At 38.9% G+C, this 144179-nt stretch overlaps 1 protein-coding gene across 1 annotated transcript; it reads right to left on the bottom strand.

Moving 5' to 3' along the window:
• Positions 1 to 24050: 24050 nt before the first annotated feature.
• Positions 24051 to 137669, bottom strand: LOC146326720 (protocadherin-9-like). Its single transcript, XM_084719838.1, has 4 exons — positions 137445 to 137669; positions 94252 to 94287; positions 86588 to 86786; positions 24051 to 28444 (listed from the first exon to the last, which is right to left on the bottom strand). Exons 1-4 carry the CDS (start codon positions 137667 to 137669, stop codon positions 27984 to 27986), a joined length of 921 nt encoding a protein of 306 aa, XP_084575964.1. The 3' UTR covers positions 24051 to 27983.
• Positions 137670 to 144179: the final 6510 nt, after the last annotated feature.

The raw sequence follows: 144179 nt of genomic DNA, 5'->3' as shown, positions 1-144179 counted from the left end.
TTGAATAAAGTTGATCACTGTTTACCAAACCAAAATAGATTGCAATGAATGTAATAGCTGACAACTAATCAAATAATTAACTGATTTACGTGGTTCTCACTGGCCCCTTTGCAAGGCTTATTCATTACAAAAATGCACATAAAAGGTTTGGATATTAATTCAAGTTGTACTCAGTATGCAAATATGATTTTAAAAAGTTACTAAATACAAGTAGATTACATGGTGTTATACTGAAGAATAAATAAAATTACAGATTTTGAACAAAAAGACTGTAACAAGACTGACTTGGCTGTCCTGGGGATGAAAATAGTATCTGTAGTCTTATAGTCCAGTGCCTAATAAATGTCTTTTTAAAGATAAAACTGTACAGTTTAGAGTGGCCTTTTATTGTGACTAATCCAAAGGACACCTGTGCAGTAATCATGCTGTTTCATCAGCATCTCTATATGTCACACCGCTATCAGGTAGATGTATGATCATGGCAAAGGAGCAGAACGCTCTATTACTCTCTATTTCTGTGTTTATATTTTTGCTCTGTACATATTACAATACACTAACCCATACATTTCAGACCTTAAAAGTTTAACCTGCTGTACAACTGAAATGGCCTTTTTGTATCCTCTGTGAATGTTTACATGACTTTCTTTTGCTCTATTTGTGTTTGCATGAATATTTTCTTCTCTTGTATACTGTTGTTATTTTCTTCTGTAAGTGTGTTCCCATGGCGATTATTAAATTTCCATCTTATCTTATCTTCCTATTGACAGAGCACAATATTTTCAACTCAAATGTCTGCAACCTATATGAAATCCAATTGTATGGCTAGAGATACTGCTCTAAGAGTTAATAGAATAGAGGAATTCAGTGTGCGGAACATACAGCATCCCTGATATCCATGGTTTTGATATCGAGTGCACTAGCTGTGCTTTCGGACTTTATCTGATGATGCACAGAGGAAAGGAGCACTATCTATATTGTTAAAGCCAAAGCCTGCGGGCATCAAACATCGAAATGTCAGGGTTGGGGTAAATTCAAAGAATAAATTATTCATATGGTCCCAGTAAAGGCTGTGCACGAGGTCACCAGCAGGCCTCACCAGCAAAGGAGAACTTGACAGGGAGCAGCACACGAGTAGTCTTCCAACCCCTGTTACGAGAGGGGGGTGTGGGTGGTGTGTGTGTGGGGGGGGGGTCATCACTGAAGCAGCTGTTCAAGCAAGCAGGGGAAGTGACCTGCTCAGTAAACCATAAACAAGTGTGAAGAATATGCAAAAAAGGCTTCTGCACTGTACACTGAGTTGGATTTGGCAAGAGAGCGTGCTCACCTTGGGGAGGTGATGAATTGAGATGAGAGAGGCACGCCAAGTCAAACACACTGATGTTGCTGCAGATTTAAGAAAGCGTTTGATCCCGCTGATGCACCTAACATCATGACAGGAGTCTTTGCCACCACCTATTAGATGACAAGAAAAACAATCTCGGGTCAAATGAAACACAATGTTGTTGATTAGATGGCACTGTGGGTATGAGCGCCTAAAAGAAAACATCAAATTTAGTTATTCTCTCTCAACTTGATTTAGATAGCAAGAAAGCTTAGAGGATAACAGATGCATCGGGACAAAAGACTAAGACAGGTAACAAACATTTGATCTCACAGTGTGTCTGCTGGGGAGGAACTCCAGATAGATATGATAACTGAAAGATTGTTTAAACATAGAGGCTCACCCTAAGGGGAAAGACTAAGTTTTAGCTGTTATCCTTATTTGCTGGGACAGTACTAAGTATTAGATTAGATTTATATTAGAACATTTAGATTCCTCACAGAGCCAGAGAGAGGTCATCTGCTTACCCCTAATCTGTGATGTTGCAGATCATGATTTGATGGGTTGAAACTGATATTATTGACCATGAAAAGCATGATACAAAAAAGACAGTCGATAAAACCGATCTCTCATTCACTGCTGAAGGCAGATGTCAAGGCTCTCATTTCTTTGACTTCACACATCAATTGAGATCCCTTAAGTTTTAAGAAACATTAAAATACTGCTTTAAATGTCAATAATTAAAAAATATTTATTTTACTGAGTTATGTTTTTCTCATATGCAACAAACTTGTCAGTGTATGTGTGTGCATATGTTGTCCATACAGGGGAGACTGGGGGCAATTGTAACATTTTTCACATTTTCATTCATAACTCACAGAATAAGAGACATGTGCACGGAGTAATTACACAATTCATATACTTTCACTAAAAAGGGACAAGCCTATAACATTAAATTTAATGCAAGAAGTGTTACAATGGCTGGGGGCAATTTTAACACTGAAAAAACAAGACATATTAACCCACTGTAGCTATCAAATGAAACCACACTTTAAAGTTTTGTTGTGTACCACTGCCTTCTCCCTTCCCACAGGCAGAGACAGAATGCTACTGAACATGTGCAGAGTAAGTGTCATCACTTTAGGTTGTTTCTGACTGGACAAACTGAGTGTTACATTTGCCCCCTGTCACAGTTCCCCCTCGTCTCCCGTACTCATACATTGTGTGCACACACCTGACACACACTGAAAACTGTGCTGCTCTAAAGACAAAACTTTTATTGAGCCAATTAATCCTCGAAAGACAAAAGCAACCTCTTGCAAGACCTTTTTCTTTCAAAAACACAGATTGCTATATTTCTATTGTGCATCTCTGTGGCAGTGACAAGGAAACCAATGCTGACCTTCATTTAGACTATGGCATGACAATACCAGAGGGGAATAAGAAAGTGGGGGGGGGGGGGGGGAGAGAAAAACGGAAAATCAATAGCTCATTTTCTGCTTTTTTGTATAGGGATTCTGATGTTTGCTGAGATAAAGGTCGACAAGCCTCAGAGATCTCTTGCACTGTCTCAACTTGAACAACCCTGAAATTGCTATTGTGTCCACGGCAATTTAAAACTGAGGAATCAGATTTTTTCCTGGACCCTTTAATGTGTCTTACGGAAATAGGCTCAAATGTGTGTGTGTGTGTCTCCAGCCTTAATTCCTGAGCCAACATATGTCACTACACAACTTTATTTTTTATTAATTTGTACTATTCATGCATGTATTCCTCCAGAGGCCAGTCAAGAAACTTAAGTCTAAATTATATTCTTTATGACATAAACGATCAAAAAGCAAAACAAAACAAAAACTTTAAACAGTAATTGGAAGATAATGTGTTCACATAATCCGTTTTTATTATGTAACACATATGAATCACAGCAGGAAAAAAAAATTATGGATCCCGAGAAAAACCTCCACACAGCTGGTAAGGTGTGTCTAAGCTGTAAACATTAGATACACGATACAAGATATTTGAAGCGAAGCATCAAAAACACTGAAAACAGCTTGGATGGGAGGACCAACCAGATGTTTAAATCTTATATACAAATTACGATTGATGAGGGGATCTCTGTGAAGCAAAGCTATGGACCAAACTGGAACAATTTGCTTCTTGACTGACAAGGCAGTTAGTGGATATTAACACATTCAAATCTGCCCTGTGATCACGATAACAGCAAATTAAAGTTGCGTCAGAATAAATGCACCAGATTCCGGCTTCAGCAACATGAATTGAAAAGAAAGAACGTTATACACCAAAACCACAGACACCTCAATAAAGGAGACCTGTTACGCTTTCTCTTAGGTTCTTTCTGTATATTATGTTACAATGTTGGACGTTCATATAAAACAAGGCCAAAGTTTCAAATAATTGATATAATGTAAAAATAACCCCTTTGAGCAAAAATGCTTTAAATGCAATGTATACAATATTTTTTTCAATAATGAATCAACATGAATTTATATGTTTTTGCTCCAAGCACAGAACACCCACCCAGTATTTGACCAGTCAGGATTATATTCAGGGCATTTCCAGACTAATTTACTGTGGTGGCCCAAGTGGGGCACTGACTTTTGCAGGGGTGGCAAGAAGTACATGCATATGCATGTGCACACACACACACACACACACACACACACACACACACACACACACACACACACACACACACACACACACACACACACACACACACCTTAAGGTATCATTTCTCTAATTTAATTACTAGCATGACAGTATCTGACAGTTTTCTACATTCCTGTGCTTAAAATTTTTATTCAAAAGATAAATAGTCCTGCCAATTACAACACAGCGGCTTCCATTCTTTATGCTTTAAGTCCTCAGAAATAAATTGTGCCTCCATTGTACCTTTTTTCTCAGGCTGTAAATTCATCTGCCACACTCGCACACATCATGAAGAATACCTTACATCGTTATGATTTATTATTCTAGTAAATTAACCCTGAAAAATCTTAAAAGTAGGTTATATACAAAAGAAAACAATGCGCATATAAAATGGCAAGCAACCAATCATACTTGAGGATAATGGGGTGGTACTTGGGCTGGCCAGTCAAATTTTCAGGTTTGTTTAATACATCTGTGATGTTGCCCCCTTGATAGACTTCAGGGAAGTTGGCTTTTAGGGATGGGGTGTTTAAAGAGACAGGAGCTAAAACACCTTTCAGATGGAGGGTGAATTAAGTGGCTGCATGAAGGGCCAATATACGATAAATAGGGATGTTTTTAAACTCTGAATCATGCAGAGTTATACTAGCGGAATCGCAAAATAAAAATATAAAGTTGGGAAATTATATTAGGCTAAAATCTTCAGTGATATGGATCATCCATCTGATGTGAAAATAGTTTCCTGCCTCCTATTTCAACAGAGCTGTCTGTCCCTTACCACACGCTCCCTGTTGTGTTCTCACAATAATTTGTAGGTTCAGAGGATGGTGTGATTATGTCCACAGGAGACTTCCACATCCATCCTCACTTCCATCATTTCCCCCATTCAAAAGCGACAAGTGTCAAGTTCACAGCCTCCAATAATTAAGATGTTTTTTCGCAGCAGGAGGTGCTTGTCGAAATGGGTCAGAAACCTTAACCTGTGTCAGGGCTACTTCAGAAAGGAAAAAGTAGAACGTGTCTCTCTCAGGATGACACAGGAGCCGATAAACATTCAACAGACGGAAGGAAAAAAGTTTTCGTTATGAATCCGTGACAAAACTCTCCACTCCTCTGTAGATACCGTCAGTGCGAGGACTCATAAACTTGAGTGTTTGTGATGGAGGATGAGGAGTGGTGTGTTGATGGGGAAAGAGCTTGTATGATCAACCAACCCATTCCGTGTAAACATTAAATAAATAAAATCAGAAACCACTCTGCTCTGTTAGCTATGGGTGGCTATTTCAACTTAGATCTGTGTTTGTTTCTTCAAGGTTGTACCATGCAGAATTAAACATTACACCATCAATCAGCACAACCAAGAGAGCGTGTATTGAATTATGCTGTGTATTTAATTTTATATCCCAGATTCTGTTTTTGTTGAAACCGCGCAAGAAAGATGTTGATCCAATTTCTGAGGCCATATTTCGTGCTGCTGATGCTCTAGATTTAAAGAAAAACCCATTGTGATATCGTTGAATGAACTGAATATATCATAAGTTTAATATTACATGCTTCATAAGGGTGCTATTCTTGTAGACTTACTGAATTGAATAGCATTAAATTATAGGGTTGCTTATGATAGCCTGCATTATGTGGTGTAACATGAATAAAAATCTCACTTGTGCATAAATACAGCACCACTGGCCTCGCACACATTAACTATCATGAAGATTGGGTCCATAAAGTATGAAGTAAGATAAATTCTATATTTTTTGTTTTTGTTCAACAAACCTCATGAAAAGACCAAAAGAAACAACGTGTTAATCTGTGACTCAGTGATTTCTTACTCCCTACTTTTCTCTGTTTGTGGTCCTCACCTCCAATATATATATATATATATATATATATATATATATATATATATATATATATATATATATATATATATATATATACATATATATATATATATATATATATATATATATATATATATATATATATATATATATACACATTTTTCTTGCTTGCTTAATTTCATTTTGCAGCACCTCACGTGTACATTCAGATTGTGATATTTACATAATGATTCAAACAGTTAAATTACCATTTTTTGTGTAGTTAACAACTGAAACAGAGCATTTTGTGCAATAAAAGGACAGGTGTTTTTCTTCTTTTTTTTTAATTTTTATTTAAGCATTGCTTTTCTACTGACCGATGGACATAGTTATACAAAAACCAAAGCTGACTTTCCCTGTGCATTCCCATGAATAATGGGATATTTCATTTTTTGGGTTTATGTTAGACCTCTGAACAAGAAGGCACTTTTTTTTTGCAATGAAGTCAACTGAGTAGTGTTTTTTGCTGATATGTGACTTGTTGTATTATAGCGGTGAATGTTGTAGTTTTAATATTTTTGATGAACATTGTACGTAGACTACTAAGTGAATTATTTAAAAAGCATTTGAATGATTTCGTTTTATAATATTGTATTGCATGATGTAGGCTATATTATCAAATTCACATATAGCTTTACTTAACCAAACTATTTTTCCCCAGGGTAGCTTTGCTGCAGTTCAGCTCCTGCCAGTGTGAAGTAATTGGTTGCTTGCAAAGCTAAGCTTTCAAAGTAGCTTCCCCAACACTGGGAATAAAATATACAGTATCAGGCTTTGGATACACAGACAGTACTTGTCAGTAGCATCAGTTCATTGCTGTTTTTGTCTTCATTTTGTTTGTTAACAAGAAAAATATAGAATATCACCAGCCTCACCCTTTTTATAAGAAAGTCCATAAAATATTCTGCGATGTGGTTATATTGTGTGTTAGTTTTGAGGCTTAAAGTGACTTGCATATGATGAATTGTGTTCTCCTATAATGATACATCAATCATTTGTTTGTACATATACCTGATGAAGAATGTCAATAACTGATGGGCAGTGGATTTTTAAATCTATTGGATAATCAATTTAGCACCAAACTATGATGCTAAACATGAATAAAAGAATACTCACACAGAAAATATATCTCATTTGCGATAATATTAAAAATGATGTATATGCTGTGTACAAATACTGCAGGATAATGGAAGGTAATGCAGCAGGCTCAATGGCAAAGCACCTGTAGCTGTAAACCCACCTGTTGTATGTGATTATTTGTGACATTGATGGCATAAGGACTGGAACCACATAACAGATGCTTCCATCTAACCAGTCTGTTGGGCTACTAATGAATCACAAAGCCCTTGAATGCTAAGTGGCATTTGAGAAGTCCCAGGGTATGAATGTTTTTTTTTTTTAAAGTCTGAACGTTTTTCCCAGTGCACCTGCACTATGACAGCTAGATTCCTCTCTTCCAGCGGCTCATATGGGCAGCTTGTCGAATGTGTGGTGAGGGATTTTATGCATATTACATGTTTGGTCATATTTGACCAAAAATCGCCAAACTGGAAACCTCCAGCCATGTTGATTTCCTGTCAATCACAGTACCTACCTAAAGTGACTGGTGGGGATGTTGGAGATCTTTTATCTGAATAAGCAGCATCCTTGTGCCCCCTACAATTGACTTGCACACATCAGCTGTTGTCTGCTGTGATCAATTACCTCAGATGAAAGTGACAAGGCTACTGCACCTTTACAGTGCAGCATTTCCTACGCGATCCTCAGCCCAAGGAGTGATGGGATGTCTCTGTCAGCAAATCTATCTCTTGAAATTCAGGCCTCTCAGCTGTGACACATGCTCAAACAGCAACAGAGATGTGACTACGGTATGGAAGAGAGGTGTCAGTTATTGAATGACCCCCTCATATATTGGTGGAAAAGAATGAGGTGTCAGAACAAAAGTGGTAATAGACTGGAATACATTAAATGATGTGGAGTGTCCACCGGACTGGAACCAATTCTGCCCGTTTCTTTAAGGCTCAGTTGGCCGAGAATCAGCGGCGGAGAGCGAACCAGTGTGTGAAGTTTAGGGGATTATGAGAGGAATGAAAAGTGAAACGTAAACAAAGCCGTGTGTGCTCAAAATCTTTGATTTCATCTGTATTTGGGTGTCAAGTGAGAAACAAAATGATTTGGTAACACTCTACAATAAACATCATTAATAAATGGTAAATTGATATTTATAGCTAGGATTTATAGTTAGGAGTTTCTAACAGTCTCAGTTTAACACTGACGCCTCTAGATGACCTACAGAAGCAAACAAGACCATCAACAAGAAGATCGACTTTTTATATGTAGTTATTTTTAATGTCTGCCACTGGGTTTGATTCTACATGAAATCAGATGAGACAAGGCAGTGTTTACATTTTATCATGTTAGCCAATTAAAGAGAAGCCAGAGAACATTTTTATTTTGATTTGGATTTAACATTTTGTGGTTGTTATGGTAGAAACACTGCCACTTTTGTCAACAAAAAATAAAATAATAAAATAATACAAGTAAAGATAATATTTCTATTTTATACTTGTAGCACAAAACCAGCATTGCGGTGCTTTACACATAAAACACAACAATAAAAATGAATAAACAGGCAGGCATTAGGAATAAAAGAGGAGTGAAACTTAAAAACAATGGATGATTGAAAACCATACATAAAATGCCAAGGATAGAAACAACAATTTGTGCAATAAAACTTAAATAAATACAAAAAAAAAACAGTGCAAGACCTGACACCGATGTTGAAAATTAAAATTAAAAGAACACTTCTACAGGTTTTTTTTTTTTTTTTTTTTTTTTTTTTATAAAAATAAGTCTTAAATGTTATTTAAAAGAAGATACTAATTTAGCAGACTAGATCTCCTCAGCAAATTGGTGGCCAGTGCAAGGTCATTAAACTAGAGTAATGTGTTCTTTTTTCTTGTTTCTTTGTTAGGAGTCAACAATGAGATGAGATGTTTTTTGTATTTATGTATTGTCATGTATATACTATTGTGTTTGGTGTGGAGCCCAGGAAGAATTAGACTGCAGCTAATGGAAATCCTCATAAATGAAATAAAATCAGTTGAAACTTTATAAGAGCCATCTAAATAATGTTAAACAAATGATTTACAAACTAATTATTAATCATGATTCAGTTGTGGTCGTCTTTTATTAACTATGATACAGTACATCATTTACAAGCTTATTATTTTGTATCACACAATCTAATGATTAAAAAACATAAATTTACTATATACAGGAAAATCTGAAAGAATTGCAGTCATAATGATTACATAATAGATGCATTATAGAGCAAATAAGCATAGCCATCAATTAATCAAATCTATAAAATATTTATATGGATATTTACCTTTTGCACATTATTTTAAAATATATATTTGCTTTGCATACAAATGTGTTAGTAATTTGCAACAATTGATAAGCTTGACACTTCAAAGTGCAGATGGAAAAGGGGGGGGGGGAGCTGCCATCCACTTGCTAAGCCTTTTAAAAGAAAAAAAATGTCACAGGTTTATTATCTCACACATTTGCATGTTGAAGCTAGTCCTAAGCTTCACTGCATCATCATTATGGAAACATAATGTGACTCTTATTTCCTGACATTTCAAAAGATTTCAAAGTACATCTATGCCCCTCCCCATCACACACACACACACGCGCATTCCACACGCATCCATGCTCTCCAGTCGAGTAAATCTCATAGCATCGGCTGTGAAAGCTGCTGGGATCTGCTATTTTGTTCTCTTTGGGATTGCTGCCTCTTCCCACTTGATCCAAACAGTCAGCTTAGGGAGCTTGTGGCACACAGGCGTACAAGTTGCCAAGGAGCTGTCACAGAGATGTCCGCACAAAGGATTTCTGCTGCAGACTAGCGGAGTTTGATATACAGAACAGCAGTTTCCCTCGGCATTTGAATGTACATAGCGGTAGGGGGTGATCCAATTGCAGCCCCAGGAAATGCTGAATTTTATACCAGAAACCCAGTTTAGTAACAAAATGACAGCCTGAGAAATAAACGGGTGTCGATGAAGTACAAGATGTAGCTTGACAACACTGACAACAGGATTTATTTAGCAGAAAACAGTTGATATCCGATGCCATGCAAATAAAAATCAGGCGGGAACCAGGAGGAGGCAGTTGGGGATCATACGGTTATCATGTATTTTTCAACCCGGCATAGACGCGGTGATAAACAAGTATATAAGAAGAAAAAAAGACAGGATTTGAAATATTTTGAACTCATGGGTGCACATCTCATTACAACTTGGACTGAAATTCAGTCCTGAACCTATCTGCTGCTGTGTCTATTTTAATTGCAGCTTGTGCTTATTAAGTGGACTTTTGCAACGAGTGCCCACTACGAAAAACAGGCTGGTTTTAGCTCCACTTCCTACGCTACTTCATGCTATTTACAAGGTTCATTATTAGAACATGGGTCAGCTCAATTTATATGAATTATTCACGTTAATACCCTCTGCTCGTAGCGGTCCTTCAAGGCGCAGACTGTTAAACCAAACTCCATTTTAAAAGCAAGTGTTTTATGCCAGGAAGATTTTTTCACTTAGACTCTTCTTGATCACTTTGATGTACAGGCAGACATGTAATTTATTTAAGAACCTGATTATCCCCCCTTTGTTGTGTTTGCCACAGACTTACAGTACAGATATCGACTGGCACAGAACTGCAGTGCTTGTTTTCACCTGACAAAAGTGACATATGAGCTTTACACCACTTAGCAGGATAGATACAGGAGACATAAAATGTGTTGTGCTTATGTGTGAATTATTTCCAAAGTTGAGCTGGCTTCTATTAAATACATATTTTCAAGTATATAATTCACTGATTGGCGCATAATTAATTGACCTGCCCAGCACTGCAGTATTTGTTCTCATTAGACAAAAGTGACATATGTGGTTCATACCACTTCACAGGATAAGTAGGGATTGGGGGGGGGTGGACATAAAAACTTATATGTGAGACTTATTTCAAAAGGCCTATGTTAACTCTTTCCACACCAGTGTTTTTTAATAAAGCTGAAACCCATCGCCAGCTTTTTTGACAAAATTCACTGATTTTTCAACACCCCCAGAATATTCAGTTCTATTAATATATTAACCTGGAAACAACAGACTTCACTGTTGGTAGTTTGCATTTAAAAAAAAAAAATCACTTTTTATGTGTGTAACATCACTGTCACCAGTGTTGCTAACATTAGCTGTGTGTGTGTCTTGCCCCCCCGTCCAAAACACTGTCTGAGAGGCCCAGGGACAGTGCTCTCTGCCCCAGCTGCAGGGCAGGTCCCAGGGGCTGTGGGGAAAGCAGCCTCACTGTGTCCTGGCTGTTGTGGAGGTCCAGGGACTGCAACAGCCCCGCTCTGTGTCTGGATCATGGCGCTCTCTGACCCGGCTGCAGTGTGACTCCCAGGATCTGCGGCGTGAGCAGCCCTGCTGTGTCCTGGCTGCTGTGGAGGTCCGAAGACTGCAGCAGGAACAGCCCCGCCCTGCGCCCGGGCTCTGAGGCCAGTCCACAATGCTCTCTGACCACTGGATCTGCAGCTGTTGTAAGATAGACAAGACCATCTTCTTCTTCTGCTGCTGCTCAGTTCCAGTGGTTCCCTTCTTCGAGAGACAATTTTTTGTCAAGTGATGCATCACGGCCTCATAGTGAAAGCAGCAGGGGAAGCATTGTGGCTTAAATGACGAAATATCTCGTCAATGGTGGGGAAAGACTTCACTTACATAATTTATTTCATCTATAATTTATTGGTGAGGGTGTTCATATTGGACATGTACCCTTCGGATCAGTGCCCAAGCCTGTACTACAACTGAATCTGTAGTCCTTTTTTAATCACGGTTCAAAAATTATCTTTCTTTCTGTCTGATTATTAATAGTAACACAGCCCTGATGATTGTGTTTATTTTGTTCCCGTCAGTATGCCCTCGTGATTACTGGCACACCAGTCATTCAGTTTGGACAGGTTTGGTTCAAGTGTTGAAAAACTCCAGAGTGAATCTTCAGCCGCTGTCCATCTAATGGCATCAGAGGCTTGAGCGAACCCCCCGACCACAGACAGCACTCAATCAGTCTGAGCCTTCAAACTGACCTTGCTCTGCAATCATCTAGCTACAGGGGATTAGGCAATCACTCAAACCACCTGGAAAGGACTGTTTGTTCACATCCTCCAGCCTCCATCATATCACAGAGATACGTCAAAGTTCCTTTTTTTCCCTTTTAAGCTCCAGGATTCATCAATATCTCTCTGATGAAGGAGCAACCCCAGTGTTTCATACAAACAAATTTACAGTGTCAATTGTTCGCTTATCCCTCTCATTTTTTTAGATAGAGGCCTGCCAATGCACTCCTAATTGGACATTGTTGCTTGATTATATCTATTATACAATCAGGATAATGAGGAACTTCACAAGAGACATTCAGCCTCGCCTGCTTTTGGCAATGGCACATACAGAATATCAAGTTTGCTCATTACTGTACATCTTTTTTTCTCTCTTAGTTTCTCATAATTGTTTGCCTTTGTAATTGCAGCAGTCTTCAAAAGCAGTCCTGCTTTTTGACACTTATTCCCACCACAGGGAGGATGTCATGGAAGTGTCCCTCCCTCCTCCCCCCAACAGCATCATCAGGTCGCTTTGTGACAATTATTCCCCCTTCTGCTCCCAGTGGCTTTCATACTTTACAGTTTGCTCTTTTATTGCAAATGAGACGATCAAACACATACAGTATCATGACTGAAGATTGCAGATATTATTCTGTCTTTTTTTCTCGCCTTTATGGTTTTGCGTGGTGTCATTTTTGGTTTTATTTTCATGAACCTACCCAGAATGTAGTAAATGCAAACTGTGCAAAGGACGACAAATAATATCAAAAGTCTGACTAATTGATTCCCCTTGAAATGGTTAAAAACATCAATGTTGGCTTGTTTTTTTTCACTGTAAACATCATGTGGAGAGTAGAACAACATTCAGGATTGCAATGTGTGTCAGAAAGGACATGTGTCTTTCAGTGGAAGCACTCGCAGCGATCGGCATCAAATGAAAAGTGTGGCTGTGCTTTTAATTCATTCCTTTCATTAAAGTACTTGCTCACTTGATATAGCGTTCAGCGAGGCATTGCTGAATGGCTGAATGGAACCACATCAGGGCTAAGCACATAGCATAGATGTAGAGTAGCTCGAAAAAGTGAAGGAACGTGTACAACAACTGACATGTTTTTAGCACTGCGGTATGGGAAAGTAGAAGGTTGAAAATATATTCAGCACTTCCATAGAAACTAGATATTTTGTTCTTATTTGCAAGAGCAGATTTAGTCATTTTTGAGCCTAAGGCAAATACAGGTATGGGGTCTCTCCAGTTCCCTTGTTCTCCGCCCTTTTTTCAATCCTTGAATAAATACAAGTCATAAAAATACACTTTTATTTAAGGTTAAGAGCTGAGAATGAATTAAATGGTCTCAAGGCCTTGGGAAAAAAAGCAGTTTTAAAGTTAGGTGGTGGGGCATTGGATAGTTCTGCATCTCTTGCCAGCAGGGCGAACAGGCTGTGGCTTGGGTGGGTTTTGTCTTTTAGTATCCTCCTGTATCCCCCTTTTTTAAGCACTACTGGGGCAGCTTTGATTAATTTCCCAACAGACTGCACACCACATCAATATATTTGTTCAGAGAAGTTGGCCAATGTCTAACTAAAACATTTCCACAGAAGCAGAAGCAGTAAGATCACTGAATAGTCTATGTAATTGGAGAGACCCTGAGACAGTCTACAGACGCTATTTTAGAGCATGGACTTTTAAAAAGACATGATTATTTAATGAAAAGCATTTTAAAATCAACAAAACTTTCTTAACCATAAGTTTATGAGTTTTTTTTCTTGGTAGCTTGAGGTCCAAGGCAATCTCACCTTTGCCTGCTTATTTTTCAGACTTTATTTTGTCTAAACTTTTGGTTGTCTAGCAAAGCCACTGTATTAGAACTCAGTGCCCTTGAGGCGGACAAGTGAACCTGCAGTTCTAGTCAAAACACTCAACGACAAATGTCAGTGCATGATATCCGTTATGCATATTCATTAAAATCTGATGCCAGCTGTTTGAACGGAGCACCTAGAGCACCTACTCAATGTCAAACCTGTGCAAAAATGCTAATACATTTGGTCCTTGTGTCTTTATATGGTACAAGTAGAGTTAATTTCCAAAAAAAAAAACACTGACACAACCATCATGTCAGGTATGAACTTGCTGCCCTACCATCTGAACAAACAGCGAAAGGAAAACGATTATTGCATGAAGCAAGGGAGCCAGCTCAGAAGTGACTTTTCAACTCAAGACACCAGCATTGACTCCGCTCATCCCTCGACTCACTGCTAAATGTCAATGTGTTACGACAAATGAGAAGGATTTGCTGGCGGTCATTTTCAATCACGCCACAGCATCTCTCTCATCATCTCTGTATGTGTTCGCTATAATAAAGCCTCGTTTCAGAAGCAAAAAGCCCCATCGCGTTCTTGCTTTACGTGATACTTCCTGCATCCAATTACGGGCCACATTAGGGTAATTTTCTCCCAGCGCTGCATTTGCATTCTGTACGAGACAGGCGACAGGGATGTCAGTCATTAATCATGGCCCAATGAGGGCTGTCAGAGCATTGTCATGCTTGTCAAATGTCTGCTCTCTAAACTCCCTCCAGTTATCAAATCCAGATCTCTGACCCACCTGCAAAGCTTGACAGAGCTGGAGGTGACCTCTTCTGAGCAGGTAAAAGCAAGGGGGGGTATGTGTGTATGTGTGTGTGTGTGTGAGTGTGTGTGTGCGTAGGTTTATCTGTCTCCGTATCCTTCTTCCTCCCACACTTGCCCCGTGTCACTCTGTGTGTGCGAGTGCCTGTGTGGATTTTGTTCTCTAAGATCTCAATTAGGTAATCGCTGTATTTGTTGCTTGTGTTTTCAAGGTTTTTCACAGGCGATAAATACATAATAGCTAACCGAGTTTTGAAAGCGAGTGGTGATTGTGTGCAAATATATATATATATAAAAAAAAAACATGATTAGATAGTGCTAAATAATTCTAATTCAGCTGTGGCAATGCAGGAAAACAACAAAAACTCTGTTGTTTTTCTAGAGCCCGGTGACACTAAATCCATGTCAGAAGCGCCAGATGTGAGACAATGAAATGTTTGCACTATTTGAATTGGCTTTATGTCACCTCTTCTTTTCGGTCACTCCAAATAACACCTTGATGTCCATTATCTGCACACATAATTGCTATATTGATTTTCCCTGTTGCTTCTTTCTTTTCAGCCCACCATGCTTTCACTTGCCATTGTTCAATAGATGTTCTTGAAAGTAAAGGTTGATTGGCTAGAATAATACTGCTTTGGAAAGGGACTAAAGGACAATACTTTCTTTTTATGCATTCTGCTTTTAAATATTTTGGCCCAAAATCACACATATTTTTCTGTTATTGATGTTCATTTTTCAAAGCACATTTGATATTTTGGATTGTTTTTATTCTGCCCAGGTAACCACTGGTTTCTGTGCATTTCATTACTGTATGAAAATCAAGTTGCTGAACCTGGTCATTGCCAAAAGGTGATTTTTACATGTTTGTGGAAAAGAAATGGACAGCAGTGAAAATCTGGAAGGAATGGAACAGTAGATAGATAGATAGATAGATAGATAGATAGATAGATAGATCATATCAGTTAATGGGTGACACGGCATGATGAAAATAATGCATGCGACAAGAAATTTGATGCTAGATGCAAGACCAACCAGAACTTGGTGATGTTTAGGGGAATGACAGCTTGTTTTATTGCTGAGGACGTACAGTGTAGTTGAGAGCATTGGCTTTCATGACATGGTAATCAAATTTTAAAAACAGTTTACGATCACACTGCATTGAATTGAATTTCACATTAAATCTTATCATCCTTGAATTATATTATAGACCATGTATTTAGATACATTTTGGATAGATAGATAGATAGATAGATAGATAGATAGATAGATAGATAGATAGATAGATAGATAGATGGGACAATAGACAAAGCCACCATACAGTTTAGTAGCATATATCACCACATTCATTATCCATTTAGTAATCTAGCAACAATAGAACAACAAATAAAAACCTCTAACCATGGAAATTGATTATATATTCAAACCACAAACACAACACACCCTGCGTCAACACTGTTGTTTTGTTTGATCTTCCGGATTTCAAAGAGGAGGGAGAGGCGTCCTACCATCGGAGAGACTCTGACAATAAACTCCATGGAGGAAGAGCTTCAGGGACTTGCTGCCTTAACTGCAGGAAAGCTGCGTGTGTGCTGAACGTGAACAGACTTGTCAGGCACAGTGGCTGCCCTGTGATACTGTCTTTAGATTCACACAAAGAACTCGCAGCAAAAGCACTTTCTCTGATGTACTTCCTTACTGCGAAAGGGGCATGATATGAACTTAGTTTCTCTTTATTACCTATCAGGCAAGCCAGCACTATACATGTTTTATCTTTTTTTTTTTTTACATAAGCAGGAAAACCCTGAGAGAATTCAAGACAGTGGTAATTGTTATTAATGAATTTAAAAATTGTATACTGATGCATTATTATTTGGTCTGTCGAGCCACCACCGACCCTTTCTCTTAGAAATTATGTTTTTATGTAATACTTAATTGTTTGCATAATTACAGTGTTGTGACAGTATAATTCCTGTATGGATTATGTTCAGAGACAGCATTTTTTGAGCTAACTAAAGTACACGTTTATAACACCCTGGAGCTGCAAGGAGACGGCTCGGGTGGATGGCAGGTATACAAAGTGTAGGACTGTGATACTAGAGTGCAGCGTTTTGCATCCAGACTCCTGAAAAGCGCTTTAGTTAAAAGTAGAGTCTGCAGTGTTTCTAAATGCACAATTCAAAGTATTGTCCCTTCGTAGGAGAATGAGTGAAAACAAAGCAGCGAGTAAGACAAATAAAATGCTATTTTCTGATTGTTTCGCAGCAATTGCATTTTAAAGCACTAATTAAGATGCCCACTCCTCTGCACAGTGCTGGATTTTGTGTGAACAAAGTCTACCTATTTGTCTATGTGTGTAAAACTCTTTGTACAGCTCTCAGCAGAGGAAAGAGACAGAGCCAGTGATGTAATCGCTGGTTGCAACGTCTTTATAGTCTCTCAACCTCAAAACCTGTGAGCTGTATTGGTTCGGGGCTACACAACACTGCCAAACACAAACTGAAGCCCAGAAACATTCCAAGTAGAGCAAAAAAACATGAGTTTTGAAATAAAAAAAAATGCAGAGAGAAATCAGGATCTCTGAAGATACAGACACCACCACAGTTTTGGGTTGGATCATTGTGTTAAATATGAAATGACAATTTTTAAAAATATTTCTCATTTGGCTGGGTGATTAATGACACACATTTCTGTGCTGTAAGAAAGTCAGTACGCGCATTTATTGTCACTTTATATTGTTTTAATTAACGTTTCCACATGATGTGAATAGAACCATGTTTCGGTCAGCAACACAATTCCTACAAAATATATTTGCTGTTGCAAATTAGTTATTCACGAACATAACTTCACTGTGACAGGGCTCCCACCGTTTCACTCCAGAATGAAATACTGTCATGAAATTTCACACTAGATAAATCCTACTGACTGTGTTGATCCTGTGACTTTTCATCTAGCACCACCATGACACTTTTGGTTTTGAGTAAAATGTCTTAAAAAAGTTTCTTGTTCTCGCTCACAAGAATATTCTTTCACTTGGGTAATGCAGCTAACAGGTCAATATGTTTCAATAATATGTAGATAACTAGCTCATCGTTATAGGTAGCTATGTAGCTCACATGATTCCAAAGGGTTTCATGGGTAGTCTTTTGTCACTGATGTGTAAATTAAATGTTTGGGATTTTTATAATATATTTTTTATATTTCAAGTTTTGAAAAAAGAAAAAAAAAACCTCAGTAACTCTGAGGACCCTCTCTGTGTCCTGGATCCCCTGCTAAAGACCCATGATCGGTAGAATAGTGTTGTCTTCTATAGAGAATATTCTATTTCCTCACTTGCAGAACAAAAAGTCCTGCAACACTGCTTCAATACATTCTGGCAGGACTACAACTATGCTGGTATTTTATTCCTCATGACCTGGTTGTAGTTTTTCTGTACAGGAATTTGTGTGAAGTAAACTGAGGACCGAGCACAATGGCTACCAAACCAATAAAGAAAACTCAGACAGCAAAACAAGCCAAGAACAGGACAAAGAAGTAGACAGCACTGTACTGTGGGTACTATGATCACTGGGAACAGCAGTGCAGAAACACCAGAAGTGCCCACTTAGCATCAACAGCATCACTAAAATGAAAAAAAAAAGAAAATCTTGCAGTTTAATGTCTTTGAAGTACATAATGCATAAATGAGATCGGTGGCCTTTAGTACATTGCAAATCTTCTCACATCAGGTTTTCAGAAGTGTGCAGTAAGCATTCTGAACTAAAGACACACACAGCTGTACAGACTTTATTTTGCTGTACGGTTACTGTCTCCTATCAGTAATTGCTCTCTAATGGCAGGGGGAGATTTCTGGCATGGCTTCCTTTCCTCTAATGTCCAAGAGGACAAGGTCAATGTTAATTACTACCAATTACCCCAAATTTTGACTAATCATTTGGGTCCTCTATGATGGCAGTGAAGAGCGCTGTCTCTGACCTTTTTTCAAAACCTCCCATAAATACTCAACTGAGATCATACTGAATGTGGCTATTCAGAGGACCTGGCCATATGGTTAATATCATTGTCATGGAGCTCAGTCCACTGGGTGACACAGTCAGCCTGGAAGATGCTTTAGTCTTTAAAACAAACAAAAAACCAAAAAAAAACAAATGCTTTTCTTTTTTTACCCCTCAGTATGAAGCACTGATTTAGTCACATATCACCCAGATTTCTCATTCACTCACGTTCGTCCGTTGTCGCTCGAGTTTCACGTGTTGGTGCAGCTTTGAGGTCTAGTTCTCCTGCTGTTTATGTATTTATGTCGCACAGAGATGTGGAGAACAGTTTTGTGCAAGGTCCCAGGAGTAATTTCTGCAAAGTGTCCCAAAAGGTTGAGCAGAGATGGGGAAAGAAACTCTTCAGGACGTCTGCCCTCTCTGTGCAGAATACCCCACAGAAACATTTAAAGCATGAGGGAGTAGATGCTGTTAGTGGCTTTGAAAGTCACCGCAGGAGGATGAATTTCTTGAAACATGTTGCCACCGCTTCATCTCTTCTTCTATTTGTACTTCCTTTTGTCTTTAATCTTATCACCTTTCTTTTATGTGGCATTATGCATTTCTTCAGCAGTCATTCTTCTTATGTTCTCTTAAAGTCAATTTTCTACCTCAACAGGCTTTAAAATATACTCTAGATAAACAAAGGTTCAGTAGAACCTTTGTTTATCTAGTGAGTGTTTTTAACATCCTCTTTCATGCTATGAGATAAAACTTGAATATGGTTTAATTCCTGTTAAATCATAACCACCAATTCCGGGTTTTTTATTGTCACACTTTATTTTACATTAATAAGGCATAAAAATCTAAACTGTGTATCAAATGAAAATTTTGAAATATTTATTAGACAGTATTAAGCCTTTTTTTTTTTTTTTTTTTTTTTTTAAAAAAAAAGACATTTATTTGACTTTATTGGACTTTAAAGTGAAGTCACACAACTGTTTCTTTCCTATTTAAAAACAATATATGAACCAGATCTACAGAGTAAAGGTCGAAGCGGTAAAGAGGAATATTTGACTAATTGTAATACTGTGGGTAGATTTGATCAAATAAGTAGGTATGGGTCTAGAAGCAACAGATATATGATTTCACTTTAGTTTACAGTGCAGTTCTGTTGTATTGTGTCCCAAATTACTGCCAATGGTCTACTGAGGGTCTAACAGTGGGAAACAATACACTTTGGTGTCCAGTACAGTTCTGTTATAATGTGTCAACCTTTAATTTAGTCAAATAGGATCTACGCTTGAGTTTTCCATACAGTTTGGTTGCAATGTGTCCCTAATTGCCCTCTAATAATGTCTATAATGGTTTAATAAAATATATAACTGTCTAATAAAAACACATTACATTTACTTTTTGTATTTTTTGATAGAAAGTTTGTCTTGTTAGTGTATCATTAGTTGTGTGGTATCTAATTAGGGCTCGTTACAACATGTTAGTGTACTGTAAAATAAGTTTGACTCAGCAGAATTCATTCCACAATAAAGAAGTGTCAACGTGGAGCAGGATAATACTGGCTCTTAAGTTACCTTGAGATGGGCTATTCTCTCTGTCCAAAACCCTTTACATTAACTTTGTGTGATTCAGTCTATTTTCTGGTGGGTAACATTTCTCTTTGTGTTGGATTTTTTTTTCTTTCATTTTGTCTTTCAGGGCTTATTGCAACCATCTCATTTTCTCTCACAAAAAAAAGCCACAGTTTCATCCATCTGCTGACCTCATTTTCATGGCCAGCCTGAAATCTTTGAGTGGAATTTTCTGTGTGTGTACACTCTGCCGTCCCTTGGATGTCGTTGGCATGTCTCCGAAGCAATTTTCTCAACTATGAATAATTCACCAGATATTATTCCAAAGGTCATCTTATAGTAATTAGTATCCTGCTGTTGACTAAACAGCCTCAAGGTACCTGATGGCCAGTTTAATTACAATTTGAAATGAGTGTACTGTTTGACAATCTCTATATGTTCTCCTGACACTTCAACAGATGACACCTTGAGAACTAAGTAGGCTTACAATAAGTTGGCTTGTTAGCACATGGAGATGGAGGGTGTGTGTGTGTGTTGGGGGGACAACAAGCACCGTTAAGTTCACAAAGTCCTCTCTGTTCAAATATGCCGTAATTACTGGAAATGCAGATTGGTGTAGTTGGATATGCATGTGTTTTGACAGTGTGGATGTCCTTTGCACTGTCACTGTCTCATTATTAGCCAATTACCATGGAAAACTAATGGGGCAGGTCACAGCCAGCTCTCTTAAGGAGATCGGGGGACTGAACATATGCTGAAGATGAGGCAAGATGACACAGTCCAGCAAGCCTTTGGCACGTTACGGAGTACATGACATGGCTCTTTGTGTCGCACAATTTGGGAGCCGACGCCGAGAGATCCTGTCATGTCCTGTTGTTGTGAACATCAACCCCTGCTCTATACTGTAAGCTTGAGCATTCCTCTCCGAGGGCTTGTATGTATTCATAAGAGAACAGTGGATAAAGCATTGAGGCAAAAGGGCCTCAGGTAGGACACATAGCCCAGGGGGATTGTCGGAGCTGTTGCAGAGTTTGCCTTGGAGGCATCAAAGCTCATGGATGGATGGATTGATGGATGGATGGATGTGTTACATGGATGGATGGATGAATTAATGGATAAACAGACACAATAAAGATGTATTAGAAGCAATAACTAGAAATGGAAAAAGAAATACAAATAAAATGCTTTAAGCCTTCCTGTATCTTTGGTTTATATGAGGTCGAATGGCCACAGGTAGTGCAGAGCGCCTCTGGGTATCACTGAAACTGCTGAGAGATGATGATGCACAGTGAGCCTAAAGTAAATCAAAGTTGTCATTCTGAACAGGCACGCCACATGAATGAGGAGATACTTTTCTCCACTCCTGGCATAAACTTACATTTACTTCTTGGCCCTAGATCCAAAAGGCTAAAATTAAGGTTTATTGTGTTCTATTGATTTTCCTCTGAAATTTATAGGCTACTTCCTCGAGTCTATGGCCTATGCTGATATGATAATGGCTGGACAGTCTAATGAGTAGAGGAGCGACCTTGTGACGGGAAGCTCATTGATTTGTATTGTTGGACCAAATCAAAAATGTAGGAACTGATCAATGAGTGCTCTGCCCTTCCTAAACAGAAAACATCAAAGTGCCCTTTAGAAGTACCACACGCTATTTTAAAGGCCCAATCTTTTTCTTTTTTTGAGACCATAAATTTGAGGTATTGACATACATAATTGAAGAGCTTGAGAGTTTAATCCAGAGCATGGATTTAGGTGATTTAGTTATATCATGGATTGTGTAAAATACCTTTTCTGCAATATTCAGCAAAGTTATAGCTAGATGCCATGTTCAAATTATGCAGGATAGAGTGTAGTGATTGGAAGATTCAAACTGGTTTCAACTTGCAAATGTGTAATTAAATTAAATTTAAAGTTGGGGTAGGCAGGTTATTTTTGGTATCATTGGGTAAGTTCCATAATATCCGTTCTGCATAATATAATTCAGGTGGTCTGAGAGAAAACTAGACTTTGAATCTTCCTCTTGGGTCTGTTTTCAGGCTTTAGAAAATTGAGAAAATCTAGCTGATGATGGGTATTTGACAACCTGGAATGAGACTCAACAATCACCGATCTTTCCCTGGAACTGCTTCCTGCACATTACAATCTGCTATAACCAATATTTTTAATGGATCACAAGTCTAATTTACTGTCAATGAACCCACTTTACATTATCACCTGCTTTTCCCACCAACTTTACAGAGCTTTATAGCGTCTTTCAGCATTTTGTTTTAGTTTTAGCTGTGAAAAACCAGTTATAAACTCTAAACCAAAAACTAAATGACAGACAGTTTTTGACTAGCTGGTTAAAATTTACCAGGTAAAGATCTGGATCCCTCAGGAGTTGGTGGTGACCGAAAACAGAGTGAAAAGGACAGTATTTGACTAAAATTCACAAGGTGGTCAAAGACATGATTATAAATGAATGCCAGTGTATCTATTAGATGTGAATTCAAATGTTTGCCACCATGTTTGTCACATTCATAAGGTGATACTCAGTGCTTTTTTTCTGTTGGTCCCAAGTGGCCAAAAAATTAGTTACTACAGTTTTAATTGAAAATGGAAAGAAGCAACTTTAGATGACAGTGGATTGCTTTCCATTTCCACAGAGCCTAGCTTCATGAAGAAATGATCAACACCACTTTGGAAATATGAGACAGGAAAGAAGCATGTTAACTGAAAAGGTAAAGATGTGCATTGCACAGCCTGTCCTACCTAGACAAGTGTCTAGCTCATCTGTGCAAACTGCTTATTACAAATTCTATTTACATTTATTGTTTGGTGGTGACCTGGGTTGGTGTAGTAATTATGACAGAGGAGGTGTAAAGACAAAAACCCGCATATGGTGGAGATGGAGTAAACAATACATGAATTTCACCCAGGAGACTGAGGTTTGAGTCATGTGTTAAATGAAATGTCAATGTGAATTTACTAAGTTTTAAGTTACTCAAGTTTCATGATGTACATTATGGACTTCTGACATGTGAGTTATGTCACTTATGTCATGTGACAGGTAACATAACACTTATTTTAACACCAACTGCAATGTTTTCCTAAACCTAATCACATAGTTCTGTAGTCATTACACTGTGCAATCAACATTTACTTCATGTTGATACATTAAAGCATTTTATTTCCTCTCTTTCTTCTTTAAATTCACAGCCCCAAATGATGGACTTGAAGCGTCCATGTTTGTTTTCATCTCACACTCATATATACAGCATGAACTTCGAAGTAAGTGCAAAGTCGGAAACATGTTACGTTTCAGGAAAATTCAAGATTCCAAGTCATACGCTATTTGAAGCGTGGCAACATCAACAACAACACAAATATTAATAGCTGTTGTTCTGGATGTCAATTTATATAACTGATATGCCTGCACACCGACAACTGATCATTAAATACAAAAAGTATTTCCTTCACAAGCTCTAACAATAACGATGTACCGCATGTGGTTCAAAAGAGACATACAGCGATATAAAGTAAAACCCCTTTGTGAGTCTGACGTCCATTATTTCTGTGTTTAATAATAGGTATCTTTTTTTCCCCCTTTCTCATAAATATACACATACACATTATGTCAAAGGTTGAATTGTTTCCCCAGGGATATTCATTTTCAGAAATGATGAAGGTGAAAATGCCATGTCCAATTTTATGGGTCTTCTATCATTAGCTTGTAATTGCCATAATTGGAGTACAGTGGCAGTATGCTCTCACGTCACATCTGTCACTGACAATGCTCTCAGAACGAGCGAACCAAACAACGATCTAAAGTGAAGGACAAGCGTGATGCGTGCGTACTTTGAGGACTCAATATTTAATGGCTCAAGTAAAATTCAATGACAAGAAAAATCATTTCACCATATGGAAGGTCATTTTTTTCATAGATTTAAATGGGATATCTTACAAAGGCATGACAACACAGACTGTATAGCTTTAACTGACCAATACAGATTTGCTGGCAAGCATTGAAGCCTCCTCTCAAAGCAAACTTTACCTGACTCACCGATGACTAATTTACAAGCATATACTTAAGTCTTATATTTTGATATAGTTTTTGTACAAGATACATTTGTGTACATAAAATATTCTGGCAAAGTGCATGCCAGTGTACACATATGTGCACACGCGCACGCACACACGCACACTCTCATACATGCAAGGAGACACACTCTCCTTTGCACAAGATCACCTATAAACACATTCAAACAAACTCTCATCAATATTATGCATATGTATCCATTTACATTACAACAGAGATTGTCATCTCATCACTTCTTATGTTTTCCCTTTCTCCTTTTTTATCAACAGTGCGAATTCCAGTATTTAGCCTGTAGCCATCAATCTTTACTGTATGTGTCTTTCCAGTTTGTAACCATAGTAGTTCTTAGGGGTACTGCTATGTACAGTTTAAAATCCAGTTTACCTGACAGTATAGATATCGGTGTGTACGCAGAGGCATAAGTGGTACGCACACTTTTACAAAGTTTGAATGTGTACACTGTGTTAACATTTGTTTTGTTCCATAAGACAGACAAACAGGTAGAGCAGTAAACATCAATACTGACACTGAATCTAATGATGGATGCATGAACTACATAGTCAAGTGTCAAAATGCCTTGTGGGAGTCCAAACAGTTCATGCAAATTAAGACACAGGTTGACATGGTAATCATGACACACATTTTTGAATAGAAAAATTCAGAAAATAAAGAAGAAAAAAAAAGCAATCTTCATTTTTAGCTCAGTTATTATCTTTTACTTTTAGGGCAGAGGGCATTATAAAAAATCTGAAAATAACAAGTGAGAGCAGAGTCATGCAAAGTGAAAACCTGTGATCAGCCTTGACATTTTGTCTTATTTCCCTGCATGTTCTGCGAAAGATGAAAACCCTCGACACAGAGCGATGCTACGCACTCAGATGCACATTCATATGGTATGCTCTTTGTTTGAAAAATAAAGAAAGAAAGAAAGAAAACACCACTATTTTTACCTCTAGAAGGGCATATGGTAAAACAAAACAGGACTGCAGCAGACAAAAAAGTCATGTGTTGAAAGCAACATCCTACAGATGTACATTCATGCAGTTTATTATACTATTCCCTCTAGAAGAAATTGTTTTTCAATTAATGTAGCTGCTGCAACATTACAGTACATAGGCGTTATGTAGGCAGAGCAAGTTAAAACACAGTGAGGATTACAGATAAGGTAATATTGTGCTTACTGTACACATGTGATTGGATAAATCATTTCAAACAATCACATTTCTCATTACAGTGTGACAGTGTATTATCCCATATTTCACATACTTAATGGATATTCTCTCCCTCCATGATATGAGAAGGGGCACAATTTCCTGTGTCATATTTATAAACACCCCAACAGCAGATAATGTCTGCACTTCTTATTGTTAATGAGTGGCAAACTTTCCTGAAAAAAAAAAAAAAAAAAATTATTTTTCAGCTTTATTTTTGTTGAAAAGATCCAACCAGGAATTTATTTGCCCTACTTATTCACGTAGTTGTAAACAGAGACTGAAAAGAAAAAGGAGGACTTTGAGGCAACTTCTGGATCACTTCACAAGCATTGGATTTGCATTTGTCAGAGACAAAAAAAAAAAAATCAAATTTTCAGTGACATCATGATGTATGTTCCCTTTGATATGTGCTCCTTTTGATTAAATATGTATTCTTTATACCATTCTGTCTGAGTATAACAATAAGATGAGATGAAAAGTGATAAGTGATGTTAGTAAATGAGTGGAAATTTGATTCCCAAACAGGAGCATTTTCATCAGTTGATGTTTATAGAAGGACTGAAGATGCTTGTTTTGAATTAATTTCATTTTCATAATTGACTGAGGTGAAATTGAATCACCCCCTTTGTGTGTCCTTGACACGCAGTTCCTTTAAGTGATCATTTCACCGAGTTGGAGATAAATCCTCTTTATAATGATAAGAGTCCTGACCCTAGGTATCACAGAGAATAGGTGTGGTAGCTAAGAGGATGCAAACACAATTTGCATCACACCTTCCCTCGAGAATGCCACGTTGCATTATAGATTTAGGCCTGTTCCCAATTTGCAAGATGGTACGAGAAAATGAATCACATGAATCATATACCTTATGATGTAGACACCTGGCTTGGATGTTACAGAAAAGAAAAATGGATATCAGCAAAGTCACTTATTGCTGTAGCAATAGATTATACTGCACCCAATCTGTTACAGCAGCAAGTTAGTCTGAAGTAGTTATCATCATCAGGACAATTTACACACACAGGCCGTGGTGCAGTGTGTGTGTGTGTGTGTGATGAAACTGTGGAGAGGGGCAGGCTGCAGGGAGGTCCTTTCAAACAGTGCCAATGCTTATTCTTATGATAACTGCAAAAATAACATTAAGATCAATAATTTAGTTGGACCCAGGGGCCCTGAAGGAATTCTTGCACCCTGGGTCTATATTGTAGCGTCAATGCATAATAAAAACTGATAATAGAAACTTTGCACCCAAAGTGAGCTGTGTAAAAACACACAATAGTAATTAATAGCAGGGAATAATAGGTGTTATTAATGATATGATGGGAAGAGAGGGAGCGTATGAAGCTGCTGTTTCTGACTCATCTTTTTTCATTTGCCTCTGCACATGCAGAGCATGTGTTTGGCCAGCCAAGAGAACCATTCCAGACCTCCTAACCACAATGAAGATAGCTGCTGAGATCACACATGAAAGTAATTAGACTGAGAATTTCATAATTGGCTCCATGGCTGTTATCATGCGAGTGTTTCTGAGCAGCAAAATGTGAGAAATAGAAACAAAGGGAAGGAAACAAAGGGTACGTTTCCAAAGCGCATCTGTCTGTCTATTGAGATAGTTAGTGAACATGTTCTTAATGGAGTTGGCAGAGATGGAGCAACCACCATATGGAAAACATCTTGGGCGTGTGTGTGCGTGGATATGCAGGAGGTTGTTTGTTATTTTTCTGTTATAATTTGTGGTCTGGTCCATGGTGAAAATGTAGGATGCAAGAGATTACCAGTGTTGTCTACCATTGGCCTAGTTATGCTTTGTAGACTTTTTTTTTATCCTTCTGCAGTCCCCTGACCAAAATAGACTTCTGAAACATGTTCAGGCAAGACAAAAGAAATATCTTCCACCACCAAAGGAGTTTGTGCCGTGTGTTATACAGAGCAATACTTCACTAGAACTTGAACAGAAACACCATCCACCCAGAGCTCATAATTAACATTTAGCCCAATTTAGCTCACTCAACACAAAGTACTGTATTTGCATGTTTTTCTGCATGAGGAAATGGTCTTTTAGGACACAGTTCCACAAAGCTGGGCCCGAGGAGCTTAAAGCGTACACTGCCCTTTCACAAAGCAAACATCACCAAACTGAAAGCAAAAGTTCTTTTTTTTTTCTGTGATGGAACTACTTTGGTATAGAACTACCTTTATTTATTATACATGGGCCTGCTATGTTAAGACTTACACGTCCTTTCCAATGCTTTAGCTGTCAGACTGATCTCATCTGATTTCATCTGAACATCATCATGATCGAATCCACTCTCAGATGTCTTCATTAGTAAAACGGAGCTGGAGCTGGTCAAAGTTATTCAAATTATGCATACCTCCACACGTACGCATACATACTGATCATAAATTCACTGACAAAAAGCCATAGATGGATAGAGTCACATGGATGTCAGGGCGATGAAGATCTGTCTTTTACTCTTACAGCTGGTGCTCGTGTAGGAAAGAGCCACTCCCCCCGCCAGTGGTCTGCTGCCCGGGGGAGGAGAAGCTCGCCAGGGGGATGACCTTGACGGGGTCCTCCTTCTTACTACCGCAGTGTCTATCCAGGGTGTTGTAGAACTGCGGCCGGTTGATCCCTTTGTCCAGTTCATCTTTTTTGGGCACAGACCTGCCCAGGGTATGGCGACCATCCATGACCCCCATGCTGCCCATGTTAGCTTTGGCTCCCCGGGCAAAGCTCTGCTGGAAGCCAAATGAGGGCATTGTACCAGTGATGGCGGTGGTGGTAGGGGTGGAGGTGGGGCTGTTGCTACCAGGACCCTGGAACTGGGCCAGGGCTGGGGGCATCCAGCAGCTGTCGGAGTGGCCCAGTATCAGACACTCCTGGGTACAGGTCTCAGAGGCCTCGGCCAAGGCTTTCTGCAGGTTCACCTCGATGGCTGTAAAACAGGAAAAAGAAGAAAACAACAGAGTTAATCCACTAGGTCAGAACATAGAGAGAGTGCAGCTGGAAAGCAACGATTTTACAGAGGACTCATGAATCTTAATGTAAAGAGAAGAAAGTTGTCGCCTTATCAGTGGTTGACCCACAAAATGTCAGCCTTTTAGCGAAATGAAAGTCAGTGATAAATGTTTCATTTCATCTTGTAATGAGAAAAACACCAACAGAGCATTTAATTTCCATTGGTATTCCCATGACTCTGTCTGTTTACCTACAATATGCAAGGAATTCCCTGTAGCTTAATTAGAGTTAGAAAAAAAAAATGTCTCGCTGTTTGTGTCTTGGATTGGCTTTACTGTATTAAATATTTAATGAACATCTTAACAAAGCATTGTTTATTCTAATCACTGTCAATGTGGCGCACCTTAAAGCCTTTTGATCTTTCCAAATCCAAAATAAATCTGGTCAAATAAGGAAACTCAAACAGGGAGAAAAACACCGTTATCATTAGGATCTTGTGAGCATCTCTATCATATTCAGGTACAATTAACAAACATGGTTAATTGCGGCATCTTTTAAGTTACATGCACTGAAGGGAAGGAAAAAGCTGAAATCTCAATGAGGAGGCGACTGGGCAAGGCTAAGCACTCAAACTATCTTATCTCATTATCCCGGCACTGACATCACATGTGGAATGAGTCTGGGATGAGGCCTCAGCATTGAGCCCCAGCAATAAAGCCTGTCAAGCCAGATAATTAGAATGTAAAACAGTGTGCACCAAGGCAACCAGGAGCCCGCAGTGTTATGTTTCCTAGGCCATGCAAAGGAAAGAGGGGTCCTCATTCAAACATCACATCACTCCTCCAGGCTTCAGCTTCAAGCTGTCATGTAGAAATTATTTAGTATATTTGCATAAGTAAGAATGCTATAAATAATTAAGCGGTCTTAGACCCTAGTACACAGGGACGACTATTTCACACACAAGTTCTTCATGCTCTGTAATTCTACTCCACAGATATCTGCAAATCTTTCTTGTCACCTTGTTTATAGTTTTATGACATTCTACAAAATGAAAATGAATATTCTGGATAATCAATGTCAGTGATGGCCCTCTGGCCTCCCCCAAAACTATCTAGGTAGTCGTATAATGTTCCAAAGCGCTCGCTTTTTTGTATCTCTGTGCCACCGCAGATTGAATAGCACAGCGTCAACTTTAATTATGAGAGCAGTGTCTGAAAATGAATCGCCTGGTATAAATTGTGAGGATATATTTGGAGTGCTCACGTGGAGTCAAATCTGTCCTCTCCATATTGAACTGGAGCCTTGGAGCAGGAGTGTATAAATCCCCTGGGCGGTAAATGTGTCACCTTTCAGAGGGTCACTAACTTCATTAAGGCAAAAATGGATGCTGCTTTCTCATTCTCTGAGCTAGCACAATAGGGCCGAGCCAAGTCTCAGCCGTGCCCTGACTCAATCTCTCTCCGAGGGGTTTCTGCTGTTGGTAATGCCTTTTCGTGGCACTGCCGTTTTTTGATGAGGTAATGTTGTTTGCATGAACTTCTTATTCCACAAGCTTGCGCCCAGACATACAAACAAAAATTCCTGGTCCTAACAGAAACGCATACAAATCATTAAGAAAACTCATATTGGGATAAAATTATAATTATCATTAGAATTATGTGAGAATTTTTTAGCATATTCAGGTACCAAGAGCAGATATTTCACTTCACTGTTCATCTTTCCGACTAACTATATAGAGGAAGCGCTTATTAGTACTATATACTGGATCACTGATAAGGGTTGTACCAGCATGTTCAAATGTTTTAAATAATTAAATTAATGGTAATTACAAGATAGCGAAGTCTCGTATCAGTCGAATAGCCTGATACGGGAGTTAGGTGTTGATGTAATTTTAATGAGTATGGTGTGATCTCATCTAACAGAGTCAGAGGTCCAGTGTGTAAGATTGACACAAATTTATTTATTATATGGCAATAATGGACTTTGTTTTTGTTCATGTATAATCACCTGAAAATAAGAATTGATCGGTTACCGTAGAATTAACTATTTTATCTATAGAGGTTGCGGGTCTTCTTCCACACGTTCCAGCATGTTTCTACAGAAGCCCGGGGTGGACAAACCAAACAAGCTCTAGAAACGGCCTTTTGCATTTTTCACAGGTTTCAGCAGCCACTGTAGATTTTTCTACAGACTTGGAGGGGGAGGAGGAGATGAGTTGGCTCCTGCAAGCTCACCGCTGGATACCACTAAATCCAGCACACTAGTCTTTTAATATCTTAACATAGTATTTGTTGTAATTATGTCTCTTTTATGAATTAAGTCTTTCATTTATGTCCAAAATTGTAAACAAAATTACATCATGACAGCCATTCTACTTCCAGTAAGAAACACAGAATTTACTTAGAACCTAATTACATTGGTAAGTTAATCTTAAATAAAGCATTTTAGTACAAAAAACAGCATTTTTTTAAGTATCTTGTATCATAACACGTCTGGCATTTGTAACATAGCAAACTGCATGAAAATTCAGTAAGGAGATATTATGAGCATTAGGAGATGTGGCAGCCCTGTGCCGATATGTTGAGTCTGTGAATGTGTTTTATTCTTTCGAGTGGCACAAGTCAGGAAAAACGTCTGACACATCCTTTGTTTTAAAGCAATCTTTAATACCTGCTGACTTGAGTTCAGCCAGCAGACGGTAATATGTTCTTTTTCATCTATAATTAGCACAATATTCCAGAACAAATTATTATATTATGTACAATTATATACTTATGTTTACTATGATATGTTTAGGGGGACAACTGTCTGTCTGTCTCTGCCCCCCTATGTAATTTCTACCCTTGTCAGGTATAATTAATGAATGTGGTCCTAACAGAAACACATGCATATCCCAAAGTGCATCCTTTCCAGCTTTCCTCCCTCCTCTTCATCTTTAAGTGATCGGTGCAGCCAAAGGTGAAGCTGTCTTTAACGCAGCATACTTTGCAAATGAAAGGTAGTCTGTGGCTCCGTGACTTCACACAGCTTGAACTCACAGCAGTTCTGTGTCAACAGCCTTCAGTGCCTCTAGATTTTGTATGCAATATTTCACATCCAGCCTCTCCAAAAGACATGGGCCTGTACTATTTTCTATTCCAGTGGGATAGTTTGGAGAGGCGGTGGCGGGCTTGGGAGGGTGGGAGCGCGGCGTGAGTGATGTCGCTGACAGCTCTGGCTGCTTTCGTCAGCTAGAGGTATGCCGCAGCCTGCTTGTGATGCCGCTGTCTTTTGTATTCAGGGGAAACAACTGTACCCCGCGGAGCTTTCGGGAGGAATCACACATCACTGACGCCACGGATCCCCTGATGCTGAGAACATTCTTTTCTACTTTCCTTCAAGGAAATTTGAATGGCAGACAAGTGGGGATAATGGCAAACAATTGGGTTTAATAGACAGCACGACTGGGATCAGACCTACTGTTCTGATTTGAGATTATTCATCTTCACTAAGCAGTGGTGAAGTGGTTGAAACCAAACTGTGATACCTGTTTAGTTACTGTGTAGAGCTGAGTGAACATCTGATATCTCAAATAGCTGACTACTGTTTACTTCAGGAATTAAGTGGTATTCACTTCGTGTTCCAATTCAAAACAGCCTGGAGGCTAATTTGACTGCTCTGTCATAAGGTAATCTATTATCCATGGTCTTGATGTGTATTTCTAGACACCCAGCAGTGCCACAGTTCTAGGCTTCTAGTTGATCTTATGGTCATGCGCAAGGTCAATACCAGTGGTAGCCTACAGCAATCTTGTTCTGCAACATCAACACATCCTTTGGCCAGCCGCAGATCGAACACTGCTGCATCCACCTTCACCTGACCTTCTGTTCTCACGGTCAAACATTACAGGTTGTATAAACATTGGACATGTGTAGGAGAGAGTTATGAGGAACCTGCATGGCATGCCACAGGATTTGGAATGTGAGTAATGTTTTTTACGCTAAATGGAAATACTGGGCAAATGAAAATGCACGAGGTGTGGCATTTAAGTTTAGTTTCACATTAAGCAGCCACAAAAATCTTCCCAAGACTGTGTTGCTGTGGCGGTTTACGTTTTGACTGACACCTCCTTCAGCAGTACTGCCATGGAAGCCAAGCAAAGCACTGCAGTGTGTGGAGAACTGTAGACGATTTCAACAACAAAACAAATTTTAGCCATCCAAAAAATGACCACCTTAGAAAATCAAACTTGGTTTAAGTGTACACTACATTTAGAACATTTTTAATGCTTTATTTTGCCTTTCCCTATGGTGAACTGAAGCCGCAGTCTGTGCTGTCTTCAAGGCCACTGAGACTCTTTTCACAAAAACAGTAATTTTACTTTGCTGGACTACTGCTGCTTTGATTGGTTAGTTTATATTTTTGTGTGACTTTTGTGTTTTAACACAATAGGTAACATTATTTGCCGCAGATGAAGGCAGCGGTAGCAACTGTTCTGCAAGGTAAAAGTTTTTTTTCAAAGGAGTCCTGGTTGCTGTGACAAGAGTGTAAATGGTGGCTTCGGTTCATCTGTTGGAAATGGTGGTCTGATGGCAAAGTAAAGTGGTGAAAATGTTTTGCATATAGCGTACACTTAAACTGAAACAAATACTGTTTTTGTCAAAGGAGCCTGGCGTTACATAATGACTTCAGCTCTGCATCGCTGAGTTGGCTCAAAGTCAGAGAGGCAGATCAAACCAGTGAGAGCACAGAAGTTTTGTTGCACTGTTTGAACAACTCAGCAACTGTCATGACATTATTATGATTCCTACATGCAATTAATTGTGTATTTTTTTTAAATAAATGAACACAAGCATGTCCAGTTCAAACCCAAATTCAGGAAAGTGAACAAAAACCTGAATGATGATATATCAAATTAAGATTAAAATACATTTGCAATACTTCTTAGATGCTTAATATTATGTTCTTGAGAATCTAAATTACATGGTTTGAGGGCTATTTTGGATTTGTTTTTTTCCACATGCTTTAACATTGTGCAAATGCTTCTCTATAAAGTGAGTACCTGCAATCTTTTAATTTGGAAATACAGTACTGTGCAAATGGTTTAGGAAGGTGTGAAGAAATGCTGTAAGATAAGAATGCTTTCAAAAATATAAAATGTAATTGTTTTTTTTTTATCAATTAAAAAAATGCAAAGTGAGCCAGCAGAAGAAAAATCTAAATCAAATCATTATTTGGTGTGACCACCCTCAAAAAAGCATAATTTCTTCCATGTACACAGATTTTGAAGGAACTCAGCAGGTAGAAATCCTTCTGTCTCTTCATGTAATCCCCACTGACTCAATGATGTTGAGATCAGGACTCCTTGTTCTCTTGTTCTATGCTGAAGATAGTTCCTAATAACATTGGCTGTATGTTTGGGGTTGTTGTCCTGCTGCAGAATAAATTTGAGGCCAATCAGACGCCTTGATGGTATTGCATGATAGGTAAGGATCTGCCAGTATTTCTCAGCACTGAGGACACCGTTAATCCCGACCAAATCCCCAACTCCATTTACAGAAACGCAGCCCCAAACTTGCAAGGAAACTCCGCCATGCTTCGCTGTTCTCTGCAGACACTCATTATTGTACTGCTCTCCAGCCCTTTGGTGAACAAACTTCTGCTACAGTAAAATATTTTGAATTTTGACTCATCAGTCCAGTCCAGAGCACCTGCTGCCTTTTTTATGCACCCCAGTTCCTATGTTTTCATGTGTGGTTGAGCCGCTTGGCCTTGTTTCCATGTCAGAGGTGTGGCTTTTTGGCAGCAATTGTTCCATGAAGACCCCTTCTGGCCAGACGTCTCTGGACAGTAGATGGGTGTACCTGGGTCCCACTGGTTTCTGCTTGTTCTGAGCTGATGGTACTGCTGGACATCTTCTGATTTCAAAGGGAAGTAAGCATAATGTGTCTTTCATCTGCTGCACTAAGTTTCCTTGGCTGACCTCTGTGTCTGTGTTCCTCAACATTGCCTGTTTCTTTGTGCTTTTTCAAAAGAGCTTGAACAGGACATCTTGAAACCCCAGTCTGCTTTGAAATCTTTGCCTGGGAGAGACCTTGCTGATGCAGTATAACCACCTTGTGTCTTGGTGCTGTGCTCAGTCTTGTCATGGTGTCTGACCTGTGACATGAAACTGTCTTCCACAACCTCACCTTGGTAGCAGTTTGTCTGCTCCTCACCCAGTTTTAAGCCTCCTACACAGCTGTTTCTGTTTCAGTTAATGACTGTGTTTCAGCCTACATATGAAATTGATGATCATTAGCACCTGTTTGGTATAACTGGTTAATCACACACCTGACTATGATCCTACAAAACCCCTGACTTTCTGCAAGTGTACCTAGAAGAACTGATGTGGTTTTGAAGGCAACGGCTGGTGACATCAAATATTGATTTGATTTAGATTTTTCTCCTGTTCACTCACTTTGCATCTTGTAAACTGCTAAAAATACATTTGATATTTTTGAAAGCATTCTTACTTCACTGCATTTCTTCATACCTGCTTAAAACCTTTGCACAGCACTGTATAAGGAGGTAAGATCTAATATCTTGAATGCCTGCAGTATTTTGCAATCAAATCCAATTCAGTGGCCCTACAAAACATTTTGATAATTCTATTACTTTTTCCCCCAGACTTTTAAGTATTTCAGTTTTTGATGTTGTAAACAAGGAAATAAAATTACATGCTGTACACTAGTATCACATAAACATTTGTCAGTCTAATGCAGTCCAGGACACCACCACAGACACGAGCCTATCTGAGTAAAAGCCATTCTGAAACCCATCTATTGTATTGGATTGCATTATAGTGCACATGTGCCAAATTGTGTCCACCCCCTGTTCAAACACACTTTGTTATATTCCAATCAGCTGGTGTGCAGATGATTCATCAACGATAATGTCCTTTTGATAGTGAATCATCCCAGAAAAAAATAATGTTCTAATTTGAAACAATTAACCAGCATGCACGGCTCTCCACTGTTTGCACTAAAATTTTCCACAACTGTGGCGAATGCACTGTCGCATTATTCTGGTTACATTTGGTGTGTGTGGCCATTCTTGTTTTGGATTAATACGGGTTGTAATGCAGAAATAATAAGCAAGTAAGTAATTCAAATTTTCAGGCCTATGCCTCTGCATGCTAATGGCGAGGTTAATGTACACAGTTGGTAATATAAGATAATTGGCTACATTTTAGCATCAACATAATGTCGTGATGATTTGATTTGGACATGATAAACAGTGCAAGACTCAGTCCCATGAGGCTGTTGATGTGCTACTGCACCAACCAGATGTCTGGAATGTTTACTGTCTGAGTATTATACTTTACCTTTTGATTAAACTAGTATGCATTCAGTCTCACTTATTTTTTCCCCTGATGGCCATGAAATTCACTAATGCAAATGTGCGTTCTGACAGGCAGAGACACAGCTAGGATGCATATTAACCGCCTGATCAGGGCTTTTCAGTACAATAGTATGAGATATTTAACATGACAGTTGATGATATTTACTGACAGAGCTAGTTACATCTTGATGAGCTTCACATTAAGGTCTGCACAGATCGCGATTCAGCCTATTATTTCAGAATGCACAAACTCATTATTGCTAATTAAAAGGATAATTGCATGCATCTAGGACATTAAATTCCTCAAACAGCCATCAGGAAGGTGGACTAGGCCCCCGATTCATCCTGCTAATTGGTACAGTCTTTTTAATTTTTTAGCCTGAAATGTATATGCATCAAACTCATGCATTGTCAAATGCGAGCTTTATTGCCTCCTGCAGACTCTAAGCAAAATCATGGGCATATCTGAATTATATGTTTGTTTTATGTGTCACATGTGTGCTGTAATATGGTTTTAAAGGATCCATGTCCAGCACATGACTGCATTACGGTCCCTGCTGTTATCTAGCTTCTGAATATATATATTTTTTGGCAGATTAATTTTGCACCTGGGTGTATAAAGCCTAGCATCACAGAAACAAGCACCCAGGTGTTTGTACCCAATAATGCTTAAGTAGTTAATGTGGGAGCCAATGAGACAAACCATGATCTGTCTCACAACCTAACCAAGTAGTTTTGTTGCCTAAACCTAATCAAACTGCAACTGAAAACAGAAAATAATAAAAAAGGACACAAACCTCACTTTCTCAAGGTAATCCTTGCACTTAAACTATTCATCCAGCATGTTTTTTATTGCTAAAATAAAGGGGTCAGGTGTGAATTGTTGGATAGCTGCCGCATGCCTATTAGTACCCAGGTAGATTTTTTTTTATCTATTGGACTGAAGGATTTTCTGTTTTTTTCATTTTTATTTTATTCTCTGGTTGTGATACATTGGCTGTCACTATGCAGCATAGTTGTTTTCTTTTCTAACATTTTCTGCAAAGACTCAAAAGTTATTTTTTTTTCACTCACACAACATTCACAAAAGTGCAAAAGTTCACACACATATTCCAGATTGTAACTGTGCCAAGAAAATAAACCTTTCGCCATCCGAACCATTATCACATAGAGCATTTCCCCTTTCAGTGCCGATTAATTTGGATTCAATGGGTTAATGGTGCCTAAAAATAAAAGAAAACTGCAAACAGGCCTATATTTGGCTGTATAAGATGTTTAAAATGTAAAAGTTGCCTTTCATTAGAGGTTAAAGAACCATCCCAAAGTACTACTACAGCTATCACGAGGGTAAAAGTATTATCATTATCATACTATGTATTCTTGTGTGAATAGGAGATGGGATGAGATTGAGAGTGAGAGAAAAAGGAGACACAGAGGGTACATGAGCATCCGTCCTGTTTCTGAAGGGAGACCAAAAAGACAGAAATGCAAGAATATGGAAGATTCTTTCAAACAAATAGAATCTCAGTAGAAATAATTGGGTTTGTCATTACCAAGACTTTATCACTTCACTCAGCCTTATACTCACTCCAAACATACAATCTGGATAAGCAAATGGATGGTCATTAATAATAATAGCGCTATTAAAACCCCTTGGTGTTGCACTGAAAGGAGAGATGCCATTACTTCCATCGCAGCTCTGGCAATCATTTGAAGGAGAGACTAATGTCTCACTTTTGCAGAATTACAAGGCAGCATGCTTACATGCTTGATGCATTTCACCATCCTCTCTGCTTTCTTGGGATTTGTGATGCACTCTTATCACTGATATACACTTTTGATGATGTGAACTCATATGAGTTTATGTTCTTTTCAAGATATTGCAAAGCTTGTGAGAGTGTGGTTTCTGAAGTATTGGAAACTATATGAAATACTTACTGCTGCATATGCATCATTTTAACAATGAAATAAGAAGATGCAGACACGGAGACGAGGTCTGTGACTTCTCCGGAAAAAAGCCTGTCTCTATGGCAATGAGCCATTGAAAATTAACTTTTCTCTGCACGTCAGACTCAAAACGCTATTTGGTTTTCTTTACTTTTATCAGGAGGAGGTACAGTATAATCCCTCGGAGAAGGCAATAAGAGCTGTCATTGTCACTGCTGACAAGGGCGTGGAGGAGGAAGTAAATATTCCTTTGTAGCGCTAAAAACGTGCCGTGCTCTTTGGAAGGCAGCGATCAGCTGCGCCGCAGAGGTCAGGGGTGCCATGTAGGAGGCTGACATGTATAAAGCTCTATAAGGAGCCGTGCTGAGGTAGACAGCTACTGTAGAATTTTATCAACAATGTTTTATTCTTGAATGTAGAATGATAAAATAGAAATGTCTGGACAAACTTTATTTTACATTACACTAATAAGACATAACAAGCTGTATGGTGTATCAAATTAGAAAAAAAGGAAATAATATGTTCTTTATTCAACAGTATTAGACTCTTATTAGACTCTAATGCAGGGTAACGTGGGACACATTACAACAGAACTGTACTGTAAACTAAAGTGTATTGTTTCCCACTGTTAGGCCTCTATTTAACTTCATTAGAGGGTATCTACAGAGTGAAGGACAAAATTGTAGAGGTGGAGGGATATTTTGTTCATGTGTGACTGCACACACATATTGTGATACAGTAAGCAGAAAATGTGATTTACGTCACTAATTACCTTCTGAGAAATTTAAATAACTGCCTTATAAAGGGTCTAATATTGTCTAATAAAGAACATGATACTTCTAGCTTATTTACTTATTTGATACAAAGCACAGGCTGTTACATCTTATTAAGCGCACTGTAAAATGAAAAGTGTGACTAAATATCTCTGTACAGACTGTCTTCATCCATTCTCATTAATGATGGTCTAAAAACTGCCTGCCAGTGAATGGTAATGAGTCAGCTCCAATAATGGCATAGTGGATTTTTCCACCGAAACATACATTTCCAAGCAATTCTATGCCGAAGCGATACAGTGTAAGATATAGGAAACGGCAAGGCCATCACTCCTCTTTTTCAACTTTTTTTAAAATAAATAGTGCCAGATGCAATGAATGGCCTTTTTTTAAAAGGAGACAATGTGATGCAGATAAGAGGGGAGCAGGGTTGTCCATATATACACTAGACTAATTACTTTTGATGCATTTACTGAGACGCCGCTGAACACGGTGAGTCTCCGAGCCACATACGTATTTATCAGCACTTGTGGGACCCATACAGTTCCTCGCCTGTAATCCATCTAGCCTTGTCTACTCTCGACCCCTTTTGCTTTCCTAGTGTTTGACCCATTGTAACTGAAAGTAATTGCAGGCAGAAAACAACATCTAATGATTACTTTATCTGGGAGTCTGAGAGAGAGTGAAAAGTCACAGACAGGTACTTTCAACAAAAGGAGGAGGCCTTTTTGTTCCCGACACACAATTTCAGACAACAAAGAATATTATTGACTTGGCTGAGATTAGAACACCAAAACAAATGACAAAGCACAGAGAGAGGACAAAGTGCACAAAGAGAGAAAGGATCTCTTGAACAACCCGGTGCCAAGCACTCGCTTCTTTCTTTTTGTTACTATTGATTAAAAGTATGTTGTAGGTTGAAGCACCCATTTCTCCAGCGAGAATATACAACAGCAACACAATGTACAGACTTAATTTAATGTAAATTCCTTCATCTGGAAGTCACCTTTGTTGTCAAAAGGAGGGGGGGGGGGGAAACAACGCCTCAAATTTTCAGAGCGGCTCAGCATAAAATGTTTACAAAGAAAGCAAGCGCGCCCCGACAACAACAACAAGCGCAATTGTGTGATTTCCATCAACAGAGAACACAGTTGGGAAGGTAGGAACACAGAAACAGCTTTCTTCTTGACACTTGACTTTTTGTGTGTGACATTGGTTGATTACATCTTCTTCATTATGTCTGGACTGCTATTGGGCCTCCCCTCCTGAGGACAAGATGCCGGTGTCACCATCAACACAATCAGGCCCGGCCAAATACCCAGCATGGGCCAGATAGATGAGAGGTGCAAACACCATAACAATCTGCAATCAGCGCTCATCACCACAGTGACACACAGAAGAGGAGGCACAGGCTTTCTATGGGGGGTAGAAACACAAGACATGATCATGTAGATGCACACACACACACACACAAACCCACACACACACATGCTCTCTGTTTAAAATCTCATACATGGGCAGGCAGCCATTCATTCTCCTCTTTGTGAGTCGGCACTTGTGAGAAACGCCGGACGATGCTGTGGATATACTGTAGGTGTGCTGTCGCTGACAAGGAGGCAATACATAAATGCATATTTATAAGATTAAAAAAAAAAAAAATAGTGAATCCACCTTAAAATTCATTGCACATGGATGAATGTCTGAACATTTCCATATTGTGCAGATAATGCCAGGTCTGGGAAATGAAAATAAAAAAGCGTGGAATGAAAAGGAAGTGAAAATATTTTAGAAGGATTAAGAGAGAAAGGAAAATAGACTGATTAAGCGGGACCTGACAAAGCTGTCTGATATTTGCAAAAAGATTGGATTGTTCCAGCAGGAATACTATCTAAATAACCATGATTTTTAGGAAATGACTTTGATCTAAAAATGTAAATGTCACTTATGACACTCTTAGCTCTCCTTTTAAAATCAAATTAGAAGCTGATTTGAAGCATAAGCAGGTCCTCAAAGACTTAAACCTGTTGCGTTAGGAGATGGTTAAAACTGGATGTTTGCAGAGAATAGCTAATACAGTTTTTCTCATTAGCTTTGGCTCAATTCTTGACAAAAAAATAATTTTTAAAACTACCTTGTAAAAAATAATGCAGGAATATAGTGAAATCAACTAATCTTGTCTTGTTATCTGAATGTAAATGTACAAGTGTTTTTTAGTTAAGTAAACTTAGGATTTCTAGTATTTATTTTCAGAACACTTCTAGACTAGAACTGATGAGTTGAATGAATTGACTGTACTGAGTTCAATCAACTCATTAAATTAAGTTTCCACAGAAGTTTGATCAACGAGAAGTTTCATGTTGATCAGTATATTAGCAGAGCAGATGTAAAACTAAATCGATATAAGGTTCATTAGACTAAAAAAAAAATTATTTGTTTTGAAACATTTAAAAAAAAATCCCCAACTTGTCTTTTCAAATTGAGTCAACTTTAACTTTTAATGGAGCCTAGACGCCAACTTTTAAGTTAGTTTAAATCTCTGAATAGTTGGTTTGTTGTCATTTCTTTATTTAAGCAAATTGCACATGCTTTGACATACACCTGCAAAAGAGTATAAGTACGATTGTCTACTTGTAATTAATTTGAAATTGTAATTAGGTGCAGTACATGTAACACATTTCTACAAATACATTTACTGTATAGACATAATTGTGCATGTCTCATAGTATTTGGCTGGACAAAAGTGACATTCTTGTGTGGGACGATAAGCAGTCAGTGTCAACAAAAAAAGTAAAACAAAACACAAAAAATTGTATTTAAGAAACAATTCTAGGGTTGACATGTGAAACAACATCTAAACATTTTACCAGTATGAGTCACATGAAGATAAAACTTTTCATTTTTGTGGTACTTGCCAATTTACTGACAAAGTAAGTCGGTTTTGAAGCATGAGTGAAATGTACCTTTTGCAGACATGAAATAAAGTGCCATGAAACAGCTGTGACAATCGAAAAATGAGCCAAAATGATTGAGAAAAGCTGTATTTAAAAAAATGAGGCCTCTGCCTCACGTGATGGAGGAGAGACCGGAGAGACAAACTGTACAGCAGCCGCCACTGCGCTACATCCTGTGTCATGTAACAAGCAAATTCATCACACTGACCCATTGCCCCCAATTATTATGGAAAACAAGAATGAATCAAATTAACATTGAAGAAGCTCTCGGATCTGGCAGCCTGTCTGTGTAGCCGATGGATTCAGCAGAAGGAGAGGAGAGGGTAATAAACAAGGTGCCACTGCATATGCTATATATCTTGCAGTCATTGATGATTAGCTCTGTTTTCCCTTAGCCATACATTACTGTTATTGCCTCCATGGCCAGGCAGATAGGAAGTGGATACAAAGGCATCGCGAAGCCCATCTTTCAACAGATAACTGGCAGCCTGAAAACCACTCAGCACCAGCGGCGGCGTGATTTCAGTGCATGAGTGATCTGGGCATGCTGAAAATTTGTAATCTCCTCTATGGCAGAGATGAGAGGAGAACCTGCCGTACAGTTTTTGTTGTGTGTGTTTTTATTGTACAGTGAGGTATTTCTAAGTGAAATCATTCAGCGTACTCACAAAAAAAAAAAAAAGGAGTCTCTCCTCAGATGTCAACAGCTCAGGCCTCCGTGTTTTGTCCTGTGAGGCAATCCTGAAAATGTGTAATCTATATGAGGTGTCAGTGTCAGGAGCAGACACTCACGGTATCCCTCTTTCTGTCTCCTTTTCTTTCCCTCTTTTCAAAATATTTTGAGGACAGCTTAGGCGTGAATGCAGTCTGTATGTGGTATTAGTCACAGTCATTAGTGCTGAGCAAACTTATATTTGCAGTATCAGTGTGTAGTGCAGCATGGTAAAGGTTTTAGTATGAGGGGCAGACTCTCTCCAGATCCCCCTGTGCATGTACACTTTAAAGGTTTTCCTTTTCCGGAGCGCCACAGACCCTCCTCCGGGGACAACTATTAATTTTTCACTGAAACCTCCCCTGAATAATGAATTCTGTCCTATTTATACGCTGTGATAAGTCCACTGAATGTCTAAAAAGGGGTTATCATGAAAAGGGTAAGGCTTTCAGAGAAAGACCTGTTCCTGCTTAACATGTTTAATTCATCCGCGTCGCCATGTTCTTGAAAGCAGAGAGGGAAAGTCATATAATGTATCACTGGCAAACATGAAAGCCGACACAAACGGCACATTCAATAAATCACAGCTTTACTTTTACTGTTTTGATGTTGACTGTCACAATCCTCCACCCAAACACCAGCCGTTGAAAGTTCAGATATGTGCCTTTTACTCTTCCGGGGCCCGCTGACAGATACGCTCTAGCTAAAATCACAGAGGTACTCAGTGGCTTGTGTTAATGTTTCTGTCACTGCACACTTTATTTGGGGTGTGCTGAGTGCAGGCATTGTCAACTAACATTCACAATAGTGAGAGCGACAGATACAGATAGACACGCAGAGGGAGTAAGAGGCAGAGTGTGTAAAATGGCAGCGAAACATAAGCAAAAAAAGGTATAAAGCGTGGCCCATAAATAATGCAATAAAACTGGAACATTGCATGAAGAAAAAAAACGATAAATATTCCTAATTTCTTAAAATAATTTGATCCTTTAAATAACTGTTGCTGTAGTGACTTCACTTCACTCCGGGATAAAAAAAAAAAGCTTAATTTTGCCGCTGTTTGTATCGGCACTCTAAGTGAACTAAACCATTCATTACAGTTTGACTTCCAGACCAAATAACTATACAGCTGTCTCTTCATAAAAACAAGCCTTACATAAACACAATTAATTGACACTGCAGCCAGCATTACCATTACACACAGTGCTATTAACTGCTGCACATAATAAAGCTGCGTTGCTTATTCAATACTGTAACTCAAGCATTTTCTAAAAGATGTATAAATGTAAGCATAAATGTAATTCTAACTGAATATAATTAGAATTTACTTAGTTATGATTCAGTTCTGTTCTATATCCCGAGACTGTATACATATTTGATATTGAATTAATAATTTAATAAAGAATTGTTTTATTCTAGTTTATTATACTGTATTTGTATTAGTTCACTGATACTGATACTCTTGAGTATCAGACCATATTATGTTTGCTGATAATGTACTGATTCTCATTGTCATACATGCAAAGATTCATGGCGGTGGTTTATTTTGTGTTGTGTTTAAACTTCCTGCTAGATAGCAGTGTTGTTATCCTTCTTCACTGTTCTGATCGCATTAAAAATTAAACTCAAATTTCATGCATATGTTAGCATCTTCTTTATACTTTGACAGGTTTCCTAAAATTAGATTTAAAAATTTCAATGCATCACCTTGCTTATACTATTGCAGTATAATGAATACACAGCCCTGACCTGTAGTGCTGCTTATCCATTTAGATAGTTTTGCTGTGAGTTGAAGAATTTTGGAGATTGGTTTACCATTGGTTACCTTCACTTGAATATTATGAACTAAATGGCACCTGGCTTCTGGTGTACAAAGTGCCAAAAACAAACAAACAAAGAAAAAAAAACATCTGAATAATTCAACAGCAACAGAGGAGGTTCACGACTCATTTATTCAAGATAATCCACAAACTCTGTTGTTTCATGTGGGAAATACTTTATTTCTATGGTAGAATCTACCAGAGCTATTTTTGTTCCAAATCTACCAGAAATACTTTTGTTCCACACCAGAATTTACCAGAAATATTCCTCTCTACAAGGAAGAAAGTAGCTCCAACATGAAACTGCTCACAAATTCCGTTTAGTCCCATTAAATTTAAAAGAAGGAAGACATCTTTATGGCTGTCATCTCCAAAACTGTACAACTGACTGAACACTCTAGATTGATAAATTCCACTACACATTTTGGGGTGAACTGTCCCTTTAAAACCTGATCCAAATATATTGTCTTGCAGCTCCCTTTGGCTTCTAAACAGTCTCCATAGAAAAAAAAAAACAGAACTATAATAAAATAAAAGGGCAAAAGCAGAAAGTAGGTTCGCTGATTGTGTTCTGTGTGTGATGATGAAGACAATACTCCAGTGGTTACAACAGTCCACAGAGGAGGAGACGGTGAAAATAGCCACACAACTACTTTGCTCTAGAGACAGCCTGAAACCCATTGACCTCAATGTCTTTTATGCTGTTTAGCCCGGAGCGCTAACTATCAGATATTAACACCCCACGTCTTTGATTTTGTGGGCCTGTCAGACCCTGAGGGCACTTGTACATATTGTCCCAAGGTGCCATCCTCTTTGTGTCAGTTGTTTCGTCCTCCTCTAACACGACAAACACCCGCAAAGAGGCAAGGGTACGTCACATTTCCTCTGCCTGGCATCTGGTATCGACTCTAATGTTGACATGTCTTAGCAGAGCCTGGGGATGGCATGGAGAGAGAGAGGAAGCCCTAAACGTCACTAACATGTCCGGGGTGTTTGTAGAATTGCGGGAGAAAATTGCCGGGGCTTCCTGGCTCACCGCCGCTGTCGCCACCACAACTGCTGCGATGACATCACTACAGCCAATTTCATCCTGCAGTTTATTTCAAGCTGCTGTGCCTGTGTGCGTGCGTGTGCATGCCTGAGCGAGTGTGTGAATATGTGACAGAGAGAGAAACAGGCTCGCTCTCTATGTAATTCAGTGTGTGAAGGCGGCAATACCCATCTCTATGATAATTTCCTATTCACTATGAGCAAAGACAGCAACACTGATACAATTCATTTCCCCTTTATTAACTGGTGCGGAAATGTTGGGCCCCGCAGAAGTGACTTCTGAAGTCTTTCAGGGCTGAAGGGTGGCAGAGTTTGTTTTACGGGTGGGAGGAGAAAGATACTAGTACAGGGTAGATGATTTCAGGAGCCATGCATCCATAATAGAGTATTTGCCAGAGACAAGATGCTCAGTTTCCATGAGCATTTAGTGGCCATTGCATGAGATTCTGGGTCAAAGCCTGTCACTTCTAACGACGCACACGTCTTATCTACGAGAATAAAAATGGCTGGTCACCTCTCTAAAACCCCTGGCAAAGTTTTGGCATCATAAGTCTTGTTTGCATTACTTGTTTGAGTTTCGCGTGTGACATCCAGAGTCAAGTCCAGTCAATCACGCTGACATTCAATTCAGCAGAATTGATGACTTGCCACCAGTCTGCCATTTTTATCTCAGGCTGATGCCCTCGTTATTTTTCGTCGTCCCCGACTCTTCCTCTCTCTCTCCACTCTGATATTGCTAATTATTTCAAACTATCAGGTAGACGGTTTCAATTTCAATTAAATCTTGTCTTCTCCGCCGACCTTGGGGTGGGGAACGGGGTTGCGCTCTCAGCCCTGAACTGTTATGGGTGCCATTTAAGAAGAAATTTAAACTCAATTTTAGCCCGACTTCAGAGAATACACGCTGAGTTCACCCCTGTCAAGACAGAAGTGTGCTCAGTATATGTATTCCAGTAACACACTTAATGTGATAATTGAAAGGGGCCCAATTAAAGCTTCAAGGCATAACTGGCTACTCTGATACACCCTGGGGTAGCTGTGAAGGACAGATTTACAGCCATATGCAGCTAATCTAGCTGTCTAGTATGGGTTGTGAATCTTAATGCACTGATGTTATGATGACATATTTGCTGATGGGTAGTTTACACACACTATTCTTTGCTCACAGTATCAACAAAAGGGTAAATGTAGCTCCTAAAATGGTAATGCACTGTACTGTAGGTACAGTGAATTTAGGGGAGAGTGGGGTAAGATAAGTCAGTGGGTAAGCTGACACATCCTGTTGCACATTTGTTGTCATGTGAAATGAATCGCAGAAAAAAAAAACCTTCAAATAATGTTGCTTTAAACTTAAACTTTGGTTTTATGATGTTTAAAGTTAGCTTTACAAAAAGAAATAAGACTATTTGGAAAGGGAAAATTAATTATTAAAATACTTTTTTTAATGGGACAAATTCATTTAGAGCTAGAGACATAACTTTTACTGTCACTGTACAAGCGCAATGAAATGTTGTTAGGCACAATGAGTACATTTTATTAATTTATCAGATTATGATGAGGTTTAAATTTTTTAAAACTCAGATGATAAATTTACCTCCAGATTTCTCAACTTACCCGCAAAAGCCATGAATACATTCGGCTCGTCTTACCCCACTCTCCCCTACTTCATAATAACGTGTCCAAATTAAAGGACCGTTATGTACACTTTAATGGCATCTCGCGGTGAGCTTGCAGATTGCAGATACCTTGTCTCTCACTCCGATGGTGGCCGCAAAAATATGTACTGCAGATATAGTTCTTATTTTCAGGTGATTATACACAAATTTAAAAAATAAAATTAAATAAATCTTATACAATGGACCTTTAAGAAATGGCATGCAGATAAATGGAATATGTACTCCCTGCTGCAAAAAAAAAAAAAATAGAGGGCATCATGTATGTAAGAAAAACAATTACGTGGTATTGACAGCCAGTGCAATCAAAGGCTCCCCTGCCAGACTCAATGAGGTGCCAATCAACTCTCTGCCTCACGTTGCTGCCGCTGCTGCCTTTCATTTTAGAGTCAGAAGAGATTCTGCCGTGGTGAATCATCAGTCAATAGCTCAGAGCTGATGGTTAATGCTGATTGATGACATTCACCCCCCACCCCGCCCGAAACTCCCCAGCATTATCTTCAATAAACAGTCAGGGTGTAAGCCAAAATCAGGAGGGGGAATCAGGCAAATAAGCACGATAAAAGGTAAAATTATTTTTCTTATTATTATATTAATATGATTACCAGTAGTAGTAATAGTAGTTGTAGTTGTAGTTGTAGAAGCTGTAGTCTTGTTTTGATGAACATTGTTCCAAACTAGCTTTAAAGCCTCTGTCACCGTGTTTTGATGGTTTTATTGTTCCTCTTTGCAAGAAACTGGTTGCTCACTGAAAGTTACTAAAGGTCGTCCATGATTGATTCAAGCCATAATTAAAATTATTATTAAAATAAACGATAAAGCACCAGATGCTTTCTCCTCATTGTCCCATGAAATAATAACGTGAATTAGAATGTCATTCACAGCATGGCATTAGCCAACACAATGTACAGGCATTGAAGAACAATTTGGCGCACGCATTTAATTAAATTGATTCTATCAAATGTGACATTTCTATCGCCAGTCTATTCCACCTTGCTCTGCCTTCCTTTTTCACCTGTGGTGGCCCGCTCCATGACCGGAATAAGAGGACAAGATCACTCCTTGACAGCAAAAATGATCATTTCTGTGAAGATATCTTAATGTGAATTTATGTGAAACATGGCAATGGTGAGCTGTAATAGGCACTTTCTAACCCAGAAATGTCAAGCGGGAGGAGGAACACTGCAACAGAACATGGGTATGGTATTGAATTGGATAAAAGTGTCACCCCTAGAAAGAAAATAACATTATTTTCTCTCCCTCCTCCTGTCTTTGCCTCCCTTCTCTCTGTCTGTCTCCATCTCTTGTTATTCTTCCTCTTTGTCTGTTTATTTTTTAGATTTCATTCTCATCTTGTGAAGATGGGTTGAGGTATTCTGCTTTATTATTAAAGTGCACAGTAGATTGCGCTACTTCCTCTGCAAGTTGTCCATACAACAAGGAAAAGGCATTAGGGGATGCAGTCTGAAGAACAGGCTTTATGTTGGACATCTTCTGGTGATGGTTTCCTTGCAGGGTTTGTAGTGTTTCTGTCATTATCTCCTTTCCACTCCTCACCAGAGACATCCACTTTCATTTAATGAAGAACTTTAATACCTTATGATGAGACCTGTGTGCCATTTCCTCAGGCTTTCATTTCTTATTCTCAGACTTTCGTGTCATAATCTCAGATTTTCATTTTTTATTCTCAGAACTTCATGCCCTTTTGTCAAACTTTCATAGCATTTTCTCAGATTTCCAGTTCTTATTATCAGACCTTTGTGCCATTTTCTCAGCCTTTCATTCTATATTCTCAGACTTTAATTCCTTATCATTAGTGTTTTATTCCACATTCTTTATTGTCATCCATATAACTAATAACCTCGCAACTGATGTAAGAGAATAAACCTTCATACAGCTCCTGCAGGAAACTGATGCCAAACAAAACAGCAAAAGTTACATTATTATGAGCCTAAAATTTGTTATTTTCTTGTTTTCACCAACAAAGAGTGGTTGTACTTTGTCAATGACCTTTAAATTAGATTCCAGGTGTTAATATATGAAAAACTGGGTTATTTGTTCTTGTATGTTGTCTGGTGCAGGAGTTAAGAAAATCTGCTTTTTTGCCACTCAATTCAATATTGCCACCAAATGAATTCTATGGGTCAACAGTTGGCAACAGCAACATTTTTTAACTAGACACCATTAGGTTTCTAACCAAACAGGTAACAAAAAAATGCAGTTTGAGTGCACGGGAACCTTTTCTTCCTTCTAAACAATTTCATTATCTCTCTTGCACTCTCACACAAACATTTGCTCCCATTTACAGTGGTTCTTTATTTATTGGGAGTCAGCATGTCGAAGTCAGACTTAAGGAAGGCTGGGTGTTAACCATCCATCTCTTTGACAAGGAGAATAAACTAATTTTCTAATTTGCAAGCATATGACCTTCGTCATTTCTATTCATAATTCATTATGGAAATCTAATCAGACATCATACCTCACCTAAGACACACCGAGATGTTGAAAAAGAAACCTCGCCGTGTGCTACAGTACTGTATGAGAGACCTTTAAACAAACTATCTACGCCGCTGAAACAATCTCAACAACGTGTTCGGCGCTTAGAGACCGCAAAGAATATGTCGGCTCCCATCCCCTTCAATTTCAATTGCTCTTTGATTCATATAGGTCTTTAAAGAGCAAGGTGGGACAATTACCATTTTAAGTGGTTAACATGCCCCAGCTGGTATTTCTTTCCATTTCCATCTGAAATATTATTCATTTTCACTATTAAACATGTTGAGAGCACTTCTCTGGGTTTGCTGGGCTATATTGTACATCTTAGCCACAAGTAGTGATAAACAGACTGAAAAGCTCCCAAACCCAAGTGGCAAGAGGGGAATAATCATTAAGAAACAGCTTCCCAGAAACACTTCCCTGTCAAAAACAATTATCAAGAACTGAAATGCTATAAGGAACAAATCACAATGATATTCCATATACGACACTTAACTCCCCGTCTATTCCACGTTCGGTCCGCACTTCACAGAGAACACAACAAAGAATTGTAAACTCTACTGGCAGAAGAAGAAAGGGTATTAATTTTCCAACCTGGAAACTGTAAACTGAAAATACCTGTGAAGTGGATAATTCTGTCTGGGGGAGACATGTATTTTCCCCTTCCTTGTGTCAACACAACTTCTTTTGAGGTGTGCAGCGATGTCTGTATGGGCCTGATAAGTCTCTTATTCTCAGCAAAGAGTAATTTGCAAAATGCAGACGGCTGTACACAGACTCTCCACATTGTTAATTAAATCATTCTGCCTTTGATGTTTTCCCAGGTTTTAATGGGAAAATAACAAAATTAAATAGGATGCTGTCTTCCCTCCTTGTGAAAAGAATGATCCATGGATGCTGCATCAATTATTGGAGCTGAAATACTGTAAATAAATTAAATTAACCATAAATAAAACTGCATGACTTCCCACTGAAAGCGAAGTATTGTTTTTTCTTTAAAGCTGTCAAGGCGCTGGCATGTGAAAGCAGGCATGTATTATTCACAGTTATTTGCACTTTATACCTGTTGCCAAATGAACATTGACCATATGGTCAGGCAACAACCAAAAGCTGTGTCTCATATGAATAAAATGCTGTCTTTCCATGCCACCTATAAAATAAATGCAAGAGATTAATTTACAAGGGCTGGGACATTTTTCACAGTCTTTGTTCAGCTGCACCAATTAGTCTGTTGATCGATTGTTAATCAACTATTGAGTCAGTCACATTTTCAGGTTTCAGCTTCTTAAATATTTTCTGGTGTCTTTAGTCCTTTATGATGGTAAACTGAATATCTTTGAGTCGTGGACAAAATAAGACATTTGAGGACGGTGATAAACATTTTTCAACATTGTCTGACCTTTTATGGAACAAACAACTAATTGAGTAATTGAGGAAATAATACACGGATTAATAGATATTAATATTATAGATAAAAATGAAAATTATTGTTAGTTTCAACTCCATTTGAATAGTCTCCTTTGAATTCAGCATCAATGTGAACTCATCTATGTACAGACTAAAGCTAATTTCGAACGAAAAATGAAAAAATGAGAGGTCGCTGAGTTGAGAAGGTGGTTTGGAGCCCCGTGATTGTGGTTATATCCACCAGAATACACCTGTCAGCCTTTTCTCCCCTCCTGCAACCTGCCTCTTAATTTGATCAATAAAGATGAGTTTCTCTCCATAATGAAATTCACACTCAATCACAAGTTTGTCAATGGCCACCATGAAAGGTCAGGCAATAAAAGGAGATTTTGTTTTCAGAAAAAAAAAAGAGGCTGCCTAATGAGTTTACTCCGCTCAACATGGGGCTGCTACACAACAGCCCTGCTGAAAAAACTATGACGCCATCCATTTCGTTTAGTCAATAACTTCCTGGGCCACGAATATGCTGGGAGTATTACATGATGACCTTTGCACTAATCAATCCACAAACACTTTGTGTCTAAAGAGTAAAGTGTGCAAATCGGCCGGGGAGTGTGTTTTTCCAAGTAGGGTCAAGCTGATAAAAGAGTACAACCCCTAAGGTGTTAATGGCAGGCTGATTATCTGAATGGTTAGTGTTTTTACTCCAACCTCTAATTACTTCCAAGGCCAGTCTTTGAAAAAGCAATTATGAGCTGGGCCAAACTGTACTCACTCTCACTTTAACGGTCCAATACTTTTATAATTCATTTGTTCTCATTTGCAAAATATCAGCAATAAGTAGATGAAAAAAATAAATAAAAAAATCTGACTTTCTTTATACCCTGTGCAATGTGCCTCAATCTCCATGTTCCATTCAAAGCTAAATGCCTATTTATAATTCACCTCAGCAGTAATTAAATCTTCTTAACCCGTTTGCACCTATAATCATTCCTGCAAATACAGTTTATGTATTAACTTTCCAGTGTATTTCAAAATTAAACAAAGAGGTCTGATGGTTGCACACACAAAATGCATTACTTAGTGCTTGTACTTTTTATGTGTAATACCTGTGGCATGTAAAAACTAGTAAATAAGCATATGTCAAGTGAGCAGATAAAAAACAGGCTCAACCAAACTGTCCTGAATTATTTGCTTTCATCCACCAGCAGAGGGCATATAGTCCCCCTAAGTGTCCCCTTTTTCACTGTCTTGCTGTATTGAAAAGTTACTTAAGACCTCACTAATGCTGCAGCTAAGCCCCTTGATGTGCTTTTCGGTCTGAGGTACCTCTGCAGGGCTCTCTGTTGCAGTGTGTTACCAGCAATACATCCACCCAGACATGCATAAACCCCAGCATCAAAAAATGTGCAATGGCTTTCTTTAGTGCTCACTTGTCAGAATGTGGATTTTTTTTCCCCCCTTATAGTCCTCCTTGAACAGAAGGTGCCCACAAAGAAGAAAAAAAGAGAGCAAAAAGAAAAAAAAAAAAAAAGATCAGGTTATGCTGGTATATTATTGGCAGGAATGAGGACTGCCTTTCACATGGAAAATATTTATATATAGTATGTAGGATATGGTATATAACATATAGCATATAGTATATAGTATGTAATATATGATATATAGTGTATAGGATATGGTATGTTAGTATGTGTTATATAGCATATAGTACACAGAATATGGTATATAATACATATTATATATAGTATATGATATATGGTATTCCGTATATAGTACACAGCAGAGGTCAGCAACCTGTGGCTCCAGAGCTGCATGCCAGACATTTGCCCCTCTCCTGTGGCTTTGATAGAAAATTAAATGGAAATGAATAAGAGCTCCAATTTTACCATTTTGCCATTTACCATTTTAATTTTCACTTATCACTTATTTCACTTGTAGGCCTAAAGTAATACTGAAATTCTCAAATTGTAAAAACTTGTAGCCTACACACCAAACTAAAAAAAAAAAGTTTTAATATTTCGTCAACTATAATTTGCATCATAGCCTGAGACTACGCTTTTTTTTCTCTCTCTCTCTCTCTCTCTAAATTTTGCTGGTGGCTGGTTTTATGTCTCCCTTGGCAAAAGATGCCAAATCCAATAAAAGAAAAGTCTCAGGACAATAGAGCAGAATTTTAATAGTAAAGGTTGCAGACCCCTGGTATATAGTATTTGGTATTATATAGTACATATTATGTGTTACAATGCATATGTATGTATCTATCTATCTATCTATACGTGTGTGTGTGTGTGTGTGTGTGTGTGTGTGTGTGTGTGTGTGTGTATAGCACTGAGCAGACTTTACATTTATCAGCCTCACACTGCCATCAGCCTCAATGTCATTTAATTAACATACTCCAGTTTGACACAGTAAGAGCTGCAGGTGAGGTCAGATTATTTTAAGCCATCTTGTAAGATTGCAAAGGTGTGAGGTGCCTGCTTAAATGATGTGTCCTGCTTCTGTCTAGCCACAGATGTCCAAAAACAACTTGACAGCGTGGCCCCACAGACAGGCCCAAGATTAATGATTTGTGACAGCTTCAACAAGCCAGGATATGAACAGTCATCCTGCAGCCATTACATAAGTAGAAACAGCTGTTGTTTCAGCGGAGGCTTTGATTTCTTACTGTACCCGCTCCTCATAGAAGCGTGGCGGGAGAGGACCTCCCGTCACATACAAATAGGCTGAACAATATTGTGGAGGCAGCAGGTTTTGTCGGGAGCGAGCGGGTGACTGCGGCGCCGGTTGCAATTTCACTGGAGCAGGATAAAGTAACGTTCTAATGTCCACTCTTCTTTGTAGCCCGCAAATACTGAGACATCAAGGAAAACAACTAATTGTATCTACAGTATGTAGTTCGTAGTGATGGCTTTGGACGCTCCTGCCAATGCCTGTTGTGTAATTATAAGAGCCTGAATTATGTTTGGAGGTAATTCTGCAGCACAGTCTATGTTGTGATTAGCATGGGCATGAATGGGGCTAGATTAAACCCAGTTGGAGAATATAGTGAAGGAACTGCAATTAGACACAACATTATTCCTTTTCTATTTGATTCGGGGAACACTGCCTTGTTCTGCCACAATAGGATTTAGATAGTCCTATTGTAATGAAAGCCTATTTTGAAACCTGGTGAATGTACAGAACATGACGAACCATTTTGTTTCAACAGGACAAAAGATAGGCTTGGCGTGTGTTTTCTAACAATTGGTGTTGCTTGCTATTTCTAAGGCTTTTCTTTTTGGATCACCCCAAAGAGCCATACAGAGCGGCTTTGAATGGGTGTCCTGAAAACAGTCCGGAGATTGCTTTGTACTGACGGTACAAATGCCAGGTTGAATCCTTTTGAATGCCCATCTAATTTAGTTTGTTACATCATCAAACCTTTATTGTGACTTTTTAGACAGTTACTGTGATTCGGAAAAGGTACTGCTATTCAGAACTTCTTTTAAAAATGTTTAATTTAGTGATTAACAATTAATAACTTATCAAAAAAATTTGCAGCAAAAGGATGACTACCAATTTCTGCCCACTTTTAAATGTTATTTTGCCACATCATGACATACTGCACTACCAAAATACATATTTTAGAGGGAGGCTACATAACACACCCTTAAAACTATTAATAATTCTTCCCCAGTCACCTTTTGTATAATTCTACATCAGGCTTACAAGATGTCAGTGTCTGGGTTTGCATGTCTGCATGCACTGTCCTTGCTTAGGATTCAGCAGATGGAACCATGGGATGGAGGTTATCAGCCATCCCATTCCCCTCTGGACTGTAATTCGTTGTCGACAATGTGCTATGGACCCTAAAGGCCTGCCATCTGCTTACTTTCGCTCCTTCCAAAGGTGAGAAATTTCAAACCACCACCTGGTTGATGTTTTAGGCACGCATGACACCTAGTCACTCGTGCCCATGTACATATTGTGTAAAAATATAATGTTTACATGCGATAAAAGAATTCTGAAACATCAATAGCCAGAATATAATTAACTGTGTAATTAGCCAGGCATTATATTTTCTAAGTGAAGACATGATAATCTCAAACATTACTGCTTTAATGTTTGCGCTAAGCAATTCAATCTTTTACTTGATATTTTATGAAAATTCAAAAAGTAAAGAGAAAAAATAAAAATTTCATATACTGACTCAATTATGGAATAAGATTATACATTTAGAAAAACTATTCAGGGTTGAATTATAAGTTAATGAATTGCCCACATTAATATTGAGATTTCTGATAAGAGATTTGTTAGTGATGAAGCCATGTGCAAATCAGGCAGGAATTCAAACATACAGGAATTTAGTGTGATCAAATTTTCTCATTAAATTAACATAAATACACTATTTGTATTTATTTAAGATAATTAAACTGAAAATGTTTAGTATTTATTTTTCGACTGTGCGAGATAAGTGATGGTTGCTTGTTAGCAATAGTGAAATAATGAAAACACTACGACAGTGTGTGCGAAATGAAGATCTGACTTTTCAAACTCCAGTTTGTTTGTAATGTGCATCAGTGTGCCTGAAGTTGCTGGTTCAGTTTAAGTACCGTAAGCTAATTGAACATATTTTCCCAAGTACAACTGAATTAAGTTTATTTTGACTTTTGAAAGGTTTATTTATTTTGAATAATTACAAAATTCCTCAACTTGAAATTTTAAAATTAAAACTTTTTTTTTTTTTTTTACAGTGTATATGTTCATAAACTACCTACAATTAATACTGAGTAAAATTTATAACTTTTACTACCCAAAGCTAGGAACAATGGTGTAATTTCTATCCTGTCTTTATCCTGTATTCTGACTTTAAACTTTAAGTGCTTGCATAACCACTGCCAGGACCTGTAAGACTTCAGCAAGTCTGAAGTAACCAGCAAGGTTAAAGGCTCTGGGTAAGAAAAAATATGCACAGAAAAAAATATCTCTTGTAGTTGCACTTTTTCTCATACATGTATTTACCAGCCTTAATAATTTGTTAATGCATCACACTTTGTATACTTTCATTCCTGTATATCAGCTTTATATTTATTTAGTCTTGACACTTTTAAGATGTCCACTGTTAGTTATACAGGGGAGGTATCTTCATAAGTCTTTTTGGTATCCAACCTCTCCTGCACAATGTTTTAATCTTTTGTTATTTTATTGTCTTTGTATATATATAATGTGCAAATAAACTAAACTAAACTAATACCAGTCTAATATTTAACCTTTGATGGGGCAGAACAAAATGACTATTTAAAAGTTTGCAAGAGCAAAGCAGGATTGAAATGAAGCAAGCAGCCACTTAAAACTTGCTCACTCACACTCCGCTCATTCATGATGTGTCCAGTCATTCAAGCTCAGCTCTTCCTCTGTGGTCACAGACATGCTCGCCGAGGGAGAGAGGAATTTTCAGACTGTGAACGGATGTCTTGTTGCTCATGGATCATCACTGTGTTCAGAGATTGCGTTTTGACAAGCAAGCCATTCCTAATCCTCAGTCACATCCAGTTGCCAAGTCGATGTGACCAAATTTCTTTTGCTTGTGTGTGTGTCTGTGTGAGCACATTTTGGGGTGGGCAGCAGAGTTTACAAACAATATAATAATCTGATCTGTCTGGAAAATTCTGGATCTTGCACAGCATGTTTCCTTGATTTATATGCGGTCAATTTAGTGACGATAACTATTACCCCAAAATATCTTCAAAATCAACTAGTGGGGAACAAAAATCACATTTCAAATCAGTTTGGGAGTATGTGCGTATTACAGCTGTTTATTCAGCTGGTGGACTAAATGACCGCATAAAAAGAAAGAGCATTTCTGGAATACTACCAGTATATTTCTGCAATCTCAGCACTGTGCAGCAGACACAGACAATCTCAATAATTCTGAATTTGCTGCCCAGATTCTAAGCAATAATCACTCCTGTAGAACAACTCCCCTCACATCTTTCTGGGTTTCTTTTACATTTAAGCAGCTGACTCACACTGCAAATTCTGAATACACTTCAGAAAAGGAACAGTTTGGATTGTTTGATGTGGGGTTGTACAAGTTATTTACACATTGGCAGTGTATTATTTACAGTAGCAACATGGAAGCTACAAAAGGTATTTTAGCCCCTTAAAAAAGGTCGACCTAAAAAAATCACAATATATGTTGATGTATACTTTATTTAGAATACTTTCACCACCAGCATTTTCCTTTTAATAAAGTGCTGACAATATTCTATATATAGCATACACTTAAAATGATATTGATTTTTTTATGTGGCTAAAATACATTTTGTTGCTGACCCCGTCCACAGCAATACAGTGTTTAGCTTCTGTGATGGTACTCCTCTCTGCTTCTCCTGTCTGCTGACCTGTACTTTACACAGCCCCACATTAGACGATCACTTTAATCAAATATGTATGAGGATGTGCCGTTTACAACTACTGTATATGTACCGCAAAGTTGGGGCATTTCCCAGTGCAACGCCACGCCGTTTTTCTTTCTGCTGAGTTAAGCAGATATAAAATGTGTAGAAAACAGGGAGGTGACTTAACAGATCCACAACGTCCCATGTGTGTCTTTATACTTAGATATTGAGCATCTATCCCAAGCTTCCTGCCTAACCCTCTATACATCATCAAATTGATCTAGTGAGGAAGATTTAAGCCGGAGCTCAGAGACAGAAATCTCGTTCCAAGGTCAGATAGTGGGAGGCAAAGGCCATGGGTCACCTGTCTCCTCACACCTGCCCTTGATGTATCCCCGGCCCAGCTCCCCGAGGACCCGAGAGATTCCCATTCTGCTGATGAGTTAAAGCTGCTTGAGCCGTAGAAATCCACGGGATTTCTATCAGCCGTGTCCGCCGCTGTGTAGGACAGCGATCGTACCGCTTAGCTACATCAATCAATATCCACGCAACATGGACACAGCGTGTAGCAGCTGATGTAGCCAATGCGTGACGTCCAAAGTTGGTCCAGCAAACCAAAGTTCATCCTGCAAAAACTGGAGGTAATTCATCATGAGATGGATTATTCCAAGAAACTTTGACTCTGCATGGGCACACGGATTCCTCAGGAGGCATAATCTCATTACACTAAATCACTCATTCCCTTGATGCACGCGTGGATAGGAGGAGCAGTAAACTGTGTTGCCATACAGTAAGATTCAGGGTTGCTAAGTATAGTGCACGCAGCCCATAGAAGCCGTGGACAGACGGTGTCCTGTGGGCACTCAGAGAAATACTACGAATTAAATGGAGCGGCAAACTTTCTCTTTTTTGAAACGGGGCATTATGTATGCATGTGGGGATGTTTGTTAAAAACCCTTGTCTGCTGTCAGGCTTCACCTCCTTTCCCCTAAGCTCGCAGAAGGAAACGTAAGCTGTTTACAAATACAGTATGACAGGTTGGATACTGCTAACTTAAGTTTTCATGTCAAAACCTGTCAGTGACATTTAACAAGAAGAAAAAGCATGTCAGATCTAAAATGCTTCCAGAAAAAAAAAGACCAAACCAACTGACAGTGGATGAAAATAGCACTTAACCTGGGATGCACTAAAGCATATTTGTTCACAACACAAAATGTTTAATTTCACACATATAATGATATGTTTTAGCCTGATCTGACATAATCTAATCTACAGTAATCTTATTAATTACTCACTTGAAAAGCAAATCACTTAATTGCATTATAATGATTTAGTTTCTGAGTGGCTGTATTGAGTATATTATACCACAGGTGTCCTGGTGTAATTTGGTACAAATACTCGTTTCTTGTCCACCTATAGTAGAATGTATACAGGAAAAATATTGAGTTGGTGAGAAAGGCTTGGGGCTGTTTTGAGTTCAACTGGGAATAGATTTTTTTTTTCAAGGGCAGTGTGCAATCATGGAGCTGTGTTATTCCCTATGATTGCCAGTCCACTGGCAAGATACACACACACACACACACACACACACAAACCCCACACGGGCACGTGGCGAGGCAGTGTGAAAATGCGACTTCACAACATCAACAAAATATTCAGAGGGAAGATCAGAGTGAGGAGACATCAGACACTCGAGTCCAGGTGATATTACCATTTTTTGTGCATCGGTCTGCCCTTTTCTATGGCCCAGCAGTTGTGCTCTTTGCACTATGGATTAGCCAAGTCTGTTGTCAAGGCAACGTGATGGACATATAAAAATAAAAAATTAAGAGGCTTTCAGAGTTACAAGAACTTCCCGATGTGATGCTGTGGCAAAACAGGTCACTGTAAAAGCAAACAAAGAGGAGCGAGGGGACAAAAATCAGGATTCAGTGCGCAGTTTCAAACTGGAGTGCAGCTGCTCATGTTTTTGACCATTTGAATGGATGGATGGATGAACCAAAACATGACATACCACAAATATGATTGCCAGATTAAGCCTCATTTGCATTATGATTTTTTTTTTTTTTTTCAAAAACATTTCGAAAAAAACAAACAAGCATGTCCCATACTTGTTTCGCTAATATATACAAAACAACCAGGGGTATTTCTAGAGAGGGGTTGGGGGTGGTTGGGGTGTACAGTAAGATGTTAGTTGTAGTTCCTTTTAAGCTATTCACAAAAAAACAAAAAAATACACAAAAATATACATAATGGATAATGAATAAAAGATATAAATCATGAAAGTGTATTTATTTGTGTCATATTTTTATGTTGCCACTCTGTTGTGTTGTGATTTGAAATTATCTTTCAAATAAAAAATAAAATACAGATGTGTAAGAAACTGCAAGATACTGCAATGTTAGTAAATAACATAGATATGAAACATGGTAAATTATTTCTATTCTGGCATATTTGCATGCACACACATGAATTTAATGCCACCCCAGTCATAAAAGTCTGGACACACCCCTGAAAACAAATTATTGCAGCTGGTCATGTTTTGTGTTTCTGAGTGCAGAATATCTACCTTTGTTAAAATGAAAGAACACTGCTCTAAAATATCAACAATAATTTTAATATTTTGCACGGAACATGACTAACAGCAGTCCATTTTTAATTTGTGTTATCTCATGAACTTACCACGTTCATATTGCTCATCCGATTAATTTCTTTTATTAAGTTACAATTTTTCACATTTTTAATTTTCCTCACTTTGTGTGTGTGTGTATATTTTGCTTGTCTGAAGTGCTTTAGGGGCTTTGGTAATGAAAGGGAAACAACTTCAAAGAGATTAACTCATCAGCTTTGGATAATAATGAAACAATGCGATAGCACGTCATTTTCTCCTCCTGTTGCAGCCACTACTGTATTAGACATCAGGAAAAAATATGTTGTGTAATATAATTTTCTCCCTCTCTCTCTTTATTTATTTATTTTTAGTTGCCTTATATTAGAAAGAAGAATTCGGGGCATGGACGGTGTTATGGCTAACAGCCAATGAACTAAACCGTGGTTTTAGGAAAACCCACTATAATTGAGCTCGAGATCAGAGGCTATTGTTCTTCCATCAGTGTGAGCAGCAGCGAAAAGTCAGGAAGCAAGTCGAGGCAGATCGTGAACTCAATTGCAGGGAGAAATATTTGTTTTCCACTCCAACTTAGAGAAGCAGCCAAGTTTGTTATTCAGTAACTCGGCGAGCATCTTATCAGGGCAAAGTATATTACAGAAGGATACAAACGTTCAGCCTGGACTGTGGGTGTAGAATGGCTTCGAGCTTGTTAAAAGGGCCTGGTCAAGTTATGTTGGATTTTAACAGCCATTCGCACAGATTGACCTCTCCGGCATTCTGAAGGCCCATAAAGCCTGAATTATCACCCCTTTCGCTCGCAGGGGGCACGCAGGAGGCAGGGAAAGAGCAGCGCTCAGGTATGCTAAAGTCATCCATGATGGAATCTGTCAACTCTGCAAATGGCTCCCTTTTGCCCTGCTGCCTTGTGTGTTTTATCAGCAGAAGGAGTCGATGACAGAAAGTCTATTGAACTCTGACTATCTCTCCATACAAATGATTTCTTTCCGTCGAGCAACGTTTGTGTTAGTGCAGCGCTTGATTATCAGTCAAATTTGGGCCCGGCTTGACATTAAGAGGAAGAACTGAGGAGGCGCTGCTCGTCAAAAGGCTCGGCCCCCTTTGTTTGCTGGGAACGTCCCTTATTTACCTCGCCTCAGCTCTTCTTTTTCACCTACTCTCTAGTAATCGTAATTATATTGGGAAATTCTATTTGTTGCAAGGCTGCTGACAACCCTCGAGAATGAAAAATACAATTTAATAATTTGCTGCTGCCAACACATCTTCGAGCACAGCAGGATTTGGGGGCAGAAAACAACGGGTGGGCTTTAGCGGCATTATGAATGCTACTGGATCAGTTTTTGAGTGACAGATAACAAGCTTGGAGGCCCAATGAAGTTTTTCCCCAGATGAGTATGGAATGCTTTATGCTAGTTAACAGACCTGTTTACTCCTGTCATTAACTAACATGATCTCCCGACCGTAAATGTGGAAATAGAATTGATTGACACAGTGAATTCATTATCTATAGCTTTTTTAAAATTCATTTGTTTTGGTTAATCAATAAATGAGCTTGGCACATGTTTTTAAATATGAATGAAATATTCATTCTGTCTCTTAAAAGCCACTCTGTTTTCTTTCCAGATTTACCCCGCAGATGCTCTGATACGTCTTGCGAGTATTTATGCTGTTGATAACCCTCAAAAGGCAGAGTAGCCTAAGGATTTCTTTCTTTTTTTTTTTTTTTTTTTTTTTAGACCTGTGTTGCTGTGGTGGAAAATGGAGAGTTGGATTTGGGCATAGCGAGGGTTAGGCTGCCTCCTTACATTTTGTTTCCCTCCACTAGTCCAATTTCATATTGATGAGCTCTGCAGCAATTCAAATTGCATGTCTTCTTTAAACATTTAACTAGCAAAGAGAGCAATCACACTCTTTGCTCAAATCCTGCCTGTGTTGAAAAATGCAAATGCTATTGCTGTGAGGGGAAAATCAGAAAGAGGCACCTGAAGAAGTTCAGATTTTCTGTCTAATTCCAGCTATCGGCTTTGTCTTACAGGCATGACCAGCTCGAAAATGCACCACATGATCCATATGATCAATCCTTCGTAGTTCATCAGCGGATCAATAGCAATACTGAACTGCAATCTCAAATAAAATTGCAACTTGCTCTCAAGGATTTGCCATGCTGCATATGCATTGTTCAACGGATGACAACTGCATAAAACAATAAAGTAGGATTCCTCTCTGATATTTGCAGTGAAGTCCATGGAGAGATCACTGACACTTCTCCAAAAAAAAAAGAGCCTTTCCTTTACCCCCATGAGTTCAGTTCTGGGTCTCCTTTTTACAAACTGAAGTTTATATGAATTCTTAAAGAAAATGAAAACATACTTCTTTGCATCAGCACTGGGTATGATATTGCTGTGTTATTCCCTCATCATTAATAAAAACAAATCAAGAGCAAAGGATTCTCTCCGTATTGTTCTGTTGACAGCTCTTGCTCAGTCCTTATGAAACACATCGATGTGACAACAATGTGCCGAGGCTGAACGTGTCAGATGGGGAGAAAAAAAAAAGAATATGTCAAAGCTACAGTATTAGTTGGAACAACACAGTGACGCTCGACTGCTACTTTTACTTTTGGGACAAATGGGCCAGAAGTTGCTTGAATTACTATTTTTTTTCTTTTAAATCTCGTGAAAGGAAGTAAATTGGTGAAATAACTAAATTGGTAAGGTCTTTTTTTTTTTTTCAAGCCTGTCTTTTATAATGCTCATTCTGGAAGCTCCCAAGGAAGCTGCTTAAAAATGATAATCCGGGAGAGGGAAGGAGAATCTCCACAGACCTGCCTCAAGCCCGCTTTCAACCCTATTAAGAAATATTATGCAGCCTTCCAAAGAAACCCAAACTCCAGCCTTAAACTGTGCTGCCTGCATGCCTTCCCCCGGCCTCATCCTCTCTGGTTTAATATGAAAATCACAGAACACCTGTTAAACAACCTATTTATAATAAATGATCTGTCTTTGACAGACTTTCATACAATATCAGGTACATTATCAAACATCACAGTTTAACATTTTTCTATTCTGAATTTGATGTAAGAGGTAATTATGCCCCCCATCCCCTGTTTTGGGACTTGATTTGCCTTAGCTCAACAGGCAAAAATTGACTCATCTCTCATCTCATCAGTTTTTTTTTTACAATGATTTCCAAGATCAATAAAATGCCTAAAAGTTGCTCTGGCCCTCGATGTACCTCCAACAAGGTGAAAAATACAGATCTTAGGTTTCTCACACTACCGCACTAAATCCCAAAACAGTACCGCATAGAAGAGCGCTCTGCCAGGCTTCAAGCTATATAAGTGTGGCTGCCTCGGGCAAACTGTGGGACTTCGCTTCATTACATGTAGCAAACACTTCATGCGTCAGAAAGCATTGCAGATGTGTGCTGGACTTTTTGGGTGTTTTTGTGCTTAAAAAGCCATGCTGTCCTGCCCTCATTGTATCAGTAGGCTTAGTTAACCTTCCTCTTAGCTGTTTTAAACAAGAGTGATTAAAGTACATTGGCAAAGTTATCTGTCCTCTGTTATCACCATCTATAACTGATCTGTCAACACTGAACTGTAGCTAAAGGCTGTCTCTACTGCTGCAATGTTACACACTATAAAAAATCATACAGGAATTTGGTGGAATCAACTAATCTTTTCTCAGTTACTTATATATATATAATGAAATACACAAATCAAGTCAATTAAAGCTACCATAAGGAGTTTTTAATTGGTTATAAAACTGTCTCAGTTTAGAACAGATGCCTCTGTATGACCTAGATAAGCAAACAAGGACATTTCTATACAATTATACCGTGAGTAGCACATTAGCCAGTTAAAAAGAAGCATGAGAGATTTTTAGGTAGATAATTAGAATTTTGAAGTTATATTTTGTGGTTATAGCCATGGAAACACTACCGCTTTTGACCACAGAGGCATCCGAAAGCAACACAGTATGAAAGTTCTTTGCAGGAGCCTTAAACTTTATTTTTAGAACACCGCAGAATTTAAAAACACGAGTTCTGCTTGAAATGATGAGCTGAATGAATGAACTCTACAGAGTTCAATCAACTCATACAATTAAGTTTCTGAAGAAACATAATCAGCACATTAGCAGACTTCCCAGCATGCATTTCCTGAGAGTTAAAGCTCTTTTGAGACCCTTCTTTTTTATAGTTTGAAGAAAACATACACAATGAAAACTTGCTGTGCGTCTCAATGATAAGTCATGGTTGCTTTTTTCACAATAGTGAAATGCTCTGAACTGTGATGAACATTAATATTGAATTCAGTCCCTTCACACTTAAAAAATTTTAAGCTTTGTCTAAAATGAAGAACTTCCTTTTCAAACTGAGAAAATGCAAAAGGAAATCAAATTTGTTTGTAATATGACTGAACGCTTCAGTTCAGTTGAACTTAATATCTTTAATTTATTGTATTGTTTCTCAGGTGCAGCTGAACTAGTATCGCTGTGTGTCTATTTGACTATAAAAGCTGATTTGTTCTGAATTATTTCAAAACACCACAACTTGTCTTTTTCAAATTCAGTCAACTTAAAAATTTAAGGCAGCCCAGACTGTAACATTTTAAAATATTAAAATAAATTTACTGCATTTTGCAGTGTTCAGCTGCAGCTTATATGATGGATTTTCTTTTTTAGCAGCAGTATCTTCCAATGATAAATTATGTAAAGATACAATGAGGCAGGAATGGATGTTATGATATAACATCCCTGCCCATTGGGGGGCCTTGTTTACCCAGCATGCATCCTTCTGACAGGGTGAAGGCAGACAGAGAGGACCCCTCAGAGTTCAAACCTCAAGTATATACAAGCTCCTCTGCTACCTGAAGGCATGCTATTCTAAAATTTGAATGAATGCATTAAAACTGCAGTATATTTGATTTGTTTTAAGTTTCACTCTGAGGCGCTTGAACAGTGAGTACCCCCCCCCAAACATTGAGTGCTGTTCAGGCGCCATCCAGCTCCATATGGTCACTGATATTTCGTGGAATTACTTGATCAGTACAGTCCCCTGGTCTAAACTCAGTGTTTTGTCAATATCCATCATGGCTGGAATTCTTACAGCACTTGCAGTGTTCAACGACTCCTTTAAAGATGGTCTCTCTTGTGGCATATATGTCAATTTGTCGGGTGATTTATTTGTTGGCTAACTGAGCTGGTATCACCTAACTCATTCAGGTAGACAGAGTGTGTGTGAGTGTGTGTATGTGTGTGTGTGAGTCATAGACGGAGACAATGAGCGAGAGACAGACTATGCAATGCAATCATACTTGGCCTGCATCCACTCCCACTGTAATAGGAAAAGCAGCGTGCAAGCATAACTCTCTTGAGAAAACAGGGAAAGATGAGAAAATAAGTGGGTCAAGCGCAAGGCGTGAGGGGCAGGACTGGCGAAGAGGACCCCACTGAAATCAATGCACTCCTCAAGGCTTGCTTTGGTGGGATATCGAACACCAGAAAAGTGTACTGTGGTGGTAAATGACGGGCTGAAAGCTGGAGGTGCCCTATCTGAGTTTGATTATATCATTCCCAAGGCATTCTCCGTCATCAGATCTTGCGAGATAAGTATCATAATAGTTGTGTATTTTTGCTCTTACAGTAAATGCTGCCCAAATTGTCGGCCATTATTACACTTGTCTCCCGAGATAGAAGGAATGATACATCACTGGTTTTCTGGTGTTAAAGAAGCTAATTGTCCTGCCAGTCCCTGAGCAAATGCACACTGGCCTTCACAGCAATTACCAGGGATATTAAAATAATGATGGAAAACAAACAACACTCACAAAACCAATATGATTTTTACATATTTCGTCTGACCTCCATTTGTCAGTTTCACACACTGATGTAGTATTGTTTTCAGAGTAAAGACCATTTGGTAGAAAGCCCTGACCCTTCACAGCAAACCTGCCAAGGTTCTTAATTGGCTAAAATTTCATTACTTTGCAATTATTTTTATTAGAGTTTGCTCATGGACATCAATCAACCAGGAGAGACTAATTAGTTGCAGCGTAGCAGAATATTCACTTATTATTGTAAGTAGCGTCATCATTTAATCAATCAATCCAGTACAAATTTCACAAACACCACCACACATTCATCTATGTGTAAATGAATAAAAGAGAGGATCTTAACTAGACCTTCAAAAAACCTTTTAAATCTGGTGTTGATTTATCTGAATAATATGGCAATATTCTGGCAAATCACACTCACCTAATTTATTTTTTCCTGGTACAGTAGGAAGAAAAAGGCAAGATTGTTATGAAAGTTTGAATCTGATCAGGTATATCTTGATCTCAAAGCTCGATCTTGATTTAAAAGTAGGGTTGTTTCAATACTGATATAAGAATCAGAAATACCTCTGACAAAGCCTAAAATGCTGGACCTGGTATCGGCAAATGTGCAAGCCTACACACCGATCCAGTATCACATATTTTATTAGCTCCTGAACCTGAGCCAGGCCATGCAACAATGATACAATCATCTGTACAGGGTTACAGCTTCAGTGATGCTCATGGTCCTTTTATCAAACAACAAAATATTCTACTTCCATCCATATTTGTTGGCATTTAGCTTTTCAAAAAACATACACAAGCGAGTCATGCACCCGTATTAACAGAAAGGTGTAGCAGCAATCTAACGGCACAGTAAATTACATTCATTAAAGAAAGTTGATTTAATTATAATGTTGCAGCTGGAGAAAATAGCCTAACAGGAGGTCATAGTCTATACAAGCCCAGTGTGGTTCACGAGTTTCCTTTCATGAATCAAAACATTTAAAAAATATTCCACCTTCAGGGCCGAGTAATATTTTTAACGATGAGCACTGTTTGCCGTGATCACCTTCTAAATGTGTAGATGACCAATCAGATTGCTCGGTCAGAACTACTTGTGACACTGTTAAATATATTTTTTCATCACACTCTTAAAATGTACTTTTTGTGGCTTTTCAGTTGAGCAGATCATAAATATAAAGGCAATGATGTGCCGAAGGTAACAACAACACAGTAATCCCATCCTACCATTCACTATCCTATCAAAGAAGGGATGGTGCTCAGTGTTTTGTTCTCACACAGTTTCACTTAAAAACAAGTCTGAATCACACTGGATTCTCAGATGTATGTATGTATGACTGTTATATAGAGCAGGACCACCGCCTTAAGATGTCACACTATTGGCAGACTATCCTAAGTCTACAGTTCTGTACATAATCTAAGTTAATTAAGAAAACAATGTCTGTATGTTTGGTTTGAGACAGCATTCAACAGACAAAGTAAGAGCACAGGTCTTTGTTTAATGTTAAACTGCAAATTTAAAAATGGACAAATTAATTTATTACACATTTAAATTAGTTACTACGCAAGATTTTACACGGCAAATATCCAAAAAGTTCTTTGTTTTCCAAATTACTGTGTAATTCTGATAATTGCTTTTAAATTGGCCAGCACTGCACTCATCTATAAATGTTTAGGTAACCTGGCTGCTCAGGTTCTTAGTGACATGTTGAAACCTTTTTGGGCTTTTGGCTCAATTACCAGGGGCGCTGCTGTGGGAAATTGCAAAGTGCTCTGTCACAAAACCTCCTTCAGACAGACAGCTCTTTTCTATAAAGGGGATCAACATATGGAATCCCTTACGCACGCAACACAAAATTGACCATAATTGGGACCACTTTAAATACAAAATGGAACACTTTCTGAAGAGCGACCAGGCATGATGGAATCATGGGTGACCTCGGGCTCCGTCTCTGTCTGCTGCCTCCCCCTTTCTGTCTCTCTTTCGCTCTTTCTCCAACTGCAGTGCACTTTGTAAAGTTATGTTTTTAAATGTCAGTCAACATTTACAACTTAGCTTTTGATAGAAATCTTATATTGAATATATTCATGTAAATTTATTATACATTAAACATTCATTTTATTCAAAATATCTGCGTATTAATGTGGAATCATACTACACCTTACAAATCAAGTAAAGTAATTTGGAAGACCGATTTCACCACTTAAGTAAATGCATGTTTGCAAGATAAATATGTTATTCATTGATCTAGATAAAACTTTTAAGTTGCAAACGTTATTTTGATAACTTGTGTTGACATCAAAATTTTGGTAATTATATATAGTTTAGACAAGAAAATCTATTGGAGTAACGTATTTTTTTTAAGTTGTCAACATTAATACTTGTGTTTACAATTATGGTAATTAAATAGATAGCACTTTAAAATCCTGCTAAATAATGTGGAAAAACTAGTCGGAACAACATTATTTTAGGAGTAATTGATTTTGAAATGAAATCCTATCAATTATTTATTAAGTGATGATTTAAAAATACTTTTGAGAGAGGAAAAACTAATTCCCCTAAATCAGTGTAGTTTGTTGGTTGAACTTAATTTCACAGAAGCTGTTATAATTCAAAAACGTTGAAGAAAACTGTTTTTAAAACTATAAACTTTTTTTGTTGTTGTTGTTGTTCTTGAGCCGAAACATTTGTTTTTACAGTGTGTAGTTCCAGTTACTGTCAACCACTCATATAAACTTTAATAATTTCAAATCATGTCTTATTCAATATTTCCTCCCACCAGGCACAAAATTTAGCCATCAACACTCTGTGGCATTTTTACACTTGAGCTTCTACAAAATTGAGGCAAATGATAAGATAACAGAAATATAATATAACTTTTCCAGAGTCCTCAGGGGAGAATCCAACATTTCAGTGTCATATCTGCTTTATATAGTGTATCAATATGATTCAGGCAAGAGCTTTAATGTAATATAAAACACCGTGGGTCCAGACCAAGGGGAGAAAAAAAAAAAATCCCATTTACAAATTGTGTCCTCGTTTGTTAGTGGCACGGCACCTCAATTACCCAGTGAGCAGGTTTTTATTTATTCATGCAGACAAAGTCACGTATTCATGAGGATTAACCCAAAACTCGCTCATAGACTGGCAGGCACAGATTGCATATTTTACCATATGAGGAATAGCTGACGCGTTTACCCTCAGAAGATTGAGAGAAAGCAAGATGAGAGAAGGAGGAATGGCTGAGTGAGCTTTTGGGTCAGTGCACGGTCAGTTTCACTAACTTTATTCTGATTTGTGTTTTCAAGAATATATAAGAGGGTATTATGAATAATATGTGTGCAGTGGAGAGTGCTCTTGCATGGGAGAAGTGAAAGAACATATGGCGCTATAATATGAGATAGGAAATAGTCTAACACTTTGTATTTGTAACCCGACTTTATGTTTTTTTTCCCCTGGAATATGGGCGTTGTATCTGAGGCTGCAAAAACTATTTGAAAGGAAATACTGCCTGAACAAATCCTAATACAACATCCACATCCACAAACAAGCTTAGAAAGAAAACAGACAATATATGCATCAATTCCCGTAACAGAAAAAAAAGTCATACAGTGTTACACTGAATGGCAACAAAATGCATTCCCTACAGATCAAATGTACTCTCTACGGAAAATATCAAATCATCCTAATAGCCAAACTTCTCTTCAGAAATTGTTAGGGAAATCCTCTGTCCCCTGTCATATTACCCACATTTATCAGGATGCAGCATAGCCATTACGTCTGGGGGTTTATCAAATTATCTGCTTGCAGAATGGCCGAAAAGGGACACATTACAACCAGCCGACTTTGTCTGAGCTGCTGCAAAGCAATATTCCGGGATGCTGCAGCAACCAAAAGCAAATTATGGTGAACATAACGCAGAGTTCAGTGGAGCGTTAACAGAATGGATGGCCCTATCCTGATTTTCTATCTGTTGGGACAGATGTCCCTAAGTCCCTGTGACTCGTGAGGTGGACGGCCCTGTAAGCGATGGCAGATGCTCCAAAGGTAAGACAGATGGATTTTGCCAGGCTCCTGTGAAAGTATGCACATTTTTTACTTTGGATATATTAATATTAATCATTTGCAACACAACAATGATAATAGCAACGCCTCGCTGGAAATGATAAAAGAACAAAAACTTGCAGGAACAATATGTAGCAATTGTGTGTCAAAAAATGAGTACAGCAGTCCAAATAAGTTGGAGCCATAGACTGTATATTAATTTGTGTCCTTACTTACTATATGACCCCCCTCCAATTGTCAATTGTTTGTCAATGTAAAGTTAAGCCCATTATCCTCGAAATAATTTTAGTTATATTTAATTATTTCAACTCCAATAAATGTGAAGTGGGCAAACACTGACACAATTTATGAAACAGAGGGCACAAAATTCAAATGAGGACACTACAGATGATGCGCTGCTGTCAGAGTGCTGCAACTTCGCATGTTTCTGTGTGATTTTAAGGGCCTTCTACGGGAGCACAAATCTGAGGAATAACCAGAGGTGAGGACGATCTGCTTTCTCGACTTTATAGGCAAAACATGTTATTCAACGCTGAGAACGGTCCAGGAAATGGCAGCACAGAGAGACGACAGCTTGTAGCCAATGTGCGGCTTCTTTTGTCACAAACCATGAAGATAAAGCTCAGAAGAAATAGGTCTCCAGCTCGGAGCAATCAATGGAACAATATAACATAAAAAAGCCATCCATTCACTGCTTATGATGTGTGTGACTGTCCTCTGTCTGCAGTTGTCTGCAGCGGTGGACGTGTGGGCGTATAAGTATATTAAAGTAAATGAGCGCCTGCTTGAGAGAGCACGCAGGCATGTGTCTGCTGCACATGTGATTATGTATGCATGTATGGTTGTTATATCCAAATCCAGGCAATTGCTGACAGATAGCTCAAACCCAATGTTTCACAAACACCATGCCTTCTAATACACTGCAATATTGAGCTCTCATTGTTGGGTAATTGCCACTGATGGAGAAAAAAGAACAATATTTCATTCAACACAATCTGTGGTAAACTGAAATCAATGAGGCTGAATAGTGTATTAAAATTTGATCGGATCACTGACGACCAACAATGACAACAGACGTAGAACACAGCTCCTTTTTTTAGAACAGACAAAGCCTCTCAGTGGTTTAAATGTTGTTTGGCGTGGCCGGGATAATGGCAGCTTATTGATCCTTTTGGGATTTATTCTGAAACCCCAACTTCTTCGGAACTTCACATTAATTTTGAAAAGCGGCAGTGACACTATAAGCGAGTCGAGTTTTGGAATGTTCTCTTGTTGGGCTGCTGTGTTTATGTTTGATCTCTTGCAGCAGGAGAACCACACTGAAGAGGGATCAGCGAGTGGAGGCTTTCAAAGACCCTTAGGTTGTCAATGGTAGTGTTTTGTGCTTGGGATTTCTGATCTGTGGTTGTACAACGTGGGAGGTTTGTTCAACTAGATGCAGATCAAGGTGTATGTGTATGTATGTGCGTGTGTATGTGTGTTTCCTTTGTATGCGTGGTGTGTGAAGTTTCTGCACGCACGACATCTGCATCTGGGAAAAATAATGGTGATTAATCAAGTAACCAAATACCAAATAGGGCTTTTTCAATTTTTTATAGAACAAGAGCAGAAATACAGAGGATGGGAGAAAAGTAGGTCAGGTTTTAAGCTTAAGTATGATGAAGTTGGACTTTAAAAAGGAACATTCATGCAGCCATGTCTCCACAGATTCATTAAAATGAACAATTAGGAAACAATTGGTGTTTCTTTTTATGGAACACAAATACTGTGCATGTATGGTCGGTGCATTCTGTTTTATTCTATAAAGAGAGACCGATTGAAGTTGACCAATTAGGAAAGTGCTGCAGTGATATCAGCAATATGACAAAAAAATATTTTCAGGTACGAACGTCTCAATAAACCGAAAGCTATATACCGGCTACTTAGAGTGGGGACATTTATAGCAGTTAATGCTACTGCAAGGAGTTTTCAATTGGTGATGAAACATTCTCAATATTTTACTGATGCTGCTGTACGTCCTACATAAGCAAACAAAACCATCCATGAGAAGACTGGCAATTTCTGTATAGTTATTTTTAATGGAGGCCAGGCAAAAATGCTAAACATGCTAAAGGGAAGAGGGAGGATATTTTTAATTTTTGACACTATTTTGTGGTTATGGCAGTGGAAACACTACACAGGGGCCTCTAAAGTCAACACAGTATGAAAGTTTGTTGTGTAAAAGCTTTAAATTGTTCACTTTATTCAAAAATGTCTAGTCTTTATTCTTAGTTCTTTTATAAATTGGATGGAGTGGACATTAATTCAGCAAAGAACCTCACAATGTTACATCTATCCCCTGCTAGTGTTCCTGCTCTCCCAAGGTTGTAATAACATAACTTTCTGTTTTTGACACAAAATCACATTATCTGTGACTGTGTAGTAGATGTCAAAGTGAGTTTTATTTGTAGTAGACAAATATGGGTACCGTGTATCAAAGTCTGAGAGATCTCGCACAAACAAGCACTGAATTACCGATGCTAAGACAAAAGGTGTTACTACCATCCCCAGTCTCCCCTACTGTGCAGACAGAAAAGCACTTGTTTTAGATTAAAATGGTACTAAATTGATATTTTCCCTCATTTTTAGCTGCTGCCTCTGTCTTTTTCTCTTTATCTCTGTTTTCCTTCATCTTGAACATTTAGTGTTTGAGCTTTTCCTCTCCATTGTAAGTGTAGACACAATAAAAGGCCAAACAATGTTTCAAGGAAACAAAAATTGTAAAAAAGAGCTTTCAGTTATCAAATTTATTCAGTTCCTTCAAGGATGATTTCAGCCGTATACTTATCATGTATAAAAAGTTAAGGTGTGAGAGACGGTTTTCTATGGTGTGTTATACGGACCTTTATTCCCTCAATCATCCTTTATACCACATGAAATAGAAGTCAGCGTGAGACCCCATGGCACCTCTGTCCACACCACCATGTGTTGCATTAAGGGTGTATTATGGCATGGACCAGTGACTCCCAGATGCGACAGCAGGGCTGATCATCAATTATTATACCTCAGTGGATCAAAATGAGCATATCTGCTCATTTCGACATCCCCAGCGCTAGGCCTGTGGCGACCGAGCGACGGCTTAGTGCACCTCCAATCCCCCCGTCCACCATCCCCTTTGCACCTGTGAGCTCAGAGACACCAGCCGGAGCCGAGGCGGTGGGACATGCCTCGAGACAACATCTGCCTCCCCTTGGTGACCCGCCGCGTTAAGCCAACTGCAGAATCAAGGGCATGCTCGTCGAGGTCTCTGATTTTATCATAACAAAGACTTTGCTGCCTCTGCTGCCTGCAACTGGCTTCGGGAGACGTTCCAGTCTATTTTTCTGCTAACACTGTGAACTCACTCTCTCTAACATTGTCTTTTTTTCCACTCTCTCACCATTCTGTCTAAAATGAACACCAAGGGATACATCCAAAGAATCCAGATCTGTGTCTGTGAAGACATCAGCCACTACTGGTACAAATACATTTTAGAGACTTTGAAAAGAGTTAGCAAAGAATTTCTTTCTAGGTTTCTAAGTCAAAAAATGAAGCGAATTCATTTTTCTTGAGCTTTTACTACACCACGGTTTTATTATTAGGCAGATGGTATTTACACACAGGTATCAGTGGACAACAACATTTGCACAAGGGCATGTGGTTATTTACATCTGGGTGTATTTAACATGACAGACAAAAGGTGTGTGTAGCCCGTAATGCTATTTGTGCCTGGGGAGCGAACAGCCAATGTGGCTATTTACGCCTGGCAGAGACAAACCATGATCTTTTCTTAACCATAACCAAGTAGTTTTATATCCTAAACCTAACCAAGTAGTTTTATTAATAATAAATAATAAAAATACTAATAATTAAAAATAAACTTTAAAGAATAAGTCATCATTAACAGGTAGTTTTACACTAGCTACAAAAAACAAGCCTCCCAAGTCAAGATTCAAACTCTGTGCTTAACCCATTCATCCACCACAGCATCTTTTCTTCTGGGATTTGTTGCTCTTTATAGCTAAAAAGCTAATGGGGCCAGGTGGGAATAGCGAAATAGCAGCCGTGTGCCTATTCTCACATGACTGCTATTTGACTGCAAAGAGACACTCCATTGTTATTATAAGTTATGTAAGACGTTACAAATCCAATAACATTACAGAAAAAAAAAAATCAACAAACTATTGGAAATATGCCATTTCTTTTAGCTCATACAATTAATATTGCATATTCACAATCAGTTCGGTGAAGATTTAGCTCTCAATTGAATTAGTCAGCATGACAGAGCCGCTGTATGACAGATGTTTGACACTTGAAATCCAGTGGGACCCCTGGCTGAATGGAATCAGGACAAATCAATGCAATCACGCAGGTGTCTGGGGAAATGGGGACAAAGGGAAACAGTCTGTCTGACTGCATGCTCGCCGGAGCTCCTGGCAAGGCTCGAGCACCAGGGCAGCTTCTGCATGGAATGGCAGACAGCTGACTGACCTCACGAGTGCTACATCGCCTTGAGGTCCCCACAGATGCCTCACAAAGAGCCCGGGCAGAAGTGCTGCCTCGCGAACTTGACCACAGAGAATGTGATGAATGCCGCGGCTCGCTCGCCGAGGAGGGTGCACCGCACCCGGGTTTAAGTGTTCGGTGTCAAGCCCCTTAAAAGCCCCCTGTCATTTTCTGTTAGGCCAAACATGTCTTGCAGGGCCTACCTGAAAATCTACTCCCTCAGCATGTCCCATCTGAAAACCCCTGTCCTCTTTCTTCCTGCACTCATTCAGCACAACTCCTTCTTTTTCTTGCCACACTCTCACTCCATTTGTCAGTGTTACCAGCCTGTGAGTGGTTTCTGAAGTCATCCATTTGTCCGTGAATACCAATTTATCAACCAGTCAGTGCATACATTGATCAGGTGGGGATAGGATCCTATGCAGTACAGTGGGGAGTAATCCTGTTCATGCATACGCATTCAACACCTGGATTAAATCACAGCAGTAACTCAGGATGCATGTTAAAACCGTACTGTAAGATGCATGCTTTATTATATTCCTACCAATTGTATTAACTGCCGGTATAACTTCATCAGAATTTGTCCCTGAGTGTGTGTGTCTGTTTGCATGTGCGTATGGGGGTGTGTGTGAACTATTACGCATGAGATTTATTGCGATTTTATGCCCGCGCTTGTGAAATTAATGATTTCACAGGAAAATATTGCATTTCTTGTGAATGACACATTTTAGCTGAAATATGCTAATACATGAAATATAGACAGATGGCCTCATAGTTGTAGCCGTCTGTCATCATATCATTGATGTCATTGCAGCAATACTGCAGCTATCACTGTAAATTGAATCTCATCAAAACTACAGTTTATCTCATGGTGATTTCTTATTGAAAAATAAGCCACAGAAAGGCAGCAGTATAATTTTACATTGGTCACAGCGTGCCGTTCCCAAATTGAAAATTCCTCTTGTTTTTGTTTCTCCTTCTCGTCCGTGGGCATGCTTGTAACGTTCATTTTTGCTCCGATGCCTCGATAAATGTGCTCTTTTTTTTTTTTTTTTAGGACAATGAAGCTTTAACATGGCTCTGCTATATGTTTCCAGCCTTCTTGCTGTTTTGCAGCATATCAGGACAATCCAGGTCAATAACATTAAAGGCTGAGAGAGTTGGTGAAAATACAACCCCTGTGATGCTGTGGTCTGCTCAGCCTTCAGGAGACATATTGATGCACAGTTATTTTGGTCAATAAGTCCTTCTGAGCAGAGGCCATCCTTATCCTTGAGACCGACTGCATGTGAAAAATGAGAAAGGGATGAGACCATGCATTTTAATCTGTCTATGGTGTTATATCTTGAAGGGGGGAAGAAGGGATGAGAGGAGAGAAGGAGTGAGTGGGGGGAGAGAAAGGAGAAGGAGGGAGATGCACTTCCTCTAACCCTGTCTCAGCCTCACTAATGCTGTTGTTAACAATAAACCATACCATTGGTAGTGCTGAAATACAACACCTCTGAGCCAGAGCGTAATGGCTTTATTGAAATACGAAGCAGGCTGACCTCTGACTTCATGACAGAATTTATAGACAAACATAAAATCTGAAATTAGAATATTTTGCATTCATATTCATGTATATAGATGTTGCAAATGTTCAGTCTGAAAACCAAAGCAGATCCATCCTGATTTCAAAGACATAGATTTAAAGCGATAGTTCAAATTATTCTAAGTGCTGTTGTATGGTACTTGCCGATGGTCAGTGTATTACCTGTAGTAGACGCTGGTCTGCACAGACAGGCAGAGAGGAGTACCAGCACAAGCTAAACAGTAAACTGGATTTTGGCCACTTAAAAATAGGTCCACCTAAAAAAATAAACATAAATTTAAGTGAGTAAGTATATTTAGAATATTTGACCCCTTTACTTTGCCATCAGACAGCCTTTTCTTATGGGAAACCGCTGTTATATAAGCCGAATATTGCTCTTTCCAAGCTAACCAAACTCCATAGACAAAATCAGCAATTTTACCTCACAGAACACAAGAGTTGCTGGTCTATCGCTGCCTCGATCTTTTAGCTTGTTTGTGTTGTTGTGTGACTTTGGTGTTGTGGAAGGACAGACCGGATTCACCAAAGTTACACAATGACACAAACAAACTAACAGCAGAAGACCAGCAACTCCTGTGTCCTGCAAGGGAAAATGATTGATTTTGCCAGTGGAGTTTGGTTGGACTGGAGAGAGGCTTATATAATAGCAGTTTCCCCTCAGAAAAGGATGTCTGACAGCAAAGTAAAGCAGTAAATATATTCTAAATATAGCATACACTTAAACTGGTATTGATTTTTTTTCGTTGGACCTTTTTTAAATGGCAATACCTTTTGTCTCTGACTCTGTCCCCATCAGTTCATTGTTTTGATTCTGTGCTGATCCCCCTCTTTACTTGTCCTCACTGCGGGCATGCTGACTGTCATCTACTGTAGCTAATACTAGAGCTGCAATGATTCATCAATTATGAATCGATTATTAAATCAGTTCGCAATTATTTTGGTTGGTGTCAGTCATTTTTCAAGAAAAAAATTAAAATTTTCTGATTCCAGCTTCTTCACTGTGAATAATTTCTGGTTTAATCCTCTATGACAGTAAAAGGAATATCTTTGGGATGTAGGCAAAACAAGGCATTTAAGGACATCATCTTGGGCTTTGGGATACATCTTCACCATTTCCTGACAATTTAAAGACTAAACACCTAATCAATTAATCAAACATAATAACAACAATCAACAGATTAATCCACAGTGAAAGTGATTGTTATTTGTAGCCTTAGCTAAGACAGTGACAATCGACATTTACTTAATATAACCCCTCTACAAATAATCCAGACTATCCTTTAAATGTGACTTATCCCTAATGCAATACTTTGGCTTCAAGTCTGAACACAGTGTGTGTACGTGTGTTAACATGCGTGGTGTGTGAGCAGGGTGGGGTTGGTGGGTGGGACAGGGGCAGTGAAATTGCAGAGAAAAATGTTAATGCTAACACAGCTCTCAAACTAAAAATGAAAAGGAGTGGGATTTTTGTAAAAAGCTATCTATAACAAATGGCCTTGAATAAAACATCAGCACATCTATATTTTATAGCTTCCCATGTTTTCCTCCCGCTTCTGAAGGGAGTGAAAGTTTCTGCTCTTTCAGGCAGGTATAACCTCGGCACATCACACTGAAAGGACAGCGTGATTCTTGAGAAATGTTGGGAGGTTTGTGGTGTCCAGGTCTGTGCCGAGACTTCTTCAAAGTTTAAAAGTTCAAGTAAGTTATTGTGTGAGGAGCTCTGACTTAGAGGTTTAATAGTATTCACCGGCTGCTTGATATCAATGAGGTTAAGTTAAACAAGTACAAATATCTTTGCTCCACAGCCTTTTGCACACTATGCCAGACGCCGTTAGCATCCAAGACATAGCTTGCCCATTTTTATTTCAGGTGTGCTGTTGTTGTTTTTAATGATTCATGTTTGAAGTCACTGAGATCATATCAGCTAGATGGGATCAAGGACCAAAGCAGTTCACCTCTCTCGAACCGAGCGTTTCACAGGTTTAATATGCAGTCCGAGCCATATTCCAGTTTAGGAATCACAGAGTCAGTGAAATGGAACAAAGTGAATTGCTGGCTGGGGCCTTTGAGCCTCTATCCTTGTTTGAAGTCTCTCTCTATCCCTGCCGAGTTCAGAGTACATTGTCCAGAGACACGATCAAACTTGGCAGCTATTGATCCCTTCCCAAACCAGACACAAGACTTACTGAACATGTTAACAACTTCGGAATGAGTATTTTAATTGTACATGTCTTTGAAAAGCCCACTCAAGTCACAGCGCTGCCGAGTGAATTTGAAGCAGCAACTTTTGGACAGTCAAGAACAGTGCATCCAGCCAACTTTCCTTTTTTTCCCTCTTAAAAATCATGCTGAACTCGCATTCAAATCACATCTCTCGGGATATACTTGAGCATTTACAAATGCTGAAATAAAAGTATCGAAGCATTAATAAGAAAAATGTGTCTCTGATTTTAGAAAGTAATTTAATCCATAGTTGAATAAAATAACCAAATTAATTAATTAAAAGTTCATTAATAAAAATGTTAATTTGCAGACTTCTTTTAAAACCAAAACAGCGTATAATTCTCTGATGAACCAAAACTTAGTTTAAAAATGTTGTATATGATAATGATGATAACGTGTCACTCATGATGTGCTGTAGACTTAAATGCTCAGTGTGTAGGAGGTCTATGGTTGTGTCCATATTCCAGGGCAATAACACATTAACTTCACCTAATTAGTATGCAAAAGATAGATTTAGATTTATTTGTCTAAGTTTGACAAGGCAGGATATAACAACACAAAACATGGTTTTAAGCAGTGAATCTTAAAAAAATTATGATTAAGAATTTATGATTTGGGTAAAAAAACAAAAAACAAAACAAAAAAACAAACAAACCCTGCTCTACTGTGTGGAAGTCCAGTGTTTTACCCCTGCCTCCATCTCATCATCCTCACCAGAGGGACTTTATCAATATTTATACCATGATTTGTGTCAGTACTCCATTCTGGCTGGCTGCAGAGTGTCCATTAATTCCTGATAATGGAACTGAAGTCTGTTCACGACTCTCAATTAACGTGCAGCCTATATCTAAAATAAATAAACAAAGCAACAGAGACACAGTGAAAGCCTCAGTTTACAATTTGTTGGAACATGTTAACAAGCTAACATCTAATTACAACAAGTGCCTCATCCTCTGAACGCCACAAGATGACTGTAACACATAAGCTGCAAGAAGTAAACTGTCCCTCTGAACTCGCTGATAAGCAATCCTCTCACATCCTGTTCACTATTCGACCCACTACTTCAGGCGTTGGCTGACAGTACAAACTGTGTATTATTTGTTTGTGAAAAACTTGATAATGATTTGGGATGATTTGGATGGTTAGTAGACCTAAGTTGTTAAACATAATTATATTCACTATTCATCAGTCCAGCCAACAGGTTTTATGAGATGAGCATGTCTCCTGTTGCTAAGTCATATCTGAAGCAGACCTACTTCCTATTTTCTGGAGTTGCAGACAATGTTTACAAGAATCTCACTGGATGTTAATGATCATTTCAGGTAGCCAGTTAGTCAAACCCTCAGGAATTAACATATATATGGAGTTACTAACCCTAACCCTTACTGTTACTTATTTGAGCTAAAACCATGTTTGTTCCCTAATCAAAACCAAGTTTATCCATCCGCTGATTCCTCACACTCTGATATATCATCTAGTGCTTGTTTCCTCGGAAGTTAGAGCAACTACAGGGGGTGAAGGTGATATGTTACCACTGGCAAGCAACTACACGAAACGTTACCTTGAATGAAATTACAGATTTCGTTTGGTTTAGACATTGTTGGCAACTTTTGGATTAATGTAAGCACACAACTCAACAAAATTATATAGTATAGATCTATATTCGTTTTTGGGAGATTTTAATGTGTAACATGCCTTTAAAACGCTGTTTGTTTTTAGATTTTTAGTCTAAAAACAGCTTTTCTGTTTAAACAAGTTTGTAAGTCAGCACACAATACTGTGAGAATGTGTTCAACCTTCATTGTAAGTGTTATTTTCTTCTGGTCATGACACTGAAAACTGTACAGTAAATACAATACACTGATTGTTTTGAGATCTTTTAATATCTTTTCTGGGCTTGTCCTGTCGAGAGGTGGATGATTGTACCAGAAAGCTCCCATCTCAACTTCACAGAAGCATTGGCAGGGCAACAAAGACGGGCCCTAATACTCTGGAAAAGGAGGTTTCTTACATGACACTTTCCAGTCGTTTGAAGGAGGGTGGAAAGAGATTTCTGCGAGCTGAGTTGACTCCTCCAGATCAATAGCTCGTCTCTCTCTCTGAGACAACTGGTGTGGCATTTGAACCAGATAAAACAAGGGTTCCCCTCCACCTCACCTCTGAGAATTGAGCACTTCCACCAAATCCCAATCGGTAAAGACGGATACAGATGAGTCCATCTAAATCCCCTTCTGACTCAGCTATAGACCCCCGGCGGTCAAAAAAAGGAGAGAAGCAAAAAAAAGAAAAAAGAAAGAAAAATCTAAAATCATCTTAAAAGGAAAGGTCCAATCTATGTAGGTTAATACTCACTGTTGCTTCATTTAGCTCTGTTGCAGGCCCACTGGGGCAGCTGTAAAAAGTTCTGGGAGCCAGAAGGCACAAAGGCTTTTATTTATTTATATGAGGGAGAATATATAGCGGGAAGCAAACTGGTGCAAATGATGTGAATAAAAAAGGAGTCTGAAGATGTTATCTTGTAGATTGTGGGATAACTGCAAGAAAAGGAATATGCAGCATTACCATTTTATGTGCAGCATGAATTAAATATACACACAGCAGCCAGAATATCTGTGATAACATGACAATATGTAAGGTCATGATGTGAAATGAATGAGGAATGCCTCCTCCCATCTTTCAGCAACCACCAGCGATGTATCCTTAAGCAAGGCACTTCATTCTTAATTACTTTAGTGAAGCTGCTCATTTGTCAGCAGTGGATGATGAGATGGGCTGGCAGAAGTAAAAGGTTGCCGTGGCAGCCCCTAAGTGTGTAAATGTGGAGAAGGGTATTTCTATCAAAGAGAATGCCTGCTCAGCTAACTTTACATGAATAAAAGTCCAAAAAAAAAAATTAGTCTTACAGCAGTTCACCATCTTTATAACCTGTGGTCAGCCAATTATAATGATCTTGCAACAATGTTGGACTTTTAACTCTCCGAACAAGGGTCCTCTTCTCCCTTTGCATGTCAGCTTAGTCTTTCCCCCTGGTCGCTGATGACATTGTAACACTAATTACAGCTAATTGTTCTATGCTGAATGGATTTAGTCACATTGCAAATGATATGCCATTGGTCAGTGTCACAATGTTTCCACAAAAAAATTCAATGGGGAATGGAAATTTGCACAAATGAATGTAATTAAGAGGCACATTCATTACTTCTAATTGCATATGAGAACCCTCAAAGTGAAACTGAGATTGGACTCATATGAATAATTAATGCAACTAACTGTACTGAACACTATGGAGTGGCTGCCATCACATAATGATGTGCTAAAGTATTGGTGTGAATGACAAAACGTAGTGTTACAGTACAGTTTTGCACCAAGGCTGGTCCTGCTTAGCTGTTCCAATCACAACCATCCAACTTTTTTTTGTCCTTCCTCATGAAATCCTTTTATTCATGGGCAGATTGTGTCTAGACAGTTGAATTCCAATCTTAGTGCAAGCCTGGTATTGGCTGCCAGACACAGTATAGGGTAGAGTCGGAGGTTTGAGAAAGTATTAAAAATTCAAGTGGTCCCAACGTGTTTGGCACACTAGATCAAGTCAAGTGGCCTTTTCCAAAGACAAGAAAAAGGGCGGGTTGTAAATCAGTCAACTGGAAACTCAGTCTGAGCGCTATTATGAAAATTTTGGACCTACAGAAATCAAAGAGTTGAGAACTTAACCCCCACAAAGTATGAACTCAACAAGCCTTTAATCAGATTATTTGTCTACTGGTATCAGGAATTATATAATGTGCTGTACAAGCATTAGACACAAAATTGTACAAAGTAAAACCAAACAAATAAAAAAAAAGCAAAATCACTGACTGAAATCAGTCATTTGATGAAGCAATTCTATTTTATAAAAATGTATATTTTATAACACACTGTGCAGCACGTTTAAAACTATAATCTTATTATACTTGCAGTGTTTAAAAAGGATTGGCTTATCTTAATAGCAGATTTAGATCTTAGACAGACAAGGTGTAAGCTGGTCATTGGAAAGCCATATGCCACAGATTAAGATACGGCACTATACTGTACTGCAGCTTTTTCATGTTCCTCCCAGAGACTAATGCACTACTTCAAAACTGCCTTTAGTGAGCTGCTTGTAAGTGGGCAAACGCACAAGCTCTTAAATCCCTCAACTCCAACAACAGGAGACTGAAATAAGTATATTACAAAAAAGTCCAGAGAACAAAATTGTGTATTGTTTGAAAAATATGAAGGATTTAAACCCAGGGATTTGCTCCCACTTTCCTGCACTTTGTCTGAGGGCTTAGCACCGTTCGCCATTCGTGACATGATGATTCATATCATTCTGCACAAGCCTTTCAAGACATCATTAAACCGACATCAACTGAACAGCACAGCCTGTTCAAAATTAAAAAGACAGAATTTGTTTTCAATTATTTGAAGTCAACAAAGCTTAAATGATAAGTAGCAATTGCAAGTCCAAAAATGAGTACTGCAGTCAACACAGCAAGTAGGAGCCATATATTAAACAGGTTGAAGCCCTATTTAATATACGATTTATAGTTGAAGTTGTTTCCTCCTTCCTGGGGTCGAGGAAGCTCAGGCAGGCTGCAAGAACACTGCAGGACCACAAGACGAGTGCAAAACTGTATGACAATAAGAAGCGATGATGATCCTTATACTGCAAGTTGAGCAGCTGTTATCACTGTCAGCTGTCTGTCAATGAAAAGCTAAGCTTGTTATCCTTAAAACAAAAGCAAACTGCAATGAAACAATGAACTCTGGAGATGGAGGTTAACATATTGCTCAGTTTAACTGTTATAAACATCTAGTCTAGATTATTATTGATTTCTTTTGACTCATAAACAGACATTCACTAATTCAGTGAACATGAGGCATTAATTTTAACTCTAATTAATGTGAAATGGGCCTATAAAACATTCTGGCCCGGGAATGGAAATTTCAAAGGACGCCGCGGCTGTAGTAATGTTGTCAGGGAAGCGAGCATTTCAGTTCAGCATGTTTCCTTAATCTCTGATGGCATATTGTCATTTTGTGATAAATAGCAGTAAATATAGTATAAATGTCTCCTTTAATTCATCACAAGTGCAGTAACGTTCAGCAGAACAAGGCCCACTGGTCACCACCTTTAAAAAAAACTACAGTATCCACGGGACACATTGTCTGAGCCAAGGTTGGTCAAGAAGGACATTTTCATCAACTGGATGCTTTCAGTATTCCATGTAAAACAGTGTTCTTAGTGATTCCAGGAGATGTCAGTCACTTTCTGATGCCTAGAAGGTGAACCTCTCTGTAACTGTGCTGAAAACTCAGGATGCCAGTGCACTGAGTCACTATATGAGAGGATGTCAGCTGAGACAGCGGCGTGCATCCGTCTCATTCGAGGGAAGAGATGCATCGCATATCATTATGCATTCCTGTTTTTGATGTTTTGATGAACTGTTGCGATTTGGCCAAAAGGGACAGGTACGATTCATCATTCCTAATTGTTCTGGATGTGTAGTTCTGTAAAAACCATCTGTCAGATGTATGGGGGTTGGACCTAAAAACACACATGCTAATGATATTAATTCCCAGCTTTTATCTATTTGCAGAGACAGAGGAAGAAATATCAAAACCTTCGGAACAACGTGTGACAATGGAGGTGACAGCGCAAGAGTGATGGCGGGGTGGTGAAGTAAGCCTGGAGGGGGAAGCAAGGGCCCATAAAATGAACAGCCGCCTAACTCATAAATAATAGAAACATAAAATGTCATATGAACTTTATTTCAAGAGTGGGTGGTCTAATAAAGATGCAGGTTTAAAGAGGAGTTGAGAAATTCATTGTCATAAGAAGGCCACATGGCTTGCCTTTGGCACAGACAATTATTTAGTGCAAGTTGACATTCAGGCCCTAGCTGAAGCACCTTTACAAAACAATACCACATTTTGCTTTTCTGAAAATTTTCTTTCTGCCGCCGCACAGGTCTTTCAATCTCTGAGCTCTATTTCTCCCTCTTCACTCGCAGTCATTCCATCCCCTCCCCCTCTTTCCACTTTTTTCCTTGTTCTTTCTGCTTTACAAATTGAGACGACACGATAAGAGATTGCCACCGCCATGCCAGCCTGGTGCTCATTGATAAAACCATATCTAATCCATCTTAGGCCCCCCTCTGTCACCAACGCACTCATCTCTGAGACGGTCAACATGCACAGGATCCATCTCTCTTTTTGAACTGAGTTGCACCAAGTCGGAGTTTATCTTTAAAACTTCTGTAAAGGAGAAAACAGAGCCGGATGAGTCCAACGGCTTTCGCTCCGTCTGCAAATGATGTGAGAGGGTGCGTGTTTGCATCTAAAAGCAAATGAAAGAACTTTAGTGATTTTACTGCTGGTGGGAATGTATGGAGTTTAAAGTGTATTTTTAATCAAATTAAACAAATATTAAATATGGGCTTAGATATTTCTTAGAGGTCTGGAAAGGCAAGTAATAAATATCTGAAAGCTGCATAGTTCTGCATATATTTCATAGGAAGAGTATATCAAATTAATCAATTCACTTCGTATGTGGTGTTTATGATGAGGCCCTGTCTGCTTTTACATTTGTTTTTACAGTAACATCAGTGAGAATTATACTTGCTTCAATTTCATTTGCTGTGATGAGGTTATAACAGAGCAGTATAAGGGGCTCTCTGGTCAAATAACTAAAATGACTTTTCTCATATCCATAATATTACACTCTCCATTATTCTGTTAACGCTCTCACTCTGCTGCGATTTTTAATGCAGCAATTTGTAAAAGTACACATGCATTTACTACATTAGCATGGTCTTCTAAAACTAATGCACTTCAACAAATATTACCCTAGAGGGAAAGTGGGTAATAAGTGCAGTATTTGAGCAAGTTTATGAAGTATGAGATGTTTATGTCACTGAATATTAATGAGATGATGAGCAATTGCCGCTGTATATGAATGAATCACATATATGAATCACTGCTGTCACCATGTTGAATACATTAAAGAGAACAGCTGGGGAAGGAGAGGTTTGATCATTAGATGTATGTGTTTGTATGGGAGTTTATACACGTGCCTGGTGTACAGATCTCTGTGTGAGGGAATATGCAGGTCAGCTGGTTATCTTGTAAATAAAAGATTTCTTGCTGTATCTTGCAATATCCTGTTATCAAAAATAGAAAAATCATAAATGGGATGGACCTTTGCATGGAAATGAACAGGGAGCCGTCGCCAGCATGTCACCGATCTTGTCTAATGTCTAACAAATGCATTCACAATCACACTCGCACTGACACCCCGGGCCCAGACCTGTCAGTGCAGCTGCTGGGGAGGAAGATGCACCAAGGACTGTTGTCTCACTTACAGCTATGACACAATGGCTATACTGCAACGTAGGTGTATGCAAAGCAATCTATTTCTACCTGTCCCGTTGATTTTCTGTGCTGGATAGAAGGGGGAAAAAAAACAGACTGGTTTTTTGACAGGTAACTCAATGGCTAAAGCATTCCTGCAAATGATACACAGGGGCCACAGGAGGAGTGAAGGTCTGCACCAAGCTGAGCCTCGATCCAGTCTGCAATATATGATGCGGGGTTACCTCCAGAAAATAAAATCTGATACACCAGGACTTGAATATCCAGCTTGAAGTGAGGGGGGGGTTTGGAATGTGACAAGGACACATTGATAGGGGACTCAGAATAGCCTTGTTCATGTTAAGGTGGAGCAAAATCATTTCAGCAGAATCATTGGCATGCTGTTGGTGCGCCGGCTTTGGATCCACACCACCACTGGTGGAAAAATCCAGGGTCCTCTGCGGTGTGTCTTAAGCACTCTTCTTTTTCCCCTCAGCCAGTTATTTGAGGAATGATTTAAAAAAAAAAAATCTGTTGTATATGTATGAGGACGAAGTTGTGCATCCCTGTGTTCAGCGGAGCTTTTATGGAGAACATCATTGGGCAGTAAGCCATGCAGTGACAGCTGTCTTGTGAATCATTTGAATAAATTCAGCAACAGAGTTCCAACTTCAGAGGTAAAATTCCCCTTACGGTGTACAGCTTAGCACTGGACCACATTTAGAAAAATCAGACTTACAAAATTCATTGTCAATAATAAATACACCATTGTGCAAGATACACCCTTAATATTATTCTGCACTCCCATGACAACAGATTAACTGCTTGTTCTGAGCAAATCCAATTTAGTTGCATATCTAATATTACTGTGATGTTTTTTTGGCTTTAAACATCAACATGGAAAACTGATAAATAGGTTGATTTGCCTCTCAGCAGTTCTGCCCTCCTACTTGGTTGACTTGTTGTGCAAAAAAAATTACTGTCCTGCTTGTCTAAAGATTGACCTCACAAAAACAGCACGAACACAACCTCAAAATTTATGTGTAACTAGCTTGTTACTAGTTGTTTGACAGAGAATGGTCTCTTGTTAAGTGTTTGCAAGGCTTCGGCTGTGTTGTTACTATGACGATCACAGCTGTAATCTCAATAAATGATTTCACTGTCTAAAAACACAGATGGCCACTTGTAAATTACATTGAGGGAAAGTCAGCCTCAAACATCGCCGAAAAAAAAATAATAAAAATGAAAAACATAAATTAGCAGATTTGCCTGCTGCCTGAGCAGAGCAGAACTCAGCACTCACTCGATTCGGGGTCTGAGTTTCCATCTCCCTCAGTGCGGCTGTTAGGTGATGTTTGCTCGTAGTACTCCTCCTGGGGGAAGCTGATGGGGAGAGGCTGGGTGGTGCTGGCCGTGCTGCTAGGCTCTGGGTCTCCCAGCCCGCTGTCACTGCAGCTCTCCTGGGATCCGTCTGGGAGATGGAACGTCACACGGCGCTGGGTCTGGAGAACACGGGCAAACAAGAAATGTTCTGTTAGAAACTCTTCTGTCCTGTTTAAAATGCCCTAGAAGTGTAAAAAAAATAATAAAAAAATAAAAACGCCCAAGGCAGAGCAGTGTCATGTGGATGAGTACAGAATAAACCATTAAACTGTTTGCTGTCCTGGCTCCACAATGGTGGAACGAGCTCCCTATCGACATCAGGACAGCAACTTTTTCTGTTCACGTTGCACCATCAAGTGATTTAAATGTTAAAGAATTTAAAATTCTCACAATTTTTGGCTTGTATCTTGGTTTATGTAAGAATTGTGCAGCTTGGATGAAAGTGTCAGCTAATTAAAAGTAATGAAATGTAAATGAGAGCCACACCAGTACAACAGAGAGGGCTCTGTTACCAGCAGGATATATAATTTAATTGACCTTTGATTAAGAGCCACCCTCCTCAGTTACTATTACTACATCTGTCAAGCTTTCCATGTGCTGCAGTTTACAGCGATACAGTGGCACATTCAATATTGAAATTCGCAGTAATTTTTTAAACGCTAGGTCTTCGATTCCACAGAGAAGTAAACAAAAGTAGCTTCTCATTTCTAGCTGACAAAAGCTTCACCACAGCTACTACCTCAAACCCCCGACATAATCAATTGTGATTTAACCCCTGGGAATAAGCCAGTTTGGCAAGTGCAGTGTTATCTAAGACAGGTTTGGCTGGAGGTTACTGCAGGTACCAAGCTAGTTATCTGGATGTGCTAATGCTTGCAGCTTACATCAGAGCAGATACTCACATTTCCTCTTATGTTTTAGGTTTTTGAAAGGCTATAAGAAAGACACCACCCACCACACTCATGAGACACAGAGTGTTGCTCTTCTTAGAGCCCCACGTGCAGTGCTTTAACATTTAGGCTCGAGAGATATCAAAGCTTGACAGGCCTGTGGTGTCTTTGTGTGGTTGCTACTCTATGATTGGACAGATACTCATCTGAGGAGGAGCTTAGCGACAATTTCTTCAATGGCCCCAAAAGTGCTAATGACTCCGATAATGAAGAGAACTTTTACTCTCTTACTTTTTAAAGATCAAAGTGTTGGTTCCAGGGGCATTCCCAGATTTTTTTGACTCAGGTGGCCCAAGTGGGGCACTGGCTTAGGCAGGGGTGGCATGAAGTATGTACGCATGTATGCACATTCACACATTCACACATTCCCACATGAATGCGCCATTTCTCATATCTACTTAAATTATTATCATTACTCTAGTTAATTATCTATCTAAGTTAAAGAACATAACACATATTTAACAATATTTATCAAACAGTTGGTTCAAACTAAGGTCTCACCTGTCACTGGATAGATAACAATCATATTTAAGGATAATGGGGGGGGGGGGGGGGTCCTTGGAGTAGCAAATGACATTTAAGGGGCCCCCACCCCATTCTTGAAACACCGAGAAGAATAGAACAAAAGCATAAATAGAGCACAATATGAATTGAATGAAATATCTAGAGGAACAAGGTTATTTTTTGAATTATTAAAAATGTCATATTTCCGTGCACCACAGTCAAGATTTGTTTGTTTTACCTCCACTGTATTTGGGTGAGGACCACCGACCAACCTTGTGCAAAGCCTTAGTGAATCACTAAGATTTTGACCCATGACCTAAGTTATTGCTGCACTATTTTTTTTTGTGTGTATTGTGTTATCAAAACACTGAGTAATTTCCCAGAAAGAAACCGTTAAAATCCTATCCTTAAAAAAGACTCCTGTTGCCATTAAAGGTCTGTTATTTTCATGCACCTTGGTACTAAAGAAAGTATCCTTCAGAGGTTTTCTTCCTGCTCCCAGAGAGAGTCTTGGCACACCACCACTGACAAACAAAGATTATTAATATCATCATGAGTGGTGACAACAATGCTCGTTTACGGGTGACTGAGCACTGTGAGGCGGCATTTACATGGTAAATCCTTGCCTAATTGTATCAAGTGTTGTTGTTACATGCCCAATACTGCATCCGTCATCTTTACCTGCTTTTAGTTGGAAAAAGATGCCAAAATTGCACCCTGTCAGCACGGGGACTAATTGAAACAGTGACCTCATAACCCAAAAATGATTCCTGGTCTGTTGAATCGAGCGAATTACTTTTCAGATAATAAACTGACTGTAAGATTTATAATTGAGACTTCGCAGCCCGATAATAGACGGGATGTGTATTAACAGGTTGAACTATGTCCTAGTTTTCCTTCTCACCCAGTTTAGACACAAAAGGAGTGGAAATGTGTGTGGAGGCTGAGACTTTGATTTGTAAAGTCTTGGGGATCACAGGAGTGTGGGCATTTTCTTCTGAAAGGTGCAGGCCTCTTTGATTTCTCCAGAGGTTTACAGAAGTTCATGTTGCGACCTTTCTTTGGAGCTAAAAAAGAAAACACACTGTCTATGTTGTGATGTCTGTATGTTAGCAGTTCCTCCAGAAAACAAACCACACTGTTACAGACATTCATATTATAGGGCACATGGGTAATCTGCAGACACCACTGATTTAATTTCTTACTTTTTTATATCTTTTGCTTGGAGTTTGACAAAGAGAAAAATGAGGAGGGAGGGGATCTGACTTGGCTTTGAGGTAATATCTGTAAAACTGAGCACTGCAGTGATATATACTGTAGCCTGAATTCATGTCTTCACATGATTCCCTGAGTAACATCATACTGCATCACACTGTATAGGGGCATAAAACACATAAAATATAATTACGCCCTCAGCTTCGGTTATTGCTGTGAATTTTATTCGTCCCATTATTCAAACTGATAAGGGATTTTTTTTTTTCTTGAGCGCAAATACAACTGCAGCGCATATGACTATCTTGATTTTTCTCATCACTATGGCAATAAAAGCAATATGCAAGTCCTGAATTAAAAACATCATTAACACATGCTCCTTTAAGCTCAGGAGGAGGAGATGTCTCCGTGCAAACATATTTTTCCTCAGCCACTATAGTGCGTAGATAAAGCACTTATTGTTCTTTGATAAGACTAAATAAGGCTCGGGAAATAGCGGAGCGGGAGAGCGAAATAAAGTCTGGCACTAATGAAGGACAAACTGCCAAAAACCAAGTGCACAAAAAGCTTCATTTAAAAACTATCAGAGAGGGTTGACTAACCTAAATCCACACAATTAGCACCCTGAAAGCACAACTGAGTGGTTTTCAATGCTGTGATGTTGAAACAGCTAGCTAAATATTCTATTTACTTGATTCATCTAGATCCCGAGGCCACAAATCACTGTGTGTGAGTGTTTGTGCGAGTGTATGCTGGTAAGAAAAAGACAGATAAGAAATAAAAGGAGGAGGAGAAGAAGAGAGAGAAAAAGTGCATACAGTCAAAGAACAGAAACACACACAACCTTCTACTCTTCAGTGAGATAACAACTCAGAAATAAAAGCTTTTTTGTTGCTGTTGTTTCTATTATGAAAATAAGAGTTATCTGTTCATTTCTTAACCAAATAAAAATATATTATGCACAGCTCCCTAAAATAAATCCTGTTTTTTTTTTTTTTGCATTTGTTCTCACATCTTCTGCTGGTGTATTTCTTAAATTCTGTATAGAAAGGCGTGTTTTTTTTCCCCTCTCCTCGTGTGGTTTTATTCATTTTCTAAGATGGAGAGGAGGCGAATACCTTGTTGGCAAAATCCTATAGTTCTGTGTGCCATGTTTGCCCACGCTTTCAAGTAGTCTAAATATCTACTTGTTCTCAAACAGCGTTGGCAGCTGTTTCTCAAATTACTGGAGGATGCGCACAAAAAGCAAAGTCCAGGTTCCAGCAAAAAGAAAGAGGCCACTTATGGAGGGTTGGCAGCTCTACAAAAAGCATGCTTCGTCTCCACATGACTCTAATTATTGGAAACTTGCTCCAACAATGGCATCCAGAATCTATTAGAACAAACAGCTGTCCGTGACAATTAGGACACAATCATTTTGCATAAGGGAGTGTCTTCATTTTTGGACTGCTGTTTATTCAAGCCTATTCAAGTTGGTGCCAGATGTTAAGAAAAGCCTAATTTGATTTCACGATGCACTCACTGCTAAGTCGTTTGGAGCTACCATATTAATTACAATTAAATACCATTAATGAGCCTTAAATAAATAAAAGTTCTGCTCTCGGTGGCAGTGACTAATGTGAATAAAACATTAATGTTGAAAGACAAACATGACAAACAAAAACAAACATCCGCAGAGGAGTCAAGGTGAGTGTTTTGCTAAGCATTATCACTTATTTAAAGAAGCTGCCAGAAATCCATAAAGCAAAGACAAGCTGCGGTAAGAGATATCAAGACCAAACAAAGCCCGTTCAGCCAGATAAAACACTGCCTTGAGAAGTATGTACACAGAGATAAAATGAACAGGAGAGATGCATGCCAAGTTGTACCATATAACAAGCCAGCCAATCCAAAAACCCTCCCTCTGGTAACCACTCAGACAATAGGCAGATGGGGCTGGATTCACGGGTTACCGGATTAGAAGTCCGTTATATTTAGATATAGAGGACTAGAGGCCAAGTGGCTGCAACCTTGTCCTTTGCTAAGCCACGGCTCTTTGAGTTTTATTATTCCATGTACTTTTCCCCCAACTAACACTCTCTAGAAACAGCAAAGGAGTCGGCGCTGCACAGGGAAGGACTTGGCTGACAACCACCTCACTTTGAGTGATAAACAGGGACCACTTAGGAGTGAATCAGGGGAGATTGGCTCTGCCATTTCAGATAAGGATCAGCTTGCGGGCACACCTAGACCTGCATAAATCTGTTCAGAGGAGATGGTGATTTGTCATGTCACACATGTCTTATGTAGAGGAGGAAAAAAAAATAAAATAAAAAAAACAGCAGCAATGGCAAGGTATTTATCAAAAAAAAAGCTGTCCCACATGTCCCTATCCTGCTTGATGTCAAAATCTCACAACATCCGCTTTTACTTCGTGGGGTGTGTCCTTTCTTTTTGTACATGCTGTTCCAGCGCTGCCTATTACGTGTGAGGTGATACGCCACTGTGTGTGAAATGATGAGTTTGCGGGAACAAGCAAGGAGGAGGTGATTCTAGCAAGTGGGTCAAGAGATTACTGGGTGATTTTTTGACAAATCAAATGAATTTTTGCAAATTTCATCTGTCACTGAGTCATCTGTTATGATGATTTTCTCTGTGCGACATGAACTATGACAACAATATTCCCCAGTCCTGGCAAAGAAAGCTCTGACACTGAACTGTGATCACACTCTTCTGAGCACTGAAAAACTTCAATAATATGTAGTCAAAGATGGGCATTAATACATCAGGAAGTATCCCAAATTACAAATTCTTGCTCATCAAATGTATCAAAATGAAATACAAAATGCTGGTATGAAAATAGAAAAATACATACTATACAAACTGATATAATCATATTTTAGGCATTTAATTAGAGGCTGCAACATGGGTCTAACTTTAAAAGCACATGCAAAGAAATTTACATGTATTAATTGTGTATTGATCATGTATTTCTATTGCCAATGTGTGAGAGGACGCAACATAACTTAAAGAATGAGACCTTCCAAGCGACTTACTCAGATGCCTTTAACGGTCTTTGGACTCATTTTTTCCTGGGAAATCCAAAGGATGTGATGTTTACGCACGCTCCCAAGTGCCTTCCCTCCCTTTTGCTCCCCAACAGCATCAACACTAGCTAGCATTAGCCTAGCTAACATTAACGTCAACAAATGACTGGTGCCAACCAACACAAGCCTAACTTTACTAACCTTATCTGTCAACATGATGCAGGGCAAACACATTCAGTCATGTGTATGACACACCCTGAATAAAATGACATATTCAATGTGTTTTAAGTAACACACAAATACAAACTCTTTTTGTTGATTTTGTTAGAAATTACATCAAATTCCTTTCTTCTCCTGCAAAAATACAGATTACATAAAATAGGAATATTTAACATTGTGGGACTGCTCTCCAAAAACTAAAGTTAGGACTAAAAACACAAGCCATACTGTGGATTTCACAGCAGCAACAGACTCTGCCGACACTGAAAAAACTGGAGCAGCACATTATTGTGCAAAGTGCAGGAGGAACTCTGAAAGTCCTGCTCTCATTGACCAAAGCCTCGTGAACTACGCGCAGACATGAGCTGCAAGATAAAGAGAGTAGCTGAAACACTGAAAGGAAACACAGAGAGTATGACGGTCAGATGCCGCAGCACAACTGGATTCAGTGCTAAAGGTGTCGAGTGATGGGTGAAATGCCCTTAAGCTGAGATGACTATTTCACTTAAACATGCAACAGTACAGAGAAATAAAAGTAAAGACATTTTCATGTTACATTCAGCAAACCCTTACAGCACAGCTGCCTTTGCTAAAGAAAAAGAATAATTTAGGGATGATAGGCTTATAGTGTTGGGTCCTTTCTGCCTGTAGTTCTTAATAGAAAAGTATGAAGTTTGCAGAGACATTTCATTACTATTCCAATAAAATACTACACGGTTTGAAGAAAAATAAATATGTGGAGACACAAAAAAGTCAAGACAAGTACAAGATGAATCATTGTTGTTGGATGAAAATCTTATGTCTCCATATATTTATGTATTTTCTATTACGTACAAAGGTTTCATATCCCTAAGGGTTGCAGTGTTTCCTTAACATTTAATCCACAGAACCTTTTTTACTAAAGCTACACTGGTTTTTGGTTTTTGGAGTTTTTAAATGCTGCACAACAATATGTATATTTCTAGAGATTAGAGATTAAAGATTAAAGGAGTGCAGATTTTGATCAGACTTTAAGATGTAACAAAGTGTCATTTTTCTATTAAAATAGGCAAAAACTAGAATTAATTTTATCTGTCAATAATTAAATCAGTAATTAGACACCACAACCTGTATTTTAAAATAAATAATTAAAATTAAAAACTAATAATATGTTATTTATTAGCCAGCATTACACCCTTTATTAGAGCTTTATTAGGCTTTATTAGAGTTTGATGAGGGACACATTACAACGGAACTGTGTTGTAAACTAAATCCCATATCTGCTGCTTCTAGACCAGTGCCTACTTCTTTGATCAAATCACATGATCTTTCTACAGTATTATAATAGGTATGTGTGGTCATTTTTAAATGAGGAAATAGAATATATGTGGTTTCACTTTAGTTTACAGTTCTGTTATAATGTGCCCCAAGTGTCTCTCTTGGAGAGTCTAATAACAGTCTAAGAGTAGGAAACAATACACTTAAGTTTACAGTACAGTTCTTATGTAATCTGTCCTTAATGTAAAATAAAGAGTCTAATAATAAATAACACATAATAAAATAAAGGGTGGCACAGATTTTTTTTTGTAGGGGTATGTAAAATAATAATAAACCCAAAAAACTGCACAGTATCTACTGATGCATATGGAAACACACATACAAAAAGATGAGAGAACTGAGTGTGTAAGACTTACATTCACAGAGGTTATCTTGCCAAGTTGACAGGCCTCCTGCAAAGACAGAAGAACAGTTATTCCACATCATTGTCTGACTGTAAGTCTACAGAGGATTTATATGGAAATGGATATCTAGAGCTCCCAAAAGAAACTGCACTGGGAACTTTCCAGTCTTCTTAAAGTCAGTCCGAGTTCACAATTGACAACCTCATAGATTTTGGGGTTTTAAAGTCTTTTTTTAAGCTGGAATCGAGATTTAGGATACATATTGATTTCTTCCTCAGACGCAGAGTTTGTACAGCACATTTCCGTGCTCAGTTGGCACGCCGGCAAGCCAGGCTGCAGAGCACACACCCTCTCCTCAGAAATGTAAAGAATAGGGCAAACCTGACATCCTGACAAGATGAGCCATACAACTGACACTTTGATAAAGATGTTTTCTCTGCATGTCAGGGAGGAAAGTGAACAGAATATCAAATGAAGCATCAAAAATTAACAATAAACAGCGACAAGCTTCTAAATTGGGAACAAAAGACACCCGCAAGCCTGCAAAATAGCATCCTCTCTCTGGGGACTGAGATAACTCACAGAGAGATAAGAGTATTTAATTTTTAATCACCAATTTTGTTTTCTTTGTACTGTGTATAATAATCTGAGTACATGACTTGATTTGCAAAGAAAATAGAAGAAATCTGGCAGTGAGGAGGCACTTAGACAGGGGAGAAGCAGGGAGGACTGCTCGGGTGGAACGGTAAAACAATGAACAGGAAACAAGTTCATGTCAACAGATTATCCTGCCATAATTGTTCACCGAGGGATGCTGCTACTGACTGAGTGATAGAGCAGTGCACCCAGAGCTATTCATCAAAAACAAAATGGTGCGTCATGGTGGACAAGTGAACGAAATTAAATAGTAATCTCGCCAAACTTCTGACAAATAACTGGCACAGTAAAATGATTGCATTGTATAGTCTTTATAAGGTAAACCACCTCATTGCCATTAAGTCAACACCATTTACACCATATTTTTAGCCTAAATGTCAACTATAGCGTCTGAGACCAGGATCCGTGTGCACACGCCTGAAGTGGGTAAACAAGCTCTCGCCCAAGCGGCGCAGCTGCAGCAAAGAAATGATGTTCCACTTCTATGTTGAAGTCCTCAGACATTTTTTTCTTTGTTGAAAGTTTGCAAAGTCAATTGTGCGTATAACAAGTCACTATTTCTGAGCAGATCTCTCTCTGTTGCCTGAGTCACTTCCAGGTAGCATGTAAACACAGGTGTGAAGGTGTCACGCCGCTGGGGCGAGAGCCTGTGCACCCGCTTCAGCCCTGTGCACGCGGATCCAGTCTGAGAGGCTACAGTTGACATTTAGGCTAAAAACATGGTGTAAATGGTGTCCTTTTGGTTCAAGTTTTAATGTTGTGGCTTACGGACACTTGGATTACACCACATGACCAGTATGGAGACATTTTGTGTTTTTTTTTTTGTGTTTTTTTTTTACATTTTAAAACTGGTCACCATTCACTTTAACTGAACTGGATTTGGCTGCAACGCTGTTTTCCGCTGAAGCTCCGGGAGTGTTTTGTGAACTGGAGATCTTCACCCATCCTCACATCAGCACAGGGGCGAGTAGATATTGAGTGAAATTTCATTTTTGGGTGAACTGTCACTTTAAGTATATAGTTGCTCAAACTAAAATCATGCATACTAAGTGTTGGCTAATGTCAACAATATGTCACCAAGAGTATGTCTCCTCTTCAACACTTTTCAAGATTGATTTTTTTTTATTTTTTAATATGGTGGTTTTATTTTTAGCATGTATAGCTATTACAGTACTATTACATTATTGCTATGCTCTATGCCAACATCTTCATTTTTCAGCGTTGGGTTAGGAAAAATTGTTTTGGAATTGGATGTTACTTAGCAACAGTAACTTCATGTCATGTCTTAACTCAAACATTGTTAAATATGACATTATATTAAACAAGGAATCAGAACATTTTATTAACAATTATTTTTGCCATTCATGATGTGCCATATGTTCTTGTTTTAGTAACTATACCAATATTTGTATGACAACAAAGGATCAAATGACTATGTATATGCAATGTGAAAGCTCATTGTTCTTGTTTTATGGTCCACAATTTTACTGTTTTGGTAATTTCCAATAGCAGTGGAAATGCTTTTTTTATCTAGCAAAAAAGCTCAGATAAACTCACGACCAGTACCCAGTGGCGGACTAGCTGTGATCATAGTGGGGTATTTATCAGATAAAGAGCCAATTATTTCCCACAGGAGTTGGCAGTGACCAAAACAGAGCTAAAATTACTGTAGGTTAAACACGACTTAATTTTACCAATTACACAGAAACATGACTCCTAATGAATGACAGTGTTTTGTGTCTATTCTGTGTCTAATACGTAAATAGGCAACTTGTGTTGCCATAATGTTTGTGCTAACAAGTTTGTATGATGAGATAATACGGCACTGTTGCGTTTACACCTTGCTGTGTTGTCCCAAATTGTGAAAACATAAATTAATGCAAATTCTATGTCAAAAATAGGTTACAAATTAATGATGTAGGACAATATTATGACATACTGTATGGCACATATGCTGTAAGGCCCCTGCATAAATCTGATAGTCCACTAATAAAATAAACACTATATCTATGTTGTATATTCTCAAAAGCCCAGTCACCATACTGCATAATTATTTGAAGAAATTCAATCAGAGAAACAGCAATACACAATTGATTGATAGACACAGTTAATGCTGTCTAGATTATTTCCACTTAAAGGAACAGTTCACCTCAAATCAAAAATACATATTTTTCCTTTGGCCTGTTTGAGTGTGAGCTGCAGAGTTTTTTTGTGTTTTGATTGAGAACTACTTTCTATTAATGGCAGAAAGACTGTAGTTCCTAATGCTCACTACAAGAGAACCCAGTGTCGAATCTTTTATTGTATTTTATGGGATTTTGAGCACCACAAGTTGAGTGTCATTCAGTCTCACTATATTCAAGAGAAGGCAGGCATGTCTATGGCCAATATCACCAAAACTCTGCAACTCACACCAACACTGTCAGACAGATAAACAGCACTGCAGGCCAGATGGGGAAAAAAGTAATTTTGATTTTGGGATGAACTGTCCCTTTAACATGAAGTGCACAAATAGGCAATGTAAAAAGTACTCTTTTACAGTACTGTAAAAAGTACTATAGCTTGAGTGGCGATAAACTAATTGCTAAAGAGAATAAAATGTTTCTTTATTTTTTTAAAAAAATGTAATTGAAAATGTTTTTTTTTCTTTTTTACATATTTGAGGACACCACTGTTTGTCAGGTCTGTTTGAAGAGTTGCTCATTTGCATCCACTGACTGGTCATTTAAAGTCAGATTTTACTTGAGGCTGCCATCAAGCAGTTGTTACTTCTCCAAGTAATGTTTTATTCAACATCTCGTGACACACACTTCAAGTTAGAGACCTCGCCAACCAATTAAATATATGATAATGTACATGAGGGATCTGAGAAGGTGACCCATGGTTGTCTCATATTTAGATGACATTCAAAATAGTAGTTGTACATCTGATTGCTGGAGACCATAAACGTGCAAATATTCTCTTTTTTTTGCTCTCTTCAGTATGGATTGGTCAGTGACCTTCTCTCTGTATGTACGCCTCTCAAACTAGCAGTTTCAAAGCACCCACATGCAAGCCTGGGAGAGAGTTATGCTTAAGATAAGTGCATTTGTTGGTGAACCACATCAAAGTACAGAGGGATGTCTTAGTGAGCAAAGGCAGTGGAGCTCGAACCAAGCCTTTGATCACCCCAGGCACTCTGATCATTAAAATATTGGATAAATAATTGATTAAAAACACCAGACCTTATTGTGCTCTGTTTCTGTATCCAAACGTATCCCAATTTTGAGACGCAGTGGCTGCACAATGAATAAATAACAAAAGCAGGTAAGAATCAAAAGAGCATATACCACATATGGTTGGATTGCATGTCATGTTTTAACACAATGTATGCAAATAATTAAATTTGATAATGATGTAATATGTCAAATACATTTTAACTACACAGTGCTGTCTGTTTTGAGATCCCCAGAGTTCCACTGTAAACTGGAGACAGGTTGAAGTGCTGCAACATCCCTATTTCCCCTGTGAGAGTCTGAGCTGTGGCAAGGAAAGCTGGCACAGAGGTAGAGGGACTGGCTAATAATCAAAAAGGCTTAGACAGAACGTATGCATACGAGTGTATTCCAGCTGTGCGTAGGTGACTGGAGGGTAGCTAATATTACATCTACGGTGGAAACCAAGCCCACAGTGCGCAAGAGAACACCAGTGAGCCCACAGTGTGCATATCAGGGATATTAAAAAGAAAAATTTCCATCGGCTTTTGTTCATATGCTCCCTTAGTACATATACATTTACATTTAGACTATAAAGGTGAGTGTAAATGAATCAAGATATATTCCAGTTCCAACTTATAACACCAGGCCAAAGAAATCTTTATTTTTATTGTTCATTACTATAAATACAATTCTTGTCTGCAGTATTTTCAGTGGTTGACTTTATATTAAAAGGGAAAATCTGGTACTTTTCATGCGGAAGTCCAGTCAGTGTTGATGGTGAATGTAGTCAAATAAAACAATAAATTCTTAATCATGGTGGGGGCTGGGGGGGGGTATGCCTCCAATGCCCATGTTGTTGTGTATAGCTATTACATTGTTGGGCAAAACACGGCTTTAGGTGACAAAAATAGTCATTTAGCTCAGAAATCCAAGCCTCTAATAATACTAACAGCCAGTGATGTCACTGGATGTAAGAGGCAACTACAGATTTTGCAGCAGAAGAACCAAATTTCTCTGTCAATATGGCAGCACAGAGGAATTTATTGCTCCACTTGACTGCTTTTACCATCAACACTGACTGGACATCCACATGAAAAGTGCCACATTTTTCCTTTAAACTCAGTTCAGACCAAAGATTTGCGATGACGAACTGAAACCCGCAACTTGCAACAGACACTCTGCAACGTTCTGAAAACCCGCTACTTTACACAAACGTGACTAGACGAGACAGTGGATTATTTCCTTTATGTCAATTGTCTTCACTTCAGTTCTAACTGCCGGCTGTTTTTGTTGCTGCATATAATTTGTAGCATCTTGAAATGTGAATGAGCACAGTGATCGTGAGTTACTTGCTAAAGCTGTTTTTCTAATATTAATCACCACACCCTCCAGACTGCCACACAACCTCACAGCTCATCACTGCAACACCTGATTCTGTCTGAATGTGGCCTAAAGCCTTGTGTCATACAGACGCCGCTGTTCCCAAAAAAAAATTGATAAGGGGATCTTCTCTTTCTCCATCCAAAACTCTGACATTACCGGCAGGTTGTAACTGACTTCAAGCTGATTGTTGGTTGTTGAAACTGGTGACACGCCTTACGTTCTTAAAAGCAGCCAGTGGCGACTTGACTTCCCGGCAGTGTCGTGAATTTTTGGTTCGAACTAGGCATTAGACTAACATGTGGCAACAACAATCCTGCGCTGTGATCTAGAAAAACAAAAGGCCGAGCAAACAGTTATTTTTTAGCATCTGTCACAGGTGATGAGGGAGCAACGGCCAACATGGCAAACCTAGTTATTGTAAGTGATTGACAATTCTTGGAGCGCTTTCTCAACTGATGAAAAGTTCATGACATGAAGGCCTTGTTTCATCAATTCCTCAATTCAAACACCATCAAAAAAAACCCCACAGCTGCCAGACAGTATACGTAAAACTAATATGACTGCTTTCTGAACAAATAAACATAGCCAGAGGTGATGTTTCAAAGACAGGCATATTTAAACACACAGACAATCACTTCAAATCAAATAACTACCTCTGGATTTCCAAGGTCTTGTTATTCCAATTTCTTTTTCCTGACCTCTGTAAGCTTTGAGGTCTGTCAACAAGAGATAACTAGGGAGCAACAATCAACTTTTCTTTCCGAATCCTCATTTTCAGCAATTACTACTGCTTCTGTCAACATGATCTGATGGCTTCACAAGGATCCTTTCCACCATTATAATCATAAACCCAGCGTTTAACTGTTTCATAAATGTCCTGTCTGAACTGATTGCCCTCTGCATCTGTCAGCAATAGAACAGTATCACAATACAAAGCTTTGAATTCTTTCCATTAGCAATAAGTTCAAAGTGAAAAAGAAAAATGGCGCCTCAAGACGCCTCGTTGCAGTTTGTGAAAATAATTTAAAGTGAGTATGATGTGATAACTTCAAGCTACAGTGAACGCATTAAAACCCCTCGTCCCTGGGGTCCCCATGCTCCTAATAGTTTAACACTAATGAGATCTGCTGCTCCCATCTCTACAGCCTACACACATTACAGTTTATTTCGTAATGTAAATACCTTTGAAGGTGGGGAGAAGCACACAGTGAGGCAAAGAGACAGATGCTAGCTAGCCACCATCTCTCAAGCTGCCAAAGCTTGCCGTTGCATATTTCGCATTTGTTTTGACTCTGACTCAGGGGTTTCATTGGTGAAGTTCACTATAGCGAGCTGCTGTTCAATTCAGCTAGTCTCCCTGCATGAAGTCTGTGGAAATAATGGTGTAGCAGGGCTTGTCAGGACTGTGCCGTATTCCAGAAATGTCAGGGCAGTGCCACAGCGCACACTTGAGCTGTTCAGAGAGGGCTGGAGAAAAGCATGTTGCCCACCATCAAGTGGTTATCCCAATGGATGACAGTGATGTGCCTGAATTCATCAGTAAGAGAAAAAATGACAGCTTTGTCAGGTGGCCGTGTCACAATCACACATATACAGACATATGCAGGCATTATACACATATTCACAGTGGAAAACTTGGACGCGTGTGCCATCTGTTCATGTGTGTACGGGCACAAGTCTCAGCCAAGAAATAGTGGGCAGAGTTCAAGTTTACATCCCTTGTATTTCTGGCAAACGCAGCATGTCTTAGACAGCGTGATAAAACTGTTGCAAACAAAACACCTCCTCATCAAAAGAGGCTAATAAAGTCTTCAATATACTTAAGTGTAGCCTTAGATAAATAGAATCCCCATTTCACTCTGCATTGGTGTTCAGTTGTCCAAAGTGTATTGATGTAGTTATTGACATTCAATAAAGGGAAACCCTCTCAGCAATCCACACGGGGTGGTGTAAATCCTGTACACTTCGTGAGTGCGCACGAGGAGCAACTTTTCCTTTAACACAATTACTAGACAGCAATAATGTCACAGTGTGTTCCAACCAATTTTGATTTACAAGTGGACAACATGTTGCCTTTTCATCAGCTTATTATTATTAAGTGCTCTGTATATGTGTTTTTCCCCTGGACAATCCCCCCTCTTGCTTCACTCTTAGTGAGGTATTGATCCTCCCAGTGTACCGGCCCCTCCTGATTTCATTAGGCTAGCTGCTGTTAATTACTCCACACTCTAACCTTTTGCTGTTTCATTTGGACCGACAAATTGGGTGAATTAAAAAGGGGGAGGTAGGAAAAGGAAAATAAAAAAGAAAGGGAGGAGGGAAAAAAAAAAAAAAACTCACTCGCAGCTGTTGTAGTGGTGGACCCCCCACCCCCTCCCCTCTCTGTGGCGCTCGTGTCAGAATCCCAAGCGGCGTAATAATTAAAAAAGTTCATCAATGTTCTCTTTGCTCATCAAATTATGCAGAAGGAGGCTACTCCGGTAATTGTTGCAGAGGATTCATTTACGAAAACCATACCAGCTAGATCTAGCATGGCCGTCTGGGGAGTTGGAGAAATATGCCTTTTTCACTTCTTTATGTATTTGCAAAAAGGTTTTTCAGCTTCAAGCGGGCCGATCATTAAAACACATTTTATTCATTTATGCGTGTTTATTTACAAGGATCATGTGACAGATGTAACTAACTTCAAAATTTTGTTCAACACCTCTCTTTACTGACACACCAATTTGTCTTCTTAGCAAAGGTATTAGAGGAGTATGATATGACACATAGCTGCGATGTTATAATTAGACCTCATTTAATACCTTATGTCATGAGATTACATGCGTGGTGCATGGCATCTAAAGCATACTTAAATCGCAGGGGAATGTAATTGATTAACCATATGAGACTGGGAAGCAGATGATGAGGATGATGCTCTAAATCCATGCTAAATCAATATAGCCACTTCCTACACATCGAGGGATTATTGAGAGAAATTACTAGCAGATGTAATTGCTGACTTACAGCACATCAGATAATTTCTGTCTCGGTGCATCAACGTGTTTACGCACGCAAGTGAGTCAAAAACATTTCACCAGGACTGATTTAAGTAATCACCTGCTTTAAAGTGGGACAATGTTTCAACATGGGTACATTACCAACCAAGCGGGTGACATTTATAGGATCTTTTGGATCCTTAATATGAGAGATGCCCTTTCCTCAAGGTTGAGTACATTCTAGTTGAAAAGATTCTACATGATGCAGAAGGAGCCATTTAGAGTGCTCCCTTTGGCTGAGATAATAACTTCATCATAATTAGCTTGTGGTGCTCAGGAGTGTTGAATTGTCGGTTGCAGTGGGATCTGGGCTGATTTATTGCTTGATTTAATTACGTATCAAAATTCAATTAGACATGCTTTCAACCAAATTCAAAGTGAGTTTTGTCAAGCTGTCCCTTGGAATCAGGCGCGGCTTGAAGGACATCCTTCATAATGCAGTGACATCTAACTTAATAATTATCTCTTAGCCAAAATCATTCATGTGCTAAAAGATGAAAATATGAAGAAACACCAAAAAAAAAAAAAAAAAAAATGCTATGCCACTTTTAGAGATGTGCTTTTTTACTCTTCTGTTACTTGTTTCACATCTCGACTGACATCAAACAGCATCAAATAGTGCGAAACAGACCTTGATTCAGTAGTGATGTGAAGAGGGTTGCAGGTACTTTACCAAGTGAAGATACATGACAAAATGCTCTTTGAGGTTGACTACGGCTGAGGAAGTGTCTGGCTTTCTTTACCCACATCACTCACTGCCTGCTCACCCCTTTTGCTCCAGACTACACTAGGGAAAAAAGGGGAGCTGTTTTGAATAAGTGTCACGCCAGCCTCCAAGAGCTACATTGATCTTTACTACTATGCAAATTCAGGATGTCATGGTGTCTATGTTAAGAAGCCAAGGAAGGGAAGGAATATTTCAGCCGGAGGTCTCTGACTGAAGTGTAGTCCTTTACCAGTATTGTAAATACACTCATTGACAATTTTATTAGGTACACCTTGGTATTACAGTGTAGGCCACTCTTCGACCCTTAGAACAGCTAGAATTTTTTTTTCCCAGGCATTGATTCAATGAGGTGCCAGAAATGTTCCATAGGGATTTTGATCTGTACTGACTTGACAGTGTAGTCTTTGCAGTTTTTCAGTGGCGCGAAGGCTGTGAACATCCCACTTCACCTCATCCCAAAAGTGTTTTATTAGGCTGTGATCTGGGGACTGTGCAGACCATTGGAGTAAAGTAAAGTAATTTCCTGGGCACCATCTTGAGACAATGACACATTATCTTGCCCGAAAATCCCTTTGAAAAACAGTGCACTGTCAATATGAAAGGTTGCACCTGGTCAGCAACAATGTTAGCTGTATTTATAGAAGCAAAAAATATCATAAATACACCAAGCACCGGCAGATATGAGGCATTTTCTGCTTTCAGTCAAGCTTCTACTTGTTTCCTACAATATCAAGTATTCATTGAAAAGCAGAGTGACACTTTGCCCTTCCTTATCACCACTGTTGGATAACATTACTTATAACATATACTTGCATTACAGAGTTATCTACTGAGAAAAGTAAGTCATTTTAGTTCAATGAAAATGACCCTTTCTGATTCCTTGCACGTGTTGGTTATATTGTCCAGAGGTTGCAGTCTTCCTTTGAATGCATTGACTCTACCATCATTGCGTAGCCTTGTTTGCAGCTCTTAATCTTGTCACTGTGTAGGATAATAACAGGGATGAACCTTAAAATCACACAAGTTCAACAGTTCATACAAGTTCATACAATTAATTCATTTCAAGTAATCTGTTGTTGTTGTTTTGTTGATGTTGTTGTTGTTTTTCTTTTGCAATTCCACTGTGATGAAAAAAAGTTGAATCATTTGAGGTACAAGTAAACTGAAACTGAAGCACAACAGGCCTGCATGCGACCAGTTAGCCTAACCAATAAAAACGCATTCCTACATACGAACTAGCACACAGGCTTTTCAAATCACATAGACTCACCCAACCAGTGTTCTCTACAGTTCACTCTTTTAAAGCACACAAACACAGACGCATAAAACATGTGTCGGATGGTAGGTTCCTCTGATGAGAATTCCAAAGCTAAAAAGCCTCTCCATGCTTCCTGTGTCCACCAAGACCTAAGACCTCAAATCCAAAAATATATGTATATGTGCAACATAGCTGCTTTGGATCCCTCTGTCAAAAGCCAATCCCACTGGTTTTTGTATTAATGCAGAAAATAAACCCTGTGGCAAACAACAGCTTATGATATTGACGTGTTTTCAGCGAGCTAATCTTCACAAATATTATCATTTTTAAAGTAGAAATGCGATGGCCAAATAGGTAGCTATTGTTACGCTATACACAAACTACATCACTGTCACCATCATAAGTGATTAGTGTTTGATGTGATGACATTTAATGTGACAACCACTGCAGTCTCACGTAGCCACTCTGCCAAACTGCCTTTCTAAGACTCGGAAAAGTTTCAAAATTCAAGCGTGGCGTGTTTATTGACCGATTATGTTGTAGAACAAAACATGCAAATCTCTTAAGCTTGTGTCAACTGCAGACCTAATTTCAGGAAAATAACAAAGAATCCATTCAAAAGCGACTGAATTCAAGACGAGAGAACCTGAAGTGTTGATATGCTAACTTATTTATGGATTTTAGGACTCATTCCTGCAGCACTCAATTAACAATTCCAACTACAACAGCTACCGTGCTTTTGAGACTATGCCACCGTCGTGTTTTTTTTCAGCACTGATGTCAGTTATAAGTTTTTTTTTCTCTCCCTCAATTATCACATCCCATCTACTATAGCTTTACTTGATTTGATTCTTCTCATGTTTGGCGATAGCATGCCAGCTGTAGCTGTCACAATGGATGATGATAATCTTGTTAATGCTGAACAATATCCAGAACTTTACAAGTGACAGTCTCTGCGCTATAAATACAATAACATATTTCTTCTTCAGCTATAGCTGGACAGAGCAGACAAATCAAGTGAAATGACACAAAAAAAAAGACTGAATCAAGTGCAGCACAACATACTCACTCTGAATAGGCTCCTATGTTAGAGTTCATACAATTGCTGTTTATATGCATCTACAAGAAAAGAAGAGAAGATGTTGCTGCTGGCTCAGAGATAAACCGAAGGGATGGACAGGAAGAAAGTGTCTCAGAAACAGTGTATTCACTGTGCCCTGGTGCATTAAAATATTACCCACAATGTTACACTTACTATTTGCTGACAAAACACTTACTACACCCACAACCTCTCTATACATGGTTGGCTGCCAGTGGCAGAAGGGAGGATTTTTTGCAGGTTTTAATGCCCATGCGTCTGGGTCAGGTTACAAATGGTCTGATTCAGGCTACATCTTTTTTTTATTACACTATACTGATCATTTCTGCTACCATTAGAGGTTGAAAAAACACTTGAGTAATCTGCTGTGGCTTGAAGAATATGTGATATTTATGGGCCTAATTGTGCCAAGAAAACATTCCCCACCACATTACCCCAATAACCTCAACAACAGGGGATAGATCCATGGAGTTTAAATTCAGTTCATCATCTGCAACACAAACAAATATTTATAATACAAGGAGAGACCGGGGAGTGCTGTAACACTGGGTTTACTGGAACACTGTCAGTCTGACACAGCCAGATCAGAAAACAACTGTAGTGATGTCATCAATATCGTACACTCCCGTTTCTTTTGTGAGATCACAGGAGGAGGGTCTCTGTGAGCAACAGTTTGAAAATTATTTTCAGAAGAAAGTGGGTTTTTTTTTCCACACGTTGATAGAAAACTGCAGAATGCACAGAAGATTTGGCCTCTCATTTACTGCTTAACGCTTTGAAATGTGTGGATAATACACATCCTGTATATATCGACGTGTCAGTGTGGCGTGAACGAGGCTGTCATGTGAGCGTGATACTGACGTGACATTTGCAGTCTAGACAAGGGGTTACATCTAACTAAAGATTTATTCAGTTTTCAGAGATTCAGTTTCAGATATCACGTGCCCACAGCTGCTGAAGCTTAAACAGTCCGTCATGTTCATTTCAAAGTCCATTCGTCATAGTATGCAGATTTTCACTACAGCAACTGCTTTCACTAAATAAAATGTCTTGGATCAGAATCAGTAAAGAAAATCAGGTGATGCAGCGTTTGCCTAAGACGAAATCAGATCAAACTAGACATACTGTATACTGATGACACATGCGTGGAGCTTACAGTTTTAGCTGGACAGTAAGTAAACCTCTCAACCCTGTTTGCATGTTCTGTCTGCCTGCACGGTGACTCACAAAGGCTTGACTCACCGTCTGGAGGAGTGAGCTGCATTAATGGGGAGGTGCGTGTAATAAAGTGGCCATTAAATGCACTGTCAAAGAGGAAACATGGCGGAAAAGAGAACGGAAAGCCCCTGGATGTGACAAAACTTCAGTTTATCAAGATTTGCAAGTAATGCGAATTGTTCATCCGTTTGATCTCTCTCCCACTGAAACGTCTGACAGTTTGCTTCATTGAGACTGGCAGAGGCATTGTCCATAGATTGTGATGTGCGATGACATGCTGTATCACAGGCTCGATGTTTGAAGTAAAGAGCCGGAGCCATTGTCATTCGCTGACAAACACGAAGCGCAATGATGATACTGATTAATGATTTCCAGAACATTCATAGGAATGATCTCCTGAAAACTGGGAGTTCTGACTTGAATGTAAAACCAGGATTGATAGCCAAATGGTTAGCTGTAATGTCATTCAGTTCATTTCATCTGGGTTTCAAAATGTATTCACTGTCATTCTTCACACATTACCACAGGCATAAGGGTTTCACAAAGAAGCTTGTGAAACATTACAAATCCAAACGACTGTGGCCTTGTTATAAATTTCAATGAGAACCCCAGAACAAGACGTGATAATACTTTATTAATGTCTCTAAGAATAATAGCCGTCTCTCTGCAGAAGTGTTGACGAGTCTCGCTTTAAAGAAGACGGCATTTATTGCTATTCCAGTTATATGTAATCTGATCACTACGCAGAGATCAATTTTTATCCTAAGAGATCAAATTTATCAAAGACGTAAGTGCATTATATTTGTGCATCTGGAATGTATGTACAAGCAAGTCAAAACAGTCTGTCACTGCTGTTATCTACAAAGTGGATCACAAGCTCAAAGAGATAGTTTAGCTTCTCTGAAGTGAGGTTGAATGAGGTACTCAGTGTATTACCTACAGTAAATGGCAGTTGAGGCCCCCAGTTTAGAGAAGCAGCAGGAGCACCAGTGTAGGAAGCTAAGCAATGCACTGCCGTGGACAGGGTCAGCAGCAAAATGTATTTTAGTCACCTAAAAAAGGCCCAACTAAAAAAATCAATATCAGTTTAACTGTTCACTATGTTTTAATTTTTTTCACCTCTTTACCTGCTTACAAAGAGCTCTTTCCAAAACAGCCAGACTCCTTTGGCAAAAAAACAGAAGTAATTGTACAGGAGTTGATTGGCTAATTTCATTGTGTTACTGTGTGACTGTGTTTTAAAAGGTTAATTCAGATTCATAAAAATCAAAAAAATAGGTCTGCACACCAGAAACAGCTCCTTAGGACATTTTAATAGTATCACCACATGTGACGTTTCGGGCACCAGCCCTTCATCAGACATGAAGGGCTCATCCGAAGGAGCAGTTTCTGGTGTGTGGACCTATTTTTTGATTTTTGTACTTGTTCTTCTGTCCAGCACTCGTCAGTTTTGGATGCGCGTGCTGTTTTTTGAGTCTACCGTTAATTCAGATTCACCAAAGTCACAGAATAACACAAAGAAAGTGAACAATGAAGGCAGCAGTATACCAGCAACTCTCATGTTCTGCAAGATAAAATTACTTATTTTTTTGCCACGGGAGAAGGCATTACTTACTTACAGCTCACGTAACAGTGGTTTCCCATTGAAAATGGGTGTCTGACACCAAAGTAAGGCAGTGAAAATATTCTAAATATTGTATACACTTGAACTGATACAGCTTTTTTTTAGGTGGGCCATTTTGCTGCTGACTCTGTTCACAGCAGTGCATCGTTTAGCTTCCTACACCAGCGCTTCTGCTACTTCTCCAGAGTGCTGACTGCTCTCTCCTGTAGGTAACACACTGACTACGGATAAGTATCTCATACAACCCCACTTCAAAAGTCCCAAACTACCTCTTTAACTTCTGGAGATGTTATTGTATCTAACACTAAAGAAAACAATATTTTAAAAGTCCAGTTAGATCAATAATTCATCACACAGCTTTTGTTATGCTGCTGTTTTTCTGATTGCAATAGTCATTCTTACATGTCTAAATGACGTGCATGTTTCTCAGACACAAAGCAGCTTATACGAGTTTACTATAACTAAAAGATTACACTATGATATCACAGTTAGCCTGATTATCACCATTGCAATTTTGTCATCAGCAACACTCTCCGTATTTATCAAACCTCACAAGTACATTTTGTGAGTCATGATGATGCTGTTTAGTGAAAAAGAGTGTGACTGCAAGTAGTTTTGTTATGTTGTAAATGGGGTATTTTTGTGCAGTACATTTCTTTTTAAATCATGTGCTTTTTACCACAGACAAAACAAGTTGGTGTTTAATTCCAGTAACACTCAATGCACCCAGAAGACAAAAACTAAATTACTTTGACCGCCACTACTACCGATAAAATACCAACAGTCGGCTCAATATTTAGCAGTATTTAGGACAGCGCCTCTTCCACCATGTCCACTGAGACCAAAGCCAAGTTCATGAATTTTTCTCAGCCAATCCATATAAAAGTGAAAGCCAAGTTAGGTGATTATAAACCATCTTTGGTTGCAGCAAATCTTTGTTTATGTAAAATCTATATATCTGCATTTTGCTGGAAGTTAAAGAAGTTTCTGAACACACAGAAAAAAGGCACTAAGATTAAATACTAGGCCAGGACATCAGTTTCCCCTCTATGCTCCCTAATGGGGACTTGTACTATGTGCAGCATACATTTTATTAAATATTTTTCTTCAACTGACAACTTCTTTCCAATATGTAGTGTAACTGTCAAGTCTTGAGAAGGAACACAGACAATCCTTCTTGCAACACCAGTGGCACAGTCTTGGTAAAACATTGATAAAGCACAGAGACAAGGCTCACAGTCATATCCCCATTTGCTCCATGCATATCTTCCTCAAATATGTTGATGTCAGTTTTTCTGGCAGCGCAGTCAGTTAAAAGTGTGCCATTGATGTAATTCAAAAGCCACAGAGTACAGAGCTGTCTCTCTTCCCCAGCCTGCCTCACCCAATTGGGGTCCATCACCATCACCAAAACAAACTTCTCCTCACTGCCAGGGTAATTTTTCCTCCTCTTCCACCGCTGAGCACCAGTCATATTAATATCTTTGTAGAAGGCAAATGTGTGCTCCAGGAGGCCGGTCCCATGTGCTTTTTTCCCCCAAACCTCTTGCTGTTTCTCTGGCCACAGCCAAGTGCATTAACATATGTTCTCACAGTGCACAGTGCTACTCTGCATTGGTAAATGCCTTATTACAGCAAGACCGGCTCTGCGCTCTTCCATTGAATATCCATAAGTAGTAAAACACAGCCATATCTGCCCACTCAGAACAGTAGGGATGTGTCTCACATGACAGGGGGGCTCCTTAACATTTAGTCAGAGGCCCTCTTTGTCAAATTGATATTCCACCCACTCCTAGTAATGGCGGGTGGTAATAATGACAAATAAAGGCAATATTACTACTGCATGGTACACACTGAGCGTAATAAGGTCATCTGCTGGTTATGGTTTTTTTTTTCCACCCATATTTATGCCTTTTTAGCATGCAGAGTCAAATTCTCTCAGTATGACTTACATCTCCAAAGACTACGCCAGTGTGAAATATTCAAAGGCAGAGGGTGAGAAAAATATCCTGAGCAATGCAGCATGTTCTTGCCTAGAGAGCTTACACGCTTGTAATCATTTCCAAACTGCAATTTCCCCTTATTATTCCATTTGTTTGTTGTTTTTTTTTTTTTTTGTTTTTTGTTTTTCTTTTCTGTCTGAAGTAATACCAGATATTTCAGAGATCATGAAATCTGTGTCACAGAATAAACACATGAGAGCTGTGTCCTTTACAATCGGTGCAAAATTGGGAGATGACACTCAGCACTGCCTAAATAGTCTTTTGGAAATCATGCACCAACTACAGCGCACTGAATAAAGCAACCTAACAGGAGGAAAAATAATGAGGCACAATGAGACACCTCTTATAGTGTAGTAGGATATTCTTGACAAGACATCATATGTTTGCTGTTAATTTAAATGATGTGTGGGTATGCACTAAAGCCTAAATACACTCCTCAGTTCATAAAACAGAGGTGTTGATATCCAGGGAAACGCTTGACATATTAACATGAATTAAAAATGCAGCTTGATTAGCACCTACAGTGAAAGTGTTGCTTGTATGATGAGTATAAATTGTGAAATTGGGGAACAGACGACACACCCACTAGGCTATCTGCGAATGCAGCTTGCTGATGATTATGTTGATTGCTGCTAAAATGCGGCTTTGGGTAGAATGTGTTTGCAGATATCAGCCGGCCGCTGAGGTCGTTTCAGTCAGTGTGCCCACGGTCATTGGCTCCTTGGGAGTTTTTTTTTTCTTTTTTTTTTTTCCTTTCAGATTTATTTTTCATTTCTAATTTGGGCGATCTTTGTTCTGTCATCCAGAGACACAGTGTTGATCTGAAGGCAGATTCTGAAAGACTGAGTATCAAACACTACAGAGAACTTATTCTTGCACAAAGAACTAAGGGCTGGCATCCATGTCATCCCGCAGCACTGCACTGATTTATAATGGTAGGGAGGGAAAAATAAGAGGCCAGGATACATCACTGAAACATGAAGGTATTGAATAATACTTTGCTCATGAATAAAATCATTAAAATAAGCTCTTTTATAACTTGAACCATAACCATGAATCTTATGCGTTTCATGATTAATGCTTCATCTATAAATTAAAGGTTTTAGATTTCGAAGGTTTTCACTTATATATTTATTAGTGTTTATTTATTATTTTATCTCCGTTTTGACAAGCCAGATCAACCAAGGACACAAGTTTGTTTGCTTTAACTTCTCAGATCCATTTCTCAGGCAATCTACTTCGGGCCGCACGACTGTGCAAACTAATGAAGCCTCAAAGGCTTTGTTTAAGTCATTAAACATGGAAATCTAACTACACAGTTTTCTTCTAATGGCAAACAATTACATGACAACAACCTGGCCAAGAAAATTAATGTCAGAGAAAAGTAATATAGTTGCATTGTTTATGTTTCAGCCAGGGGAATTTCAGGCCTGTCCAAGTATTGGAAATGCTTGACTGGTCATTCACAAAAAATATGGAAAGGAATTTAAAAACAATAACCTCTATAACCCTGTAATTTGGAAGAAAACATAAAGTATCACCACTATATATATATAAAAAAAAACATCTTTAGAAAAATTCAAACCTAGTGTTAACATAACAGTTAACATTGTTCAGGTTTATTACGAACACGAATGGTCCAAAGCTTCTGTGGAATGATAGTCAAGCCTCATAACCTCCGCAGTATTGGCACACATATCCTTAATTTCAAAATATTCTTTCCAATTAGAAGCTATTTGGACCTAAATTACACAACACACTCTTCTCTGTTCACATTTAATTGTCTTTTCTTTACATCACAAATCAATACCACATTTTATCTTTGCCAATTTAGCATCAGTCTCAGTCTCATTAGGCTTGGTGAGATCGTATTGGCAAGCAGATACAGGATGATTTTTGTAACATGATATTAATCTTATCCACAATTCATCATTTTGAAAAAGACGTTGATTCATTCAGTTTAAAGTTCTGCCTACACTTCTTTAATAACAGGCTGACCAAAATATTCACACATTTAGACACCAGCTACCTAAAATGCCACAAGTGTCCAGCATTTAGATATGGGGATTAAAAATCTGCTAATTTGAGTAGTTTTGCTGAGTTTATTTCAAAGATCTTTAGTTACTGACTATATAGTCTGGCTTGTTTGCTGTTTTCCTGATGCAATTTAGTTCACATGTTCAATCAGTCCAGATTAATGATGTGTCTTAATAATCTTTAATAGTGTTTTCTGTTAAAACTGCATTTTTCACCCCAATCTGTGCATTGATATATTTGATGAAAATGCCACACGTTTTTGCACACACATCTCTTTTAACCAGCCACCCTCTTGATGTAAATCACTGTCCACCTTAAATCAGTGGATCAACACAGTGTTAAAGCTGCGGAAAACCTGATATGAACTCCTTTTCTATAGCTAGTTTTGTAATCTGCAAATCATATGAAGTCACATCGGATATTGTTGTTAGAAATCACCAAAGTTTAGCCAAGTTTAATTCAACTGGATTAATGAGTAAAACTCTGTCTAAGCCCTGAGACAGAAATATTTGCATGCATTATTTTCATTGGATTTATAAAGCCGCACGTATTCATGATTCTGTTTTACAAATCTCAGTCATGATTGTTGAAAAACAATCAGTCATTTTCATATCGATACTTACTGATTGATTCAGATCACCTAAGTTCTCCAACAGCACCAGAGCAGCTGTTATTATGAATGGTCATTACATACGGCTGTGGCTATTTATAGTGCTCTTATCACTAATTCATCACTTGTACCTGTAAACTATCATTGCTGTAATATCTCTATCAGCATTATTAAATGTCACAAGGATGATCAATGATTAATTTGTAGAGCTCATATTGAATCGGATTTGACAAAGTGCTTCACAATAACAAATGATAAAAATTTAAGACTCATTAAGAGGGAGATGATGGTTTAAATATAATGTCTCAAATGTATGATAAAATTAATCACCCGTATAGAATTCTAGTTTATAAATGCACCTTTAAGTGACATTTTTCAGAAGAATAATAGAACAAAAACACAACCAGTGAATTGGCAAACAAGCTGAGCAAACAATTTTAAGGTTACATCTCTCACTTTATATTACATACCATTTAATTCTTACTGCATATCCTTCTTTAATAAATACCTGTTTATGTGTGAGAAGTGGAGTTTTTGAACGTATGCATTGATTATACAAATGAGTCCCTGGTTGTGGGTGATAGGCGACACAGTCTGGTTAATGTTTAGAACAAATCAATGTTGATTAACAGAAGGGTCCCACAGCAGTACTGTAAATTTGTAGCCTGGGAACCAGACAAATCTGTGAGCTCATGTTTCATTTGCTCTGGGAGATACATCTGGTCCCCTTCCCAATCAAACAGAAGTTTTCACACGTTCTGGTCTCTCTGGCCCAGTCACAACTATTTATACAATGTGGGGCAGGTTTCATACGGTGATTGTACGAGGAGCGCAGCCTTTTTGTTTTGTTTTTTCTGGTTGTTGTCTTTTCTGTCACTTTTTTCTGTTTGGTTATGTTTAGGCAACAAAATTACTTGGTTTCATTAAGGATAGAATCATAGTTCGGGTACAAAGGGACTATTCTGACAGAAAGTCATGTGCACATTTCCATAAGCAACCAAGATGGCTGCACACTGATGTGGCGCACAGTCTGTTGGGTCAGTCTGTGTCAGCATTAAACAATACTGACAGAGCAAACAACTGCACTTAAAGCTTTTGTTAATACGAAAGATGTCAGAATTTGAGAAGTTCAATTCACCAGTGTCACAGGGTTTGTCAGTCAGATTGGTTGGAGGTCTATTTAATTTTGTCTAGAGGCATTTTGGTCTCTGCCTGTTGATAAGCCTCCCGCAAATGAATTCAGAGATTTAGACTAATTTGTATTCGCAAATTGGTCTGACGGTATCAGGTTAGCATATTTGAGGCAGATCAGGAACACCTAAGCAAAAAGTAATGTAGAACAGGCCTTGCCACACTGACCTAAAAAGTAACTGAACAGTACAGTAAGTTTATTCACTGAATGTGGGTAGCTGACACAGCATCAGTCCATGTGAGAAATGGGCCAACTGTATGTTACATGCATGAAAAAATGTAACTCAGCAGCCTCTTATGAATTGCATTACATGCACAAGGCCTGCTTTCCATGTATGTATGTGTGTATTTAGTCATTAAGAGAGATGAAAGAGTTGCTTCACTCAATTAACTCTACTATTGCGCACACCACATATCATTTTTTCCTTCACTTAGATGAAATTGCTTGGAATTTTTATGGTAAAAAGTCCAACAATATGACCAGAGTTTAAGTCTAATATTCCCCCCACTATTCGACACTACATCAACAGTGGCAAATTGCTTTCCTCCCAAGCCTGTTTAATGAATGAACCAATCACGCATTAATGGCACAATCCATGGAGGAGTCCTCCATGTTTGGAAACTCTCCCCATTCAAGATGCAGTTTGCAGAATTGGCTGTTGACACTGCGGCAAAGAAGTGAGCAGCAGGGAAGAGGAGTAATTGATAGCATTTCTCGTAGTTAATGGTATAGATTGCAAGACATGGAACTTCCATCCTGCTGCAAATTAAAGACTTTGAGATTACTTTAACTATTCTTTCCTTGCATGACAGGAAAATTTAATTTCACAACACAATCAATAAACATGCCCGATTTTTACACAGAAGTATCTCTATAGACACATATTACCTAAACATGTGGTTGTACAGCGAGAAAATATTGTGTTTTTCGTGAATTGATTTGCATCTTTTTCTGTAACACTTATTTAAATGTTGTGCATAAGACACTGTCATAACCTGTCATGGCATCTGTCATGAACATGAAGGGTTTTTTTCATGAATGATTATCATGGTTGTCATGAAGTGGAATTTGTTATGGCCATTTGACATTAATCAAAACAATGATGTCTCTGTTATGTCATTACTAAAGACTCTTTCATGTTCATGCAGGAGTTATGACACGGTTATGCCAGTGTAATGACATCCGTTCAGATAAAGTGTTACCTCTTTTTCTTCTCATGGTTTAAGCTGACTTATTTGTTTCTCTTTATTTACTTTACATGTGTCACTCCCCTAAAATCATTTGCACATTTTTTCCTTAAGTAGCTTCCCTTTCTTGATGTGGTTTTCTGTTTGTTCAGATCTCTGCAGTGGCATTTCATTAATCATAGTCATAATAACTGAATTAACACACTTCTGTACTGCTAAAATATTCCTCTTCCTCAGGTAAACAGCCACTCTTGATGTTTTTTATGTGTGCATATTTTGACTTGTAGTCTTTTATTTTACTGTATTCGTTTTATCTAATCATTGCATATTACATTCAGATTATATCAGGATGTTTTCTGTTCAGTGTTGAAGACAGAAAACATGCGAATGGTGCACATGTGAACACCTGCAGCATGTGATCAAACTCTGAATTTCTGTTAGGTCAAATGTGATGATGTTGCATTTTAGAAAGGCAGATGCTATTTGCACCCAGGTTGTAAACAATGTCTTTATTTGCACATGGGGTGGAATTGCCCATGAGGCTGTTTTTCACATGGGCATAAGGTGTAGCCTCCCATGGCAGAGACAAGCACCCAGGTGTCTGTAGCCAACTATGGCTAAACTCCCTCATGGCAGAAACAAATCATGATCTTTCCCTAAACCAAACCTGACCAAACTGTGACTGAAAACTGAAAATATTTTACCCCGCCCTCCCACAGGAAAGCCCTACGCTTCATTCACCACAGCCTCTCATCCACATGTGGCTCTTTATAGTTAAAATAAGGGGATCTGGTGTGAATAGCTGAATTGCTGCCATGTACCTATTCGTACAAATTTTAAATTTTAAAAATGCACCTTGGTGCACTTCCTGCAGCTTTCATGCAATCCATATGAGCACCTCTCGTAGGATCTGTGAAAGTCACATTTCGCCTGCCTTAAAAATAGTCCAAATCATTATGGTAGACCCTGGGCCTTCGTATTATCCACCGGTCAGGCTAAGATGCTTATACATTAGCAATCTAGGGGACCAGGCAGCTGGACTGCAGTCCTGGAGCACACAATGACTTGCCATTAATAGGTTGGGGAGTGTCGGGAGAGCCCACCCTGAGCAGAGATTTCCATGTGGATATGGCCTATGGCACAGGGGTACCTGCCCCCAGCCATCTGCGCTGATTTGACAAATGATTCTATATCAAAGGCCTCTGCACTGATTTGGGTGGTAATTGATTGGAAGTGAGGCCCTCAAATCCCTGATTGGTTTAGCTGGATGTAGGGGGGAGATATGCGGTGGCAAGTGAGAGGAAAGGACAGCCAGCAGGAGAGAGAGAAAGAGAGTACAGTGCAGGAGATCTGGGAAATATACAGAACTCCCTCTCATTTGCACTTTGAGAGTATTCAGAATGAAATTTGTAGATATGCAATTTCTACACACAATATGCATGGTATACTTTTTTTTACAGAAGCACCCATGTCATCTCTGTGTTTCTGTTTCTTTTTTTAATGCAACTGTCAGGATATCCAATTTGGTAGTGTGTCCGTGAAGATTGGATTTCACCATTCAAAAAGAGGAATTTGGTTAGAAATGGAATATTATTGATTGGTTCCACATGGAGGTGTGGTCTGATGCAGATACATGAGCATGGCTCGGCACGGATTATATATTCCTTCATCAATTTCCCCTGAATTTTTGATGCTATTAACCCTTGTTGTGGGAATCATGTGACAAGGGAGATAACATCAAACACAGAGGTTATAGTCATTGCCAGTAATTCCCTTGAGGATTTACTCAACCTCATAAACCATTATAGGAAAAGAACGGCACGAGAGGGCACACAGACATGAATGATTGATATGCTGAATACTTATTACATCTATGAAATGTAATCCGTTACCCACCTTTATGTTAGGCGTAAATCTGAGGGTTTGAAGATGTTACTGAAAGGTACTTTTGAAGCAGTTAAATTTACTCTTTGATGGCATCAAATACAGTTTGAAGATTTCCTGTCACATTATCACTACAAATGTCAATCCAATCATATTTATTTACACAGCCTTCCACATGTGGCCTCAAAATGTGATAACATTTTAAAGCTTGCATGTTAGTCACACTGCAACCAGCCCTTCAAAGTATCCAAACAGTAAAGTATACAGTATGACATGCTGGATGTTCTGCAGATAAGCCAGGAGACCTGAGATCCCTGTTAATGCGACTGTGGTAGTGATGCTATGTCCATACAGGCCTACTGCCTTTATTACATGGCAGGCTGGCTGCACCGCATACCTTTTGCCATTTGACACAGACATGTGGTGCTTGCTAGTGACAGATGCTGCACAGCACTGGTCCCAGAGGTCACAAATGACCTTTTGGATTGTCTTTTTTTTCAGTCACAAAGAATTATTTGTTTGACGATGGCCACCAATGCAACCCCAGGCACCCTGATGGAGCCGTGGGTTGTTGCTGCTTGTCTTCTGAGATCAAATTTACCTCACATGAATTGTGTGTGTGTACGTGAGAGAGGCTGAGCGAGCAGATGTGTGTGTCCGTGTGAGGACGTGCATGCGGACGTACATGTTGAAGAAGCTGCCTCGCTAACCACCCATAGTCTGCTTGATGCCTTTAACTAAGCTTAATTGCTGCATGACTAGCCTCTTGTTTAGATGCCAGAGGGATTTTCTTTTATTATACAGAATGAATCATCATTAAGATGCGCTTATTCAGTGGCCTCTCCTTGGCTTAAAAATGCTGCTGCACATAGGATCTCTTAAGCACTCTACGTGTAGCAATCAGTGTATTTGCTTTTGCATCTCGGTCCAACTTCACAGGATAAACTGCGCTGCTTCGAGAAGCAGGCTGTCTGTGGAGCGTGTTCGGGACTCAACTTTCCCATTGTTAGGTGACATTTCACAGGAGAGCCTCTCATTCTGTGTGGAAAATAAAACTGTGAAATGGCATCCTGGAGTTGCATGGCTTTAGTTTACCTAAGCAATTTCAAAGCTGGCAGGAACAGGGTGCAGTGCAGGCCCCATGCTGTCAGAGGTGCCTGAACCCCACCCCCATCCTTGCCCTCTCCATCTGTCACCTAACTAGACTGCACTGTTCACATACACACATAACATGTACTTATGTATGCATGCACACACATTCTTACACACATACAAACAGACAGACACAAACAATCAAAACAGCCTGACGACTTCCCTCCAATAGCAAAGAAATCTGAACTATATTATATAACAGTTTGTTGAATACAGGGATAAACATGAACTTAACAGTGATATTTCATAATTTTCTGTTTTCCACCTGCACTACAAATGCTTATGTGCAGAAACATGTATGTATGCTCACATCCTGGCTCACAATTCATTCCTATTCTGCTGCGCGATAATGAGAAACTGTTATTCATGCTGTGGATTCAGAAGAAAACCTTGTGAAAAACTGACACAATTTTCTACCGCCTGAAGCCTAGTGTCAGAAATATGATCTTACCCTCACCTCTTACCCTGACTGCCATACTGTAATGATGCTCTGAGGTGAGCCCACTCATCAATTATTCACAGAATGCAAGAGTTTCACTCTTTATCTTCTCGCCAGCTAGAGGAAACCGTTTAAGAAAAATAGAGGAGAAAATAAAGGCAAAGAGAGAGGGGTAAAAAAAAAAAAAAAAAAGCGTCAAGCTGCTTGGTGGATGAATAAGAGAGTTTGCGGTGGACAGACAATGCTCTCGATGTGAGTTATAATTGTAGTTTAACAATGTGCGGACCTCTGGGATTTTCAGTATGCAATATATGGCCTTTATACTAGATCGCTATGGAAACCAAAGGCCCTGAACGACCTGCAGTGCCCACCCACTCGGACAGCCGTTAATCATCTTCGCTCAGATCCTGGCACTGCAGAATTTGGCCAATGTGTCAAGAAGCAATTATATATACTTAGTGCTCGGGCAGCCGATCTCCTCCCTCCCCTCTCTTTCCTCGCGCTCTCATGCTCACACTCTTAATATAATCACAGAGCAGTCAGTTTAAAAGCCCTCTGTTCATTTCACTATCTATCTGGGGGATGCACACAATGCAGATGAAGAGAAGTGTAAAAAGACAGAGGATATTCTATTCTGAGAGCCATTATAATCTGAATATTCTTTTCGTATAAATCATATCCAGCCATTTACTCATTTTACCAGCCTCCTGAGCTGACTGACATACTAAATTAGCCCAGCTGGCCCATTGCATTCGCTGCACATATTGGGTTGGTGCGGATCATGGAGACTAATGTGAGCTGACTAGAGGGAGATTATGTTCCGCTGCTAACAGCTAAAACGTGAATAACACTATCCGCAAAGCCACGGTGTTTCCCCATTACATCAGCGCCGATCAGCTGTGTAAAAATGGAAAGAGAGCAAGTCAGAGAAAAAGAGAACGAAACGGAAACGTAAAGGGACGCAGACAGATGTACTGTATAGAGCAGGGGTCTGTTTTGCAGCCTTGGAACCCTTAGCTGATGGAGGCGGAGCAGGGCCCCCTATACATATGTGGCGTTAAATAGTTTCAGGTTGTTATTTTCAGGTTCGCTCGTTCACGCTTAACCAGAGCTGATAAGTCTGGCTAACGTTAGTTGCGCAGCCTCACACTCTGAACTTTTGCTGGTGGTTTTTGATTTGGAGGATATTTCAGACTATCTCGTGAATTTACAAAATTATCCAGTCCATGATTTTTTTTTCATAGGCTGATTTCTCTTTTCTGATAATATGTAGGAATCCTGCTATAGAGCTAAAACTAGAGAGGCGTATTAAAATGTATATAACATCCTATACTAGGCTGTAGTACAAACAGTTCACGTCCTACGTGAAGGACATGCAGTGTTATTTTGCATTGACAGACTTCCAAACAAAATTTGATTGCCTTCCTTGTGATTTCCCAATGACAGACATGCGGGGAGGATTATCATAGTTTATTATTATTTACTGTCCTACCACCGTCTGCAGCTTTCAATGCCACTAAAGTCATTTTCGACAGCTAGCTGTGCATTAGCGATGTAGAGCTGTGTTGGCTTTGAACAGCTGATGACAGGCTGTCAGACAGCTTTCCTCCATTGGGCTCCTTTTACCAAGGTCCACTCTTGCAATAAGACACTCTCCACCATACTAGCCATTCATCCAGAAAAGGACACAGGCATTTTTGACACGTTTGGTGCTAAGTGAACTGAAATTGTGTGAATTTCACTACATAGCACATTATCACATTTGCAAGAGGCATGGAGCAGGAGCGGGAACTGAAGGGGAAAGTTACTTCAGTCAGAGTGTGGAGATGACTTGAGACCATCAGAGTGAAGTGATGACTTTGACTGTGCATGTTCAGGGCTAATTAGCATTGAATAAATCTGCCCTTCTCACCTCATGTCAAATGTTGAATCAAAGTGAATGCAGACAGACAGAAATATCAGGAATAGAAAGGACATGCTTTAAAGAAACCGCTGTTCATGAAATGAAAAAAACAAACTGATAAATTAATTTGCACATCCTTTGGCAAAGATTCTTATGCAAGTTGAATGGAATCAGATATGTGAAAAGATGAGAAGGGTCTTGACACGACAAAGAGCTAATTTAAGTGCGAAATGTAAGTGGACACACAAATGAAACCTAATTAGAACATTAAATGCTTAATGTATTTGCAATTATTTCACATGATGTTGTTTTTCTCTTGCCTGAAAGCAAGCTGCTGCTTACCTTATGAGGACAAATGGAGGGCGGTGAGTTAAAAGACTTCTCTGGCGTCTGGCTCAGATTCTACAAGAAAAACACATTATCAGGGATATGTTTTGAGCAGAGGGCATCTCCCAGCAAATCTTCAGCGACAGAAGTTGCAGTTTATTTTCAGGCCCTTTCCATTAGCATTTTTGCAATATATTACAGAGGGGTTAAGCAAGTCTCAATCAACAAGCAGGCCTTTGCCGCCCACTAATCCAAGACCACAGCTTTTGTTGACAGTCATATTTTAAATCTTTATCTTCACAATATTATCTTATCATACATCATGTGAGTGGGTATGGTGATGTATTTTGTTTTCTAGTTTTCCCTTTCTTCTATCCCTCCACAAAGATTATAAATCCTTTTTTGTCAGAAGATTTCACTGAACATATGTTCAGACTTTCGCACACATGCCTGAATGCATTTTTTGAGGTTAAATGATTATCACATTGTTAATACACCAATACATCACTCAGATACAAGAAAACACCATTAAAAAGCAGACGCAAGGTAAGTCAACAAGCCAACAACAGATGGTCCCGCTGCTTGTGATTATGCAAAGATCCAAAGTATTTGCATACTCACAATGCCATCATGAAAAAAGAAAACACGAAGCCATCTTGAGCTGACCTCAGTGAGAAAAGAAAAGAGCATTGGGTGAGGCGAACCCAGCAGGGAAGTGGACGAGCTCTGCAAACTTCTTTGGGAATCTACCAAGGGCCTGCCTCCTGCAAGGCCCTGTTGATTTCCAAGCAGGTGCTTTCAGTTATGCCCTCATATCCAATTATGTGCCTGTGGTATGTCTGATGCTCCCTGACACTATTAATGGCTGCCTTATGGTATCACCAGGACAGATGAGACACTCAACTCTCCAGACTCTTAACATCTATATTTCATTGCAACGTAGAGTACACCTCACTGGCCAAGGCAGCTGAGAGAGAAAAAAAACAGCCAGGCTTTCACTGCATAAACACCACGTCATGAAATATAAATGAATAAATTGGTCTTACTGGGACGGAATTAGTAGACAAAATTTTCCCTGCAGATTGAGTACTATATAACCGCAATATCTTAATTGATGTGACAAATAAACATGAGTTATTTTCTATGGGGAAAAGGCAGGAAATTGGATTTACTTATATCTATGCTGCGCGGATGTAGATGGCATGATATTCACTGGGGAAAACACAATGACCTAGATTTCCAGACACGCCTTCAGAATTGTGACTTATATTACATGTTGCAGATTTAAGTGGCAGTTGATGAAAAACCGAGGACAGTCCAATTAATTATTGGCATGAACCACGGCTTTTATATTATGCAGATGATTCTGCCCTGTACCACCGTTAATGGTTAATCAAGAGCTGTGGTGGAAAAAGTTCTGAAAATCTGTACTCAAGTTAAAATACTTTAGTGAAATATTATACAACTACAAGTAAAACTACAGGCATTAAAAAAAAAGGTAATGACCTGAACTAACCAGCATGTTTTGTTTTTCTCATGCGTATCACATAACCTTATTGGGCACGAAAATGCAGATCAAAGGTTTGGATATTAATTCAAATTGTAAGCCTACACAGTAGCAAATTATGATTTTATAAGTCAAGAAGCAGATAACAGTGTAATATATAATTATCTATGAATAAAATTATAGATGTAGCCAGGTGAACAAGGGGTACAGAGTGTTTCCAGACTGTTAAAATACTGATATATGATCCCCCTGTTACTTTATTATAAGAAAAGATGTTTCTTTGTATAAAATAAGAGTGTGACATTAAAAGTAGCAGCTGAACTACACTGTCACTTTAACAGCAGAACAGGTTCAGATCACATGAGAGCGCTGAGTGCTCTTGTTTATGTCCAGGAAAATACCCCATAAACATTGATAAAACACAGAAATAATAACTAGCACCAGTAGATAAAAGTGTAATGAAATTGTCAGACTAAGGATGATGAGTGATGATTTTGTATTCTTGCCAGTTGCAGTTGCAGTAGGTTTGTAAAATGTTTTGATCTCTCTCCACCACACTGAGGGACTGGGCAGCAGGTCGGCGTAAGTGGTGATAAAGTACACTTATGAACAGATTCATATCTTAATGGTGTAAGCTGACTGTTTTAATAAACTCTATTATTTTGTGTGCTTTTGCCTAAACCAGAGGGGAGATATAAAGCCATACTGAGGTCCAGGTGTGTGTGTGTGTGTGTGTGTCTTTGTGCGCAGGCTGCACCCTGGAGTGAGAGTGAGTTCATTTTTTTATAATGAGAAAATTAATTTTGCAGTTCATGTAAAAATGTTCCTAAAATATATATTATGTTCATGAATGCACTGTAAAATTTCCATTGATGCATATTGTATATATATATTGATGTACGATAATAAGTTTGGTGGCTAAACAAATTTTTGCATTTTTGTGTATTTTCTTTCTTTAGGATAGCCACTACTGTTATCTAGCATTGTCTCGTACTGTCTAGTGCAGTATAGTGCTGTCTAGTATTGTGTAGCTAGAGTTACCAGCATTCCTTTTTTGAGTTTGAAGCCGAAAGCTGACAATAACTGCAGAAAAGAACAGGAAAAGTACAGATATTTTTCGGTTTTGCTTCCACTGTGATTTATATAAATATAAATATAGTAATTTTACTATGTGTCGGCTTCATCATTTTTGATTGGGTCACAGAGACTTGCAAAAAATACAAAAAAAACCCCCAAAAAACGTACAAGTTCAAGTGCGCAAAAACATGACTTCATTACATTAACATGAGTAGTTGTAAATTCGTTACTTTCACCCAATCAAGTGTAACAACACTGAAAACGAAAAGCTTGAAAAACCTCACACCATACATCCCCAGTGCCAGCTGAAGTCACTGTGATAACTCCCAGTCACACCAGAATAGTTTGAGGTGCTAATAAAAAAGTGTAAGAAAAAAAAAAGTGTGTAAAAGAGTATTTGATATTTTCGTAAAAGATTTAAGTCTGTTTAAAATGAACAACAGGGTGTGTATTCCATCTTCAAAAACCATTTTAATTTGAAAGCACAGATGATATGGAAGAAGCAATATTCACAAATACAAATATACTGCATTTCTAAAAAAAACTCTGTTGGATTCAGTACTGTGGTTCACATAAATAAAGGGGCCTGTTCAAGCTTGATACCAACCATAGATAATCTAAATCCCTTCCCCTTTCTTGGACACACACACAAACACATAGCAAGATCTCCCCAGGCTATAATCACTGTTGTTTTTTTGCTGTTTTTTTTTTCATCACAATCTCATTTTATTCCTCAAGCAGAACAAAACATCACTTTTCATTTACGCCATGTTCCTTTGTCACACTCTGGTATAACTCACACATGTAAGAGGTAATTATTAGGCATTTATTTTTCATCAGTGTGGAAACCATTCTGCTTTGTGAGCAATAACTCATTCTCTGTGTTTTTACTGGGAACGCAAATGTAATGATGATCATGTAATCAGGTGAGAAATCATAAATAGAAAAACATGTAAGGGGGAAAAAAACTGTAATTTTTCAACTCACCTTTGGTCTGGAACATTTTGCATCTGATAGGGAAACACTATTGACAAGGCTTGCAACAGAGGGCCTTGGATTACACCACATATTGATGTTTTTGTCTTTTCAGAGAGCTCAGGGTGGTTATGGTAACTTGATAAGGCCCAGAGAGCACAATGCTATGATATGCAACAAAATTTATTTTCCGAGGAAACGGAAAGATAACTGAAACATGATGTTTCTTTGTCTGATTTCTTGGAGACATGCTGATTTAGCAATGATCCTCTCTGCTGTACCTTTGTTCTTTTCCTTCAGCATAATTTTTACCCTCCCCTGAACACCTATAAATTGTTCAAATAAGGGATGATGCCCGTTGAGGTGTCCAATGTTAGGAATTAGCGGCATCTAGCGGTGAATAGCAGATTTCAACCAATTAATCTGCCGAGCATTTAGGAGAACTATACAAGAACAAGCTGTATCTAGTAGAAACATGGTGGTGTAATCTGACAGACTCCATGGAAGAACACCTGTGGTCTATGTAGAGAGAAGAGGCTTGTTTGTGGGTAATGAAAACACGACGATTCTTATTTTCAGACAATTTATCCACTAATGAAAACACACTTATGAATATTATGTTCCATTTCTACCAGTAGATCCTCCTAAATGTTACTCACTTAACCTTTAATGGACAATGTGGAGACTCCACAGAATCAATTAATTCCTGATTATGAACACCTTAAAAAGCATTATCTCACTTATACCATGATCACTGGCCAAAGAAAAAAAAATGAAGACCAGCCATAACTCTGTTTCCCTGATGCCTGAGGGTTTGACTAGCACCTGGAACAACCAGTACCACCCTGTGAGGTTCTTATGCAATGCAAATGTCTTACGCTGCACCAAAAAATAGGATGAATCTTAGATACAACTCGGCAATGAGAAATATATTGTATATTCTATTGAATTTCATGATGCAATCTGCCTTGTTCTTACCACAATCACAAATACACTCTAAAAAAAAAAAAACTAATTTATGACTGAAATGTCATCTTTATATGAATTTTCCATATGCAAAATAAAACGATTCCTAAGAAATTCCAAGAGAATTCCCAAGAAAAAAACAAAACCAACTGAAATGTGAAGAATACTTGTTATCATTTATCAAAAAAAAAAAAAAAAAAGGTGAGATCAGTGAATTTTCATAGATATCAAATAATACAAATAAATTATCATATATGTGAATTATATGGATTTTTTTTGTCAAAATGTCCAGTAAACACTTAAATTAACAGACATGTAGGGTTAGGTACTGTATAATACATATTCAGTACAATAACCAAGAAACATCTCAAACCATCCTGATTTAAAGGAATATTAGCCCAAACCTTTACTTTACCGTAACTTGCTCTCTGTTTCTGTGTGCCAGATGTAGTATATCGTAGTCTGGTCACATTCAACAAGCCAACTTCCCCAACAAGCCCCATGAAAAAAACAAGAGCACTATTCAGTGCTGAGTGGACAGGGACTTGTGGCACATTTGTGTTTGCAGCTCCATCAGCTCAGCCTCCATTCTCTACACACACAAGGAGGCTTTATGCTGTCGTCTTCACCAGCTCCCTCAAAAGTGCCACGCTACATTTAGTAAAATGCATTTCCAGCAGCTAGTTACTGCACTTTTTTTTAGCTCTGTTTGCCACCCCGACATTGTTTCCCCCTCCCCCCAATAAAATGTAGTTCTCTCACTAGGATTAAAAGAGCAATGTAGTTCAAGGATTATCAAATGCCTTTGATCATGTGACTGCCATGTTTTTGATCTGCAGCACATAGCACCAAATATATTCTTTTTCTTGCCTTCTGTCTCTATCCCTCTCCATGGATTTCCCTTTGCTTGATGGTTCTCTGCAGTGTTAGAAGACCTCTTGACAGGCAGTGAATGAAGGGAGCGTAACAAGTGTAAAAACACAAGTGCTATTGTGAGATGAAGCTGCCTTGTGTTGAAGTTTGTTTAACATTTTTATGACATGTAGGAAAAATAAGCTGCATATGTACTTTGCCTCAAAAATTATTTTTACAGGTCCTATGTAACACTTTTTCTCGATACACGAGACTACTCATACATTCATGTTTCCCCTCGTTTGAGGCAGTGGCACAGATGTTTTGGGTATAAAGAAAGCAACCATAGATTATTTGCCTTTGAAAACAGAAAGTAAGGTTTCAGATGCCTCAACCCCCCGTCGCACCCCTGCTGCACCCTGCTGCTGTTCATTAGCAATTTCTGAGCCTTGGGCTATTTTGCAGTGTTTCAATCTCCGCATTATTATTATTTAGTGGCTGACTTGGACATGCAATCAAAGGGACACGCAATATGTGCAACACTTGTATCGCAAAACAGTGCCTTTTCCAGGATGCCCAGACTAAAACCCTATAACTGTGAGCCAGGGGATCCGTGGCTCAAATTTAGTCAACAAACCTCAAAAATGTTCTTTATCCTCATTGTACCATCACCCCCTATTAATGTCATTGCCAAGACAAAAACGGGACATATCAAAACAATTATTTTGATCTGGCTTCAAGCAACACAACATTTCAATGTGAATGGCACTCGAATCTTGAATCATTATAAGGCGTGGTTTCAGGCAAAAAAAGCCCATCAAAAAATGATTGAATATCATTTTAATGGGTAAAAACCTACAAGGCTTTCATTCTGTCTACCTGCCATATTATTAGATCGACCATGTCAGTCAAGCTGAGGAACACAGAAACAACATACAGACAGGCTGACAAGACATAAGCATACCGCCTTCCATCTTCCTTCCAGCTTGGCATGTTTATCTAGTCCTCCATGTGAGCTTAGTGCAGTACTGTGCATATGCATACAGAATGATGAAGGTTCAGAAACTAGTGCCTGGAGGAAGCTGCACATATAGCACAAGCTCTTTGAAATTGTGCCAGGGTGGGCCTCATTTGCAAAGCAATTTGACAACAAAAGTAAAATACTCTACAACTTCAAACCAAATTCTAGAGATGCCAACTGGTACGGTTCTGCAGTTTGCTCAGAGAGGGAATTGAAGAGGGTTACATCCGGTGTCTTGTGTGTGTGCTTCTGACATGGCTTATTTGCAGACCTAGCATTGCACCAGTGCAATGTCATGATTGCTTTGGCAAGGAAAGAGCGCCTAATTTACATGAGAGGGAGTCCTACAGGCACACAGGAGCTTGCCTTTGACCAAGGTGCCAACAACCCCGCAGAAAAACAATGTAATTACAACCTACAAAGCTGCTGTGTTTAGAACAAACTCACTCTTAATACAGCGGGACCACACACTAGTAAATCAGTCAGACTTACAAATGGGCATGACTAAAAAATGTGGTAATGCTACAATATTCTGTATAATGGTTGGATTTCATTAATTCTGATGCATACAGACAAAATATAAACTGCAGGGGCCATTTTGGGTGTGTTTTAATTGTGGAATATATTTCACTGAATCCAGTGCCCCTGAAACATTAAGCAGCCACTCACTATGCACTCAATCACCAGTCCTCATTTTCCTTTCCTTTCCTTTCCCTGTTATTCTGAACAGACTCTGATGCCATGGTTTCTTTCGTGAAGGATTGCTGTGGATTATCACGAACAGGATTTCATATGTTGGTTTATAATAATCTAAAATATGTTGAGGAAGCTTAATACTGTTTTTATTGCAAACAACTGCTATGACTTAACATTAGGGAAATCTGTTTTCATAAGTTTGATACCTGCAGAAATAGATCAGAGGACAAAACGTCGCATAAATATCTAATATATTTACTGTACTAAATTATAAAATGAACAATTAAATACCAGTTTCTCCAACAACAAGCCTACAGCCAGCATGTTCAACTCCAGGCTGAACCAACTGTTTTTTTTCTTTGTTTCCCACTTATCATCATTATTATTATTATTATTATTATTATTATTATTATTATTATTATTATTATTAGTAGTAGTAGTAGTAGTAGTAGTAGTATGAGTATTGTTATTATCATTATTGTTGTTGTTATTATTGTTATAGAGTTAATATTAGTGACAAATATTTTCTAAATGAGTTAATAATAGTTAATAATCTTTTAGATGTAGTAGCAATATCCTAACAGAGTCTGGCAGGCAGGATCTCCAACTCCAGAGTGAGTAGTTTCAGAGCAGTGAGCATTTGTTTTCAGGATAACGGGGTTAATTTTATATTGATAGACAATTAACAGCTATAAACAGCTGACAGCTTACAGTGTAGGACTAGTGTCACTTGTCAGTGTCAAAGTATAATCTTGTGCTTGTCTTGTGCTCATGAGGGTCTCGCTGCAGCTTGCAGGCAGCCTGCCTGATGTCTGGGGAGGAGGGGGCGTGAGGAAACAACTCACTTTAGACATAGATCGTATAATGAGAAGGGATTCAGTCTTTTTAATATCATCAATAGCTCCAACTCGCTATTCAGACTCCACTACTCACTTTTGAGCACTATGTTCTTACATATTTCTCCTTTGACATGCAAAGACTATTGAATGGGGTCTGAGATTATTATTAGGAAAGTTCCATCTATTACAAATGCATGGGACTCCATTGGGTGCTTTGTGTTCCCCAGGACCCTAATACAAAAAAAAAAAAAAAAAAAAAAAGCCCTTAAACCAGAAACAGAAAACAGTGACATGGAGTCAAAAGGAACAAACTGATTGAGAAATTCATGTAAAATTGGAATAACTGAATAATCACCTTTGGGATATGACAAAAAGTGTACCACTGAGGTCTGGGGCTTCCTCCAGTCAGTGGGATTAAGGTGCAGTGGGCTCCACAGTGTTTCTATTTCCTTTCAGTTTCACATGGCCTTCAGGTGAGAGACGGGTCGATATGATTTATTTTTTATATTTGACCTCTGACAAAAGTTGCATGTCTACACCTCGTATGCACTTTAACTAAAGTTCAAGCTCTACCTCCACACTAAACAAAAACAACATCTATAAAACTTCTTTTCCAAGTATGCTTTGTTGGAAAAGACAATTTATGCCATACTGTAAACAGACAGCATTACTTGCTGGCTGTACTGGCTGGCTCACAGATGGGGGGAAATTATTTGGAAATGATCAGTTTGTTGAAATGGCGAATTAAGTTATACATTCATCAGTGGGGGTTGTATTAGCATGGTGAACTTTTGCTGATTATTTCTGTAATTGTCTCAAATGAGTTATTTCCTGATTTATAACGGGAAAGGTCTCCTTAGATTAAGTTGGACATAATTATATGTGTGTTTAGAAATGTTAGATTATTACAAAACTATGTCTACAACACTAGACAAACACTGCAGAATCATTGTCACTCAGATAGTTTGGAGGGGAGGGGCAGTTTCACACAAATTGAGGCCACGAGACAAGAGACTGCGTGCTGAAAAGCTCTCTAATCCAGTAATATTTTGGGTGACTTTCTAAGATAAATACTTTGGCATTGTCTTGATGAGAGAGCCTCGCCTCATTTAAGTGTCTTTGGGATCTGGATCAATCCACATGGTGGGAGTCAGACTTGTACACTTGACCATATAATGCGGCATGCTTGTCACAACCCGGAATGCATTTCTCTCTTCAAAGTATATTTCTTGGCCTGCTCTCGTCACTCACTCCCTCTAACCAATTTGTCATTCTAAGCCTAGCCTCGCTGCTGCCAGCGCCTAGATGATAGCAGTGGGCCTCTCTGATCCAGGCAGTGGCAAGGGAGCAGGCCAAGTGTTACGCGAGCCACTCTGGGACACCAAGCAGGCGCTTCTGCCGGCTGATGCACGCCTCCACGGCCGAGAGGAACTGGCTTTGCAGATGCTTTCAATTCGACACAGAATGGAGCTCATCTACTTTGTGAGGACATTTGCTTTGTGTTTGTGCACTGCGTTTGTGTATTTTGCGCGCAAGTGTGCATGACCGTGCACGTGTGTGTCAGGAAGATTAAGAGACGTCTGTGCGTGTGTGTGTGTACATGTTTGTGCATGACTGAATATATCTGCGTGTGCATGCGTGAGAGTGTGTGAAGCTGCTTTTTTATATAAAGACACAATTATCCTGAAATGAGGCTGAGCTTTTTTCCCTTTTTTTTGGCCTGCAATTATAGTATTCTCTAACTTCTGATGACCTACTACTACTCTGCTGATCTCCTTTAGAAGTCACCATTTTCTTCCGCTGGCAGACGTTCCTCTCAAGAGCAAGAGGCAACACAACACTGTCGCCGTCACTTCATTATTCCTGTTTTAGACAACCATTAATGCCCTCATTCAAATGCTTGGATGCTGCTTTGCTGTTAAGCTTATCAGCAATAGTCAACCAATTTACTACTGCGGTTCTCTCTCTAGTCGGGTGAGCAGAGAGCATTAAGTGTATTCAAAACGACATTAGCTGCACATTGTTACTGACTGCTGCTCGCGGTGAGTCAAAACTTTATTTTGATAAATGAAAATAAATACAATCTTATCAAGTTGAATTACAGAATTTAGAAAATCCACTCTGACTTCACTTTTTACTGCCTTTTTGAGAGACAGGGTCCGGGATGATAAATATCTCTGCAGCTTTGATTCAGGTGAAACTATTTGTTTAAACTTGAAAGAGTAACTGTCTGGGCTACCTTAAAATTTTAAGTTCCATGAATTTGAAAAGACAAATTCAGGTATGTTTGTAATGAGTCAAAACAAATGAACTTTTTCTAGTCAACTTAATATTAATTCAACTGTGATAGAAGTTGAACCAATAATTCTTCAGCCACACTGATGATCACTGGAAATGAATTTGGTTTCCTTTCACATTTTCTCAGTTTGAAGAGTCAGTTCTTCGTTTCACATAAAGAACTTACAGCCACAGCTGCTCCTGATGGAGTGACACTGCTCAAAGTGGATTTATTAAATTTTACATGAATTCAATACTAACCTTCATTGTGGTTCACAGTGTTTTTATTATTGTGAAAACAAACAACCAAGACTTATATTAAAGTGAGCAGGTTTCAACTATATATGTTTTCTTCAAACTATAAAAAAGAAGATTCTCTGGAGATTTTTAGCACTAAAACAGTACATGCTGGGAAGTCTGCTAATATGCTGATCAAGTTTCTTTAGAAACTTAATTTAATGAGTTGATTGAACTCTGTAGTGTTCAGAGAATAAATACTAGAAAGTTTAAGCTTAACTAACTTGAATTAATAAAACTTGTATTTAATTGAGTGAGTTCATGAGAAAAGATTAGTTGATTCAAATTCCTGTATGATTTTTTTTTCAGTGCAGTGCATTTGAGGGGCAAAAGAACATAACAATATTTAGAATTAGATTTGGCAAACGTATGCTAATCACTTTCTGCTTTTCAAATTACAGACGAGCTGCTCTGTTTTGATGAGCGGTCTGCTCTTCTCTCAGCAGAGGTGCTCGACATCGACCTTTCAGATGCTTATGTTTTTATGCTGCAGCCTTTTGCAGCCATGTTCAGGATTAAACTATGCATGGCTAATGCATTTGCACAGGAGTAGATGTATTTATCTTTAGCGTATAGACTGTAACCCACTATTCTGCACCCAACAATCAGCTCTCTGCAAATAGATCCCTTCATTTGCCTGCCTGGGAACTGAGACTCGAAGGAGCTCGGTGAATGCCTAGCCCGGGCTTTTCTCGTTAGACATTGATACCCATCTCACAAAGCAACACCAGCCTTTTATCTGTCTGAGCAGTGTTTGATTGGGAATGAATGTGGAAGGTTCCAATCAGTTTCCCTTGTATGAGCACAGCGAACATGTGTGTGACTGCTCCTTGAGCGCTGATGGCAGAGACACGGGCGATTAAGGCCAGAGCCCAATCAAACCAGCTGTGTGCCATTCCCTCATGGCACCGGTTGTGCCAGGCATGTGTTCCACACTACTCGCAGGCAAAGAGGCCTCGACCAAACCCCCAGTCTGGGGAGTTACGGCCACACATGAACCAGGCCATGTAGGCAGATTGGGGTTTTAGCTATACAAACATTTTTCAGAGACAGAGCTGCTATGCAAGCAGAAATAATCTCATTGGTTTCGTTAAACCTCAGTGGAGAGTTTTTTTTGTTTTTTTTTTCTGGCCGAGCAGCAGTAGGCTGCTGAAACCCAATGTAAGAGGCAGGGGTTAAGACAGTATGTAACTATAATGTTATGAATCCCAATGCTCTTCCTGAGTAAAAGAATGCAATTAGGCCGTGCTTTAAACAATATGTCATATGTGTTAGATAGATGTCATGTTCATACATTCCTGAAAGTCATCTCATATATTGTTCAGACTGTTCCACTTAGCTAGTTAACTCTGCTTTGAAAAACAATAAGATTATAAAAACCTCAATTCTAGCTGTGGTCTTTATTTCTTTAGTCTTTTTAAAGATTAAAAATACCTTCAATGAAATAATATAACAATATATGTTAGATAAACAGATATAAAATTATGTTTTTGCCATAATTAACCAATTTTTTCAGTTAAGTAAAAAAAAACATGCAAGAATTACAATAGCATTACACGCCTTTAAGTTCTATTTTGCCATCTAATATTGAATAAGGACAGTCGATTCACTCTGAATACTCGCCTCAGTAAGAGTATGTCTGCTTTTGTGAATACACATGTCTAGACTAAATCTAATATAACTATCACTTTTTTAAAATTAATTTACACAAAAATGTCATCCTCTATTCACTCCACAGATAGACAGAGATATCTGACAAATAATAGTTCATACCGGTCTCTTACACCGAGATATTATATTCTCTACAGCCCAACCACGACTGAACCTCACATTTCTAAGGTCATCTATTATCATTACACAACACAGCCAAATGAGAGTTTTAGTTCCCTCATGCTACACACATATACAACATATATACAGATAATGAATTAAATTCACAGTGTAATTTAACCAAGGAAATATAATGGAAGTGTTTACTTTACATTTTTCAGTCATGGTGATGAACATTTACAAGCTAATTCACATGTAGATTATCATTTCCATGAAAGAATTTGCTTCCCTCTTGTTTTTAAACCAATTACCATACAATTAAACAGTACACGCACAAACACATACTACGAATACATTAACAATTTATGACTACCACAGTGTCTTTTTTGAATCTAACACTGTGGGATGCCAAAGTCAGAAACCGCCTGTTAATCGCAGTTTCAAACAAAAATATTCACAAGGACAAACTGGGGCTTTTTTTTGGACTTTGATTCAACATGGCTGAAAGTTTTTGCTTGAAGGGCATTTTGGGTTGTGTCAGCACGGTCAAACTACAAAATGTCTACGTATTACACAGTTGAGGTCTGGGAAATTTTGTTAAGAGAAGTAAACTCAAAGTGCAGTCATTTAGAATGAAATGCTGTCTTAAAGACATGGTAAATAAGTTGTGCTGAAAAGGGATGCGGTGACCAGACATCCCAGTTTTCTTCCCAGCACTGTCACTGATTTAAGCTGGGTTGTTGGAGTCCCTACAAATAATAATAATAATAATGATAATAATAATAATAATAATAATAATAGTCCCAGTTTTCACCACCATTAAAATTCTAATTATATAATAATATATCATGTTTTTGTCCTATTCATAATTACCTAATCATAAAAACAAACAACGCACCAAATGTCTGAATTGAACACTGATTTGTCTGTTTGTGTGTCAATCAATCAATGTGTCATTGTCAAGGCTTTTGCAAGCGTCATATGCTATGAAGCTTGTGGCTCTTTTTGACAGAACCTGTCAGGATGCTCACACTTAGCTGTCATGCCGAAGACAAGGTCCATCTTTACTAAGGAGCTCCAGGAGTTTTACTCCTTCCTTTACTGCATTAAGTGGAAACGAAAATGCTGTGTTTATGGCATCCATGGTGTTGCACTCAGTAAACAGGCTACACTAAACACTAAAATAACTGCCCCCCATCCTGATGAAAACATCTGTAATGCATGCATAAGTGCATAAATGTGCAGTACACTTAAGGCTCCTGATTTGGAGGTTTGAATATGGTTAATCTAAACAGGGATCAATCTGTAATCAGTAGCTCTTCAGGCTGCCCTGTCAATCCCCATGTGTTTGTCACATAATAACTGGGGTGTTTGTTATGATCACAAATAGAATTGCAAATCTGTTTTTTTCTGTTTCAGGTGGACATACATGAATTATGCAAATCGACAGTGTTACAAATTTACAAAAGATTGGCTTTGAATAGATGCTCTTGTTCCGCAGTCCAGGACATTGTGGTCTGGCTCCAGCCCCGCCCCCTCAACACAACCCATTTTCTCTGAATGACATGCCGAACCATCAGCCGGCCATCAAACGCAGGCACATACAAGGCCTTCTAAACACCTATTAGAGCTATCGATGGCAGAGGCAGAGGTTATGACCATGGAATGGGGAAGATATTTGTGTCTCTCACTCCGCATTACCAGCATCTTTGGAAAAAGCTTTATAGATTTGGACAGAGGCGAAGGAAGGCTTTATCAGCACCAACACAGAGAAACACATTAAGGGATCAGAACCCCAAAGGTCAATTGTGGCTGTGGGCAGTGCTTTGTTATGGTGTCCTCTCTGTTTATACTGCGCTGAAGCCAAGTGACAGATGTGAAAACAAGTAATGATACCAATTTCGTGTACATTTTAGAAGCAGTCCTTGAAATAGAATCTAAGAGAAACTGAATATTGTTCTTTATACTTGACCTTTTAATATGTGTATATATTCCTGTCTCTGTGCCCTTTACCACATAATAATTGGTACTGATGTAATTAAAAAAAAAATAATAACGATAGTGCAAAGAAAGCTTTTTGGTAACCAGCTTGCAAATTCCTATATTTATTCATCTGTCAGCTACGAAAGATGAACTCATATGTGACACAAGTATATTAAAAGACCAAACACAGTCTTGTAATTTCAATATCTTCTGTAAAAAAAAAAAAAAACTCTTAGTGGAACTGTAGCTGAACTCTTCTGCCGAACATCATTGTAACATGTTTTTTTTTTTTTCAAACCTCAATTCTATGACAGCTAAAACAGCACATTGCCCTTGTTCAGAGGATGTAAACCTCTCCTTTTCAGGATTTAATGTCTGTATTTTTATATTTTCAGGATCTGAACAATAGACTCTGTGACACTGTGTTGTGATTTACTTGTATTTTTCAGGGCAACACTCACTGGTTGAGACAAATCCTTAATCCCTCACAAGATAATAATAATAATAATGTAATCCTTATTCCCAGATGGAACCATTTTCTGAAAAGACAGTTTTTGGCCCCGCAGAGGTTCTATTCAAGAAGAAGAGCAATGGGAAGTTATTTAAAATACACAGCAATTAAAATAAGACACACTGCCCAATCCTACCCGCCACGCTAATCCTCTCTGATACAGATGTAGCTATTGTACTGCAAAAGTTTCTCATTTTACTGTATCTATTGTGTATCAGTATATGATGCTGCACTCTCACTCTATCCCCAAGTGTATTCCTTCAGAAAATGAAAATTTATTCTTTTCACATGCCAGCAGGTGTGACTAGTGATCTGACTACCTGCCATTGAAGAAGCATGAGATTTTAGTTTCAAAAATACCAACTTTGCACCATTTTGGGGGGAAAAAGGCAGAAAATATGGCTGCAACAGCTGCTGCAGTGCTACTGTAGAATAAATGCAGCATAGATGAAAGATGATGAGTGCCTTTTTACTCCTGGACTTCACAAGAGCCTAAGAACACACACATGCGCAGGCGTTCACACACAGAAAAACGCATCCACAAAATGCAAAACGCAGGCAAACATACGTCTAAAGACACAACGCTTAATGTTTTGCCTTTGTAATGCAAAAGACAGCCAATCCGACAGACAGATGGAATCATTTCTAACCGTGAAAATCATTCATGACCACAATTAATGATGGTGAATAATCCTAATGAATGCTACACCATGTTCGTGATTGCCATCTTGCTATCTGCACACAGGCTTGTGGAAAATGTTAATTGTTATGCTAATCTTTCAAACGGAGATAAATATAGATGAGCCAAATCGCACATATGAGCTATGTCAAGCTGATGTATGTTGCATATTTCTGTCTTTCTCTTTGATTTTCTGTCTTTCTATTTCTTTTTGTCTTTCATTCGCCTCTTTTGCTTTTTGAAAGGCAGTCTCTCTAAATCCAATACAGTTTCTCTCAGCGTGAGGCAGCTTCAAAGCCCCGCTCTGTGGTCAGGCCCGTCGATCCTCTCACCCACCTCCTGGTTGTTTAAGAGAGCAAAAGCACAGCAGTGCAGTTTCTTAAACACACAGATCCACCCCGGCACCAACAGAGGGACCGCTGTCTGGCAAAAGAGCCTCCCCCCTCCCTCTCTTCCACTATCTTTCCTCACCTTGGACTCTGACACCCCCCCCCCCACTCATTACCCACCCTCCTCCATAGACCTCATTATACCCGGATACTCCTCTCCTTCTCTCTCTCCACCTCTCTCTCGTACAATTTATCTTTCGTTGCTTCTCTCGCACTCACTCACCCTCTCCACTCCTCTACCATCATTTACCTTTTTCCATCCCTGGCTACTTCAGCTGTCCTCGCTCTTCACCCGGCACTCCATACCGGCGTCCCGTGCCTCCCCTCTATCTTTTACTGCAACTCAATCCCTATCGCCGCCTCTGCCTTTCGCCTCACTCCCGATGTAAAGTGATTGATGCCAAGCCTGGGCTCCGGGCCATCCCTCCTACCACACACACACGCAGGGACATCACACTGAACCCACAGGGGATGCCGTCACCTCGGGAAGGGGAGCTGAAGTGGAGGGTGGCCGTCGGAGAGGTTTTGGCGAACATGCCGTGCCCACCCATGTCTGAGGGGAGGCAGGCTTGGGGGGGCCCCTTGGTGGGGAGTATGAATTGGTACACTGGAGTGCTCATTATGGCTCTGTAGGGACTGTCCTGCAGGGCATCCATGGTGTGGCTGAGGAGCTCATTACGCCAGGCAGCTACGGAGCTCGAGGCATCTAGAGGCAGCAGGGCTCATCGCGGAGATAAGAAAGGGGAGGGCTGCCCAGATTACCCTTAATCAGAGGCACCTGTAGACAGTCAGCGCCTCCCTCCTCATTGCCTTCCGTAAAGCCCCCGCCACTCCTGATGCGCACGCACACTCTTTCTTGCTGCTGTAATTATTGCAATTGCTTCACTTGACTTTCATTTCTGAGCACGGAGTTGCACAGCTTGCCTTCTAATGAGAAACCCAAGCTATGATCCGGAGGTGTTATTTATTTATTTAATTATTTATTCAACACAGCATGTATAATGTCAATTATTTAAATTAGTGTGATTTTAGCACGCCGCGCTCTGCAAAGCTCTCCCTCCTGCGCGTTATCGGTATTCAACTCACATCACACTCCTCATAATGGTGGATGGAGAGTTAATTAAGTTTTAATGTGACATGTGCACCAAACTGAAGGGATATGATTCAAATCAACTATTATTGGAATAGGAGGCGACACATATGGTTAAATTACATAAACATTTCAGTGCAGTGTCTTGTAAAATGCAAAGGTAAATTAAGGCAGTGCCCAAAACAGTACATACATGACATCTAAACAGACGTGAACACATTAGAAAGGCCAGTATCATTCAGATGCAGACAGAGTTTAGCTGCTTAAAAGTCAGAGGGGAACCCTGACGGCCTCTGGAGAAGGCCTAACATATCAGTATTTCAAATATTATATTTAAATATATTAAATTTTGATTTGTTTCACTTAAATATTAGCCTATTCTTTCCATTTCTTTTTCAGATTCTATCAGCTTTGCTTCAGAAATGAAAGGGTTACTGTCCTGAAAACAGCCAGATAGAGTTATCCAGTCAGATTTTTTTTTGTTGTTGTCTCTAGGCAGAGAAAGGTTAGAGCTGGCTCACTCATTGGTTAGGACTTCATCACCGGGACAGAAGGCCACAGTCTCTGTGTTTGTTTAGAAAGTGACACGTGAATTAACCAATCACATTTTGATTTACCATTTGTCGGGACTAAAAATAATCCCCTTAGGCCTTCCCGAAGGCCAGCGATATCTTGCTCGAGACAGAGCAGACAAGACCGACCCTGTTGCTAGGTGGTTAACTTGATAGCACTGTCTTTGTCAAGGTGGACTTTTTGCAGTGTAGCAGAGCATCTGCAAAGTACCGTGTTATTCAGGAGTCTGTTAGAAAACAATTTTTGAATGTGCAGCACAGCAGACAGAGCTATGACTGTAGACAGAAATAATATAACTGTCTATGTTACATGCAACTATGTGTGTGGTACTGAAACAGAGAAATAATTATGATAAAAAGAAAATCAGAATGATTCATACAAATTATTAAAGCTCTTAATATTAAACACAAACTTAATTAGAACTTATGCCAACAATAGCAACAGAGTAAATGGTAATTATCTACTGTTTAATACAAGTTTAAGTAAAGAAAACCGTAGAAACAAAAACATAATTCAAGCTAACTTACTTTAGCTACAAGTAAAGGTGTAACTACTCTGCACTGTATTCACTGTCAGTATCGAAGGCCAGTTCTGTTGCCCACTAACTGCAGCTAACAGTCATTGTTAGCTACTTTAGCAACAAGTAAAGCTATCTTTCCATCAGGAAACTCTGTAAACAACCTTGGTGCTGTACTCCCTGTTGGTCTCTGAGGCTGTGTTGGTCCTGGTAACTGGTCGTATTCACTAGGAGGCTGCTGAGTATAGTTCTGCTGCCGGCAGCTAACAGCTAACAGCTTAGGTTAGCTACCTTAGCAACAGGGAGGCTAAAGCTATCTGTCCATGAGGAAACTCTGTAATTAAATATCTGAGAGTTGAAGCTGAGCAGCTGGAGGACATCAGAGGGGAAACCAGAAAATATTTTCTCAATAAATTTGATTCACTTTCACCCAAATTAGCGAGTAAATGTATAAAGTTGTACTTTTGTACAGCGAGGCCCAGTGAACAGTCCATGTTTTACTGTGTCATAAGTGAGAAAATAGTTAATTGGATACAAATGTATTAACATAAATAGTAATGTAGTCATGATGTACAGTGCAATAATATGTGATTAAAAACACTGATTTTGACCTGTGGGAACTTTGGTGTCCTGGTGGTCAGATTTCCGCAGCTAAAACTGACAAGACAAACTACTTCAAATGACATCATTTCAGCTTTTAGGTCAGTTGTAAGTGTGGAAATCAAATTTTGAAACTGATAATCTCGTTCACCCAGCACATCACTTTCTCCTCCACCTGTAACCTGATGTGAAACCAGCGCTACTACTCAACACCGAGAACAATCCAAACTCCTGCCTGCTTATTTGCATAATAAGAAGTGTTACTGTCAGTTGTTTGGGCAAAATGTCTGTTTCTGAGGATGACACAACAAACAAGTGTAGACTTTGATGCGAGTTGGAGGGTGCTAGCTAAAGTCTGTTTTAAGTGCTGCGGAGATGTACAGTAGGGATTAATAAAAACAAGAACGTTGTGATGTGCATGACTGAACCACTTTTGTGATTCTCTCCTTCCTCGCACACCTCCCTTCAGGTGCTGAGACGTTCTTTGAAACCAACTGTCAAGCTGTTGTCTGTGCAGGCAGCATACAAAGAGTTCATCCCAAACCTGCACTTTATTTTTTGAAGCGCTTGAATGGATATGTGGCTTGGCTGTTCTTATCACACTCGCTCGTGATGTGTATGAGACAACACTAACCAACACTTATCAGTGTTGTACTCTAAGTAGTCTATTATGATATGAACCATGGCGCATAATGTGATTAGCTGTATTATGTGAATCCCTGATATACATACAAAATGTGCACATGTACGCCATAATAACACTGCAAGGGGAAAGTAAGACTAAACTGTAAGATTAAATTGTTGGTCCTCTGTCAAATTACATTATTTCATGTCATTTAGTGGGTATTAAGAATTATAAAACCAAAAAAGCATAAACATTAAAACTCCTTAGCAGCTAAAACTCCCCACCCACATCCCTCTATCATGTCACCCAACAGATTCTGCCTCAATTAAATTAATACGCCCACTTATAAACTGGTTTGCTGAATTTATGATTTCAACATTCACAATATGCATAGACATTTTTAGTGATTAATTTTGGCTTTTTTGCATTTTTATTTCAGTGTTTTGTGCCTGTGTTAGTACCATAAGTAATTTCATGAAAATACAGCATTGTTGTCCAAAAAGCTATAATTTAGTTGAAGAAATTGTAATGTAAACAACACAAAGAAATGGTAATAAGATTTTGGTAAGACAACCACAAACTATTTGATGAAAGACACAGTTTATCATCACATAAATATCTAAAGAGTTTTGTCACTAATCATGGAACATGGCCTCATTATTTCAGCTTGATGAGCTGCCACACCTGACAGAAATATGACACGAATGACAAAAACAAAAGATTTGTGTTGAGAGGCTGATCATCTCATTCCCTCGGTGCCCAGTAAGAAGACTTGCTTCATGGGCTACACAGTAGCTGCACCGTGGGGGGAAAAAATCAAGTTCAAAGAAGTTGTCGTCTTGCAAACTGAAATAAAGCGGCGAGACATTCACAAAACATCCAGTTTTATTCGTGTTTTATCTCTGAGTTTAGTTGATGAAATGAAACCGCCACACATTTTGTTTTGCCTGCAGTGGAAAGGCAAAAGGTGAAACCAAGAAACAAAAAGCGAGAAATAGAAAAAAAAAAGACACCTGCAACGTAGAAAGATGTATTTTCAATCTCTGTCATGGTCACAAATCAAAATCCCCCAAGTTTCATGAAACATGTCGCCCCACGAGCCTTCGTTTGTACTTCTTTATTCTGTTTGTAGTTATGCAACTCTGAAAACTAAAAGCTAAGGGCTTATGACAGAGTTACTGAAACTAAATTGCCATAAATTTCCGTTGCTTACAAGATGATGGATTACATTCATCAGCGCGAGGCCTCTAATCTAATCTGGAGCTGCGCTCATCAAACCCCTCTCAGAGGAGGTGTGCTGATCTGGGATCACTAAATATGTCCTTGTTTTTCTTCCATTTTCAGCGTGATCTAAAGCTAAAACTGATGTTAGACCAGCATGGGCACTTTGGAAATAATAGTCCTGATCTCATTTGTGCTCTGATGAAAGACCTGTAAAAGACACTATCCATGAAACATCTCCACATGGTACCAGAATTTTTAATGCTGCAACAACATTGCAATTCAGATAGATAGTTAGATAGATAGTAAACTAACAAAATTATCTGTCTCTGTATTTGGACAGAACGGTGGTGCTCAACCTGTGGGCTGGGATCCCCAAAGGGGTAGTGAAATGTTTTTTGGGGGGTCACCAGGTAGTTGGCCATGAAGCACACACACATGACACAAACATGAACAAAAAGTAAAATTTGCCTTTTGAAACATCATCAGATTTTTACGTTACGTTGCCTGTGCTGATGATATAATGTGAGAAGTGGATGAGTTTAACAGCAGAACTCATCTTAAATCAGGCAAATATATCTTAATATCAATATATCTTAATATTCTATTCAACTGTTGTGCCTTCAGAGCATCAACATGATTTAATATTGGCATCTAATTAATTATAAATATATATTTTTTCTGAACAACTTATTTTGCCAAATAATAACTGTATTTGTGCTTCCCCAAATAACTTAGCTGTATCTCTAATAGATAGATGAAGTGAGGAGATTATATTCAACATATTTTCTTTTCCTTGAAAACTCTTAATTGTAATAAATGTGTTTTTTTTACTGCAGTTACATGTATATGAAATGGCTCCAATCTGGTTTTCAGTGTCAGGAGAGGTCTGCTATTAGGACACTTTTTGGCTTTCCCTCTCCCTGCCCACACATAATGACACACTTGAGTTGTTAAGTCTGCTGTTCTGCATAGACTGAGGCCAGAGTTCTCATACCAAATGACACTGGAACATGCACTGTGGTGTAGTGTATTTCGTTTCTTCAGCCTGCCAGTACATTTGTTTTCATTAGATGGGATTGGTCAGCAGTCTAGGCCCTTGTGTCCAGTAATGGAGCGTACGATTGCGGGCCCATTATAGACTCACAGTGAAATAAATGATATATTGATCTTAAATATTCCACACTCTTGTGCCTCTCTGAACAGCTGTTACTGCCACCACACAAAAACCTTGTTACGCATCTTCTTTAGGGAATATTCAACGTACTTCATGCATCTCAGTCTTTGGAGTGAATGCTTTTGAAACTATAAAATGTATTTCTACCCTACCGGTGCACGTGATGTACTTTATGTAGCATTTCTCAAGATATTAAGACCTTGAACAATAAGGCAACAGACTTGGTAAAGCAATCACGGCTAATGTAAAGCTGTAATGAAAACAAACTATACGCAGAGGTGCAACACTGAGCATTAATGAAATTACAAAGCTGGAACTCAGTAGACTCCTCTCTGTACTGTGCAATGAAACAGAACAGGACAGCAAAGCAACTGATGCATGCAAGTCACAGTCACAATTACTATTTCATTAAGGAGCTGCTACCATTGGCAGACGCTCTCTGGCATTGTTGTGGAGGGGCTGGCATGGCACCGGAAGGGGGCTGGGGGGATGAGGGTTTGGGGGCGGTGGCAAGGGGGATCTGAGGAAGAAGGGGGGGAGCAGTGGGTGGGGAGGAAACATGCTTTAATTTGGGTCATCTCCCAGTCTGCACGGGGTCGGGTGACAGAGCCTCCTTTGCACCTAATCTGAAAACACATATGTTGTACTGGGTATCCACCTGAATTAATTGCCCTAATTATTCCTGATACAAGGAGGAGGGGGAGTTAGAGACAGGAAAACATTTTTTAAAAATGGTATGGCGTGTTAGTACGACTAAGAATTGATTGCAGTGGCACGCTTTCATTTAGAGGGATGGAGGCTACCTGTCAAGATGACAGTTTAACCCTTAATTGCTTAAAAAGGGGGAAGATGAACATGCTTTATGCTGGAGAGTGGAGTGTGGCTGCTGGGGGAGGGGGTCATCTTTGTTACCACAGACACGCACACACGCACACACACACACACACACACACACACACACACATGCTGCAGCAGACAGGCGCCATGAGTCAAGATGCTGCCTTGGATGCCACAGCGCTGCACTAAACTGTTCTTATGTGTCTCTCATGGCAACTTTTTATACTTGGTCAAATCAACAATAACAGAAAAAAGTTACAAGTTTCTAGTTTAGCTGGATATACAATGCACTTTTGGGCTGTCCCACATGAAAAATAGCTTGGGACAAATGTCTGACAGTGTCAGAAATTTAAGATAAAAAAGACTCAACTTATGTGTGTGCAGGAAAGGGCATTTTTAAAACACTGTATTTGTCACTTCTAACTGAATCTCTGTGGTTTCAAGTTTGCTTTTTCTCCGGCATTGCAGTTCCTGCTTTCAGGTATCGGTTTTATTTTACTGTTTTGTATTTGCGTTTAGCTGGATA

Source organism: Lutjanus erythropterus, chromosome 5, assembly GCF_056507025.1.
Source record: "Lutjanus erythropterus isolate fLutEry1 chromosome 5, fLutEry1.hap2, whole genome shotgun sequence".
Classification (NCBI taxonomy): domain Eukaryota; kingdom Metazoa; phylum Chordata; class Actinopteri; order Lutjaniformes; family Lutjanidae; genus Lutjanus; species Lutjanus erythropterus.
Note: the sequence above shows the minus strand (reverse complement) of the source record. Positions and strands in the feature narration are given on the sequence as shown.

Excerpts from the sequence above, each read along its gene's own strand:
- LOC146326720 (XM_084719838.1), bottom strand. The coding sequence starts at position 137,669 with ATGGATGCCCTGCAGGACAGTCCCTACAGAGCCATAATGAGCACTCCA. Across the intron at positions 94,288-137,444 it reads TGTCCCTGCGTGTGTGTGTG|GAGGCCTGTCAACTTGGCAA; the intron begins GTAGGAGGGATG and ends CTGTCTTTGCAG. Across the intron at positions 28,445-86,587 it reads AAACTCAGACCCCGAATCGA|CCATCGAGGTGAACCTGCAG; the intron begins GTGAGTGCTGAG and ends CCTGTTTTACAG.